At 44.8% G+C, this 144,179-nt stretch overlaps 1 protein-coding gene across 1 annotated transcript; it reads left to right on the top strand.

Moving 5' to 3' along the window:
• Positions 1-43,724: 43,724 nt before the first annotated feature.
• Positions 43,725-106,088, top strand: LOC120023283 (kinesin-like protein KIF26A). Its single transcript, XM_038967316.1, has 14 exons — positions 43,725-43,745; positions 46,716-47,186; positions 56,395-56,600; positions 87,050-87,242; positions 92,502-92,711; positions 93,106-93,199; positions 93,673-93,935; positions 94,816-94,999; positions 96,222-96,381; positions 98,386-98,548; positions 99,291-102,573; positions 103,628-103,821; positions 105,183-105,333; positions 105,523-106,088. The coding sequence occupies exons 1-14, from the start codon at positions 43,725-43,727 to the stop codon at positions 105,705-105,707; spliced, it is 5,778 nt and encodes a 1,925-aa protein (XP_038823244.1). The 3' UTR covers positions 105,708-106,088.
• Positions 106,089-144,179: the final 38,091 nt, after the last annotated feature.

The raw sequence follows: 144,179 nt of genomic DNA, 5'->3' as shown, positions 1-144,179 counted from the left end.
TCTTGGACATCTCGGAGTACAACGCGTTTGTCATCTGGATGGTGTTGAACCCAGATTGGAACAGAGGGAAGCTCCAGAGGAGACGGCTCTTTCTCGAGGAGCTGGGCATGGTATTGGTAAGACCTCAAATCCAGAGGAGGCAACATATCCCAAGGACCCCAGCTGCTGCAGCCATCGTGAGGAGGATGCTGGTGCCCCATCCGCCCGGCCCACAGAACCAACAACTCCAATACCGGAAGTAAGTGTGAGTGATGTTGTTGCATGTGTGTGTGACTCTCCTACCTTGGCCTGCTGTAACTATATATGTGAGTGAGATGTTAGTAGAATTCCTGAACTAAGTGTTTTCATCATTCTAGATTGAAGCCGGTAGCAAAAAGAAGAAGCTCTGCGATGTTTGTCGACCCAAGAAGGACAGGAAGACACAGTACACATGCATCAAGTGCAAGAAATACATTTGCAACACAGACACAGTAAAACTCTGTCCCTCATGTGGTGTGTTGACCGGCCTTCATTTGTGTTCAATGGGGCTCATTTATCATTTCCATAAAATACTGTATGTAAAATGTGTCCTTCCAATTTGTTCAGTTCAAAGCAATAAACATCTATAGTGATGAAAACCTTGTTTAATATATATTTGTTCAAGATAAACATTATTTATTCTACCCATATCTTGATTATAATTTATTTTTTAATACATTTTACTTGCATTACTTGTTTACAAAAACGAATAGCGCTTTAATTGATAAATGTGATCTAGCAGGGGTAAATGGCAAATATTAACCATGTATGCCATCTATATTTCTTGTAATTGATATAAGTCAACATCTAAGTATTAAGTATTTTTACATAAATTGTTATGGCTGTATTGTTTTAAAAACCCAATAATGTTGTGGGCCCATCAGACCCGCGAACATTGGGTGAATAACAAAAACATGAACACCACACAAGGGTTAACTAAATGTGAATAACATTATAATTTGTATGTGTCAGTCCAAGTCCATGGTTGTTGTCATGCATATATCTGTACCATTGTGTAACTAGTAGAAGAGGTATCATATAACTTTATACTGTTCTGTGATAAAAGGAATACATGTATGATGTAACTGAAGCATGCAGGTTTTTGGACAACAGGACGTTTCTATGTTCTGTTTTTCCCTACTGTCACATGTTAATAAGTTCAGGATTGTCAGCTGCCTTCACTAATTCAGAGAGAATCACTGAAAATACCACATGCTGTTGTTAAGTTTAATTAAATACATTGGTTCATTTACAAAATATATTCAAATATATATTCAATGTGTTATGATATAAATGACTGTTTATTGTTCTTTTTAGTCTTAGTCAGCAGTGGTTTCTAGTTTCTGTGACCACTGGTATACTGCTGTAAGAGAGGAGAGGTTTAGAAGTTGCCAGGAGAGATGTTGAATATAATGCAGTTCTGTTATAGCACATACACTTCAATGAAATACTATTGTAGCCAGCATTGGAATCTGTTTTGTAATTGTGAAAGAATCATGGGGGAAGTCAGGCTCTCACACAATGCATTTCCAGAGGAAGTCTCATACACAAGCCTGACACAAACATCTTTACTTGCCTTTCTGAAATATGCCAGAAGACAAGTTTTCAGGGCCGGTTGCCTGCTTCCTCGAGTTTATTTTCCTGTGGTAATGCTTTCCATATGAACTGAAGTATTTGAATTCTGTTGTTGGGGATCATTTTCATTAGCTACCTGAAATCCCTCCCTGCATTCTCCCAAGGAGATCAATGTAAATAATAAGGGGTTGGGGCTGCGCAGTACTCACGTAAATTAGAGAGCCATACCCTGCCAAGTAGACTATAAAACCATTCCCCCTGGTGGAACAGCATGGGGGAGAATACTGTATGTGTCTGCGTGTGTGACAATAATATATTCTATGAATGGATAAAGAATCATAATTCAAGACTACTCCACTGTTCCATAGTACCTCAAAGTTAAGCAACCAAGGACACCCAAAAGTATGCTGCCTAGTGTTTGGCTATAGAACCATGTTAAATGGAATCCGTGCAATATTTCTCAATCTATAACTGTATTTTTAAGTCATTAGCCTATGTAGCCTACTGTAGCCTACACTTGTGTGGTATAAATCTGATCAATATTTAGCAAGGACCATTATTCATTGTTTGGTACAGATTTGATACTTTAAATAAAAACCTTTCAGCAATGTGCAGAGAGTATTAGTGACTACACTTGGCTTCGTCATGAAGGCGGCTGTCTGTCAGGCAACACAAGTTGCTGGTGGAACCCAGCTCAGCCGGTCGGACCTGCCTGGCCTTCATTCCTCGCTGAATGAAAGGCTTGTATGAACCTACCCCAAAACACTATATATAAAGAGCCGCGGCTCACCAAAGCCACACAGACACAGCATAGGCATGGACTGCTCAGATGAAACCGCAACTCACGGTGAGATAACCTTTGAAAACGTATGCCTAGTATTTAGCTTACTATAGTAGGCCTATGAATTAACTTTGTCAGTTCAGGTGACAAGAAAAGTATTTTCAAACTGCTGTAAAATATGAAGTAGGCTACTGTTTCTGCTGGTGTGACGTAGGCATACAGTGATGGTTGCAGACACTGCTCTTTATGCCAGTTTTGGACTGCGCGTGGTCACCTGAAGAAGTGATGACTCGTAGTTTGGTCTCTCTGGTGGAGTGGTTCTTAACAGTTCAACAGTTCTTTGCCAAAATTGTGAAATGTTTAGGACCACTTGATCAGGCGGACACATACTTCCAAGGCAATACATGGAGTAGCCTGCACTGCTTTGAGGATCTTGAATCATTGAGTAGTTTAGGCTGATATGCTATATTAAAGTGATGAGATTCTTAACTCAATTGGGTGGATCAGACTAATTTCACGTCATGTCTTTAGCATAGTCTAATATAAGATGTCAGACAAGTTTTGAAATCTGAAAGCAGTTGGTTACATTCATTGTTTTATTTTTACAAGATTGACCTACATGTTTACACTAATGTTCACCCTAACCTTGTTTGATTTGTGAGCATTTCTCGCTCTCTATATCTCTCTCCCCCACCCCTGCTCTCACAGTCTCCTTCTCTCTCTCGCTCTATCTCTCTCTCGTGTGCCACCTTGTGTTATAATGTCAATATAGCCTCGTGGTGTCCGACTGTTCCTGAAGTCCAAACAGCGCATTGGGCATGGTCGCTGTCCGAGGTGCTGAAGGAAAGGGCCAATTGGATTCCAGACAGTTTTACAATTTTTTTCCGGTGGATAAATATATATTTTTTGTTGTTTTGTTTTCAATAACTGTTTTTCATTTATTGATGGACAAATATAAGAGAATAAAATCTTACACCGCTAGGAATAATGATGATGATGATAGTTCTAAGGGAATAACATTTGCTTTGTTGTATTGACGTACGAATCATTTATTAAAGAGCCATCTACAGATTATTCTCTTCAGTCTCCATCCCAGACGCCGCTTTATTTCCTCTGATCTCAGTAGTGTGCCAACAACATTACGAATATTTGCTAAACGGTTCTCATAAAGCCCTGTGCACTGTGAATGTTTGGAAGTTGGGTAAGATATTGAGCAGTATAATGAGATGCCCATAGCGATTTCCCTACGCGCAAAGGCAGCAGATGTAGGCGTAGTAGTCCCACGGGATGCGATCCGGAATTTCATCAGCGGTCGGGGTGACCCGAACCTCCTCCAGTTGGGAACTGGGTGGCGGTCGGACATGGTAAATCATCCTTACTACGGAGAATAGGCCAATTATCGGTCTCCTGAAAATCCAGTGAATCCATTAAAAAAAAGTATGAGCTGTGGTTGTGTCCGTGCGTAATAGTGTGTGTTTGAGTGAGCGTCTGTTAATTGTGGGTGGGCAAGGTGCATAACTGGGCCTTAGAAAGGGTCACATATAGAGGTTATTATGGGTATCCCCACAACACTAATAAGCCAACCATCATTTAAGCCACCTTGATATCCCTCAGGTTAATCTTGCTTCTAAAGATGTTTTTATTTAAATTGCCCAAATCTGAATAAATAAAGGTTGAATAATATAGCCTACCCAATTCCTACATTTTGATTAAACCCATGAGCACACAGCATTGTGTATCGAATTGTATTCTGCTCTCGCATAATGATGAAATTAAATATAATCTAAAATCAGACTTGAAAACATTCACACCCACCAAACTATATAAATGCTTTAAAGAGATGACATATTCAAAGGGTGCCAGGTACCAATGAGTTCATTATGGCGGTTATGACTGGCTGCTGATAAACGAAGTCCTTGGTCTGTGTACAGCAGATAATATTTTTATTAAAAGAACATCCCTGTTCAGCTTTCAAAGCACACAAAATAGATATGATCTACTTTATTAAAATTACAACTCAAACAGCTCTGTATTTGAAAATGCTTTGAAAATAAGACATTAATATGTATTTAAAAGTCCCAATTTTATCTGGAACTGGAAGGCAGCTAAGCCATCTATTAGCCTCGTAATTAATAGCCCAAACTCCACTAAGCCACACACAGACGTAAGCGCAAGAGCTGACTGCGTACAGTGCACTGACAAATGCAGGGTTTTCTCAACAAAATAGTTAAATTTTCCCAAAAAACAAGACGATCCAACTAAGTTAAATGGGTCATGGAACAAGTTCCACCAAAGATTTCAAACAGGGTCATTGGGAAGCTGTTGGATTCCGCTGTTCTCTAGTGCGTGTTTGCTTTGATAAAAACATGTTGGAGCCTCCAGCAAGTCGTCAGGAAGCGCAGCAAGGATGAATTACACAACTGGGTGAGTGAGTGAGCGAGCGAGAGAGTAGGAGGGGGGGGGGGGGGGGGGGGGGGGGGGCGACGACGACGACGACGACTGCAAAAGGTGATCCTCCTTAGGCGCATGTGATTGTGTTCCGAGACCTGCGAGCTGAAAGACCAGGCGTGAGGAGTTAAAAAACAAATACTCTACCTGTGGATATAAACGTTTGGATTACGGATGGATTGTATCGGTATATTGTCTTGCTGGACTGCTGGCCATGCACGGGAGATATATTTTTGCGCACACGCCGCAATTGTTGGGCATTGAGTGGAGCGGTCATGGAGAGACAGTAAGCTCTCTCCGAGTCATTGTTGGATGTCCGGAATACCTTTTGGATTGAAACCATGCAATGGTTTGGGGTCTATGAAAATGTCTCCTGAAATGGAAACTAATATACAAATATAGATGTCAATTCGGTAACCCACGGCGTGGAATATTACGCACATTTCCCTCATGGCTTTACCAAACCCCTCGGGCTCCTCTGGAGCTGACAAGCCCAACCCCAGTCTCATAGATCTGGGTACATTCTTCGTGGACTCCGATATCATATTTGGATTTACCAGTCATCTTCTAAGGAGAAAAGCAAAGGTGAGTGAGTGCACACTACACTAAATAGCTGAAACATAGGCTGCTCAAACATAAAATGTAGCCTAATCCACTAGCCCAACTACCTTGAAAAATATAACGTTAATAAATAAGTAAGTTGATACACAAAGTGATCAGTAAAGCCACAGACCTGAATTTCCAGTACATTTCAGGACCATGAACAGCTCCCTTGACTGTCAGCTGCGCCTTATCTATGTTGCCAACTTCGGAGCGTGATCACTGACTTGGATTTCTCCTCTTTAAAATATTTTTTTTAAAAGTTTGAACCAAGTAGAGAGTAGCAGGGTGGATGGGGCTTTGTAGTCCCGAACGTTCAATGCTTTAATAGACAATAAGGCTTCTGTAATCTCTGTGCTCATTCGCTGTTAAAGGCGCTGAGCAGTTATAACCAAAAATGAACACTCGTAATCAGTACAAGCGCACGCAAGGGTCAGTAAAGACCACAATGACAGACTTGATTTCCCTATCACTGTCCAACATTTAATTTGATGATATGATAGAATGATTCATTTCTAAATGCAATGAGAGTCACACAAAACTGAAGTGGGGAAGAAATGGAATAGCCTATCCTGATTCCTGATCTCCTAAAGACTGTGTAACTATCAATAATATTAGGCTACCTATTTTTTGAATTGTGACTCCGGCTCAATTGTCTATTGTGTCTGTGGTCTGATAACCATGGCCGTAGCTTCAGATAAAAACATAATTTTCATATCTATGATAAATTATTCAGAGAATGTTGTATCTGCCTTTTGTGGTGAATAGCTTATGTTATGCTGCATGTGTAATTACAAAAGAAACGTTTGGGAGTATTAAATTGGCCTCATTCTGTTAACCCCATAAGGACGCCTATAATTTGCAACCAGTTGCGCTGCCAAGCGTAAAGCCCCTCAACATAGTCGACGACACAGACAGACGGACAGACAGACAGACAGACAAAAGGCTGCAATTGGGTCATGTGAGGGTTGAAAGGATTCTCAAAACGAAGTACGAGGCCGCCGTCGCTTACACCATCAACATAAAATATTTAAAGTGTGTTAATTAAATATTTAACCTGTACCCCTTATTTTGCGAAAACCCTCCTGCAATCTTTCTATTTACCAGAGGATGGCGTCAAAGTAGCAAGAACGGGACGCATAGGCTTTGAAGCTAAGTAGGCTCTGTACTGTACCCATTATCTTGTCCGTGAAGCAATGTCTGCAACTGTGTATGCTCGCGTGAGTGAACAGGAATGGATAAAACCATTGATTACAATAATCTAAAATCAAAATCACTATATTTCAAATAATATTACGAAATTAAGCTATATGAATAACTCAGTCATCTGACTAGTGTAATGCATTGATAATAGCAGCCAATACAATGGGCAATTTCAGCTTTATAAATAGCTAGCCTAATAACCTATAAACCTAATACAACTCACACGTTGAATTACCCTGTCTGATCCATGCACCTACGGTTGTGATTTTAAGTGATTTACTATTGCAGTGTCCAATCATGCGCCAAAAAGTTTCGCAAAGGTTTTCCCCACCCATTTTAGAGTGTGTGCCAAAACTTCTCTCGGATTGTCCCGTCATAGCACGGATGAAGTGCAGGACACAACCATGGTTAGCCTATAATATGTTTATTCGCTGACAGATTTAGAAGTGACACTTCAATTTACAACTACGACTACTCTTCAATGTACAAATTATTTTTAATAATTGAGTGTATGTGAGAACCACGTCTACTAGGGATACCCAGACCCGGTAGAATGAACTCATTTTGGGGAAATGCAACTCATGGACTGGACCCTGACAACCGCATGTTTACTGTAAGTGTTTTATGCATAAAGTAAAAATGACCAGTTCCGATTTTCAATAGAACCTGTCGCTGTCGCAGAACACCCTTTTGTCTTGGAACCCATTTAGCCTGCCTCTTCAAATTGGTAGTGCTCATGTCTACCTATGACATTCATGCAGGTTGTCAGTCAACCAACAACTCCAGACAAGTAGACTTCCACACCTGCGCTTGTGCGTCTCGCCAGCGTATTGTCCTACCTGTGAATTTATTTTAACCGAGTTGCTTTTCTCTAATGGCAAAGGTGGAAGGTTGTCCTAGCGGAGAGTCGCCGTTCCCTGTTGATCTGAGTCCCAGGAAACTACTTCACTTGGCAAAGGACGCGCGGTGCAGCAGCCGGCCACCCCCGGAGGGCGCAGGGTCCGTGACCGTCTCAGAGTCGGAGAGAAGGGATGGAAAAGGAAGCTTTTGCCAACAATGTCAAATGAATGTGACAGAGCTGAAGAGGCAAGCGCTGGCCTTGACAGACCCAAGTTCACTAAAGGTTTGTGAAGCAATTTTTTACTTTAATATGAGTCTCAAGTGCTGATTGCCTTCTAAGTACCAATAATGCAAAATAATAATTTTCATAAACGTTACACCAAGGTTACATAGTTGATAATGTTGTTGGTTGATTTTTGGATAATATTGCAATGGCATGGTAATAACCTCCTTCCCCCACTCACTTGAAATGAGTCCAGTGAGGTGGCTCTTTCATTTATTATGAGGCAGGTAGTAATGGGAGATGAATATGTTGTTTGTTAACCTCATGCTCTGCTGGCGTAACAGGGACAGGCTGCATTGGTTCCATACAGCAGGTCATATAGGGGCACACAGATGGCATGCTAAGAATAATTATTTTTGCCATCCTCCTCCCAGTGTAGCTAGCAGTGAAGGCATACAGTGTGATTCTGACTAAGTCAGGGTCATGACCCGTTCCCCAGCTTTGCTCTGTGGCCCTCATCACTGACGGGCACCTTAAATCAAATCAAACTTTATTTGCCACATGCGCCGAATACAACAAGTGTAGACTTTACCGTAAAACGCTTACTTACAAGCCCTTAACCAACAGTGCAGTTCAAGAAGAAAATATTTACCAAGTAGACTAAAATAAAAAGTAATAATAAAAAGTAACACAATAACAATAACGAGGCTATATACAGGGGGCACCGGTACCGAGTCAGTGTGCGGGGGTACAGGCTAGTTGATAATAGGTTTGAGCCCACTGCCCACGTGCTTATGCCATAGTCTAGACTCTATTACGATGGGTACACAAAGGCAGGGTGAGACATGGCTGTGAAACTCCTTGTGAGCTCTGTATTCCCAGCATGTAGTAACTGTGGCTATAACTCCCCATACAAACACAACTTATTATAGAGCTGCGGTTGTCCTCTGGCTGGGTGCAGAGGTAATACATATCAAGTCCTTCTCCTCTGTGAATACTGGAGTCATGAGAAGCTGTAGGGTAATGACGCTGATTATAATGTCCCAGTCTTCCTGTGAAGTATTTTATTTCGCTGCTCACAGCCACACGCTGTTTATGGATGTGAAAACTCAGCGTCTGAGACTGAAAGGTCTCTGGAAGTGGCCTATTGTCTTGCTAAACAATGCTTATGTCTTTATTTTGCTGTCGGGGAGAGTAGGGGGGAGGAGGGAATAAGCAAGCTGCTAGTGGCGGAGTCTGAGGAGGAAGTCAAATCCCAGTTGACATTCTCGCAATGCATTGAAAGTGTTCCTGTATGGCTCGCCCCACAATTCCCACCGCTGTTAAATTTAGGCCCTTTTTGTTGATGTCACTGCTGCGTGAGTTTGCCCCAGGGTTTGTTCTCCTTGTTGTCGTGTTGGAGGGACTGTCTCATGCTTAGCTTGGATTACAAGCCCTCCAGCCTCCTCTGAACCCCCTCAGCACCTCGTTTCTTATGGGAAAAGGGAGATGAGATAAACGATTGGGGAAAACTTTTGGGAGGAATTGAACTTCATCACTCAAGTGTTCATCTGTATGTGTGGTCGAGTTCCTCTGTGGGGGTGGCCTAAATCATATCAGATCCGGGTAAGCCCCCCCCCCCCCAACAGATGTACACTATCCCACCTGCCAGTCCTTCTCCATGGGAACTGAACAATCCCCTCTCGGTTACCTGTGTGGTCCTCTCCAGGTGTGGAGCGGTTGAAGGGTGGGATGGGGGCTGTCCCTTCCTTCTCCCATTATGCACATGTTGATGGCTAAATTGGGCCCTAATTCTAAGGTGGTAAACAGCCAAGGCAGGGTTCTCTTATAGTGCTCCCCTCATAGTATCGATTTCTCCAGCTGCAGGAGAAAGGGCTCCATTGTCCCATTGGGCCTGTGCTGCCCACCTGGAAGGTCTAGCTGGATGTGGTCGTAGATGGATGGCTTTCACAGATTTTCTTTGGTGGAAGAGGGCCATGTGATGTGTGGTGGAAAGATGACTGTTGTGGGATGTTTGAGCTCCTGGCACCAGAGCTACAGAGTTCTGCTGTACCTGTCATGGTGGATGGGGGCCATCTGAGTTTACCCTGGGAAAATGAGAGAGGGAGCTGTTTATGTGAGGGTTTCCCTCCTCTATCCTCCTGCCGTCCCATTTTTTTGTGATGAGGAAGTCAGCCTGCCTCCCCAAACAACCCCTCCTCCAGTTCCAGTAGACTTATTGTTTGAGTACAGTATCAGTAGCAGCCAGCAGATACATTCAAGGAAGACAATTTGGGTTGAATGAGTGTACTATGCTGAAGCCTGGGTTTACTGGGAAATGCACAGACAGTGAACTGTCTCAGAGGTGGCTTTCGTGTTATCCTGTTTGTCCTTCAAAGAACCATCTCAGGTCAGTCTAATGTTGTTAGGAACTTGAAGAACTCCTGTTCTTCCTAGTGTCTCTATGCTCTGGGCCACTGGCTCAGTGTCAACCTGAAGGAGCTCAGAGTAGCAGCAGCCAGCATACACTACAGCTGGGCTGGGAGGGAGACGGTTGCTGCATTGCTGCGAGGTGTTGTTGAGGGAAACACAGGGTCAGCATTAGAACAATGAATGTGACACATGATTTTCTTTATGGTCTGTTGCAGCCTGCACAGCCAGTAGCAGCAATTAGTCTTTTTCCACGCTCTCTGTCATTAAGTGCCTGTCTCGTTCACAGAGGAGCAGTTCCTGTGTCCCCCACATCTTTTGTTTTCATATTTATAGCTGGCATGTGCTTTGTCTGACATCACCCATACCACTTCACCTCACTTAATGCTCTAAAGTAAAATACAGTGACTTGGACACACATTAACCAGACATTGTTAGACAGCAGCGCATTGAAAGAAGCCCTGGTAGAATGGGTTTTGCTTAAAGGACAGATACCGAAGAGGCAGATTAAATGGAGACACAGGTTCTGCAGACTTGATTTTGTCCCTTAATCAAAGGCATTCACCCGGTTAATGTACAGTATTTGATTTATATAACTAAAAACTAACAAACAATTTTAATAGTACATGTCAGACAGTCTGGATGGCTGCAGCAGAAATTACACATTGTATTTCAGGTGGCTGGACATGAAGGCAAGGTGAGGTATAATAGGGGGAAAGATGATCACTTGAAGGCTAACCTCAAGTTCAAAGCACTAATTACCCCTCAACCGTAATCAGAGGATCTGTCAACATTCAACATGCCTATAGAAAGACCAGACCTGTACACCTGGCTCAGATCCACCTGCATTTAATGAACGATACCCCCTCTATCCACCCCTTCTGATGGTTTCTGCCCTGAAAGAGTTAGTCAATATTTTGGCCATGCCGTGTGATGGATTGGGAGGAGGAAGTTTTTTTGTTGTCTGCACTGTCAGCTGTCTCATGAAAAGGTAAGGGGGCTGTCAGTGACAACAATGGTCTGTTGGGTTTCTACAGGCCCTACAGCCTGGCGGTATTGTGACCCACAAGGGCTTTAATTCCTCAGCCATGGCCAGGCAGCAGCTTCTAAAGCCACTGGTCCTATTCTAGACAGGCTGACAGTTACTTGATATGGTGGTTGAAATAAGTATCCTCCCTCCCTATCTCTGACTATCACCCAAACCATGAAAGAAAATAAAGGGCTCAGGGAACGAAAAGCAGCCTGGCTATTGTTTGTTAGGTACTGTATACAAGCTGGTATATCGTCACTCTGCTTTCAAAGCATGTATCCTTGAAGCTCCTTGTGAAGCAAAGTTTATAGTTCATGAAATGCACTGTACAAAGAAAACATTTCCCTTACGAACTTTCCTTCATGGTTTCCTTCAGGTGAGTTTGTATTCTCATTGCATTTGATGTAAGAGCCTTGTAAGTTAACCAATATATTCATTGGTTAGAATGTTTTTTTAGATTCCAGTCACTTACATTGTGTATGTCTATGAATTAGTCTTTGTGTGTATGTCTTTGTTCATAGTACAGTCAGGGCCAGTTCCAGGGCCAGTGTGAGTTTATGCAGAGTTGTTCTGATGGCTGGAAGAGATAAGTAGATCTTGTGTTAGTACTACACCAAGGGGTACAGGTCAGTGAAACAAGCACCGTAGCCAACACCCCCACATAGCTACTTATATACTAACACCTAGGAATATGAATACAGTGTGGACTTCATCAACTTCAATTAAGTGGACTTCATGATACACAGAATGACTAACAGAGAAAGCCTTGCAGGGGTTTATGGGCTTGCAGACTTGGATTAATCAGAGCAGTTGGAGGTAGAGGTCAGTGGAGAGCTGGCATTGTGGCGTGGTGAATGAAGGGTTTTATTGGTGTTTGCACTCTGACTGAACAGGCCTGCTATTTGCTCACAAGCTGATAATGAATAATTCTATTGATGTGTTAGAGTGGACAATGAACAGGTACTCCTAGTTAGTTGACTATGTATTTAGAGATGTCTTTGTTTTTGTTTATCCATCTGTTTACTTGTCTGTGTTTGTGTATTTATTGTGTGTGTGTGTGTGTGTGCGTGCGTGCGTGTGTCTGTCTGTCCAGGCTAGGTACACTTTCCTAAATCCCACTATGGGCTTATGTAAGTGTTCTGTAGAGGATATTTCAATAAGGTTTTTGGTTGCCATGGACAACAACCCATCTGGACCATTTCAGTATGTATGCATCACCACCTTTGTAGCCCTGGGTGACGTTTCAGAGCTTACACAATCACCATGTTCATTTCTCATCTGCCTATTCAGAGTTGAGTTGACAGGGTAAGTGCCAGGGATCACCAGGCATCCAAATCAAGAGATTTAAGTTTCTGAAGAGGTATCATTAGTGTCAAAATTTTAGGGAACATATTTCTACTGGACTTTGCATAAATTAATGTGTTTATGTATGTGTGGGTACATGTGAGGGAGAGAGAGAGAGAGCGAGAGAGAGAGTGAAAGAGAGCGAGAGAGAGAGTGAAAGAGAGCGAGAGAGAGAGTGAAAGAGAGATGGAGTCAGACTGAGTGAGCCTGTCCACCTGGCTGGCTGCTGTTTCTCAGGCTTGCCTGGGGGGTTACCTCTACCTTTGTTGATTGACCTCTGACCCGTCTGTCAGTTCTCCCAGCCTCTGCTGTGGGATAGGGTGGGATAGTGTTTCAGGTAGCCGGGCTGGGCTGGAACAGGTGTACGCTGCCAGGTCTACCGCAGGGGGGTTGTGGACAAGACTGATGAGGACAGGGGAAGGATTGTGGGAAGTCATAAAACCTAAGGTAGATACAGAGTATGACCACATTGAAGAAAAAAAGTAGGATCATACATTATTTTGTTCACTAGTATGAGCTATGGATGGTTGTAACTGGTTGGGCGGGGATGGGGGTAGAGGTGAAGGGGTGAGGTCCCACCCTGCAGAACCTGCTGAGAGAGAGCCTTGCCTGGGGAGAGGAGTGCACTGTGAGGTGGGCTGCCTCCTCCTCCATGTCCTTCTGGTGAGGCCAGCTAGGCTGTGCTGCTGTGCTTTATGGCATGTGCGCAGTATTAAACTGCAGAGCAATAATCTGATGTCAACCAGCAGAGATAACACAGGCATCAATCACAGCCAAGCCCTGCGGTATCTGCGTGGCTCAGTCAACAGTACGGAGTTGGAGCAGAGGACAATCTCATCACACTCTGCTTCTGCACTCAGTGACTCTTTTGTTCTCCTTTTGATTTGCTATTTTCATTACCTGTTCACCTCATTAATACATAATTCCTGTACTGTGCCATTTGATTGTTTCTTCTGCTGGATGATTGTCTGCACATATGACCACATTTGTGGTGTCTAAGAGACAAGTGTCTGTAAACAGGACAGCGTGTGGCTGAGAGAAAGCAATAATGTGTTGGTCTCTCCTCCCCCCCCCCCCCCCCCCCCCCCCACCTACACCCCGTGCCCCTCCGGATTCTATTCCAGTCTGGCAACAACAAGAGGAAACGGCCGTCCACTTCAGGGCGGGGCCACAGGAAACAGCCTTCGAGGGGGACTTTGGTTGGTTGGCCTCTGTGGCATACCTAGGCTTATACATACAGCATGGAGGCTGATGCTCATCACTGGTCATCAGGGCAGGGTAGAGGAATCTGTTTAGGTACTGGAATAGCTGCCATTCTTCCCCTTTTGGCAGCACTCCTCACTGTGCTGAGATAGTCTACAGCAGACAGACTCTGGACAAGATTAGACAGGCCACAAACACAGACGTGCTCCGCTCAGACCATCTGGCTCTACTGCTGCTGGCTGGCACTGGATGCAAAAGGGGCAGTCCAGATGTGCTCCCATTTACCTGGTGAAGGGGAGAGCAGCTTAGTGCTGGGGGTTTAGCTTCATAGTTCTAGTCTTTAATGTTAGTGAAAGCTTAGAATTGTTGTCATACCTACAGTGAAACAAGCTCCACCTGTGCTCTCCCATAATCAATCAACATGGTGACCTTCAATCGATTCAGAGCGCTCAAGCTTTTGAAAGTATATGGTAATATTGTACAATTCTTAGTACAAAACTGAAAACAGATCATCAAAAATGATGTTTTTTCTAAACTTTAGGCACATTTTCAATAGGCTTAAGTACAACACACAAAATCACACAGTAACTTTTTCACCAACCTAATCAGTGTTTTATCTAGAAATACTTTTCATATAAGGTAATTGCCTTTCACAATGCAATGCTCACAATACTTTTCATATGATTCTCTTTTAATTTATTTAAATACATTTTACCATCACTTAATCCAACTGAGCTTAATGGTTAATTACTTGGCGTTTGGTAAACCTATAGATTTTAAATTGGTTTGTCACCATATAGCATTTCTGTCAATTTTGATGAGTATTGTAAGTGTATTGCCTAATGTGAAAACCGTGTAATCTACTGTAATTTACAGTACTGTAGCATATTCCTTTCAGCACTTCTAAAGGGCCGTATCTTGCATTATTTGCTATTGGATTAACTGGTAGTTAAAATGACTAAATTGAAACGAGATCATTATGTTGTGTTTTGGGGATTAAACCAATGTTCTTATTACATTTAACAATAAACGTGTATTTTGAATCAATAGTTGTGTGGTGAGATGTTTACAATCCAAATGAATGCACCATAACAGGTTTTCAATGAAAAACTGACTGCGTTACAAGTGTGACCGGTTTGGAGTTTTGTACTAAGAGTTTAAAAAAAACTGTAACATGAAGGAGCCCAGCAATGACAAACATTCCCCCTGTTGTTGTCTCTTTGAGAAGAGTGAATGTTCAGTATATGAAGTAGTCCCATTACTCCTCTATAATTATCTAGAGGGTTGAGAGATGATTTTACAGAACTCATTGATTTGAGGAATCCCGCAATAAAAGGAAGGATCAGTATTGGAAGAAACATCTCACTTTTGTGTTGCTCAAGGTCAGTTTGATTGAATGGTCAACATCCTACGTAATAGTATGCCCAACTCTGTATGTAATTCAATGAGATGGCTCCTGTTGGGTTAAAGATTGTTTGGGGAAATACCCCAGACAAAAGTAAAACAATTGATGTGCAGTCCTGCTTTATTGGGCAATATGTTATATGATGGCAGTCCAGTGGTCTGTCCCAGAGCATGAAAACAATGTGAGACGTGAGAAGAAATATCAATGAGTCAACAACAGACTGAACAAAGAGGTGTGACTGAGATGCATAAATATGACCGACCGCCTCTATTCGGTCTTATGTAGAAGAATTTGAAATTGTGTTTTTTTACATTGGATAAAAGTAGCGACTCAGAGCTAGAAAATGGTGTATCATACACTACAGTTGAGGAACAATGGGAAAGTAATTCTGCTTTGAAAGTTGATAAATTTGTAACCCCACATTTGAAAAAATTACCATTGAATGTTTTAGTCAGGGGTGCAACTGGGGGGACATATATTTTCGTAAATTCTATATTTAAAAAAATACAGTCGGATAACACTCCAAACAGCCTACCCGACCGCTCGGAGGCGTCCACATGGTCCTAAAGCACACAATTGCCTCATTTTGTATCACATTCCAATGATAAACCTGGGGGGGGGGGGGGCATTTCAGAATGTGGGTGAGACATGTCCCCAGTGACACAAATACGACAGGCTGCATGACATCAGCAGCCTGGTGGTCCAAAATAGCATAACTGGTGTATTTTAAACACCAATAAACCCATCCTTTTAAAAATGTATTTAGTATACGACAATCAAGCAAACCAGGCAACTTAAAGCAACTTTCTTAACAATGTTTTAGTTTGTTTCTAGCTAGTTTAGTTAGCTGGCTAGCCAGTTCAAATAATAACCATATCATATAGCTGACAACATCTTAACTTTAAGCTATTTGTATTCATTATTACAGGAAAATAAACTCACAAGAAGATCATTATTTACAAGTTAACTTCTACTTCATCACAATCCCGGATCCGGGAGCACCCCCATCAGTAAAAAAGCTGACTAGCATAGCCTAGCATAGCGTCACAAGTAAATACTAGCATCTAAATATCATTAAATCACAAGTCCAAGACACCAGATGAAAGATACACATCTTGTGAATCCAGCCATCATGGGTTTTTTTTTTCTTCTGATTTTTAAAATGTTTTACAGGGAAGACACAATATGTATTTCTATTAGCTAACCACGATAGCAAAAGACACAACTTTTTTTTCCCACCATTTTTTTCCTGCATAGGTAGCTATCACAATTTCGACCAAATAAAGATATAAATAGTCACTAACCAAGAAACAACTTCATCAGATGACAGTCTGATAACATATTTATTGTATAGCATATGTTTTGTTAGAAAAATGTGCATATTTCAGCGTGAATTACCTAAATACTCATCATAAAACATTTATGAAAAATACACAGCGTACAGCAAATGAAAGACAAAGATCTTGTGAATCCAGCCAATATTTCAGATTTTTTAAGTGTTTTACAGCGAAAACACAATATAGCATTATATTAGCTTACTACAATAGCCAACCACACAACAGCATTGATTCAAGCCAACAATAGCGATAACGAATAAACCAGCAAAAGATATACATTTTTTCACTAACCTTCTCAAACTTCTTCAGATGACAGTCCTATAACATCATATTACACAATACATATAGAGTTTGTTCGAAAATGTGCATATTTAGCGGCACAAATCGTGGTTATACAATGAGAATAGTAGCCAAGCTGCCAACAAAATGTCGGGAGAAATCTTGGGAGAGGCACCTAATCTAATCAGTAACTAATCATAAACTTGACTAAAAAATACAGGTTGGACAGCAAATGAAAGATACATTAGTTCTTAATGCAACCACTGTGTTAGATTTTTAAAATTAACGTTACTACGACATACAGCGTGCGTTAAAGCGAGACCGCACCGAAATTAATGGCGGAATAGTAGTTTGACATTTTTCAACAGAACAACGAATTAACATCATAAATACTTCTTACTTTTTGATGAGCTCCCATCAGAATCTTGGGCAAGTTGTCCTTTGTCCAGAGGAATCGTTGCTCGGTTGTAGATTGTCGCCTTCAACTTTGGAATTAGCAGTAAACATTAGCCATGTGGCGAAGACGTGCCCAACTCACTATAACGCAGCACAAAGAAATATCCGAAAATCGCAATATACTGATATAAAATGATATAACTCGGTTTAAAATAACAACATTATGATGTCTTTAACACCTATATCGAATAAAATCAGAGCCGGATATATCTAAGGCCTATAACGGGAGCTTTCCAGAATGCCATCCTGAGGTCTGTCTTGCGTCATGGCGAATGTTGAAAAGACTGCACCCCACGTTCCAAGACCCTTTATATGGCCTCAGATCTGCCTAGCAACTCCATTCCAATTCTCACTATTTGCTGACATCTAGGGGAAGGCGTATGCAGTGCATCTCGACCAATAGAAGACATGCAAATTAATAAACTGACCCCAGAACAGCCTGCCTGATTTCAGATTTCTCACTTCCTCACAGGAAGTTTGCTCCAACTTGAGTTCTGTTTTACTCACAGATATATTTCAAACGGTTTTAGAAACTAGAGAGTGTTTTCTATCCAATAGTAATAATAATATGCATATTGTACGAGCAAGAATTGAGTACGAGGCAGTTTAATTTGGGAACGAAATTTTTACAAAGTGAAAACAGCACCCCCTATTGAGAAAAGGTTAATGGCAAGCTAATTACAGAAAACGGCTTACTGTTGTGAGTGTAACGAATTAAAAGCAAAGCATTCTACAGGGGAATTTTAGAACTTGGACACTGTCTCGTTGACCTAACTTTATATCCTAATTTTACTTTGGTTCAGGTCATGCTGTTCTTCACATTACCGTCTTTGGTAAACACACAATCTATCAAATAAAATCTAAGTTTATTTGTCACATGCACAGGATACATAATGTGTAAACGGTACAGTGAAATGGTTAGCTGCATAGTGGAGTCTTTTGTTTAGACATGTAGCTAGCTAGCTAAACAATGAACTCATAACATTACTACCTTGCATGAATCTACAGCTAGCTAAAGCTAACCAACTAGGTTCAGTATTAGCTAGCGAGCTAACATTAGGCTATGAATAGCAATGCAAATGGCTCTGAGATACGAATAATATTACTACACAGATCCTACACGTAACTTTAGCTAGCGAGCCAGCCAACCAGCTAACGTTAGCTAGCTAGCCAACAGTACGCCTTAACTTACAATGAAAATGACTTTCTGACAGAATTAGAAATGTATCATATCTGAAAATGTAACTAGCTAGACTCTTTTACCCGTATACATGAATGAATGCTTTTCCCTCTCTTTCACAGATGCCATGGTTGCCCTTAGTTTGAAGATGTAATCCAGAGACAGGTGATCTATATAACAGCCTTTGTGTATTCTCTTTTCGACGCCCTCCGCATAAACAAACGCCTGAATTTCCTCCATCTCCTTAGCGATCATACTTTGCTTCCACTGGGAATTCCACTGATTTCAAAACTTTGTCCTCCAGAAGGTGGAGAGTGGAGAGCATTAGCAACATTATCACAGTTCTTCCTGATATCTTTATAAAAAGCTGTGTTAGAAAGGATTACCTCACATACTGAGCAGTTTATGTTATAAACAGAAGCATACTACATGGCAAACCAATTCGAACTCATCTCTCGGCATGTCCAGCCCATTCATTATCTCAGCAGATCATGGCTAGCGGGAATGTCCCTGTCTTTTTCTGTGGCTAAGCCAACTTGGCTCGTAATTTAACATTTTTATTCATAATTACAGATGGCATGCAAGTTTGTTATTGAGGCACATAAAAGTTCATATGTTCCAGAATTTTTTTGATTAAAAAAAATTGTTTAAATGCCTCTTCTGTGAAGTAGTGACGCTCGACATATGCCTAGTCTCCTGAAACGAGTCACAAATCAGCATGACTAGCTTACGAGGAAGAAGTGTGTGTGTGTGTGTGTGCTCCAGACAGCCAGTGTGTTTGTGTTTGTGTGTGGACATAGATTGTCGTGTGCTGTCAGGCTGCCCTGATGCATCATAATGAACTGAGATGTACCATAGCCTGGCTGTCAGGAGCACATCTCTGGAATTGATTCAGAGTATCGGAGAAAACATAATTGTTCAGATAAATTTCCAGTGTGATTATCAGAGAAGTGGGCTGAGTTTGAGGTATTCTTCCCCTGGCTCCATAAAGCGCAATAAATTGGCAGAAGACAAATCACCAGCCTTATAGCAATGTACAGAAAGAGAACGCCAGCGCTGTGTATCCTTGCCAAGATGGATCTGCATTCGGCAAACTCTAAGTCCAGCCTCTCGGGGCGTGGCAGGTGAGCCTCCCTCCTCAGAACAAACAGATTGGATCACTATGGGCATTGTGGGTAATCTAGACTTGACATTGTCGTGTTTGTTTCCCCCCTCAGTCTCAACTGGACATCTGTTTATGGAAAGCTGCTTTTTCTCTGGCTCACCTGCCAATACTGACAGCCCTGTTTGACAATGTTTACCAATTGTGAGTGCACGTGACTGTGTGTGTCTGTGTGTGTATGTGTGTGTGCCTGTGTGTGTGTGTTTGTGTGATGGGGGTTGAGCAGCAGTGTTAGTTTGTCTCCAACTGCCTCTTTGGTATACGCTGGCATATTCTGTGTTGTTGGGAGTTTACCCTGATATACGGTGCTCCGTAAATCTCTACTCTGTGTGAAAATGCCAGTCAAAGTTCACGTTACTGCTCATTTCATGGTTGAGCGTCCCGCTCTTTGAGCAGAGATGAGTGTGGATGTGTGTGTACAAGAAATAAAAAGAGAGAGAGAGAGAGAGAGAGAGAGAGAGAGAGAGAGAGAGAGAGAGAGAGAGAGAGAAAGAGAGAGAGAGAGAGAGAGAGAGAGAGAGAGAGAGAGAGAGAGAGAGAGAGAGAGAGAGAGAGAGAGAGAGAGACATTGGATGAATTTGTGCTGAGAATATTCTTAAATCTCACTACAAGAGCAACAAGGACTATCCTAATTGTTTAGTTGTCAATACTTCTCATTGAAATACAGTCTCTAGGCCATTTGGCTGGTTGAACATAGAAAACCAACTGCTATCAGTCTATGCTTGTATCTTTATTATTATTAAACCTTTATTTAACCAGGAAGGGCTCATTGAGATTTAAAATCTCTTTTTCAAGAGCGTACTAGCCAAGATAGGCAGCACCAAGTCATTACAAAAATTACAGACAAACAACATGAAAAACTACAAGTAATCTAGTAAAAACCATTGAATTCACAAGAGTATAACAAAATCAAAAACAGAAAATTAAAAATCATTGACAGTTCAGGGAATCAGTCTCAAGATCATTCATCAGTGATTTAAAAATACCAATCGGGACAAGTTCTTCCAGTTTAAAAGTATTTTGTAAGGCGTTCCAAGACGATGGCGCAGAGTACATAAAAGCCCTTTTACCAAATTCAGTTCGGACATTTGGAACAGTTAGCAGGATAAACTCCAGCGAACGAAGAGAGTACCCACCACATTTCTGAACAATAAAAATGCCCAAATAAAAAGGTAGTAAACCCAAAATGGCTATTGTAAATAAATGTATACCAGTGACTGAGCCTACGAGTGACTAGAGAAGGCCAGCCAACCCTGGTATACAAAGTGCAGTGGTGCGTAAGGGTTTTGCAGTTTAAAATAAATCTCAAAGTGCCATGGTAAAGGGTGTCAATTGATCTCAAACACTGAGCGGAAGCATTCATATATAAAATATCCCCATAGTCTAGTAAAGGCATAAATGTAGCTGATACTAGCCTCCTTCTGGCTTCAAAAGAAAAACAGGCCTTATTCCTAAAATAAAATCTCAATTTCAGCTTCAATTTTCTTTGTAAGTTGTTGAATATGCAATTTAAAAGAGAGGCCATCATCAATTAAAATTCCAAGATATTTATTTGAGGTTACAGTCTCAATAATAGGTGAAAAGTTCAGAGGTCTATTTCTTGCTTTAGAAAACACCATTAGTTTAGTTTTGTCAGTATTGACGATAAGCTTCAATTGACACAAGGTATGTTGAACAGTATAAAAAGCATTTTGCAAGTTCTGGAAAGCTTTTGTAAGAGACGAGGCACAACAGTAAATAACAGTATCATCAGCACAAAAATGAAGTTGCGCATTTTGGACATTTTTGTCTAAATTATTTATATAAATAGTGAATAAGAGAGGACCAAGTACAGAGCCTTTGGGCACACCATTACAGACAGACAATTTAACAGACACGAGTCCATCAAATTGAGTGCACTGAGTTCTATCAGACAGATAGTTAGCAAACCATGCAACTGCATGCTCCGAAAGACTACACTCGACAATCTCTGCCTTAGTATAGCATGATCAACTGTATCAAAAGCCTTAGAGAGATCAATAAAAAGTGAGACACAGTGCTGTTTTTTGTCAAGGGCTTCAGTGATATCATTTAAAACCTTCATGGCTGCTGTAATTGTGCTATGCTTCTTCCTGAAGCCCGATTGGTACATTGATAAAATAGAGTTAGTAAATAAAAACTCTTTTAGCTGTTCACTCACAAGGGTTTCAAGTATTTTCACCAGGGGTGACAGCTTTGAGATTGGCCTATAACTATTTAAAAGAGTTGGATCTCCCCCTTTTAAAAGTGGTAGGACAAATGCTGATTTCCAGATTTTCGGGAATTTCATTACATTCCAGGGTTAGATTGAACAGATATGTAAGTGGTTCAGCTATGAAATCCGCTGCCAGATTTAAAAAGCAGGGATCCAAAAGATCAGGACCTGCAGGCTTTCTCTGATTTAAGGATTTCATGGCTTTATGTACCATCTGCACTGAGAATGGCAAAAAGCTAAAAGTTTGACCAGCTCTCACTGGTTCATCCACACGGGGTTGTACAGAGACAGAAGACACTGAATCAAACAGCCTACCAGATGATACAAAGTGCTCATTGAAACAATTCAGCATTTCAGTTTTGTCATATACAGCAACAGAGTCCTTCAAAACACATTACGGTAATTCATTGTAACGGCTTTCTTCGTCCTCCTCTGACGAGGAGTAAGAAATGTCGGACCAATGCGCAGCGTGGTATGTGTTCATGCTCTTTATTAACGAATGAACGAACACAGAAACAAAACAATAAACGATACGTGAAAAACAAACCGAAACAGTTCCGTGTGGAACAAACACTGACACGGAAAATAACCACCCACAAAACACAATAGAAAAACAGGCTCCCTAAATATGGTTCCCAATCAGAGACAACGACAAACACCTGCCTCTGATTGAGAACCATATCAGGCCAAACGAAAAACAACACATAGAAAAACAAACATAGATAACCCACCCAACTCACGCCCTGACCATACTAAAACAAAGAAAATACAAAAGAACTAAGGTCAGAACGTGACATTCATTAACATTACTGTTACCAGGCATAGACTTAATAGCCTTCCAAAACTTTCTAGGGTCATTCAGGTTATCAGTGGTAACAGACATAAAATATTCAGACTTGGCCTTCCTGAGAAGAAAATAACACTTGTTTCGTAACTGCCTAAAAATAAGCCAATCAGCATCAGAACATGATTTCCTTGTTTTAGCCCAGGCTAGATTACGGTCGTGAAAATTAGAAGACAGCTCAGAAGAAAACCATGGATTATCCCGCCCTTTAACCCTGAACCAGCGGAATGGGGCATGTTTGTTTACTATTTGGGAAAAATCATAATGAAACCATCATGGACACCATAGTCAATGGTGTCCATGATATTGTAGCATAGTGACACATTTCTTGGTAATGCCCCTATACAGTTGCTATGTCCTTGGTTACTCTGTGACTGTAAATGCAGACTTAGGGAAGGTGATAGGCCAGTTCCATACGACTCTGCCTGCTGGACCTATGTGTGTGTCCGAATGTGTGTATATGTCAAATCAAATCAAATTGTATTTTTCACATGCGCCGAATACAACAGGTGTAGACCTTACAAAGTAACACATGAGGCTATATACAGGGGGTACCAGAACCGAGAGTGTATGTGTGTATTGGTGGAAAGAGTACCCAATTGTCATACTTGAGTAAAAGTAAAGATACCTTAATAGAAAATGACTCAAGTAAAAGTGAAAGTCACCCAGTAAAATACTACTTGAGTAAAAGTCTAAAAGTATTTGGTTTTAAACATACTTAAGTATTATAAGGAAATGTAATTGCTAAAACGTACTTAAGTATCAAAGTAAAAGTACAAGTATAAATAATTAAAAATTCCTTATATTACAGTATGCAAACCAGATGGCACAATTGTGTTGTGTTTTTTATTTACGGGTAGCTAGGGGCACACTCCAACACATCATTTACAAATGAAGCATTTGTGTTTAGTGAGTCTGCCAGATAAGAGGCAGTAGTGTTGACCAGGGATGTTCTCTTGAGTGTGTGAATTGAACCATTTTCCTGTCCTGCTAAGCATTCAAAATGCAACAAATACTTTTGGGTGTCAGGGAAAGTATATGGAGTTAAAAGTACACCATTTTCTTTCGGAATGAAGTGAAGTCAAAGTAAAAGTTGTCAAAAATATAAATAGTAAAGTAAAGTACAGATACCCCATAAAACTACTTAAGTAGTACTTTAAAGTATTTTTCTTGAAGTACTTTACACCACTGTGTGTGTGTGTGTGTGTGTGTGTGTGTGTGTGTGTGTTTTACACCACTGTGTGTGTGTGTGTGTGTGTGTGTGTGTGTGTGTGTGTGTGTGTGTGTGTGTGTGTGTGTGTGTGTGTGTGTGTGTGTGTGTGTGTGTGTATGCGTGCGTGCGTGCGTGCGTGCGTGCGTGCGTGCGTGCGTGCGTGCGTGCGTGCGTGTGTGTGTGTGTGTGATGGGAATACCAACAGGCTCTATCTGCTTGGGTGTCTGGCTGCTGCCTCAGCACTTTGCCCTTGCAGTGTGACAAGGATTCTGGGAGGGTGATGGCCTTTTCTGGGCTTGCAGCTCCTCACAGCTACTCACAGGACCAGGCAACACTTACACTGACTGCAGACTGACTGCTTCTAATAGACAAGAGACAAACACTGCTGATGTGAAACTATTCATTACTCACAATAGACTAGACAGGCTGAGGGAGGTTAGAACGGTTTTCGGAATCCCGAAATGCCTCACCAGGCTCAGGACCCCGTCTCTCTGTACTTCTCTGTTCCATAACAGCAGGTCAGAGGTCAATGCTGCTCTATTAGAAATCAATTCAGCTTTGATGAGGTGTCTTATTGTGTCGTTATCTCTATGGCAACTCTGATTAAGTTGAGTCAAATAGGCTTCAAGGATATTTAGCATTTTCTGAATCTGTCCCCTTGTGTGAATATGTCTATTCAATTACTTGTAAAATGACTGAGCAATATACCAGTGGAAAGCCTTCATTGAAGTGAACGACATTGCACTCCTCCTCACAATGAAAGGAATGTCACCATTACATTGAGAAACAGAAGCTGAATTATTGGAAAGAGAGAACTGTGAGGAGGCCAACTCTGGCTGCAGCACCGTTCAATGGATTTTTATCAGATACTATCTGCACAGTTGTTACATGATTGTATTTTCCCAAGTGGCAGGCTTGACTACTGCTGCCCTGGCAACTGTAGCTATGGAGTCTCTGTAGTCTCTGGATCATTTCCAGAGCTGCCAAGACTAGACTGCCTCATCATTGTTTGACTGACTGGGATATTCAGAGAGAGTGTGTGTTTCTTTGCTTACACAAACAGTAGATTAACTGTAGCATAAAGAGCTGATAAGTCTCCCTCCCTCCTTGGCGACCATGCTGTTATGAAAGTCGTTCTTATTTACAACGTTGTTATGTCACCCCTCATTTCTTTAGATTTCTCTAAACACTTTGTCCTGAACGATAGCTTCCAATTGGCACCGAAGGTAATAAATGACACCTGATAAATCCTCCTCCTTATTGTCTCATGTAGCTCTTTATCTGTCACCTGGCATGCTTGTGCCAGGGTTGACTGAGTTTACAGAATGTTTTTGTGTGATAAGCAATCCTTAGGTGAGCCTTCTGCAGAGCACTGGGGGGGATTGGGAGGTACTGGGAGGTACTGGGAGATACTGGGAGGTACTGGGGGGTACTGGGAGGTACTGGTGGCTACTGGGAGGTACTGGGAAGTATTGGGAGGTACTGGGGGTACTGAGGGGTACTGGGGGTACTGAGGGGTACTGGGGGGTACTGAGGGGTACTGGGAGGTACTGGAGGGGTACTGGGAGGTACTAGGGGGGACTGGGGGTACTGGTGGCTACTGGGAGGTACTGGGAAGTACTGGGAGGTACTGGGGGGTGCTGGCGGGTACTGGCTGAGTGGGGTAACATTAAAGCATGGCAGAGTCTAAGAGGGAGGGGAATGGATGTACTTGAGATAATCAGAGACTGTCATTAGCTCATGGAATGGATGGCAAGACTGTCTTCCAGTGTGTGTGTGTGTGTGTGTGTGTGGGGGGGGGGGGGGGGGGGGGGGCACAGGCAGACACTCACTCACTGAAATACCAAGGTGACTAGGAAGCTGTGAACACAGCACAAACACACACACCGAAACGCATTCACACACTCATGCACACACACCCACACATTTCACGGTGACACTCTCCGTAACTAACACATAAATGAGGATGATTCTTTATTCCTCCCCTCTGTTACCGTGGCGCCAGTTTATGATGTCACTCTGTCTTCACATGGTTCGCCAGAAGAGCCCTAGTTTTATCCCCTCACTGTGCTGGGCACTTAAACTCACACCTCTGTCTCTTTACGAGTCCCAATCTGCTCCCCTCCTCAATTCTCACTATCAATTCACCACAAACAATAAAAGCCATCCAGTTACTCCTCATTCTCCTCTCCCTGTAGCCTGGGAACTTACACTCAGGACAATCCGGACCTCCAGCCAAGTCCTACTCCTCACTCCCAAGCTGTGTGTGTTTATGTGAGCCTTCCTTACCTTATTTTTAGCTCTCTATAACAGCCAAGTGTATAAGTTGCTCTCTCCTAAGTTGCTATGGCGTTGGCTGTGAGAGTATCTCTGTGAGAGTATCTCTGTGAGAGGACCTGACGCCCTGCTAGGTGTTGAGCTGATTCCTCATCACCATCACTCCTCTCCCTGGTTCTGGTTCCTCTACCTGCTTATCTCCAGTCTGTTGCTACAATACGCCCTGATTACAGCCTCTGTTTCTAATGGGATGTCATTAATTGGCCTGCAGATATTACTCTGATGTTATACTGGCGTTGGTATCAGTGGGCGTTTAGTTAGGGGTTAGAGTGCTTCTGATAGCGTGGCCAAACACTGTATTCTCACATTGAAGCTAGATCCCTGGAAAGCAAGGCTAGCTGAAATCCAACCCAGTTTTGCTGTGTCTCGTGATCACTAGACATATGGTTGCTATGGAACTTCTCAGGCCAGGGTGTTTTGTGTACTTGATATTTCGTTTAGACTCCTTTTTTACCACTCTAAATGTATGCATCCAGCAAACATAGCTGGAATGCCTTTGAACGTGAATCCTTCCCTTCTTCAGAAGCCCCCTTGACAGGGAGGGAAGCTCTTGGGGAGTACACCTATGTGTGTGACCTTGATGGATTCCTGCACAACTTTACTGCTGGGAGGGGGGATGGAGCGGTAGAGGTGGGGGTGCAGGTGGTGGATGATGGCCTGGCCATAGACCCTGACCCTGGGCAACCTCCCACCCACCTCCCCTCTCTGAGTCCTCTGTGCCTGGAGCCCTGGAGTCTGTGGTGGGAAACAGCTCCTTTACAAAACCAGGGTCATCTTGTAATGTCCACCGCAAGTCCAGACAACAAATGGGCAGTAAAACTATTATGTGGTCAAGCTTAACTGCCTTGTTTTATTTACGCACAGTGTTTTAATGGTTGCGTCAGCTTCAGTTTAGCATCCAAGTAGTGCTCTGGTTACCAAGGGAGGCCTTAGTCATACTTAGCAATGCTGTTCTTTGACTGGACCACAGAAGCCTTTCAGGCCACATTATTGTGTTGTCAATGATCATGGTCAATTTCAATTCTGTTTCAGTTGATTTGCTCTGAATGGATGTAAAGGGATACCTGTGAGTCCTCATACAGGGTTATAACTTCAATTGATTATGAAACCGTTGTATTGTTCATCACTAACTTTGTATTTTCTATTCCTTTCTGTGTTCCTGGAACTGACCTCTCCTAAACCGGTCGACATTTCCTTCACTCTGTTTGTCCTTGTTCCTATTTTAGAACACCCCAGTCCTCAGCTATTAAGCTCCTGTTCTCTTTAACAGGGACACAACATCCAGTTCCTACTCTGTCTCTGAGTAGTATATTGCACCAACATGACTTACAGGCTATGGAGCAGTCTCCAACATCAGAGATACTACACATTACGTCAGGAAATCCTGCCGTTGAGATGTTGTCCGCTTCACTGACCGTCCAGTGACCCCCCGTGTCTAACACGGGGCCGTCATGCCTTCATGTCTTTGTTCCTGCAAGGCTGGTGGGGCCCCAGCGTCATATGGTGGGGTCAGACAGGGGCACACTTGAACTCCCAATAAAAGTCTGTAGGTCACTTAAGACATGAGGGCACATTTGAACTGGATTTAAACCGCTAACGTGTGGACATGAGCCCTGTGTTTCTGTCTCTATCTTTTTGTCATGTTTTCTCTCTCACTCTATCTAAAGTATATCTAAAGGCTACATTATATTTTTACATCCACATTACAATATGCCCTAAACGTGCCTTTGCAGTGGGTTAGATAAATGTTTATTAGCCCCAGTAGGGAAGGGGTGGCCATAGTAAGCTGTAGTTAGAGGGTAGAGAACCACACAGAAAGCTGTTCTAAAGGGGGGGTTATGTTATAGAGGGGGCCGTAAAGGAACGAGTTAGCCAATTGAAAGTCACGGTTATAATGGTACTGTATGAGTAGCAAGAGGAATGGGGGTGTTATGGAAATAGAACTGAACAACGCTTAATTAGCTCATAAACAAGGGGAGTGGAGATGAGAGAGGGCAGTCAAGTGTCCCGCTCCTTCTTTGGCTCACGCTCCGTCAACAAAGGCCCCAGAATGCCCCCGACACTCTTGTTGTGTCTCACTGCGAGGGGCTTCCTGAGAACATGAAAGGCACACATTCCAAAAAAAAGTCCCAGAGTCGGACAAGAGACGGAACCCGTCCACACCTCCCTTGGCCTTCAAAGCTCTCCTCTCAGCCCCAGCGTGATATTGACATTGCCCTGTCGCTGACCCACCCAATGTTGTCCTAGGGGTCCCGTAGCGACAGACCACCATGACATTGGAGGTCTGTTTTATTACCCTCCTTTGTCTGTGCCTTGTTCCTCTAACACACCACTGAGAGGCTGGAGGGATGTGTTTTATGTGATGACTATTGGTGTTGTGCTCAGGAAACCAGGACACTAGACTGGTCATCCAGGGATGACTGTGTAGACGTGTGTGTTATTGTGTGAGTGAGCTCTCCTATGGAGTGAGATTTCCTACCCAGACACTGCCACCTGAGGACTGCTGCTGCCGTGGCGCGGAGGTAATCTCTGCTCGTTTGTGTCGATGTGCTATCATCCCCTGCTTCCTGACAAACAGGACATGACAGCGGCTGGAGGGAGGATAGGAAAGTGCTGCCTTGATGTTCTGTTGGCTTGAAGTCCAACAGGCCTCCCTGACAGTGACCATCCAAGCTGGGAAAACAAGCCTGTAAAGGGCGTGACCCACAGCGGGATACTCCACCGCGTTATTGAGCGATTCGTCCCTTCAGAGAAGCAGACACGGGCAGTGGAGATTGAGCAGGCTCCACCTAGCCAGAGTGGGTGGCCAGGCCAGCCTCATGTGATTTCAGCCTCAGTTTAGGAAAGGAAGTCACTGCCGGCATTACGTTAATCATTTTTAAAACTGGACCCTCCTTTTCTGGATGATCCCTTGACCTCAAAACACAATACGTTTTCCACAGTGTAGGGAATGGTCTTGTTATTTTATCGTATTCCATCCATCCATCACACCTATTTGTTAATAGTTAGAACAGGAAGACAACTCCTCACACCTAGTGTCCAGTGGGAGATGTGCTTTAAGTGTGTGTGCATTCCAGCGTGAGCTAAACTAGCAGTGTGGTGCAGGCAGCAGAGTCAGAGCTGACGCTATGGAGGGTCAGGGCATAGCGTCTGCACTCACATGGGTAAATGGAAAGGTATGCTGCACAAACAGCTGATTAGAAAGCTGGCTAATTATTGACTGGTGAAAAATGATAACCATCTCCTGCTCTGCCTGTTTTACATTATTGTTTAGAAGCCAGCTGGAATAGCTGCAAGGTATTCCTGTCGAATACCAGGAGTTTGTGGCAAGATTTAGTTAGGTTGTTTTATGGGCCTTTAAAAAGGCTGCTTACTCAAGAATGTCATTGTTAGATTAAACAGATTGAACCAAGGGCCCTGTCGTCCGGTCCTGCATTGTCCCAGCAGCCTGTGTACCTGCTCATTTAGGTGACAGGTTGACCGATATGCTTGGCTGTTACAGAGAGATAGAGGGGAGCAATTTCAGCAAATTTAGAGATAGATCACTGTCTCTGCGCTGCAGCCCTGAGTGAGCCTGGAGAGGAGTCGCTGGTCATGGGCTAGCCATAGAGGGCCACTGATGAGACTGGTTGAGAGATGAGATGGAATCTCTCCTCATAAGGTGTCCGTTTTTCAGCCTTAATATTTTAGAACTAACTGAGAATATGATCGCCAGAGAGGTATCCATCCCAGAGGGCCCCACAGCCCTGTGTAAACGTGCATGTAGCAGCATGACCCAGATTAAGATGTGGCCCGTGTTTGCTGACTGGGGTCGATGTCATCAGCAGAGAGGTCGTAGTTCATTTGTCTTGTTCATTTGTGGTGTTCCACAGCTCTGTCAGAAGGCCACACTGATGCTGACCTCCACGAAGCGCACAATTAGGTGCCCTTTGACCCCACAGCCCCACAATCAAACCCAGAGCACGGATAGAGCATGCTCCTGCATCTCTGAACACTGTGTGCGTGTGTGTATGTGCATATGTGTTTGTGTGTGTGTGTGTGTGTGTGTGTGTGTGTGTGTGTGTGTGTGTGTGTGTGTGTGTGTGTGTGTGTGTGTGTGTGTGTGTGTGGTACCATCAGGTAATTTCCAGGCTCATTTTGATGTTCTTAGTGCAGGAGAGATTGATGTAGTATGTGTTTCGGGCGTGACATGATGGTAATAGCACCGAATTCGCATTTCCCACTTAAAATGAGAGGAACAAAACGGGCAGCTTTGGCATGCATAAGCCCAGGCTCCCCAGACATTATGCTGAATTCAGTTGTTCTCCACACTCCTGGTATCATAAATATATGATAGATATATTGCACTGTGATGCTCTCCTCTCCTCTTGCTGTGAAGATTGTTATTTATCTGCTCTGTTACTCATGCTCTTTAGTGGAGTAAAAGCCTAACATCAGTATCGGGCCCGGGGGTCGTGTAGACAGAGGCTTAGACAAATACCACTGGACCCTTGAGCAAAAGTAAAAATCTTGCTGCTGGAAAGCATGTTTGCCATGTTCCTCCTGTGGAGGCAAGGCCATGTACACACAAAGCAGCTATGAGCCTGCAGGTCTGAGCAGAATGCATCCAGTCTGTTTCTCTCATTGCCCTCTCTGTGTCAATGCCAGCCTGACCTGCACTCCCTGACTCCCTGACTCCTACAGGCTCTGTTCTGACAGGCGATGTGTACAGATAGATCTGGAGGGAAGGGAACAGCAGAATCTAGTCAACAAAAACCTGATTAAAACTCCCACCCCTCTCCAAACCCCATTAATTCATATGCAGATGAGAAATTACTGTTGCACCTGCTTTTATCTGCTAACATTAGCTTTTGTGCCATGACAATAGCAGTTGGATTGTAACTCTTTTCTTGTGTAATTGGTTGTGCAGACTGAAGGCCAGTCTGGTGCTGTCGGTTACTGTGGCTCTAATGTGGCAGTGATTTGTCAGTGCCTTTCAGCACATGTACCGGCTCGCTCAGACAGGTGGATATTCCGTAAAGCCTCAGCAAATTGTCACTATTGTGGGTGTGTGTGTGTGTGTGTGCGCGCGCGTGCAAGTGTGTTTGCATGTGAACATGCATGTGTGGGATTTGTAATGCCCGGGGTGTCGTGGATGAAAGGAGTCACACGCAGGAGACAGAGAGTTCAGAGTAGCGTTCCAAATTTAATTCCCCACACGGGTGAAAACACGACGCTACTCTAAAACAAATGCTTCACCACAAACAAAGTGAGAAACACGAATAAACACAAACCAACGAACACGTACCCTGACACACAAGAATGTACAGACTGTACACACAACAATCCCGCACACCCAGCAGGCCGGGCTGCTGGGTAATAAAGCCCCACAAATCACCCTAACCACAAACAGGTGTCAATAATCAACAAAAAGGGAGGGGGAGGAAAAGTCAGTAGCAGCTAGTAGGCCGGTGACGACGACCGCCGAGCGCCACCCGAACAGGAAGGGGAGCCACCTTCGGTGGGAGTCGTTACAGGATTATACAGTACAAGAGGTTGATTTTAAAAGGTATATTAGATACCTAATCCTCACTGTAGAGAGGAAGGATATTCTGTCACTGAATTAATGGCCCATGAGTGAGCCTGTAAAATGTATAATGCACATTTAGCAAAAATCACCTATTTATTTCTGTCTCTCTTCAGGTCCAATTTGGTCTCCCGTCAACCCCCCAGACCCCCCCCCCCCCCCAACTAATTTGAATGTAAAGTGAAATGGTGGAAGTAGCTCCCTGGTTTTTATTGTGGGCTACACAGTATTCCATTGTTCCTAGCAGACAAAGTGGTGAAATGGCCATTGTAACCAGTCTTGATAAGCGTAGTATTCACTGGGAAAAAGAAAGATAAGTCTTTACAATCATTAAGTGGATTAGTAGTCCCGTTTCCCTCACCAGATAGAGGGGGTTCTGCCTTTCCCCTTATCTTATGGAGATTCAATTGTATATGTCTAGACATCTCAATTAGCCAGGAGAAAACAGCCAGTCCTGGTAAGCCACAGCACACTTTTCCTAGAGATGTTTTCCTATCAATACTCTCTCACCATCAACATGTCTACACCATGGCTGCAATTTTTAATTAACATGTCATTCCCTGACTGCGAAGTCTAAATTGATGCTGAATGCTCAACTTATTAGTGAAAATTGCATTATCTTATAGGCCATTATTAGCATGGTGATATAATGTTCTTTCATGGTTAAATTGGTATTTCCTTCTACACCAGGCCTCTGTGTTCCTGTATGCTAACATGTGCTGCAGTTGCCATACTGTCACTTGCCACTCTCTGTTCTATTGTTCTGCTGACACTGCATCTTTGTGGATACACAAAGGATGCCAGTCACAGAGATAACAACCCCATGGAATCCTGGGATGGAGCAGGGAGGCTCAGCACAGCACACCTGAGCTCAAGGAGATAGTGCAGTGATTCATAGTACAGTGGAGCAGAATACAGTACAGAGACCTGGCAGTTTGCCAGCATAATTACTGTACCATCCATTCCACCAGGGGAGTGGATAGAATAATTGTGTGAATGTACTCAACATTTCACCTTGTCATCAGTTGCATACAGCTTTATTCTGACAAGTACATATAAATATGCATTTGGTTGTTTTTTTCCTTCTTCTGACAGTCAAAATTATTTAAATAAAAATAATTCATGTTATTTTACAAAGACAGAGGAGGTTTAGCAATCTGCTTTTCTTTTGTCTTTTTTTTTTTTTGCTCATATGCAAAACTCGTCAGTAAATTATTATTATTTTTAATTTATTTAACCTTTATTTAACCAGGTAGGCTAGTTGAGAACACATTCTCATTTGCAACTGCAACCTGGCCAAGATAAAGCAAAGCAGTTCGACACATACAACAACACAGAGTTACACATGGAATGAACAAACATACAATCAATAATACAGTAGGAAAATCTATATACAGCATGTGCAAATGAGGTAGGATAAGAGAGGTAAGGCAATAAATAGGCCATGGTGGCAAAGTAATTACAATATAGCAATTAAACACTGGAATGGTAGGATGTGCAGAGGATGAATGTGCAAGTTGAGATACTGGGGTGCAAAGGAGCAAGATAAATAAATAAATAAAGTATGGGGATGAGGTAGATTGGATGGGCTATTTAGAAATGAGCTATGTACAGGTGCAGTGATCTGTGAGCTGCTCTGACAGCTGGTGCTTAAAGATAGTGAGGGAGGTAAGAGTCTCCAGCTGAATTCTGATCATGCTGATGTGTTGATTAATTTGAGACAAATGCTATGGAGAAATCACATTAAATTAATTCTGTTTTAATATTTTCCTCTCTGTGTTTGCATTTTTATTAAATAATTAAGGTTTTCCTCTCAGTCAGTCTGCTACTGGCTGCAGCTAAAGTTTGCCATCTCTGTGGCTTTAAGAGAGCTGTTCTGTGGATTACCAGCTGTAAAAACCTGTGCTGCTTCTTCAACCTTTACCAGTTCGTTTTATGATTGCAGGTTTGCTCATCATCATCTTGTCTTCTCAGTTAGTTTGTCTAGCAGAATCTTACATGGAGGGAATGAATGATTAACAGATTCACAAACATCCAAACTCTCAGTGACACGAATGGAATGGGACTAATGAAATGGGTCTTGAAGGGTGGGATAATTCACACAGGCGAGGAGAGGCAGCTGGCTGTTATTACTCTAAATATCAGGTAGGAAGTGAAACACTATGCTGAAGCCACTTTAGCTACAGCTGTTGTATCAGCATCCTCCTCTACAGCTGTTGTATCAGCATCCTCCTCGGCACTGAAAGTCTGGAGTGGGTTCTCCTCATGTACAGAAATAGGTCTCTTTACAAGCCCCAGTGTATGGCTTCAAATACCAATATACACTTAGTTTACAAAACATTAGGAACACCTTCCTAATATTGAGTTGCACCACCTTTTGCCCTCAGAACAGCCTGAATTTTTTGGGCATAGACTCTACAAGGTGGCGAAAGCGTTCTACAGGGATGCTGGCCATGTTGACTCCAATGCTTCCCACAGTTGTGTCAAGTTGGCTGGATATCCTTTGGATGGCGGACCATTCTTGATACACATGGGAATCTGTTGAGCGTTAAAAACCCAGCAGCGTTGCAGTTCTTGACACACTCAAACCAGTGCGCCTGGCACCTACTGCCATAACCCATTCAAAGGCACTTAAATGTTTTGTCTTGCCCATTCACCGTCTGAATGGCACACATACACAGTCCATGCCAGTTGTCTCAAGGCTTAAAAATCCTTCTTTAACATGTCTCCTCCACTTTATCTACACTGATTGAAGTGGATTTAACAAGTGACATCAATAAAGAATCATAGCTTTCACCTGGATTCACCTGGTCAGTGTATGTCATGTAAGGGCAGTGTATTCAGTGTATAAAGTGAATGCACAGCTTTTGGAGCTCACCTACTACAGCATTAAACATCTCTATCTCACTGCGTTAATCCAGATGGTTCTTCGTGAGACTAAGCCTGTACCACAGGGAACAAGGCCTACCGCCTCCCAGCTGTAGCCTAACTATCCATACCAAACTACATTTCTGTTGAGTCTCGCCTCAAAAGCTATCAGACCGATCTGACAGACATTTTATTCTGGGAGCAGACGGGATCCTCTGTCTCTGTTCGAACCCCCTGCTGCTCCCTGGGACACAGTGAGTCTAGGAGCAGCAGGATCTGAAACACTCAAAACTGGACAGGGAGAGGGAAAGCAATAGATGAGAGAGAGATGTTATTTTTCTTCCTTTTGACACTTTCAAGAGATTTACTTGAAAAAGTGACTTTTCTATTTCATTAGCAGCAAGCACCAACAAGGAGGGCAGGATGGAGATGGACTGGTTCTTTGACAAGGGTCTTCCAGTGTGTAGAACTCCAACCAGTACAGCTCTCATTAGTAGGGTGCTCCTGAGCTGAGATGGGGGCTCTAGCCTCTTCCTCCTTCCCCCTACCCCCGCCTCTTCCTTCTCCTCCATACCTGCAGAGCTTAAAACAACACCTGGCTCCTGACTCTCCAGTTGCCTGCTGAATTTTTCATGGTATATTTATTTTTGTTTGTTTCAGTAAATCTAGTAAAAAATAAGAATGATCTGGTCTGGAGAGTTTCCAGGAGTGGTATATCAGGTATTCTAATTGGAAGTGCAGAGTAGCTGGTGAGCAGCATGCATAAATACACTCACAAGTGTCTCCCTGGTGGGAGAGATGAGCGTGAGTGCTGCTGCTGCTTCTGCTTGGCCTCCTCCAGATTGGCCACAGGCAACAAAGTAAAGATCTCTGGTGTAAGAGAAAAACATATATCCTGAAAATATAAACACAACAAAGTGTTAGTCCCATGTTTCATGAGCTGAAATAAAAGATCCCAGAAACGTTCCATATGCACAACAAGGGTATTTCTCTCAAATGTTGTGCATAAATGTTTTACTTCCCCGTTAGTGAGCATATCTCCTTTGCCAAGATAATCCATCCACCTGACAGGTGAGGCAGATCAAGAAGCTGATTAAACAGCATGATCATTACACAGGTGCACCTTGTGCTGGGCAAAATAAAAGGCCACTCTAAAATGTGCAGTTTTGTCACATCACAATGCCACAGATGTCTCAAATTTTGACTGCGGGAATGCCAGAGAATTGAATGTTATTTTCCCTACCATAAGCCACCAACGCCGTTTTAGAGAATGTGGCAGTACATCCAACCGGCTTCACAACTGCAGACTACGTATAACCACGCCAGTCCAGGACCTCCACATTCGGCTTCTTCACCTGCAGGATCGTCTGAGACCAGCCACCCAGACAGCTGATAAAACTGAGGAGTATTTCTGTTTGTAATAAAGCCCTTTTCTGGGGAAAAACTCATTCTGATTGGCTGGGCCAGGCTCCCCATGCCTGCGCCCCTGCCCAGTCATGTGAAATCCATAAATTAGGGCCTATGAATATATTTAAATTGACTGATTTCCTTCTATGAACTGTATTCAGTAAAATCTTTGAAATTGTGCATGTTGCGTTTATATTCTTGGTCAGTGTATTTCATCATACTACTGTAGGTGTCATGCTACACTGGTGAAATGGAGACACACTGACACATAGATGTATCCCTGTCTGTGTTGTAGAGTGGTTGCAGTGAGACAATTTTCAGCAACGTTTCTTTTTTCTTCTCCAACGTGGTCCGATATGTTTGAATCCCCTGCTCCCCACTGAAATAGAATTTTGCTCCATGGAGTATGTACCTATTGAAAGCCTGAGTAGTAATTACAGTAGTGTCCACTACCATGATGTCATTGATGAAGATGTCAGTTGGTGAAGTCATTCACTCTCTCACAGGGGAGTCTAGCTCTCCAGCTCCCCAGCTTATCCGTAGCCTGTAGCCTAGCCCAGACGATGACAGCTTGACTGATCTGGAGTAAAAACAGTGTGCCGACGGCTGCCTTGGATCCATGCGGGAGAGAGAGAGACGTTGAAAGGAGCAAGGGAGGGATGAAGTTTGTCCAAACAGTCTGAAAGGAGCTTGTTTTCTTTGTGCATGAGTGAACAGGAAAAGGTAATTAACTGGCCAAGTGAGGAAAGGTTGGAGTGATGGATGGATGTGGTGTAAACAGACAGATGGACACACAAGGGGCACACACACACACACACACACACACACACACAAATGGGGAACAATAAGGTTCAGTCAGTCACTCTCCTTTTCACCTATTCCTCCCACCTTGATAGCAGTGATTCTTATAAGGCACTGCACATTCTTGTAATCGCTGACATGACAAAGTTATAGTATGAAAGGTAGCTAGAATCCTATTGCGTTCTCTCTTGGGTAACATGCCGTTATGTGAGGTAATTTGATTGCAGGAAGCTTGCTTGACAGAGCTCCATTAAATCATTGTCACGTTCCTGACCTGTTTTCTGTTAATTTTGTATGTGTTTAGTTGGTCAGGGCGTGAGTTGGGGTGGGCATTCTATGTTTTGTGTTTCTATGTTTAGGTCAGGTGTAATTAGCCTTATATGGTTCTCAATCAGGGACAGGTGTTTGACGTTTCCTCTGATTGAGAACCATATAAAGGTTGGCTGTTCACAATGTTTGTTTGTGGGTGATTGTCTTCCGTGTCTGTGTATGTTGCACCACACGGGACTGTTTCGGTTTGTTCGTTTGATGTAGTCTGTTCCTGTTCGTGAGTTCTTCGTGTATTTATGTAAGTTCCATGTTCAGGTCTGTCTACGTCGTTTTGTAGTTTGTTGAAGTGTTTTCGGTTTTCGTCTTTACTTTAATAAACTTCATTATGTCCAAATTCCACGCTGCGCTTTGGTCCAATCCCTACTCCTCCTCTTCATCCGAAGAGCCGTTACAATCATGCATTCTACTTGATCCATAGTGTCTATCTATGGCTGATTGTTTGATAGACAGTGGCATCTGCTTGTTGTATAAATAATAGAAAAGGAGTGGCACTGTAACCATACAGTAATAGGCCACTGCTATCATATGTAATGTGATACATAGCACATTATACACATCCTGTAGTATTATCTATAGCTAAATACTGTACATAACAATCATTTGAATACTGCACACACATATCCACTGCACAACAGGCAGGAAGTAGCTTGACATATTTGTATTTATTTGATCAACTCTCACTTATGCCCAGTGATTCCATTTGTCTTGATGTTTAGGCTCTAATGCATTAAAGATGCACTATGCAGAAATCGCTCCGCCATTTCCTGGTTGCTTAAATTCTAATAGTTCGCCTAATTTCAGTTTATGAGACAAAACAAGCAAGTATAGGGTAGAGAATCGTTGTACCATCTAAACCGCTGTTTAAATATATTTTCCAGAACCAAAAATATTGTATTTTCAGATGTTTGAAGCTGGTGTATAAAACCGAAATTAAAAGAAGCAAAAAAACGAACGGGAAGCATTTAAATAGCACACACAGAACGTATCTACCGCTTCTTAGACTTGCTTTCAATGAGAATAACGATTTATAACACACATTTCTATGTGAATTTGGTCGTTAACAAAAAGTTACATATTGCAGCTTTAAATGATGAGATGTTTAAAAAATGTCAAAACAGCCATAAATATGCTTCTTTGAGATACGAATCGATTCCAGGTAGACTTGGTCGTATAGGCCTTACCATTGAGTGGGCTCGCGTGTATCAGGTTCCCGAAACACTCCAGTCAATCATGTTGTACATTAACCCAGGCTGCTACTCCTACTCAGAAGCGCCTTGTGAAAGTTCAGCGCAAGCGTTTGCAGCAGTCTTCTCGTGTTCACGACATCAAAGCGGATAAAGGATTAATCAACTCCCCGCTCTGTCATCTGAAAAGTACAGGTAAATGTATTTTCTGATAGCGCTCATGTTAAATAATAATGCAATTTGTTGTTGCTTTTTTGTTGGAAAGTGGTTTAAGGTAGTTCTGCATACATTAGTTATACTTGAAAAAATATAGTAAAATCATTGGCAACCCCAGTATTTCCGCGAGTAGAGTTATCGCCTAATAACGTACTTACACATGAAAGCATTTGTTCAATATTGATCAATAGGGATTAATTTTGATGCGGCATAAAGAGGATTTCGCAAGGGCTATACTTGGGGAATATGCCGTAATGTACTATTTGAATGTTTTATTTTCTATTACAATGGGGTCCAGATATACAACATCATGAATCATGCTGAAAATAAGGTGGATATTCTATCTCTGGAATTATGTTCTTATTTTATCATGCAGACAAATAACTACAACCCAGTGCTGTTGCTACAGATGTAGGATCTTAATTTGATCAACCTGTTGCAGGAGAACGTTCCTGCAATTCAGGAAATGTTTAACTTATAGTGTATTTGAGGTTTAAAAAGGCTTATGAAGTTTGTAATGTCCTGCATTGAAGGCAGGCAGGAAGGCAGGCAGGCAGGCAGGCAGCATCTGTTTGATGTTTGTTTGATGACACATCCCAGTTTGTGTGCCACAGGAGACGTTCCCACAGAGGTAAACAGCATGCTAGTGTGAGATCCTGACTCATTGTCTTCTCTAGTGACACAGGACTCAACAGGAGTGGTTAAACTTAGTGGTCTGTGGCCCACTGCTACTACTGGTGGTTCAGCATTAAATGCTCCTGATGTCAAATGGGATGTATGGGTCTGCTGAGGCTGTCCAGCCCAGTGCTGCTCCCGGAGATGGCTGAGGGGGGAGAGAGTTGAGGGTATTGGTATGGAGGGGTGAGGTTGGGAGGGATTTACCACTAGATGTGGTTCTTTTATCCTGGGAATGTAATCTGTTTTAATGGCCTATGGTAATCCAGAGGCAGGCCTGCAGCTGTGCTTGTTTCTCTGGCCTGGCTGTCAGGGAGAGCCCAGGCTACCTGTGGGAAAGTAGCCCTGTTGGCAGCTCTCGTCCACACTGTGGGACCTGTCCGTAGGCCCCTGTGGTTTATTAGGGCCTAGTCCCATTAAAACACACTGGGACAGCACTACTGATGGGGCCAAAGGTGTCAGAGGCCAAGTAAACAGAGACGGCTCAGACTGTCTTAAGCTGTCTTCATGGAGAAATTAGAGAAGGGAGAGTGGAGGATTTCCAGTTTTTAAAAGGTGCCAGATGCGGCAGCTGTGTTGTTGTGTGGTCCTGTCGGTTTCATACACTGTTATAGGAAGTATGAAAAACTCTGAAGTATTGTATTGCTTGTGTTACTGTTAACAGCGATAATGCTGTTGGGTATGGGCTCTAGTGTGGAGAGACGCAGCACAGTTTTGACCTACTGAGTCATCGGGGGGAAAGTTTCACTGTAAAATAGTACAAAAGCAAACTGGAAGAAGAAATGGGAGATTTAATCTTATGAAATCTTGTGGGTGTGCTGTGGCTGTACTGCCTCTTGTTTCTTTTAAGTGAATGGCCACAGAAACACAGTGAGCTGCTCTGTGGTGAAGGTCACTGCTCCCCATCTAACAGGCACTCTTCATCTCGATGGAATAGAAAGTACTGTTTCCCAGAGTGTCTTACTTTTAATGGAGCGTGCTTAAAAGTCTTTAGTCTGGCGAGGGGACTGAAAGTCTTTAGTTTGGTGAGGATCTTCATGCATCTTCCTGATTTAAGTAAGTCACGGGTCGGCTTTCTGTATCCAGTTGGCCGATCCGTGGCTGAATTTCATCAAACGGTAAACGTAGGCTTCCCACCCTGCTTGCTCCGTCTGTGGTTTTCATGTGGGTGCAGGAAGGGAGACAGTGAGGTGGGGTAAATTGAGACGATTTCCCAATTCATACCCTGTGTGACTTTGCCTGGCTCCATTTGCATTGAGGTACCCAGAGGACCCAGGCAGAGGGGAATCATGCACATCTTTTCCTCTCTCTCTCTCCATATCGACACAGTTACAGCTAAGCTTCTTTCCATCAGCCCCTGGGCAAAGGCTTTCTGATGACACTCACCACCCAGAAAGTTTTTCTCCGACCTCTCCTGCTGCCCGTCTGCTGTTTCTCCTCATCGTTTGTGTGAACAACTGACAGAAAGACAAACTTGTGTGTCTGTAGTCTATGTAGACTTACAGTCCATTCCACAGGCACTTCTTTTCCATTGCATGCCGGCCTTCTTTCCATAATAAGGCCACAGCATCTGACTTTAGTCGTCCCCAGAGTTTAATAAAGATCCTTGTTGACAGGCAATAACCCAACACAACGACCCACAAGCCCACAGGCAAGGGGCACAACCCCAACCTGCCTCCCCCTTCTTATTCTCTCTCTCTCTCCATGTCCCTAACTCGCATTCCCTCTCTCTCTAGAGTGCTTGTGCTCTGAAGCCTAGTGGTCTTCCACTTGTACCTAACAATGGTTGAAGAAGCCTAGGCCGTCATGTCACTCAATGGCCTGGCGTGTCTGGAATACTTGTATTGGGTTGATGCAGCTCATTACAAATGTTACTCAAACTGGGCTTTTCTTTACACTCACAACAAACAACCCTGCAAACAATAATGAGTCATTAGGACTCATCCCCCGAGGACTTTTTAGGATGTTCTTGGGACGTTGTGTCACGATCCCCTGGAGGTTCTGTCCCTGGGACGTCACCTGATGGTTCTGTCCCGGGGATATCACCTGATGGTCGCAAAGAAAAGTTTTACCCAGGCAACACGCACCCTCCTTTCATTGCACATCACCCCTTGTTACAGTTGCCAAGCCAATCAAGGCCCTGATTGGTGAACCACTGATCCAGTCACAGCTCTTTGTCAAATGCTAGGGACACCTACACACAAATGGTGCTTTAACATAGTGTTTTAAACTAATATATTTGACATGCATGATTACATTGTGTATGTTTATTCATACAGTAATTATTATTCAACATGTCCGCACCTGGGATTTGAACTCACCACCACTTGGTTCACGGCATTCCGATCTTCCTGCTACACCACCATTTTCTGTATCAATGACTGATTTCACCTGTAGGCCTACACTTTGCACTTCAAAGTAAATCTCAGCTCTGTTAAAAATACACTGAAAACTACTATATTTATCATAATGATTCAGGAGTACCATTAAAACAGAGTAATATGCCACACCAACATTAGACTACAACACTGAAAACCCATTGAAATCAATGAGGGAATAGTCAGATTGACTGATGATTAAAGTGCAGATTAGAGGTCGACCGATTATGATTTTTCGACAGCGATACCAATTAACAATTTTTATATATATATATTTGTAATAATGACAATTACAACAATACTGAATGAACAATGAACACTTTTTTAATTCAACTTAATATAATACATAAATAAAATCTATTTAGTCTCAAATAAATAATGAAACATGTTCAATTTGGTTTAAATAATGGAAAAATACAGTGTTGGAGAAGAAAGTGCAATATGTGCCATGTAAAAAAGCTAACGTTTAAGTTCCTTGCTCAGAACATGAGAACATATGAAAGCTGGTGGTTCAATATTCCCAGTTCTTCAATGTTACGAAGTTACGAAATGTTAAGAAGTTTTAGGTTATAGTTATAATAGGAATTATGACGCATCGACTGTTTCTCTCTATACCATTTGTATTTCATATACCTTTGACTATTGGATGTTCTTATAGACACTTACTATTGCCAGCCTAATTTCGGGAGTTTATAGGCTTGAAATCATAAACTGCACTGTGTTTCAAGCATTGCTAAAAGCTGCTTGTAAACGCAGTAAAGTGCTGTTTGAATGAATGCTTACGAGCCTGCTGCTGCCTACCACCGCTCAGTCAGACTGCTCTATCAAATATCAAATCATAGACTTAATTATAATATAATAAACACAGAAATACGAGCCTTAGGTCATTAATATGGTCAAATTCGGAAACGATCATTTCGAAAACAAAACGTTTATTCTTTCAGTGAAATACGGAACCGTTCCGTATTTTATCGAACGGGTGGCAACCTTAAGTTTAAATATTGCTGTTAAATTGCACAACCTTCAATGTTATGTCATAATTATGTAAAATTCTGGCAAATTAGTTCACAGTTCGCAATGAGCCAGGCGGCCCAAACTGTTGCATATACCCTGACTCTGCTAACACTGAATGCAAGAGAAGTGACACAATTTCCCTAGTTAATATTGCCTGCTAACATTAATTTCTTTTAACTAAATATGCAGGTTAAAAAAATATATACTTCTGTGTATTGATTTTAAGAAAGGCATTGGTGTTTATGGTTAGGGACATTTGTGTCAAGATTGTGCTTTTTTCGGCAATGCGCTTTTAAATCCTCACCCGTTTGGCGAAGTTGAAGTAGGCTGTGATTCAATGATAAATGATCAGGCTCTGCATTGATTATATGCAATGCAGAACAAGCTAGTTAACCTAGTAATATCATCAATAATGTGTAGTTAACTAGTGATTATGTGAAGATTTTTGGCATCCAAAAAGGCCGGTTATCGATTTTGTTATGAAAACTTGAAATCGGCCCTAATTAATCGGCCGACCTCTAGTGCAGATGGCACTTTTTTGCCAAGTGCTGAGATGTATTAAAGGTAATGAATGTGTCGGGGACTTCTGAAAGTCAGCAGAAAGATCAGCATATCCCAAATCCAGAGGTTTTGAGTTCAAATCCCAGGTGGGGTCATATTGAAAAGTCGTTACTAGTGATCATGTTAAATGTAATCATATTGTTATTTTATCTGAATAGCGTACCACTTACCTTACAACCCACATACCATTTCATTACTTTACTTATAACGGTTTGGGACACCTGGGACCATCACGTGACAAAAACCCCCAGGGGACCATGACACAACGTTCCAAGAACGTTCAGGGGACCATGACACAACGTCCCAAGAATGTCCTTAAAACGTTCTCAGGGACATCCCCTGGACAAAACAGGAACTAGACAAAACCTCCAGGAACCATGACACAACATCCCAAGAACGTCCTAAAAACATCCCCTGAACAAACCGGGAACTATTAAAAAGGTCCCCCAGAGAACGTTCCCTTGGGACCATCACACGTCGTCCTAAAGACTAGTAAAATGAAAGTCTCAGAACGTCGGTGGGATAACGTCACGCTTGAAACCCTTAAGGGACCTAACGGGAACGTCGCCGAATGTCCTCAGGACGTTCCCTGCTTGCTGCGAATATGGCGTCAGCCTCAATGCATGTATAGTATGTCACATGTCTCATGTATTCCACATTAGGCATGACACAACCTCTTCAGGCCATCGGTTTGTGTTTAAAATATCTCAGAACTTGCCTGTAAAATCCGATTTTGTTATCTGTACATTGGAAACAAATATTGGAAACAGCTTCCCTACCAAAATACATGATTTTTTGAGGTGTGTGTTTGTGAGAATTGTGACAGGCTGCACTTCGGGCTGAAATCGTGTGAGAAGTCCTTAAAACAAGATAGGCAGAGAGCCAAGGTCTGACTTAAAGTCATGCCCTATCCCATTATTTTAGATTGAAGGCTCGCTGATGTCATACTTGATGTGGAGACAATCACATATTATCTGCCCTTCAGACTCTCCACCTCAAAGCTGGGCTAGCATCATCCTCTCCACTATCATAACCATCATCATCATTATCATCAACATGATCCACTTCCTACCCCTGACCTCCGGCTCACTCTTCCCCAGAGCATAAAGCTCAGAGACCACTTTACAAGGGAAGCCCACTCTCTAACCTACAGAACCCTACAGAATAGCAGATTGGCGGAGCTTTGTGGCTGTTTTTATTGGCTCTCCTAAATCAACAACTAACAAATGCATGGAGGAAGGTATGGGAAGAGAGGGAGAGAGGAATTGATTTCTTCCAAATAGTCATGGCCTGAGGTGAGGTATGGTTGGCTTGGTGGGAGGCTGAAGGGTGAGGAATGGGTGGAGGGGAGCCCAGGAGACCAGGGTAGGTTACTCTGATTATGACTGCTTTAATGTCCCCTCTCACAACCAAATACGTTTTCCAGACTGGAGCATATCTGTGGTGATATGTTCTCCCCCCTCCTCTCTCGCTCTCGCTGTCTCTCTCCGATTTCTCTTCTTATTAGACCTGGTGAATTCAGAACCTGCCCTTTTGTTAAACAGGTTGAAATAGAATGCCAATTCAGGTTAGGTCCCTCACATGTATCAGTGTCTCCCAGCCTCAGATCGTTCTCCAAAGCTTTATGGTGTTGACATTTTCAGCCTCTTTACATAAATGCATGTTCATTGGAATGTTGTCATGAGTGCTCTTAAGAAGATAATTGTAGCAAACGTATCCTCCATTAGCCAACATAACCCCACCCAACACTATGATAAGACCTGGGACATCATCTACAGTAAATGCTCAGACTTATTCTATTCCAGCCTAACATCAATTCTGACTATGCATTACCAATAGTGTCAGTATCGTGTGATGAATAATTTATCAAAGTATATCACTAAGTAAACCATATTAAACCCATATTGCTCCTACGAATTCTCCCTTGAAAAACCATTCACTTTTACATATTTACATTTTAGTAATTTAGCAGACGCTCTTATCCAGGGCGACTTACAAGGGGACCAGCACAGCCGTGTCCTGCCAAGGGCCAAGCCCAGCAGCATCCTCTCTCTCCAGGGGCAGGCCTGTGGGCACTGTATGTCCCTCTCTGGATCTTCGTGCCTGGCGATCAATCTCTCTTATCATGAGGACTGGATCCGTGCTGTGGATAGAGCATTGATATATAGGGGCTGCTTACACTGCTTAGACTCAGGGACCAAATGAAGATGATGATTCCATGTCCTCTGAACCTGCCCTTTTACTAACAGCTTGGCTGTTAGTAAGCAAGAGCAATAGAGGGAGTGGAGTGCAATATACTCATAATAATGATAACCATTTATACTGTGGGTATAAGCATAGGGCTCTAACATAGAGGTCACCTAAAAGTCTCTGTATTGAGCTGCATTCAGAGGGAAGAGATTTAAAGTCCCTGGGTTGTGACTCTGTGGAGACTGCTGTATTAAGTGGTACTGCGTTAAGGCAGTGTCGTTGTTTGGCCAGGCCGTCTCACTCCTCCTGATCACCACAGAGGCTCTAAGGAACAGAGGCCTCATAAACATTATGTATCTGTGGGCTCCTGTCTTAGAGCTCTGCTCCAGTGGCCGGGAGGTTACTGCCCCTTTATGCCTCTTATGAGACGTGTGTGTGTGTGTGTGTGTGTGTGTGTGTGTGTGTGTGTGTGTGTGTGTGTGTGTGTGTGTGTGTGTGTGTGTGTGTGTGTGTGTGTGTGTGTGTGTGTGTGTGTGTGTGTGTGTGTGTGTGTGTGTGTGAGAGTAAAAGTGGTCTTAGAACCTCACTTGCATGATAAGAAAAGCGGAGACAACTTGACTTGTAATCGCTAGTGAAAGGTTGTGAGTTGTCATCAGGAGGAGATGGGTATTTTCACGCTGGGCGTTTTATCATATGTTTTCATGCTGGGACTGTTCTCATATGTACATTTTCCACACTGAGCTCCTAGGATTGGCCCAGCTGTTTTATTTTGTAGTTCCCTCTCTAACCCCCCACAACTCCCTTCCTCTCCAGCTGAGGACACCTCATGGAGTCTTTTAACAGACAGAGGGAAAGGACACACCTCTACTGGTCTCCTTCTATAAGGCCTTGCCGCGCAAAACCCTTCATGAGGTTCATTTGTTCTGTAGCCTTAAACAGCCTTGCAGAAAGTTGGAGAAGGGTCTGACTGAGTTGGCATTCCAGAGGAATGTGTCTTTCACTAATGCCTCAAACTTCCTTTTATCTCTTTTCATTTGCCCCTGTTGTTTGACCTGGGTCCAAGGCCCAGGCAGGCAGCTATGAGCACATCTACCAGCAACATGATCTGCTGTCTCTGGTTTCAAGCAGAGCAGCTCAGTCTAAACAAACTGAATTCCTGAGGGGGAGGATGTGGATGTGGTTAGGGCAGACAGGGAGGGAGGTAGAGCTAAGATCAGAGGGCAGCCTCCGGGAGGGACCACACCGATAGCCACTGTCTGGCACGCCTGGAAAATATGAACAACACCCAGGAAACGCCCCAATCACGCTGATATGGAGATATGACGTAGTATACCATGTTTTTTTTCTGAATGGGACCATGTTAAGTTGAACCCCCCTCCTCTCTATCTGTGTGTTTCCTCTGCAGGACCCTGGCTACGCAGCCTTTGTCTTCGACCAGCTCCAAGTGCCTGGGAGCCATGATGGATGCTGCCAGGTGTGTTCTACTCCCCTCCACCAGCTGAGGCAGGAGGCCCTGCAGACAGTAGGCGCCCCGGCCCTGATCCTGAGCCACAACATGCCCGCTTTGCCGTCCACCACCCTCACTGGGCAGCCCCATAGACTGACACTCTCTTCCTCCAGTGCCCATGTGAGGCAGCCCTCCAAAGCCCACCCCCATGCCCACAATGTCCTGCCCCTAGGGGAGAGGGGGCCCTGGGAGCTGGGCTGTCCGCAGGGCTCCTCTGTCTCTGCTGGGCCCAAGACCAGTGTCCAGGTGACGGTTGGGGGAGGGCAGCTGACCGGGACCCTGGGATCGGTCACCATCCAGGCCCAGCAGTACCTGGAAGGCATGTGGAGCATCTCCAGAGTCAACAACTTCCTCCCTCAGTCCAGCCCGGTACATGCTCTGCCCTTCAATGCTCATCATTATTACTATTTATACAGATACACTGTTTACCCTGTCTGCGGGTAGCATGCATCAAAGCACATCTAGTAAATGTTTTGTATAGGCAGCTTGTTACTCTTATCAATGTTGTCTTCAACGTTTTTCAATAACCTTGGTCAGAACAACGTCTGACAATGGACAATCTTAAACCTTTAGAGAAATGAGAAGAACCTCACGCAGACCTTGGACCTGTCATTCCTCAGGAGTTATGGCTCCTGGGTGGTACTGTCTACCTGGGGAGACCAAGACACAATGACCACCTTACAATCTTCCCGTAACGCTCCTCTCAGGCATACTATATGGCTCCATACAGACACATTCCCCATGTAATATACTTTACTCCAGGCTTATCATTATGGGATGTTGTCCTTTTATATTGAAGAGTTTTCGTCCTGCAGTGAGAGGGACATTTGGTCCAAGCCTCTAACCTGTCTTACACACTGCTGTGACATTCTACACTAGGGAGTCTGAGTGCACTGAGCAAACTCACCACCAGCTAATCTTTTCTACTTTTACGTTGTCAATCAGAAGCTGTTAATGGCTCTTCAGTTTGATTTTAGTTTTTGCTGCCTCTACTTAATATGGCATTGAAAATCGCTGACTCGAAAATTTGACTCAATTACGGCGTCTGCCAGTGTTATTTCTTATTCTGGAACAGGTTTTTCTCCTCTTTGACTGTCAACAAGTGCCTTTAGTGCCAGTTTATGTGAGGCCGCCAGAAGCTTTTAACAGCATCTGTGCAATCTAGGGCAAATCAAAAGGCCCTGCATATAGGGAGAGAGACCGACTTGTGCTCTCCTCCTACATGTCTAAAAGCAATTAGAGCCGATGGGAGCTGGGATGAAGCGTTGCACAATGCCACATGGCTGAGCCTGGGCCTCAGAGACACAAGTGGCCCTTCAGGATACTGACTTACAAACACAGCAGAAATGTTCCTGGCATTCTTTTTTAAAGCCCATTTCTTTCATTAAAACAAGATCCCTCAGAATGACAGAAAACCCACATGGGCCATGGAGGATTTGGAGCTGCGCTGTGCCCGAAAGGCTTGCGCTTTAATTCACAATTACCCACTTGATTTCTTTGGGGGGACAGTGTAAAACTCTGCAGAGCGGTGGGCAGACGAAGGAAGGGAGAGGGCCCCTGTTGACAGCAATCCTACAGAGTGTCTTATTCTTTGGCCTCAGGCTCTAGTCTATCAGCACACAGCCCATTATAGGGCACCTTGAAACTTTCACAATATATATAGTAAAAAGGCTCTGGCTTGGAATTACATTTGGGGTCCACTTTACACTACAATAGAATCTAAACAATCCATCACAGTTAACAGCTGGGATAATGGGCTCACTGAGAGAATGGGTCATTGTGTTAAATGGAGAAGACAGCACATCCTACCTCTGTGAGGTTGGCTAGAGAACTCCAGTCTCCCAAAACCTGACAAAGTAAAATCACAGCATCTGTTGTTGAATTCCCCACTCCATTGTTCATTTAAACCTCTAACTTCTAACCCCTGATGTTGGATGTGGCTAGATGAACAGTTCAGTCATTCTAAGTAACATTAGAGTGTGAGTAGTGAATGCTGAACTGAACAGTGCACACTACAAAACGACTAATTGATTGACCCAAGTCTGTGATTTGCCCTCTGCTCTGCAAAATCCACAATCACATGCGCAATAATCTGCTAAAATCGCTGCTCTTGACCCTGGGGGTTTAGTGTGTGTTGTTGGCCCGGTGTGACCTCTCCACTCTTCTGCTACCCACTGGAAACCCAGTGGAACATCTGGGCTGCCGCCTGCGACGGTACAGCTGGGCCTGCATGGCAACCTGCCACACAGAGGGAGAGGGAGACTGTTCAGTCAATTTGAGGAAAATTCAAAAATTTTTGTTGTCCACTATTCACATGAAATTGTTGTCCATTTTTCTGTCTATCTATACACCCCTATACACTCCTCCACCAATAACAGCGGCTGAGGAAGCCATTGGATCAGGATGGGCCCAGATTAGCAGGGTCTATTTCACCTCAGAAGTAATGGCCTGTCGAACAGTGGAATCAGAGGTTACTGGGGATCGCTGCTAGGCTCCGGCTCTGAGAGGATGAGGCTCTTTAGACTGCTGATGGGGAGGGAGTCACTGAGCCCAGTTGGCTTGAGACTGCCTGTATTGGAAGCTTACTGTCTCTCCTTCTCCACATCATCCTCCTCTCCCTGGGAAGCAGTCGCTATCGGTCGGGCCATGGGGTTGGGTTTTTTTAGGGTGGTAGGTCCCCTCATTACTGACACTCAGTGTCAATGGTCCTGGACACATGACACCCCTGAGAGTGCCTAATTACCTGACCAGGGCATACAGCAGCATGCTTATCCCTTAACCAGGTACTCAACCAGGGACATCAGTGGTCATAACGGCCTACTGCATTGGAGAGCAGGTTGCCTGAGCCTCTCTCCTGGGGTAATGCTCTCTGACATGTATGTGTTAGGGTGAGCTGTTTATTCTGGTTACACCCCCAACGAGAGCCCCTCCGCTCCTCGAACCTGCTGCCACTTGATTCTAAAACCTGACACCACCATTGGCTTAATCTATGACAGGGTTGTGGATGAGCTGTCCAGATAGGCTTACTGCCTAAGTGTGTGAAGTAGTTTAGTCTTTCTGGATGATGTGACACAGGTACATCTCTCTTGTATGTGTTGAGTTCCTGTCCTGTCACAGACGCCTGCATGCTGTCGTTAGTCTTTCCGCTCCGTCAGGTGCGTGACAAGAATCTGCGCTCGGGGCGCAAACTGAAATGAGCCGTCTCTCCATCACGCACTTCAGAAATCATAACCCTGACATGTACACGTACAAGAGGCCCTTGCTGTACCATCATGATGGAATTTCTTTTTTCTGGTAATTTTTACCCCCTTTTTTTCTCCTCAATTTTGTGATATCCAATTGGTAGTTACAGTCTTGTCCCATTGCTGCAACTCCCGTACTGATTCGGGAGAAGCGAAGGTCGAGAGCCATGCGTCCACTGAAACACGACCCTGCCAATCCGCACTGCTTCTTGACACAATGCTCGCTTAACCCGGAAGCCAGTCGCACCAATGTGTCAGAGGAAACACTGTCCAGCTGGCGACCGAAGTCAGCGTGCCTGTGCCCGGCCCGCCACCAGGAGTTGCTAGAACGAGATGGGACAAGGACATCCCGGGCGGTCAAACCCTCCCCTAACCCAGACGACCCTGGGCCAATTGTGCGTCGCCTCATGGGTCTCCCGGTCGCAGCCGGGTGCGACACAGCCTGGGATCAAACCCGGACCATGATGGATTTTCAACACAACGGAAATGCCTTCCTAGATAAGCATGTTCAATGCTTAGTCTTATATATCCATGGATATCAGGAACAACACAACACGGATGTCGGGCATCTAATAAGATTGATGTGGTTATTAATAATAACAGGCAAGCAAAAATGGCTCTCTGAGATATAGTCAATGAGTTATTCCCTTGGGATTAAAACAACCATGTTTGTGGTGATGATGACAAGCTTATAGTGTCAGTGCTTGTGTGAGGTATAGCCCTACTGCCGGAGGTGCCTGTGTTCATATGAATGTTCGAATGAATGCCGCTGCATGTTGATGTATTGCACTCGCATGTCAGCTATGTATATACAGCACATTTGGAAAGTATTCAGACCCGTTGACTTTTTCCCCAAAAAATTACATTACAGCATTTTTCTAAAATGGATTAAAAAAAATGTAAATCATCAATCTACACACAATACCCCATAATGACAAAGTGAAAACAGGTTTTTAGAATTTTTACAAATGTATTAAAAATAAAAAACAGATACCTTATTTACATAAGTATTCAGACCCTTTGCTATGACACTCAAAATTGAGCTCAGGTGCATCCTGTTTCCATTGATCATGCTTGAGATGTTTCTATAACTTGATCTGAGTCCACCCGTGGTAAATTCAATTGATTGAAAATAATTTGAAAAGACACACAACTGTCTATATAGGGTCCCACAGTTGACAGTGCATGTCAGAGCAAAAACCAAGCCATGACGTCAAAGGAAAGCATGAGGTCAAAGGAATTGTCCTTAGAGTTCAGAGACAGGATTGTGTCGAGGCACAGATCTGGGGAAGAGTCCCGAAAAATGTCTGCAGCATTGAAGGTCTGCAAGAACACGGTGGCCTCCATCATTCTTAAATGGAAGAAGTTTGGAACCACCAAGACTCTTCCTAGAGATGTCCGCCAAATTGAGCAATCGGGGGAGAAGGGCTTTGGTCCGGGAGTTTACCAAGAACCCGATGGTAACTCTGACAGAGCTCCAGAGTTTCTCTGTGGAGATGGGAGAACCTTCCAGAAGGACAACCATTTCTGCAGCACTCCACCAATCAGGCCAGAAATAAGCCAATCCTCAGTAAATGGCACATGACAGCCCGCTTGGAGTTTGCCAAAAGGCACTTAAAGGACTCAGACCATGAGAAACAAGATTCTCTGGTCTGAGATTGAACTCTTTGGCCTGAATGCCAAGTGTCACATCTGTATCACATCAGCATCATGCTGTCGGGATGTTTTACAAAGGCAGGTCGAGGGAAAGATGAACAGAGCAAATTACAGAGAGATCCTTGGTGAAAACCTGCTCCAGAGCACTCAGGACCTCAGACTGGGCCGAACGGTCACCTTCCAACAGGACAACGACCCTAAGCACACAGCCAAGACAATGCAGGAGTGGCTTCTCTGAAGGTTCTTGAGAGCCCAGCCAGAGGCCGGACTTGAACCCAATCAAGCATCTCTGGAGAGACCTGAAAATATCTGTGCAGCGATGCTCTCCATCCAACCTGACAGAACTTGAGAGTATCTGCAGAGAAGAATGGGAGAAACTCCCCAAATACAGGTGTGCCAAGCTTGTAGCGTCATACCCAAGAAGACTCAAGGCTTTAAACGGTGCCAAAGGTGCTTCAACAAAGTACTGAGTAAAGGGTCTGAATAATTATGTAAATGTTATGTTTCTGTTTTCTTTAATACATTTGCAAAAAAATTCTAAAATCCTGTTTTTGTTTTGTCATTATGAGGTTTTGTGTGTAAATTGATGAAGGAAAAAAATTGTTTAATACATTTTAGAATAAGGCTGTAACGTAACAAAATGTGGAAAAAGTCAAGGGGTCTGAATACTTTTTGAATGCACTGTAAATAGTTCAGCTGTCTGCCTCTGTTGACAGATGGCCTACACTTTATAAGAAGACTGTAATGATGTTGTTTTAGTTACCAAACATGAATTGAGGGCAAACACTGAGCAAGTAAATATGCAGAGGGACTGGTTGGTGTTGATAAAATATATCCTGTCAAGCGACATACCGTGTTTGACTTCAGGTTGCTGGTTAACCAGTGTGGATGCGTCACCAGGATGAATGTGAAGGAAAACTAGAGGCTTAACTCTACCATTTGTTCAAACTGGTTCTTGTACACTTTCACTGATCAGTGTACAGTTTGATATACTAGTGATTTAGGGTGAGGATTAACCCTGTGTTGTCATGGAGACCCTGGTAGGAACAGTGCTTTTTATTATGGGCTGCCTGGGTGATCAGTGGACTTTGTCAGCACTCCCTCTGCTGGACCAAAGAGAGAGAGAGATCACTGTTCTACTTCCAGCTGAACCCCACTACCCCCTATCCCCCTCCTACCTGGCTCTCTCTCCCCAGACCAGCACTCCAGGAGCAGCCTGGGACCTGCCTCATCACCCATAGCCTGGCCCCAGGAGTGGTAATGACTGAGGCAGCTTCCTTCTGCTTCTGACTCATACCCCAGGTGGCAGGCAGCGCTGCAGACAGGCTCTGCTTTGTTGCCCCTCTACATCTCAACCTGTAACATACCTTCACACAGCAAGATTCATGGGCCTATCAGAGAAAAGTGTCCACTGTAGTATTTCACTGCTTATGTGTGTGTGTGTAGATGTGTAGGTTTATTTTGTTGTTGGGGGTTAAATATTTATTTTCCTGTTTAAGTCAAGCTATGTGTTAAAAAGTTGTTCACACATGGCAAATTAGCTGCTGATGTACAGTAACACTCATTCCAGGGTTTTTCTTTATTTTTACTATGTTCTACATTGTAGAAAAGTAGTGAAGACATCAAAACTATGAAATGACACATGGAATCTTGTAATAACCCAAAAAGTGTTAAACAAATTAAAATATATTTGAGATTCTTCAAAGTAGCCGCCCTTTGCCTTGGTTATAGCTTTGCACACTCTTGGCATTCTCTCAACCAGCTTCATGAGGTAGTCACCCGGAATGCATTTCAATTAACAGGTGTGCCTTCATTCCTTCTTAATGTGTTTGAGCCAATCAGTTGTGTTGTGACAAGGTAGGGGTGGTATACAGAAGATAGCCCTATTTGGTAAAGTACCAAGTCTATATTATGGCAAGAACAGCTCAAATAAGCAAAGAGAAATGACAGTTCATCATTACTTTAATACATGAAGGTCAGTAAATCCAGAAAATGTCTTGAAAGTTTCTTCAAGTGCAGTCGCAAAAACCATCAAGCGTTAGGATGAAACTGGCTCTCATGAGGACCGCCACAGGTAAGGAAGACCCAGAGTTACCTCTGCTGCAGAGGATTAGTTCATTACAGTTACCAGCCTCAGAAGTGCAGCCCATATAAATGCTTCACAGAATTCAAGTAACAGACACATCTCAACATCAACTGTTCAGAGGAGACTGCATGAGTCAGGTCTTCATGTTCAAATTGCTGCAAAGAAACCACAACTAAAGGACACCAATAATAAGAAGAGACTTGCTTGGGCCAAGAAACACGAGCAATGGAGATTAGATCGGTGGAAATATGTCCTTTGGTCTGATGTGTCCAAATTTGAGATTTTTGGTTCCAACCGCCGTGTCTTTGTGAGATGCAGAGTAGGTGAACGGATGATCTCCGCATGTGTGGTTCCCACCGTGAAGCATGGAGGAGGAGGTGTGATGGTGTGAGGGTGCTTTGCTGGTGACACTGTCTGTGATTTATTTAGAATTCAAGGCACACTTAACCAGCATGGCTTTCACAGCATTCTGCAGCGATACGCCATCCCATCTGGTTTGCTCTTAGTCCCACTATCATTTGTTTTTCAACAGGACAATGACCCAACACACCTCCAGGCTGTGTTAGGGCTATTTGACCAAGAAGGAGAGTGATGGAGTGCTGCATCAGATGACCTGGCCTCCACAATCACCTGACCTCAACCCAATTGAGATGGTTTGGGATGAGTTGGACCGCAGAGAAGGAAAAGCAGCCAACAATTGCTCAGCATATGTGGGAACTCCTTCAAGACTGTTGGAAAAGCATTCCAGGTGAAGCTGGTAGAGAGAATGCCAAGAGTTTGCAAAGCTGTCATCAAGGCAAAGGGTGGCTACTTTAAAGAATCTAAAATATATTTTCATGTGTTTAACAGTTTTGTGGTTACTACATTGCATATATGTTATTTAATAGTTTTGATGTCTTCACTGTTATTCTACAATTTAGAAAATAATAAAAAATAAAGAAAAACCCTTGAATGAGTAGGTGTGTCCAAACTTTTGACTGGGACTATGTATATGGCCAATGATTTAATGGCTAAACTGTAATTAGATATAGGCTGTCACTTAATTACCATTCACACCGTGCAGCCTCATGAGTGTTGCCAGACTCGATGAGTAAAGTAAAGTACACTATAGTAAAGTACACTACACTACAGTACACTACACTACAGTCCAGTCCTGTACACTACAGTCCTGTACACTACAGTCCAGTCCTGTACACTACAGTCAGGTCCAGTACACTACAGTCCAGTCCAGTACACTACAGTCCTGTCCAGTACACTACAGTCCAGTCCAGTACACTACAGTCAGGTCCAGTACACTACAGTCCAGTACACTACAGTCCTGTCCTGTACACTACAGTCAGGTCCAGTACATTACAGTCTTGTACACTACAGTCCTGTCCAGTACACTACAGTCCTGTCCAGTACACTACAGTCCAGTCCAGTACACTACAGTCCAGTCCTGTACACTACAGTCCAGTCCTGTACACTACAGTCCTGTCCAGTACACTACAGTCCAGTCCAGTACACTACAGTCCAGTCCTGTACACTACAGTCCTGTCCAGTACACTACAGTCCTGTCCAGTACACTACAGTCCAGTCCTGTACACTACAGTCCTGTCCAGTACACTACAGTCCAGTACACTACAGTCCAGTCCTGTACACTACAGTCCTGTCCAGTACACTACAGTCCAGTCCACTACAGTACACTACAGTCCTGTCCAGTACACTACAGTCCAGTCCTGTGCACTACAGTCCAGTCCTGTACACTACAGTCCAGTCCACTACAGTACACTACAGTCCAGTACACTACAGTCCAGTCCTGTGCACTACAGTCCAGTCCTGTACACTACAGTCCAGTCCACTACAGTACACTACAGTCCAGTACACTACAGTCCAGTACACTACAGTCCAGTACACTACAGTCCAGTCCTGTACACTATAGTCCAGTCCTGTACACTACAGTCAGGTCCAGTACACTACAGTCCAGTACACTACAGTCCAGTCCTGTACACTACAGTCCAGTCCTGTACACTACAGTCCAGTCCACTACAGTACACTACAGTCCAGTACACTACAGTCCAGTACACTACAGTCCAGTCCTGTACACTATAGTCCAGTCCTGTACACTACAGTCAGGTCCAGTACACTACAGTCCAGTACACTACAGTCCAGTCCTGTACACTACAGTCCAGTCCTGTACACTACAGTCAGGTCCAGTACACTACAGTCCAGTACACTACAGTCCTGTCCTGTACACTACAGTCCAGTCCTGTGCACTACAGTCCAGTCCTGTACACTACAGTCAGGTCCAGTACACTACAGTCCAGTACACTACAGTCCTGTCCTGTACACTACAGTACAGTACAGTGCCCTTGCCATCTTGTGGGTAGTTAGTTGGTGCTGAGGTGAATAGTCCTGATGTCCGTTTACTGGGATGGCCAGAGCAGCTGCCTGACCGTCTGTGGCGGAGGAGAGGAGAGAGGGAGTAAATGGACTGGAAGAGAGGTGTGGAGGACCAGTAGTGGTGGTTAACCCTTGAGGCCCACTCATTGCTAATGCTCTGTCTCTCTCTCTGTCTCGCTTTGTCTCTGTCTGTGTCTCTGTCCCTCTGTAGGCACAGGGTCTGATGGAGGAGGCAGAGAGGGATGTCCCTTGCCCTACCATGGCCCCTGTCCCCAGCTCCCACTGTAACCTGACACCCAGCCTACAGAATAGCCCCGTCCAGCTGGGACAGTGTGCCGTCGGCCCCCCTGCCCCTGGCCCCACCTCTACATCCACCTCCACTCAGAGCGCATCTACGGCAGCCTCCTTCTTCATCAGGTAAGCAGCGTCCACAGTACACACAACCCTCCTTTCACTGAAATCAGACCTGAAGAGGGAGTCTGACAAAGGGCTGAGAGTGATGATGATTAGGGTCTGCTGTGCTGTATTGTGGTGGCTTTAGGGTGTGGCTGGCTGGCTGCCTGTGTATGGCATGCTGTTGTGGAAGGGATCTGTGTGGAGACTTGTCTTTACACAATAAGGTCATGGTTCATTGCTGCACTAGAACCGTAAAGGGTTCTTCAACTGTGCCCATAGGAGAACACTTTGAGTTCCATGTAGAACCCTTTCCATAGAGTTCTACCTGTAACCAAAAAGTGTTCTCCTATGGGGACAGCCGAAGAACCCTTTTTGGAACCCTTTTTTCGAGGAATGTAGAGTCTAGCGTGATGTGGACCTAATCCATGAAGCTGTTGTCCTTGCCATTGTTGAATTATGGCATACTTTAGGCTGTGCTGGAACGGTGTGTGGAGAATAGATTGTGAGCATACTTTTAGCTAGGCGCCAGTGCCCGTGAATGGATAATGGTATTATATAATGTTATACATGTAGAGACAGTGTCTCACAAAAGGGCTTAGGTTCAAGCACATAGTTTGTACTATTGTGCTTATCTTTAACAGTATGTACACCTGTGTTTTTTGTTGTTTGGCTCTATTAAAAGTTTCTAGTGCAGTTTGTTGTAGTAACATATTAATGTAGCTTGTATTCAGTGTTGTTCTTGTGTACATTCACAATGAGTTGCTCCATTTAGCTATGGCAACGCTAATGCTCTGGAGGATATGTGTGCCTCCACTGGTGGTACAGACAGCTCTCCATAGGCTGCTGTAATGCGGTAGGATGTCATTGCTAGAGTCTCAGGCAGATTGGTCGGTGTGTACATTCCCTGTACAGCCTCGACTCCCCAAGGAGCTGTGTGACATAATTAATTTTATCCTGAGGGAAACTGAGGGAAGCTGGGTAAGGATGATCTATTGGGTTGTTAGAGCATTGCACCCTGGGAGGCAGAACCCTGGGAGGCAGAGAAGACAGGAGAGGGGGACATTGTGAAGTGTGACGGTGACATCCAGAGGGAACAGGGAAGGAGCTTGGCTTTCTCCAAACTCTCCAAATGAGCTCCCCTCGCCAACCTTAGTGGGGTCAAAGTATAAGACTGGGACCATGGGGCCTCTGCCTTGGCAAGGAGGATATTCCAAATGCTCTTCTAAATGTGTCACTTCCTGTACGTGTCACTTCCTGTGAGATACTTGGCGAGTCAAGCGTGAACAACAGTGAGTTGTGACCTAGACGTGGACAGGGTTCATTTCAGAGGCTGATTTATTATTTCTACTGTTTTCTTTGGACAAGTGCTCAAAAAGAGAGGGCTGGACAGCCGTGCTGTGTGTGTCCCTCAGTAAGGGAGGGGGACTTGTTTTTTCCCTTCATTTGCGTCCTGGTGGGACAGGAGGGGAGGTGGTGGAAGCAGTGAAGGGTTCCACCTTTCATTTCATCCCAGAGATACTTCCCTGCCAAGAATGTGTGTTGTTTCACTTGGCAAGGAGAAGTATGGTGATGACGGGGCCCGGGCTGCTTTAAACAGCATCACATTCCACAGATTCAGATACAGGGCGGTGGACGGCTGGGCGGTAGGCGGGTGAGATGCACTGGGCTAGACTGGAAGCACACCAACTTCCTCAGCTACTGCAGCTGTTGCCTCCACAAGCACCTGCACTGCTTTAAGCACTAGAATGTAATCCTCATCATTCATCATCATTGTCATCACTGTCATCTTCATCTTTACTCTAGCACCAGGGTCAGTGTGCAGGCTAGGGTTGTGTTCCACCACTGCTGATTGCAGTAACAGTGTTTTAGTTCTCAGAGGTCAGCAAGCACAACTGTGTTTAACAAATCTCCTTCTTCTCACTCTCTCCCACTGGCATTTGAATTACCAAATTAGCCCTTCATGTTTTGGGGCTGATTGAAAACATATTTGTGATTAATACTCCTTTTTGTCCTCTAAAGATACAATTAGTGAAATCCATGTGAAAGTGCTGAGAGGCCAGGATATTTGAGCAGAATAACCAAACTCCTGTCTGGAGTGTAACATGCTCCACAGACACTTGTCTGACATTCAGTTAAGCTGTTCAACTCACAGATGACATTTGAATTAGAATGCAATTAGGTAGATGCTGAGAGAACAGAGGAGACTGAGAAAGAGGGAAAGAGAGAGAGAATACCACTTCCTCTCAGTGATTGCCTCTGGTGCAGATCATTTATTTTTTAACTCAACCATTCAACATTATTTTAAACTTGTCTGGTCCATTAAAAAAGCATTTGATTATAAATGTTAATTTGACAACCCAGAAACTCCAACTACCATTACTCTCAGTGTTGTCGTCTGCTGGGAGACTCAGTTAAGCTGAGTGTTCTCTCACGTGGCTCCCCTACTCCCTGCCCAGGGGAAAATGGTTTAGGTTGGGTCTCCTCTCCATAATGTCTCTGATCATTATGTAGGCAGGAAATGGGCCTCAGTAGGAATTCAACAATTGAAGCTGAACTATTAATCCCCTTTTACTACGCTGTCAATACTAGTTGCTGAATGCTCATCAAAACTCTTCTAAGCTTTAATTATTCCATTTCTTTTTTCATTCATAAATCTGTTATTTTCTCAAACTCACCATCATTCATGAAGAATGGTGTCTTATGGCTTCAGTAAGGAGACATTTTTCACAATGTAAAGGTAATGTTCAATGACATGAAATGCTTTGGTCAAAGCAAATAAGCATACAACATGGAGTTTAGTATTGACATTTTACAATCCCCATTCAACTCTTGCTGTCACCCATTATTTTTCCTCTATCAACCAGAGTGTGCTGAAACAAAGATTGGCCCGGGTCAATAATGAGCAATTGGCTATTAGATGGACCATAAAATAGCCTCTAGACAGGAGGGGTTAAAGGTCAGGGTCTGTCCAAGCAGAGTGGTCAGTGTGTGTGTTTCAGTATACAGAGGGAGGATGAAGGGAAGGAGGAAGGGGGTAGGGAAGGGCTGGGAGGCGGGAGGAGAGGAGAGGAGGGGAGGAGGGAAGGGAGGAGAGGAGGATGGGGGTAGGGAAGGGCTGGGAGGCGGGAGGAGAGGAAAGGAGGGGAGGAGGGAAGGGAGGAGAGGAGGATGGGGTGCTCATTCAGCTTACTAGCGTGTTGAATACTGATTGCTTTGTGACGGAGCATGTGATTAGTGTATTGACACAGCGTTTAGTAATGAGAGCAGGCAGTGTTCACAGCAGGGGCTCTGGCTGCTCGACTAAATGACGTGTCTTTGCCACTGCCGACACACCGTCCACCCTGCTCATCCCTCTGTTCTATTAACACCTGCTGATTGGGAATGAGGTGTGTTTCTATCCCTTGGGACCCATGAGGGGAAGGGAATGCTAACCGCAGAGCAGTTCTCCTCAATGCTCAGGACAACCTTTGCTGTTCTGAGTAAGAGAGGAGAGCAAACCTTAAAGCTAAGAGGAGTGTTTGCAGTGTCCAGGGACAGGCAGGTTCAGGGTAGGGGCGTGGCGCAGGGATAACAGCTGTTAGCAGGAATGTGGCCCTGGAGCAGTGTCAGCACAGGAGGAAATGTCTTTACGGCCCTGTGCTGCCCTGGAGCTACTGCTGCCCAGGTGAGTGTGTGTGTACTGCAGTAATCACTGTGATTGTGGGTTGGGAAGGCATTCTCCTGTAATTGCAGGAGAACAGTCCAGCTTCTCCCCAGACAAGGCCTGCCTAGTCTTTGTGTCTGAAATATGTGCTGCTTCAACACTGAGACTGTGCAAAGTAACCATAGAAACAACTCCTCATGACTAACATGAAAGCTGGCCAATTAATGTGAATAAATATGCCTGAGGCACGCTAATCAATATTTTTGGAGCTCTCCATACAAATATCTTTATCAAAGTTTTGCTGCAACAACATCCCCTTGAAAGCTGTAGACCCGGCTACAATTCATGAATGTATAACCAGGTGATTGTCACTGTAGAGATGTTTATCTCGCTCTCTCTTTCTCTCTCGCTCTCTCTTTCTCTCCCTCTCTCTCTCTCTTTCTCTCCCTCTCTCTCTTTGTGTGTGTTTGTGTGCCAGTGGCCTTTTTCCTGTGTGAGATTGTTATTGGAGTTGGGGTTGCGTCGGTGTAGTGGTGGGGGTGGGAGTGGTGTGGAGGTGGGTTGGTATAGTGGTGGGGGTTGTGTGGAGGTGGGTTGGTATAGTGGTGGGGGTGGGTTGGTATAGTGGTGGGGGTTGTGTGGGGGTGGGTTGGTGTAGTGGTGGATATAGGGGTGGGGGTGGTATAGTGGTGGGGGTGGGTTGGTATAGTGGTGGGGGTTGTGTGGGGGTGGGTTGGTATAGTGGTGGGGGTTGTGTGGGGGTGGGTTGGTGTAGTGGTGGATATAGGGGTGGGGGTGGTATAGTGGTGGGGGTGGGTTGGTATAGTGGTGGGGGTTGTGTGGGGGTGGGTTGGTGTAGTGGTGGATATAGAGGTGGGGGTGGTATAGTGGTGGGGGTGGGTTGGTATAGTGGTGGGGGTTGTGTGGGGGTGGGTTGGTATAGTGGTGGGGGTTGTGTGGGGGTGGGTTGGTGTAGTGGTGGATATAGGGGAGGGGGTGGTATAGTGGTGGGGGTGGGTTGGTATAGTGGTGGGGGTTGTGTGGGGGTGGGTTGGTATAGTGGTGGGGGTTGTGTGGGGGTGGGTTGGTGTAGTGGTGGATATAGGGGTGGTATAGTGGTGGGGGTGGGTTGGTATAGTGGTGGGGGTTGTGTGGGGGTGGGTTGGTATAGGGGTGGGGGTGGGTTGGTATAGTGGTGGGGGTTGTGTGGGGGTGGGTTGGTGTAGTGGTGAATATAGGGGTGGGGGTGGTATAGTGGTGGGGGTGGGTTGGTATAGTGGTGGGGGTGGTATAGTGGTGGGGGTGGGTTGGTATAGTGGTGGGGGTTGTGTGGGGGTGGGTTGGTATAGTGGTGGGGGTTGTGTGGGGGTGGGTTGGTATAGTGGTGGGGGTTGTGTGGGGGTGGGTGTGGTATAGCGGTGGGGGTGGGTTGGTATAGTGGGGGTGGTGGGGGGGGATAGTGGTGGGTTGGTATAGAGGTGGGGGTGGGTTGGGATAGTGGTGGGTTGGTGTAGAGTTGGGGTTGGGGGCAGGAACGTGGGGGTGAAGTGCACCATGGGCCACTCACACACACACTCCACTTCGACTAGAGGAGATAGGAGAGACGGGGAGACTGTGAGGCCAGATATAGAAGGGAAATGCAGTGTTTGTTTGTCTGGCTGTGTTGTGAGTGATGGGAGATCTGTGTCAGGGATATATTGTCTGATAGATGAATGCTGAGTGGAGGGAGCTGTGGAGTGGAGGGAGCTGCTCTGGGCTGGGCCTGCTGGCCAGGGGATAAAGGGGCTGAGTGGATGCAGGCAGGGAGAGTGGAGTGCTGCCGAGAGCCTCACACACTCACACACACAGTCAGCATGCTCGGGGTGATGCTCCAGACCACCGGTTTCAGGAGGAGGAGGTCAGAACCTGTGGAGGGGAACGCTGGACACACCACCACCATGGGACTCAAGTAAGTCACACACACCCCAACCCAGGGCTGGAGGAGATACACACCTTAGTTTGATGGGCGATGCAGTGTTTGGGTGTGTTTATACTCCTGCTGCTGATTGTGCTGCAGTCAGTGTGTAGTGTTGATTTTGTGGTGGAGTTGTTCTGTGTGATCCCTGAAGGTGAAAGGGTAATGGTTTTGTCGAGCTTCACAAAGATGGGTGTTTCTAGCGATGGGAGAATGTGAGCAGAATGCTTAGTCAGGAGAGAACACTATTGAAATGCAAGTTAAGCCTCAGCTTTATTTTGAGGAGGGTAAGCGGAGTGGAGTTGCAAAGTTTAAACTAGCTTCTGTGTTCAGCATAGCCTGACTGTCAGGAATTCATTTATCCATACCTTTAGTTGTTTTTGTTTTTTGGGAGACATAGAATCTAAAAAAGATCCTGAATAGATCAACAGAAGTGCTGGTGGGTTGATGGGTGATGAGTGGGTGGTTGCTGAGTGGGTTGGTGGGTGGTGAGTGGGTTGGTGGGTGGTGAGTGGGTTGGTGGGTGGTGAGTGAGTGAGTGAGTGAGTGGGTGGTTGGTGGGTGGTGAGTGGGTTGGTTGGTGGGTGAGTGGGTGGATGGGTTGGTGGGTGGTGAGTGGGTTGGTGGGTGGTGAGTGGGTTGGGTGGTGGGTGTGTGGTGGTTAGGCTGTGCCATGCTATTGGTCTCTTTGCTGTTATTCCATTGAGACTTACCCCCTTACCAGTGTTTTAGGTTCATGTAAGCTCTTACTGTGTTTCCATCAGGACTAAAGACTTGTGAGACGCATAATTAACAACCTCTGCATCATTCAAGACTGTTGTTTTGTGAGAAGGTGTTAAAGTTCACAGTTAGACATTGTTATGTACTGTAAATGCCAGCTGAAAGTACCCAGGGCCTTGCCTTGGCTCCAAGTCTACACCTGTTGTATTCGGCACATGTGACCAATAAAATTAGATTAGATTTTGATTAGACCAGGTCTACCGGAGCCATGGCCCAGTGAGACACAAGGGCCAGCCCAGGCGTAAATCCTCAGTGGAAATAAAGCATTTGTTTACTCTCGGATAAAACACCAGCTGTAATTTTCCTGTCATAATCAGGCTATCAGCTTGCTGGGGCTAATGTCTGTCAGTGGAGAGCAGAGTAGCGGTAGCAGCAGCTGCTGAGCCAGGGGATGGGGAAGGGCTCTGGCAGTGTAACCTCCAGATAAGGCCAGGTGTGAAAAGCTATCAGGGGCCTGTCTAACATCATCAGTGGGGAGGTGTTGATGGAGATTCAGCCTAGACCCACCGCCTCAGGGATCTGCAGCAGGCCACCAGGCAGGCCCCTTCCTTTTCTTGGGGGGCCTACTATCAGCCTAGCAATAACCAGGTGGATCACCCCACATCCCTTCTACCCCAATATCACAGCCTCCACCCCCTGCCTATAGCCCACACCCCCACCCATCTCTCAGCTCCACCCTCAGACCCCCTTCTTCTGTTATACCCAACATGGTACTGTATATGGAATGGGTCAGATGATAGATCCCCTCATTTGCCCATTTAACTTTTTTTGTCAGTTAGGTTGAACTCAACAGAAAATGCCATTTAAGTAATATATCCAGTTTTGCTAAGTTTGTTTAATTTATTTACTATTGGCAGCTGTAGACACTGTAGTTTGGGTTCTTGGTTTCTTGGAGGAAATTAGAGGGATTGTAAGTCATCTTAGAACAGCCTGAGTGTATCCACATTGCAGACCCTTCCTCTCAAGCCAATCACTTATACTTCATCTGGCTGTCCTGGGCAGTGTAGTGCAGTCTGCTGCACAGTAGAGATAGTGCCACCTCATCAGACCACCACTGCTGTGGTATAGACTGGCACTGCCCTCCCCTGGACATGCCCATCTCTAAGGATAAGATGCCAAGGCATGATGCTGCTGTGACCCCTGGGTATCTGTGGGAAGGCCTGTGTTGTGACAGTCATGGTGGAGGCGGTTGTGGCCTGCATGATAAACATACACAGAGAGAGGACTGGCGGGGAGGGACAGGGATGGGAGAGGGCTCTGGATCCACTGTGAGCTGGCTGTTTGATGGGAGAGATACCTCCGAGGAGAGTGCTGACTAGAACCGTGTCCATTCCCCCTAAACACCTGAGTCAGGAAGTCTGGCTGGCCTGGCCCACTTACATAGCAGGGGGGATGTTTGCTGGAGCTGACAGACAAAAGGCTGAAACGCTGACTCAAGTCTAAGCGCTGGCTAACACTGGGCCATAGAGTCAGCCCTGTAGGGCAGTGGTTGGGCTGTGACCGATTCCTTTCACGCAGGGGGAAACGAGGGGATGTTAGAGGGAGACCCACTATGTCCTGTGTGCCTGTCACCTGACATGACAGTGCCTTTGTCTCAGCGTGTGCTGGTGGTGGTGATCTAAAAGGCCTGGATGTGTTAAATGTCATGTGGGCAGGAGAGAGACTGTGGCCTCAGCATTTAAGGCAGCACATAACCAGGCCTGTTAGACTGTTCCTCTGCCCATGGCCAACCAGGACTTACCATTCACACAGATGATGAGGCTACTAATGGAGGTGCCATAGGAACCCTGCTGGGCTGCAGTGATCTGGGAATTAGTGTTAAGTGATAGGAGCCTCTGAGCTGATATTCTCCCACCCAGCTGGATTCTATGCATTACAGCAGTGGGGGTTGAGGCCAGCTAACCCTACAACATGTACTGTAAATCTCTATGGCATCCCTCAGTGAGAGGTGCCATGCAAATTCAGACTATTATCATTGTCATTACAATTGCAGGCCTATCTGCATTGTGCTGGAGACAAGAGAGAGAGGCTGGAATAAGAATACAAGTTAATTGCAGTAGCTGCCTGCATGGAATATGCATTGAAGAATGTTATGACCTATTGTCTCCCTGAACCACAACACAGCGTGTGGTCCCTTCTCCCATGAGCTCACCCTGGCTTTACTTCCTCAGTCTGCAGAAACAAGATGGCTCCCACTGGGCCGCTGTGTTTCTGTGTCCTCCAGCCCCTCCGCTCCACAGTGTCAGCCTGCCTGCCTCTCCCAGGTCCCGGCCTTGCACTAAATATGAATAACTAATAGTGTCTTAGGCCTATTCAGTGTGAGTTGATTTCCCCAACCGGTAGTTCTCTCTATATCAGACCACAGTCATTCTAATTCACACAAACACAGTGCCCCTGGACTCCCTGTGTGTGTTGCTGATCCATCTAACCCCCATTGTTTTTCAATGTGGATGTTCCTGGTTTTACCGATGGAGCTCGCATTACCAGAGGACAGAGGGCCATTGTCAGGACAGGCAGTTAAGCTCTTACCTGATCCTCAATAACAGGGTGAATAGATGTACTACTCTACCACCTCCCCACTGTTCTCCTGCTTCTCTTCCCTGGCTTCGGGGCTTTGGGCCTGGATGACTGTCCAACAGTTGAATGGGAACCACTGTTCTCTGCACATGGATCCAGGTGGACAGTGTTGACAGTGATTGTCTACCTCCACTATGGGAAGTCTCTCATGAACGTCTCCTGCTGTTCTTCTTGCTTGCCTTGGCTGGGGGGGGGCTGCTGTTGATCTGCTACAGGGTCCTCTTTATGATGGGTAATACTGGCCATGGTTGGAGTTTTGAATCAGAGATGGGACAGTGTCTATTCTTCTTGGTTAAAAGGCAGGATCAATAAAACCCTAGTGTGGACAGGGTTTATCTTGTGTTTGTGTTTGCAGCCTGCCTGTCTGCCACTGGCTCCATGCAAACTGTCTGGAATGGATTGGATTATAGTTCGTAGTCAGTTCATGACCCAGCACGTGAGAGCCTGCTGCAGTGCTAGAAATCCCATTATCCCTAGCTGACTATGTGACTTTGAGTGTGTGTGTGGATGTGTATGAGTGTGGGAATGTGTGTGTCAAAAGGTGACATTATGAGCATGATTGTGTGTGTGTGTGTGTGTGTGTGTGTGTGTGTGTGTGTGTGTGTGTGTGTGTGTGTGTGTGTGTGTGTGTGTGTGTGTGTGTGTGTGTGTGTGTGTGTGTGTGTGTGTGTGTGTGTGTGTGTGTGTGTGTGTGTGTGTGTGTGTGTGTGTGTGAGAGAGAGAGAGAGAGAAAATAAGTGTGGAAGCCTCTTATTGACCTGAATAATACTGTAGTAGTCACTGAGCTCTGGCTCTGTTTACTATGCACGGTCACACCTCTACATTTATAAACCTTAAAGCTCACCAGTGTTGTACAGCACTGTAGACCCTCTCTATCTCTCCCCACCCTAGACTCTTAGAATAGCTTTGTTAAGAACCTAGGAATTCCTCTAGCCTTTTTGGATTCCCAAATCCCAACCATGCTTCCATGCGCTCTCCTCCCCTCTAACCCATTTTTACTAGACTTGGATCCCTCATGTTTTCCCCGGGTTGCGTATTGACTGGTATATAGATGGCAGATTAAGGAACACATGTTTGAATCTCCTCATCCTCCCACCACCCACTCCCCCTCACTGATTAATCACTCCCAAATGTTCCCAGCAGCCTGTGGGGCTCGGCCTGGCCTGGTTGTTGTGATAGCCTCGGCGTGGAGGAAAGCAAATAAATAATCGCTAGGTGTCTTACCCTGCCAGGCTCTGATTAATGACAGAGAGGAGTGGCGCAAGAAAACTCCCTCCCCATCTCTCTCTTGTCTTTCTCTCCCTCCCCATCTCTCTCTTGTCTTTCTCTCCCTCCCCATCTCTCTCTTGTCTTTCTCTCCCTCCCCATCTCTCTCTTGTCTTTCTCTCCCTCCCCATCTCTCTCTTGTCTTTCTCTCCCTCCCCATCTCTCTCTTGTCTTTCTCTCCCTCCCCATCTCTCTCTTGTCTTTCTCTCCCTCCCCGACTCTCTCTTGTCTTTCTCTCCCTCCCCATCTCTCTCTTGTCTTTCTCTCCCTCCCCATCTCTCTCTTGTCTTTCTCTCCCTCCCCGACTCTCTCTTGTCTTTCTCTCCCTCCCCGACTCTCTCTTGTCTTTCTCTCCCTCCCCATCTCTCTCTTGTCTTTCTCTCCCTCCCCATCTCTCTCTTGTCTTTCTCTCCCTCCCCGACTCTCTCTTGTCTTTCTCTCCCTCCCCGACTCTCTCTTGTCTTTCTCTCCCTCCCCATATCTCTCTTGTCTTTCTCTCCCTCCCCATCTCTCTCTTGTCTTTCTCTCCCTCCCCATCTCTCTCTTGTCTTTCTCTCCCTCCCCATCTCTCTCTTGTCTTTCTCTCCCTCCCCGACTCTCTCTTGTCTTTCTCTCCCTCCCCGACTCTCTCTTGTCTTTCTCTCCCTCCCCATATCTCTCTTGTCTTTCTCTCCCTCCCCGACTCTCTCTTGTCTTTCTCTCCCTCCCCGACTCTCTCTTGTCTTTCTCTCCCTCCCCGACTCTCTCTTGTCTTTCTCTCCCTCCCCGACTCTCTCTTGTCTTTCTCTCCCTCCCCGACTCTCTCTTGTCTTTCTCTCCCTCACCGACTCTCTCTTGTCTTTCTCTCCCTCCCCATCTCTCTCTTGTCTTTCTCTCCCTCCCCGACTCTCTCTTGTCTTTCTCTCCCTCCCCGTCTCTCTCTTGTCTTTCTCTCCCTCCCCGTCTCTCTCTTGTCTTTCTCTCCCTCCCCGACTCTCTCTTGTCTTTCTCTCCCTCCCCGACTCTCTCTTGTCTTTCTCTCCCTCCCCGACTCTCTCTTGTCTTTCTCTCCCTCCCCGACTCTCTCTTGTCTTTCTCTCCCTCCCCGACTCTCTCTTGTCTTTCTCTCCCTCCCCGACTCTCTCTTGTCTTTCTCTCCCTCCCCGACTCTCTCTTGTCTTTCTCTCCCTCCCCGACTCTCTCTTGTCTTTCTCTCCCTCCCCGACTCTCTCTTGTCTTTCTCTCCCTCCCCGACTCTCTCTTGTCTTTCTCTCCCTCCCCGACTCTCTCTTGTCTTTCTCTCCCTCCCCGACTCTCTCTTGTCTTTCTCTCCCTCCCCGACTCTCTCTTGTCTTTCTCTCCCTCCCCGACTCTCTCTTGTCTTTCTCTCCCTCCCCGACTCTCTCTTGTCTTTCTCTCCCTCCCCGACTCTCTCTTGTCTTTCTCTCCCTCCCCGACTCTCTCTTCTGTCAGCTAATGACAGCTTGATGTTGTGGTCTTCGTGGTATTGAATGAATACTCCACATTCACTGCACATTCTGCTTTACAGTACTGTGTTGCTCTGAGCACAAATGTGCTCTTGAGGCTTTCATGGAAGACGTGGGCGAGTGAGTTTCAGCTCAAGACATGTTGGAAGCGTCATTTTAGTCCACATCCTCTGCGACCTGTGAAGACAACATAACAGTGTGGTGGAGTACCTGGAAACAGCATCAGTGGAGCAGTAGAAAATATTCTGCAGGAGATGAAAGTAGCTGTTAATCTTTGTAAGCAGTAGGGGGTGGGGATGCTACAGCCCAGAAAGAAGGGAAGATCATATCTTCATTATAATCTGTCACACACTGCATCAAATCAGGGGAAAAATATAATTTTCTCCAAATAGTTCAAATCAGCAGCTTACACCAAATCAGCAGCTTACACCAAATCAGCAGTTTACATCAAATCAGCAGTTTACACCAAATCAGCAGTTTACACCAAATAGGGCATGGTGTATTTTCTCATTTTCCTCCAACGCTTCTCTCCTCTCCTGGTGTGTAAGACTCTAGTAAGTCAATTATGGTCAATCGGCAGAAGATATATTTTCCTACTGTATGAAGACATTTTGACAACGATTTGTAGATCTCTCCTCCAGGGACCCTAAATTGGTCCCTCTATCTCAGAATGACAAGTGGAGGCTACCGAGCTAAAGTCCTCTACATGGGCTTCCCCACCAGGGCTTAAGCAGACGCTTAGAGAGGCCACATTAGCACAACGTGTTTGTGGATACCATTAAGGAGGCAAATGGAATTATTGACTTTTACCCCCTTCGATCCCTCCTGTGGCCGCCCTAAACCCTCCTTAACTCATGGTTTGGCTGAAGGGGTGCTTGGCCTCTCAATTGGATGGGGGCGAAGTGGGAGGGAAGCTGGGGTAAGGAGGGGCCTGTAGGGTGTAGGAGTTTTGGGCTTGACTTCTGGGGACACAATTCTTTATGGGCAGTGGGGGAAACACAAAGGCACAGGAAGCTGTGGCAGGGAGGTGTTTCAGCTCACACATCCCTTATAGGTCCCTGGCTGCAGCTCCAACAACACTCCCTCCCTCATCGCTAAGGAGTCAACCTTGGCATTGTAGATTCTGTTTCATGCTACATTCATTGGGATTGATTCTATTGGCATTGTTGGCATAAACCTTGACTCCTTGAGCTAGTATCCAACAAAATGGCTCCAGAACCTAAAAAGACAAACTTCCCCTCAGTGGTTACAAGCAACTGCCAAAGTCTACCTCCGCCCAGTGCAACACAGGCCTCCCGAGTGGCGCAGCGGTTTAAGGCTAGAGGCGTCACTTCAGAACCGGGTGCGATCCCGGGTGGTATCACAACTGGCCGTGATCTGGAGTCCCATAGGGTGATGCACAATTGGCCCAGCGTCGTCCGGGTAATGGGGGGGTTTGGCCGAGGGGGTTTACAAGTAGGCCGTCATTGTAAATAAGAATTTGTTCTTAACTGGCTAGACTAGTTAAATAAAAAACACAGAACCAGGAGTTTTGCAATTTTAATTAGAATATTTTCCATTTAGACTCCAACTGTTCCATGTATTTTAGGTCGACAGGGGATTCCCGTCTTGGTGCACTTTGGGAATAAAGCAATTCCAAGCTGACTGTGGCGGAGCCCCAATGATAATTTTTCTGTGTTACTTTCTCAGGCAGAAAATGATTTACCTCCTCTCAGACAGCCCCTCACTGGCAGCAGGCCAACTCAGTGATCCTAGAGAGGACCAGGCTGTACAGACCACCGCACACACACACACTCACTATCCCCCTCCCGCCGAAACACACCCTTGTCTCCCTCCCTCCCTTTCTCTCATTCGTTCTCCCCCTCAAACATTCTTTCTATCTCTCTCCTGTCCTCCCTGTCTATTTTCTAGTCTCTCTCACCTATTCCATCTCTCTTCTCTCCATTTCATTTCCCTTCCTCCCCACCTTTACCTTCCTCTGTTTTTTCTCCCTGTCCCTCTCTCCCACTGTCTCTCCCTTACTCCCCCTTTTTCTGTGGGTCGTCTGTTCTCTTTCTCTCTCTATCTCGATCGCCTTAATTACTCCTTTCCCACCTCATTCCACATGGAGTTTCACATGAATGCTAAGGAGATCATGAGAGATTGTGGTGTTTGTACACAGAGTGGTGCCTTTTTGCTTTACTCAAGCGAAAGGGAGAGAAATATTGTTTATATGCCATATAGATCAACCATATTTTCACAGTTTCTGTGCTTTGCGTTGCATTTTAGCAGAGAATAACCAAGAGCTGTGATGTGACAGCAGTCCAGTCTTTATAGTGCAGCTATACCCTTTACTGTAGGACAGTCTGTGGACTGTGTAGGACTGAATATACCCTGTACTGTAGGACTGTCTGTGGACTGTGTAGGACTGAATATACCCTGTACTGTAGGACTGTCTGTGGACTGTGTAGGACTGAATGTACCCTGTACTGTAGTACTGTCTGTGGACTGTGTATGACTGAATGTACCCTGTACTGTAGGACTGACTGTGTAGGACTGAATGTACCCTGTACTGTAGGACTGTCTGTGGACTGTGTAGGACTGAATGTACCCTGTACTGTAGGACTGTCTGTGGACTGTGTAGGACTCAATGTACCCTGTACTGTAGGTCTTTGTATGTGTGTGGATTCTGCTTGGCTAATTGACCAGAGATCAGTGCAGCAAAGATACCCGCAGCCTTGGGCAGTCAGCATACAAATGATGCCCCATTTGGTATTCTGTGTCCAAGGCCATCCAGCGTGTCGACACAAAGAGCATGTTGGACATCCTGTTGGAACAAAAGGCTTTTCTCCAAAGCTTCAGTCCAGTGCGTTTGTAACGATGTAAGCAGGTTATTGGTCAGGTTACAGGACATCACATTCATAGCTGCCTGGTTGGCCTGCCAGGGATTCATCTATCTATTTCTGGTTAGGCTTTATAGAAACTCAATAAATCCTAGCCTAGAGGTATTTGTCCACTTCCTCCTGGATACTGTGTAAACGAGCCTAGCAGAAAGGACCATCCCTTTAGAGCACCATTAAGACTGCAGGACGGAACCAGGCAGTCAGTTAAGAGGTAGATGCTTAACCTGTTTGGGATAGGGGGCAGCATTTTCACGTTCGGATGAAAAGCGTGCCCAGAGTAAACTGCCTGCTACTCAGGCCCAGAAGCTAATATATGCATATTATTAGTAGATTTGGATAGAAAACACTCTGAAGTTTCTAAAACTGTTTGAATGATGTCTGTGAGTATAACAGAACTCATATGGCAGGCAAAAACCTGAGAAAAATCCAACCAGGAAGTGGGAAATCTGAGGGTTGTAGTTTTTCAAGTCATTGTCTTTCGATTATACAGTGTAAATGGGGTCATATTGCACTTCCTATAGCTTCCAATAGATGTCAACAGTCTTTAGAACCTTGTTTCAGGCTTCTACTATGAAGGGGGAGTGAATAAGAGCTGTTTGAACCAGGTGTCTGGCAGAATGCCATGAGTTAAGTCTCGTGCGCACCCGTGAGAGCGAGCTGCGTTCCTTTTCATTTCTAAAGACAAAGGAATTGTCCGGTTGAAACATGATTGAAGATTTATGATAAAAACATCCTAAAGATTGATTCTATACATCGTTTGACATGTTTCTACGAACTGTAATATAACTTTTTGACTTTTCGTCTGGACTTTCATCTGGACTTGCCTTGTGAATTTCGATTTGTGAACTAATCGCGCTAACAAAAAAAGAGGAATTTGGACATAAAGATGAACTTTATCAAACAAAACAAATATTTATTGTGGAACTGGGATTCCTGGGAGTGCATTCCGATGAAGATCATCAAAGGTAAGTGACAACATGGCGGGTATCTGTATGGCTTGTTTTTGTGGCTTAGCGCTGTACTCAGATTATTGCATGGTATGCTTTTTCCATAAAGCTTTTTTGAAATCTGACACAGCAGTTGCATTAAGGAGAAGTATATCTTTAATTCTATGCATAACACTTGTATCTTTTATCAAAGTTTATGATGAGTATTTCTGTAAATTGATGTGGCTTTCTGCAAATTCGCCGGATGTTTTCGAGGCACAACATTACTGAACATAACGCGCCAATGTAAACTGAGATTTTTGGATATAAATATGAACTTTATCGAACAAAACATACATGTATTGTGTAACATGAAGTCCTATGAGTGCAATCTGATGAAGATCATCAAAGGTTCGTGATTCATTTTATCTCTATTTCTGCTTTTTGTGACTCCTCTTTGGCTGGAAAATGGCTGTATGTTTTTCTGTGACTAGGAGCTGACCTAACATAATCGAATTGTGTGCTTTCGCTGTAAAACCTCTTTGAAATCGGACACCATGGCTAGATTAACAAGAAGTTAAGCTTTAATTTGGTGTATTGCACTTGTGAAAGTTAAATATTTCTAAAAAATATTTTTGAATTTCGCGCTCTGCTATTTCAGCGGATGTTGTCGAGGGGTTCCTCTTAGCCTTAATTAAGATTGATAAGATTTTGACGGACAGTGAGATAAGCCTGTTAGTTTTCTCCTCCATTTCAATGTTCTGCAGAAAGACGACTGGAGAGACACACTCTTCTATAGTGACCAATGAACTAGATAATAGATAGATAGTAGATAATGAACTAGAGTTGCCATCCGTTTGAGTTGGTTTGTTGAAGGGAACCTGAATATGGATGCAAGACAGGAACGAATAAGGACAGGGTGAAAAACAGAGATGAGAAACTAGAAGTTATTGCCAATGCTATAAAACAAGCAAAATTGCAAAAATATTCAGGTCCCCATTGTCTGTGGTCTAAATGATCTTTGAACAAATTCTTTGAATTTTCTGTGATGAGTTGCTGTTTTAGAAATTAGTTGCATTTAGTGAGATGGGGTTATGTAGAGAATAGAGAAAGGTCGAGAGACACTAGAGGTACGTTTATCCTGGTGGATTTCACTGAGGTTAACATCCCAGCTAAAGAGGAGGCAGAGCTCACAGCCAGACTAAACCATGGGCGACACACTGATATCACACGTCAGCCTTGTCATTCCACAGCTCCAGTTTGAGAAGTGGACATGCAGAGTCCACTCTCCTCCCCTCCTCCCCCATGGGGCCCAGGTAACACTAGACCCCTCCACACTGTATAAGCAGCCATTTTCCCACATCGCCACAGGTTATTTAAAGAGCCCACTCTGAATGACCCCCTGAGTCCACTCTATACACTCCACATGTCGTCAGTGTTGGGGCTAATGCATGTATATATACATCACCAAACATACATCAGGAGAAACTGTCACTCAGTGGAACCGAGGATTCATGGGAACTTAGATGGGGTCTCTGGTCCACTGAGATATAGCTAGCTACCTCAATTCCCTGTGGTGAAAAGCTTTGTGTGTGTGAGTTTTTTCCCTGTTCTTAATGATCTACCCAGTGACCCTGATAGTAAATTTTGATCTGGTGCGGCGTGCCTTCCTGCTGCCAGGCCAGGGCTACACACTATGACATCATACATTCATTCATCTCCTTCCGTCTTGACTACTGCAACTCACTACTCTCCAGTATCAACTCAAGCTCCCTCCATAAGCTCCAAATGGTTCAAACTCTGCAGCCCGACTCCTCACCCACACTAAGTCCTATCAGCACATCACCCCTGTCCTCCGTGAACTCCACTGGCTCCCTCTCTCCCAACGCATTGATTACAGGATCCTCCTTCTGACCTACAAAGCCCTTCACCACCTTGCCCCTCCTTACCTCTCAGACTTTCGTCTCCCCCACCAACCCACACACGCACATCGTTCCACCACAGCAGGCCACCTTGTCATTCCCAGGTCGAAGCTCAGGAGCTTCAGCGACAGGGCCTTCCCCAGGGTTGCTCCTAGGCTCTGGACCTCCCTCCCTCTAGCCATCCTTGACTCTGAGACCATCACTATCTTTCAGTCCCTCCTAAAGCCACACCTAAAGAACCCCCCCCCCCCAAAGACACTCCTCTCTTCACCATACTGAGCAGCACCTAAACCAAACCCTTACCCAGGTTCGTATCCAAATCCCAACCCTGTCCTCCCATAGACTAATGCATCACACTCTTTCCCTTCTTTGAGCTCACCTCTCTCTTTATTCATGTTTTGTTTAGTCTGATGTTTTGTTTTGACTCGATCACGTTTCAGGGAAGACCCAGATGCAGACAGTCTCTCGGGGTAACAAACGTTTATTACTAGAACAGGGGGCAGACAAAATGACAGATCAAGGGCAGGCAGAGGTCAGTAATCCAGATCAGAGTCCAAAAGGTACAGAACGGCAGGCTGTCTCGGGGATGAGGGCAGGCAGAGGTCAATAATCCAGTGTGGTGTGACAAGGTACAGAAACGGCAGTCAGGGTCAGGGCAGGCAGAATGGTCAAAACCGGGAAAACTAGAAAACAGGAACTAGAAACAGACAGGAGCAAGGGGAAAAACGCTGGTAGGCTTGACGAACAAAACTAACTGACAACAGACAATTTTTTTATTTTTTTTATTTTACCTTTAGGCAAGTCAGTTAAGAACAAATTCTTATTTTCAATGACTGCCTAGGAACAGTGGGTTAACTGCCTTGTTCAAACAGAACACGGGTATAAATACACTGGGGATAACAGGGAAGATGGGCGACACCTGGAGGGGGTGGAGACGAGCACAAAGACAGGTGAAACAGATCAGGGTGTGACAGACTGTTTTGTTGTTTTTCTTTTTCATTTCTATAATTGTAAAGCAACTTTGTGTCCTTGAAAAGCGCTATACATTGTAAGTCCCATGTATTATTTGTATTATTATTTATCATCTCTATGTCCAGTCCCCTGCCGAAAGCCTGTCCTGATGTCATCTCAGCTTAATCAGAGAGGCTTAGCAATGGTCTGTCTGTCGGTCAGTCTGGACGTGACCTGGTTCTCCGGCCAATCCAGGCCACTGCAGAGATGCAGATGTTGTTTACTCCAACATAATTTTTGGCGAGGTGCTGTTGATGTCCTCAACACTGTCAGTGTTCTGTAGAGGTGGACGATTGGCCTTGTTTTGGTGCCCACATGTGGTGATATAAAACAGCAGTCCAACAAACCCTCTGTTTCTCCCCTACAGTTGAGTCACCGTACACAGGACTTCAAACAACATGCATATATAGTATGTTTCTCTCACACTTATGGCACTCTGGGACATGTCAATGTCAAGGTCAGCCCATCAATAGGATGATGTATACACCAGATCTGAGCTCTAGGGAGAAATCCTATTGATGGTTCCTTTAATCAAAACACACCTTTGCTGATTGACATGCATGCAATCAACTCCAATGTATTTATAAAGCCCTTTTTACATCACCAAATGTAAAAAAGTACTTATACAGAACAGCAAGCAATGCAGATTTAGAAGCACAGTGGCTAGGAATAACTCCATAGAAAGGCAGGAACCTAGGAAGAAACCTAGAGATAAATCAATATTGAACACATATGCTGATGTGGCACTTCTTTGTTTGCTACACTTAAGACACTGTTTTTGCCATTCCTTTAATCCATTACAAACCTATAACTATTCCCCTCTAGTCTTACCTGTTGAGAGCAGGAGAGACAGACTCCAGCAGGTCTGCTACTACATTGAGGTGGGTTCATTGTGATGTGGTTGTTATCAGTGTGTTTTACATGTACGGTCTGGCTTGAGCCCAGAGCTTCTATCTCCATTCAGACAGACATGAGCTTGGTTGCTGCTAATCACCAGAGAAGGCAGACCCATGCTGGAGGGGTTAATGCAGTCTGATATCAGCCCCAGTGATCTGATCCCTGCATGAATGGCCAGAGCACCGTTATCTTGTCTGGTGAGAAAAGAGGGGAAACCGGAGAAAGAAAATGTCAGGGATAGTAAATGGAGCCAACATGGTAATTAGGCTGGAAAAGGTCCTGCTACCTAAAGAGCTTTGGAGCTGGGCTGAGGAACAGAGACAAATTTGCACAAACAAGCTAATGGGTGCGCTGACTAATGACTCTCCAGGCCAGTGGAATTTCTCTTGCTAATTTGACAAAGCCTGAAAAGGGGTTCAGAGAGATTATTGACAACAGGCCAAACTGTGAAGCTTTGAAAGCAGCAGACACCCCTGCCCCCCACCCCCCCCTGCTGCAGACCAGCCCCAAATGTAGATGTCCATTCTATCATTAACAAAATCCTAGCAGAGCTTTTATTTGTGCTGCCAGTGCTGTTCTTGCATTTATCTTACCTTGGCTCATTTCTATATATTATAGTCGTTATCTGTCCAACGGTTCTGTACAGAGGGTGACGTTGAGAGGCTGTATGGAGAGTTTGGCCCAATGGTGACTCCCTATAGTTACCCTGTTTTGATGTACACATGAAACCACACCGAGCCTGATCCCAATGGGTTTAAAGGCGTCCGTATGGATATATTATGACAACGTTTTGTGACGTTTTTGTTCGTTTTGGTCTTCGGCAAGGGCTTTTCGGCTGTTCGTGCGCACAGCAATTTTTCTCGAGGCAAGCCGAAGTCGGTAGACGAAGTCGGTAGACGAAGTCTACACCCTTTCGTTGGTGATTGATCAACAGTAGGGATTCCCCAATTCTTCAAGTGGTTGACATTTCACATATTCCAGTGAAACAAACACCTGTTCTATGTCCACGCCTCTCCCCTCACCAAAGTTGTCACGATGCCCAATGCCCACATTAGTTTTGTCGTACAGACATTGATCGCTGTCAGTCTTGTTCTGAAGGAGGTGGCCAGGGGTCGGTGGGGTTTTCCATATCACTGCCCTTCAAAAACATCCAAGGTATCATATGTGAACTAAGTCACTCTATACTGATTTTTGTTTGCATTATGGGGGACAGTGTAGCTTGTTTTGTGCCTCAGAATCCAGAAACCAGAATCCATTGTAGCTCAGATATGGGGCAATGTGTCAGTGGGAAAGCTCTGTAGTGACTGTATTTGTCTGCTGAATTGCAGAGCCACTCTGCTCACCCTAATGGTGTAGAAATCAGACTGACTTTTAAACAAAACTGGAGGAGAGCTTTTACCTTCTGGTAAATTGGCAGTCATGGGAATACAGGCCACTGTCATACTAGCTTCGCCCACTCATACACATTGCTTTCCCCTTTTTCCCCTTGACCAGAGTGAGTGCCCTCTCTGTCTCTGTCTGCCCAGAATAAATCTGCCTCTCTGCCTGTCATCTGTTCATTGTCTGTCCTCCTCCCCTCCCTCTTTCCATTGAGTCGAAGCATCACTCAGCCAGCATCTGATTCAATGGTCTATCCGTCTTCACACACTTAAGTATCTTGCTTCTTATCTATGTGTCACTCCTTATAATTAATTACATTATCTCATTCATCTAACTAATTACATTCTCAGCTGAAGACAAAGAACCACAAACACACACACACACACACACACACGCACACACACACACACAGTTTTGTATTGCTATCCTTGTGGGGACCAAATAATTGATTTCCATCCAAAATCCTATTTTCCCTAACCCTAAATCTAACCTTAACCCTTAACCTAACCCTAAGCCTAACCTTAACCCCAAAACCTTAACCCTAAAACTATACCTAACCCTAACATCTAAACCTAACCGTAACCCCTAACCCCAACTTTAATTGTAAGCCTAACCGTAATTGTAACCCTAACCCTAAACCTAACCCCTAAGTCTAAAATAGCATTTTTCCTTGTGTCTAAATTGTCCTTGTTTTACTATCCTTGTGAGGACTTCTGGTACCCACAAGGATAGTAAAACAAAAACACACAGACAGACAGACAGGCACACACATGCATGTGCTGTAGGCATACTAACCAAATCTGTTTGAAGTCTTGGATAGGCAAAAGTAGAGAGCGTTTCTTTATGCATGAAGTATTCATGTAACGTGTGGCATAGTGTGTGCGTGTGTGTATGTGTGTGTGTGTGTGTGTGTGTGTGTGTGTGTGTGTGTGTGTGTGTGTGTGTGTGTGTGTGTTTGTGTGTGTGTGTGTACGCACATGCTCGTGTCAGTGTGTGGAGACAGAGAAAGAGAGCGAGAGCACTTGCCGATCACACCGCGAGCAGCAAGCAGTAGAGTGCTGACACCTCGTATGGCTGTCAGAGGGAAAAGGGGCTGGGCTGAGAAGAGAGAGCGAGAGGGCGCAGGAGAGAGAGAGAGAGAGGAAAGGAGAGAGAGACACGGCAGGACAGCTGCCAGCATTTCTCCGGCAGCAGGAGCAGGATTGAGAGCCGGAACGGGAGCAGGAATTCTCCCCATTCCCCTGAAGCCCCCCTAGCCCAGGCTCCACACTGGTTCTCTCTCCCCCTCCTGGATGTCTCTGACTGCTGCCGCCTCCTCATCCCCACAACCAGAGGCACGGGGCACAGGGAAGGACACAGCCACCAGGACTCCCTGCTACAGCCACACGGCAGAGATGTAACAGCATGGATCAACTGGGAGAGAGTAACAGAGGGAAGAAATAAACACAAACCAATTGGATGTTGGATGAAGAGAGAGGAGAGAAGTTAAAGGGAAGAAAAAGGAGAAGGTAAAAAAGGAGAGGCTGAAAGAGAAGAGGACAGAAAAAGAGAGGCTGAAAAAGAAGAGGACAGAAAAGGTGAGGCCAGAAGAGAAGAGGACAGAAAAGGAGAGAGTGAATTAGAGAGAGATAGGAGTAAGAGCATCTTGCCAAAGTGCTGGAGAATCTGCTTCTATTGGAGGTATTGGTTCTCTGAACTGAGACTGAACTTGAGAGGCGTGGACACAGAACAGGTGTTTGTTTCACTGGAATATGTACAGAGTACAGAGAGGTGCTTTTCTCCCCTCTGATCTCTTCTTCTCTGACTTCTCCTCTCGCTCCAACCTGAACACCTGTCTGGACCCCCTCACTGGGACCTCTTTACTATCCACCCCCTCCTCTCCTAGTCAGCTAGGATGACGTTGGTGCCCACCCCGTCCCCTTTGCTCCTTACAAACCGTTGTGAAATCAAGTGGAACCCTCGATAATTGTGATCAGAGTAAAAAGGACCCCCCTTGCCCCAGCAAGGGATCGGCCCCGCCTCTTTCTGCTTCTCTATGTGTGTCTCTAATGCTAAAGTAATGGAGAACCTTGGAAATGGAGACATGAACTCTAAAGTTGAGCTTGAACACTTTTGCGCTCTTTGACTATGACAACTAACTAGATAATGGATTGGAAAGAGCTGTAAGTACTAACAATCTCTCTGTCTTTTCCACTGTCTTTTTATTAGATTGTCCAATAGTGCCCAAATACAATGTAGTATTTTAAGTTAACCTTCATAATTTGACATGCACGTTGTAGAAAATATTTGAGAGAGACTGAAGCTGGTTGTTTGTTTCCTACATACAGTGCTGTGTTGCTTGATAATCCTCTAACTTGCAGAATCTCTCTCCCCTCTTCTGTGTTGCGCTGAAATGCAGTTAATGTGTTTGAGCATGCATTCAGACCCAAGGTGTGTGTACTGAAATGCCTTCATTAGTATGGAGATGTGTGTTGAACAGGTGGGCAAGCTGTAGTGGGTGGGGGAATCTGAGCCTCTCCTCCCTGCACATGTTCCATTGAAGGTGAGAGGGAATAGAAAGAGAGGGAAAGCCATGTGACAAGCAATTAATTTCCCCATTAGGGTGTGTGTGCTTTGTTACAGAGGCGAGCGCTCACTGTTATTGCTTATCGCCCATTGAGTGGCTCTGACGGAACAGCAGAATACAAACCTGACTCTCTCGCCATTCAAGCAGACACACGTGCCTTTTCTTCTCATTGTGTGACTGGCTTTAACCCTCAAGGTTACAGGCATACCCTGCAATGCCGTATGGGCTCCCAGAGGGACAGGGGGAAAAAGCGAAAAAGGGAACCTATGAATCCTATCCGAATGTTAATTGTATTTTACTGTTTATTGCTGTGTGTCTTTGTCATGTTGGCAGATTCCTTGCAACTCTACAATAGCATCTCAATGTGACTAATATGAGAGAGAGAGAGACTTTCTGTTGAACAATGAATGTGTAATGCAGCCTCCCTTTCATACATGTGCAGACTGAAATGTGCAGACTGACATGTACACAAGCACACACGCACACCAAATGACACACACACACACCACTGTATGTGCCGAGTTTATCTTTATTTTTTACCATCTCACATTCATCTATTCCATCTCATTTTCTCCCTCACACTCTCTTCCTCATGCTATCATACACAGGCTGGTCCCTGGGGAGAGCCTCCTCCTGTAGCCCTCTTGGATGCAATAATTATTCCATCAGCCAGCGGTGTGTTCCCTGATTGTGCTCTTGGGCTGTCGCTGCATGGGGCGTGCTGTACTGGGGAGGGGGCAAGGTGGGGAGGGGTGTGGCTGTCACTCCAGGGAGTAGAGGGGTATATTTTGGCAGCAGCCCACCCTGTCCGGAGGAGCCCAGAACAGGACTAATGAGCTCAGGATGTTGGGCTCTCAGGCAACAGCCTCTCACCGAGAGAGACACACATGAACTGTCTCTCTCTCGCTAGCTGTAACCCTCCCTCTTCACATTTCTCTTCTTTTCATCACTCATACCATCTCTATTTCTCTCTGTCACTCTCTCCCTCTTATTGACAACGGCTTCTTTGTCTCTTGCATCTCTCTGATTCTTAACTGTGTAACTGAAAAGCGTTCAATGCATTGAATTTCCTGTGCGTATTCCTTTACTCTGACCTTGACTTTAAAGATGAAGTTTGGGGGTAACTGATACACAGTGGTGCCATATCACTGGCTGTTATAAGTGTGGCTGACTGTTACAGAGCTGGTAGAGTTGCAGTCAGATATTGGCACTGTCTTGCGAGCAGCAAGAGTTAAGACTGAAAGGAATGCATGCGTCTCACTCAGCTGGCCAATCTATTCTTCTCCAGTGCTCACTCTCCGCCTCCGAGAGAGCGAGAAGGATGACAGTGGATTTGAATTAGTCTTATCACAGAGCTGGATCTTACCCTGAGAGCCCTGCTAAACGCCAGAACAGCGGAACTGCTTAAAGACAACCACTTAATGAGACGCAGGGTCTAACTAGTCCACAGTACCAGGAGAGATCTATTTCTCTCACTCTCCTCACCAAATCTGTCCATCACGGGACTCAGTGAATGGGAGATTCTGGAATCAGTCATTGGTTCCATGGGACATGATCAGGAGCCCCCAACAATCTTTATACCAGAGTAACGTATGAAATAGCACAACGTTTCTTGTCACAATCACTTTTCCATTGCCTGTAAGTAGGGCTGTGAAATTTGAAATTTTGTCAGACGTTTATTGTCATGCAAATATCTGCCGGTCTCACAGTAAATGAGCGTTTATTAACATAAACATGTTTAGCATCTCCAGGCCTCACGCATACAAGCTGCTGATGCATGCCTTTGGAACATTTACATTTTAAAAAGTCAAATACATTTAATATACACCATCACAATAAATCCATAATTTATTTTAGGCAGATCTAAAGAAACATGATATGAAGAAAATGTATTTCAGAAGAACAGAATATGAATCAGTCTATTGTATGTTATCTGGCTATGCGCCATGCTGTAGGCTAGTTCATTTAGCAGACAAGATATGTTTATAAGTCACGTGCCATTATTTTATATTATATGATTCTATACTAAAAATAATATAATTGAACTGAATAAAATAGAAATGATATTTTTCCCATTCCTAAGCGAGTGTGCATATGAAGTGGCTATGTTGAGCGTAAAAGTAATAATACACTAGATTAAGTTATTTGGCAAATTTTGTTGTGAATAATACAAACCGTAGAATGTCTTAGAAATCAAAACATACATGGGCTGCATGGTGTGACTGTAGGCTATTGACTAATCAAAAAAGCTTTAGCTCTATTACATGCCTCAGGCTGCACACGCTGTTCTCTCATCAAGGGATCATATTTTACCCAACAGACTATTCTCAATTTAATCTTGTCTTTAATAATATGTAAAATGTGTTGGTCCCATGTTTCATGAGCTGTAATAAAATATCCCACAAAAAGCTTATTTCTCTCATTTTGTTCACACATTTGTTTACAACCCTGTAAGTGAGCGTTTCTCCTTTGAAAGATAATCCATCCACCTGACAGGTGTGGCATATCAAGAAGCTGATTAAACAGCATGATCATTACACAGGTGCACCTTGTGCTGGGAACATATCTAAAATGTGCAGTTTTGTCTCACAGCACAATGCCACAGATGTCTCAAGATTTGAGGGAGTGTACAGTTGGCATGCTGACTGCAGGAATGTCCTGTTGCCAGAGAATTGAATGTTCATTTATCTAACATAAGCTGCATCCAACGTCATTTTAGAGAATTTGGCAGTACATCCAACCGGCCTCACAACGACAGACCACGTTTAACCATGCCAACCCAGGACCTCCACATCTGGCTTCTCACCTGCGGGATCGTCTGAGACCAGACACTCGGACAGTTGATGAAACTAGGTTTGCACAACCGAAGAATTTCTTCACAAACTGTCAGAAACCGTCTCAGGGACGCTCATATGCGTGCTCGTCATCCTCACCAAATCAAACTTTATTTCTCACATGCGCTAAATACAACAAGTGTAGACTTTACCGTGAAATGCTTACTTACAAGCCCTTAACCAACAGTGCAGTTCAGGAAGAAGAAAATATTTACCAAGTAGACTAAAATAAAAAGTATGAATAAAAGTAACACAATAAGAACAACAATAACGAGGCTATATACAGGGGGCACCGGTACCGAGTCAGTGTGCAGGGGTACAGGTTAGATCACAATTGGTTGGGAGAATGTAAAACGTCAGCCATGTTCTTCAGCGCCATCTCATTCTGTACCAGGGTCTTGACCTGACTGCAGTTCAGCGTCGTAACCGAATGCCCACCTTTGAATGCAACTGGCACGCTGGAGAAGTTTGCTCTTCACGGATGAATCCCAGTTTCAACTTTACCGGGCAGATGGTAGACAGCGTGTATGGCATTGTGTGGGTGAGCGGTTTGCTGATGTCAACGTTGTGAACAGTGTGGCCAATGGTGGCGGTGGGTTTATGGTATGGGCAGGCATAAGCTACAGACAACGAACAAAATTGCATTTTATCGATGGCAATTTGAATGCACAGAGATACCGTGACGAGATCCCGAGGCCCAGTGTCGTGCCATTCATCCGCCGCCATCACCTCATGTTTCAGCATGATAATGCACAGCCACATGACCAAGGATCTGTACACAATTCCTGGAAGCTGAAAAGTTCTTCCATGACCTGCATACTCACCAGACATGGCACCCATTGAGCAAGTTTGGGATGCTCTGGAACAACATGTACGACAGCGTGCTCCAGTTTTCTCTGCTATCGCACGGCAAACGGTATTGGAGCGCCAAGTCTAGGACCAAAAGGCTCCTTAACAGTTTCTACCCCCAAGCCATAAGACTCCTGAACAATTAATCAAATGGCCACCGGACTATTACATTGACCCCCCCCCCATTTGTTTTGTACACTGCTACCTATACAAATTACCTCTAACCTGTACCCTGGCACACTGACTCAGTACAGATACCCCCTGTATATAGCCTCGTTATGATTATGTTATTGTGTTACTTTTTATTATTTTTTACTTTAGTTTATTTGGTAAATCTTTTCTTAATTCTTCTTGAACTGCGCTGTTGGTTAAGGGCTTGTAAGTAAGCATTTCACGGTAAGGTCTACACTTGTTGTATTCGGCGCATGTGACAAATAAAGTTTGATTTGATTTTTGATTTGATATCCAGCAACTTTGCACGGCCATTGAATAGGAGTGGGACAACATTCCACAGACCACAATCAACAGCCTGATCAACTCTATGCAAAGGAGATATGTCGCGCTGCGTGAGACAAATGGTGGTAACACCAGATACCTACTTTAAAAAAATTATGTTTTTGACCAACAGATGCATATCTGTATTCCCAGTCATGTGAAATCCATAGATTAGGGTCTAATTCATTTATTTCAATTGACTGATTTCCTTATATGAACTGTAACCAAGTAAAATCTTTAAAATTGTTGCATGTTGCGTTTATATATTGCGTTTATATATTTGTTCAGTGTAGAATGGCCCATTATCAAACAGGCAGCAACAGGGGCAGGGAAAAAAGGACATGTCATCCGTATATATGCACTCAAATAGCGAATGGAGGCTGCTTTCCTTCAGTTCGTTCTTAAATCATGCCGGGTAGGCTAATCCGGTTTTATAGCGGAGCTGCTGAGAAATAAATATAGTAGCAGCTGGGATCGTCGTCTTTTTAGTGGCAACCACACAGGATATAGACATGTCTGGGTTTATAAGAACACTTATTGCACTTCACACATCAACCATTGTTTGAGGAGAATGCAGCCTCGCTGCGCGACAGGTGATATTCCGCCCAAACTCTGTGTGCCAAGGAAACGCACGGTGGTGAGATATTCTGTAGTTAAACTTCTCTAGGATAGGGGGCAGCATTTTCACGTTTGGATGAAAAGCATACCCAAATTCAACTGCCAGCTACTCATCCCCAGAAGATAAGATATGCATATTATTAGTAGATTTGGATAGAAAACACTCTGAAGTTTCTAAAACTGTTTGAATCATGTCTGTGAGTATAACAGAACTTATTTAGCAGGCGAAACCCCGAGGACAAACCATTAAGAATTTTTTTTTTGAGGTCACTCTCTTTTCAATGGATTTTCATTGGGAATCCAGATTTCTAAGGGACCTTCCTGCAGTTCCTACCACTTCCACTGGATGTCAACAGTCTTTAGAAATTGGTTGAGGTTTTTTCCTTTGTGTAATGAAGAAGTTCGGCCATCCAGAACGAGGGTAACTTGAAGTGTACTGTTAGATAGAGGTGCGTGACCAGAAAGCTAGCTACAGTTTGTTTTCCTCCTGTATTAAACACAGATCATCCCGTCTTCAATTTTATCGATTATTTACGTTAAAAAATACCTAAAGTTGTATTACAAAAGTAGTTTGAAATGTTTTGGCAAAGTTTACAGGTAACTTTTGAGATATTTTGTAGTCACGTCGTACAAGTTGGATCCGGTGTTTTTCTGGATCAAACGCGCCAAATAAATTGACATTTTGGATATATATCGACGGAATTAATCGAACAAAAGGACCCTTTGTGATGTTTTGGGACATATCGGAGTGCCAACAACAGAAGCTCGTCAAAGGTAAGGCATGAATTATATTTTTATTTCTGCGTTTTGTGTCACGCCTGCAGGGTTGAAATATGCTTCTCTCTCTACTATGGTGCTATCCTCAGATAATAGCATCGTTTGCTTTCGCCGAAAAGCCTATTTGAAATCTGACATGTTGGCTGGATTCACAACAAGTGTAGCTTTAATTTGGTGTATTGCATGTGTGAATCCATGAAAGTTAGATTTTTTATAGTAATTTATTTGAATTTGGCGCTCTGCATTTTTACTGGCTTTTGGCCAAGTGGGACGTTAGCGTCCCACATATCCCAGAGAGGTTTTAAAGGTAATATCAGCCAATTAATTATGAAAATTTAAGAAATGTCCTATTACTAGGCTATTCAAAATCAAATATAAAATTTGCTGTAACTGAAGGCTAACTCTGTAAGCCACCCTGCACATCAATGAACCAACAGCATCGCCTAGGCCAATACCTTCTCTCCCAGACTCATGGATAGAAATGTAGGAGTGTAGAATAAGGTAACCAGTCCATCCAATATGCATAATAATACAGTCCACACTCAAAGGTGATTACTAGAATTAGTTTAAATTTGCAGTATAGGCTAGACCAATTATGTTCCAAAGACACCTTAGATATTTTTATATATGTTTTTCTGCCGTGCATAATATGCTGTAGGCTATTACACAATCATTATTTTAATTCAGGTGGGGGGGGTTTTCGGACTCATATAAGCATATGCATAAGCTCTAATATGCTTATGGGTGTTCTACATGCAACATCTTAAATGCTTTGAGTTAATAATCACCTTAGAAAGCACAGTCCATTTTGTTGTGTTTGGCTTTGAAGCAACCTGTTGTTGAACTTCTTTCTTCAAACTGATCATCACAGTGAGGTGACAAAATGTTGCCTAATGGTGACTTTTAAAAGCATAGTACTGTTTTGATGATAAGTGTTTGATGTGATTTTAGATAGCATTTGCATTGATGTCAGAGTGGTTAGAGGGACAATAGAGTACTGAATACCAGACCATTACCGGCAGGTTGTTAGCAAGTTGGGTACTACAAACGCATGTCCATAGTGCATAAAAGGAGATTACCATGACTCAACAGAATCACTGCAACAGCCTTACCTGTACAGCACAACGGCGACACAGCCATCCTTACCTGTCATGTTCCTGACAGGTGTGTCGTGTTTGACGAAGATACATTTATTAATTTAGTGTACATTAGCACCATGACAAGCATCTGCTGGCCCACTGACAACACAGGTGTCATGGCTGCTTTTCTTATGTAGACACCTGCAAACCCCTGCTGCAGAATTGGGCTTCATTGTGTCTTTAGCAGTGCATGAGCAATTAGACTGCTGAAATTAAAGCGTTTGAGAGTTCTATGTTGCTGTTTTGAAGTGAAGAACTGAAGCGTTTTACAAAGCCTTGGCCCCAGGTAGGAAGTGGGGAGTTGAAAGGGGGGTAGCATTGGGAGTGGAGGAGTGTCGGGAGCGCGCTTTTCCTGTCGACTATGGAAGAAAGAGATGTCTGGTGGCTCCTATGAAGTTTATCTTCCTTCCTGCCCAGCATATTACAGATGGCTGGCTAAATTGTATGTTTTTGAAGTTAGGCTAAACTCTTGTGTTTGCTCCTCCCAGGGCAGCTCAGAAGCTGAACCTCTCGTCCAAGCGGAAGAAGCACCAGTCTCCCTCTCTGCTGCATTCCGGAGCCCAGCAGCCCTCCATCTACCCCACCAACTTCAGTGGCACCCTGCAGCTCTCACCGCCCCCCGCCCCACCATGCCTGCTTCACGCCGTCTCAAAGGTCAAGGAGAACCCCGGGATGGGAAAGGTAAGGAGCGACAGGCACACACACAGACACACACACACAGACACATTGGTACATACACACACACACCCACATACACGCATATACAGTATGTATGGGTGACTGACATTTTAAATGGGAGAATGCACAGTGGCGACACATTAGTCTATAGGCAGCCAGTCGTCTGGTCCAGTACATACAGATGTGGGCAGATAAGCCTGCTGGAATGTCATGAATTCACTCAGTTTGTTTGTGTAACGGCCGTCATATTTTTCCTCCTCCTCGGATGAGGGGAGGCGAGAAGGATTGGACCAAAATGCAGCGGGTGATGAATACATAATGAATATTTATTAACAGAACGACGAAACATGAAAACTCTTTAACAAACTACAAAACAAATAAACGACGTAGACTGACCTAAAACATGAGAACTTACAAATACACGAAGAACGCATGAACAGGTACAGACTACAAACAAATGCTACAGTCCCGTGTGGTACGAACATACATACAGACACGGAAGACAATCACCCACAAACAAACAGTGAGAACAGCCTACCTTAATATGGTTCTCAATTAGAGGAAACGTCAAACACCTGCCTCTAATTGAGAACCATATCAGGCAACACATTAAACCCAACATAGAAACACAATACATAGAATGCCCACCCCAACTCACGCCCTGACCAACTAAACACATACAAAAACAAGAGAAAACAGGTCAGGAACGTGACATAACCCCCCCTGAAGGTGCGAACTCCGGGCGCACCACCAAAAGTCTAGGGGAGGGTCTGGGTGGGCATCTGTCCACGGTGGCGGCTCAGGCTCTGGGCGTGGTCCCCATCCCACCATAGTCACTCCCCGCTTTTGTAGCCTCCTCCCAATGACCACCCTCCAAATTAACCCCACTGGACTAAGGGGCAGCACCGGACTAAGGGGCAGCACCGGAATGAGGGGAAGCTCCGGACTGAGGGACGGCAGCTCCGGACTGAGGGACGGCAGCTCCGGACTGAGGGACGGCAGCTCCGGACTGAGGGACGGCAGCTCCGGACTGAGGGACGGCAGCTCCGGACTGGCTGACGGCTCTGGCTGGTCATGGCTGGCTGACGGCTCTGGCTGGTCATGGCTGGCTGACGGCTCTGGCTGGTCATGGCTGGCTGACGGCTCTGGCTGGTCATGGCTGGCTGACGGCTCTGGCTGGTCATGGCTGGCTGACGGCTCTGGCTGGTCATGGCTGGCTGACGGCTCTGGCTGGTCATGGCTGGCTGACGGCTCTGGCGGTTCCTGTCTGGCGGACGGCTCTGAAGGCTCAGTGCAGACGGGCGGCTTTTAAGGCTCAGTGCAGACGGGCGGCTTTGAAGGCTCAGGGCAGACGGGCGGCTTTGAAGGCTCAGGGCAGACGGGCGGCTTTGAAGGCTCAGGACAGACGGGCAGTTCAGGCGGCGCTTGGCAGACGGACAGCTCAGACGGCGTTGGGCAGACGGGCAGTTCAGGCGCCGCTGGGCAGACGGCAGACTCTGGCCGGCTGAGGCGCACTGTAGGCCTGGTGCGTGGCGCCGGAAATATCGGACCGTGCAGGCGTACTGGCTCCCTTGAGCACTGAGCCTGCCCAACCTTACCTGGTTGTATGCTCCCCGTAGCCCGACCAGTGCGGGGAGGTGGAATAACCCGCACTGGGCTGTGTAGGCGAACCGGGGACACCATGCGTAAGGCTGGTGCCATGTATGCCGGGCCGAGGAGACTCACTGGAGACCAGACGCGTTGAGCCGGCTTCATGGCACCTGGCTCAATGCCCAATCTAGCCCTGCCAGTGCGGGGAGGTGGAATAACCCGCACCGGGCTATGCACACGTACAGGAGACACCATGCGCTCTACTGCGTAACACGGTGTCTGCCCGTACTCTCGCTCTCCACGATAAGCTCGGGGAGTTGGCGCAGGTCTCCTACCTGACTTCGCCACACTCCCTTGTAGCCCCCCCCAAGAAATTTTTGGGCTTGACTCACAGGCTTCCGTGCTAGTCGCGTACCCTCATAACGCCGGTTCCTCTCTCCGGTTGCCTCTGCTCTCCTAATCGCCTCCAGCTGTTCCCATGGGAGGCGTTCCTTTCCAGCCAGGATCTCCTCCCATGTGTAGCAACCCTTGCCGTCCAAAACATCCTCCCATGTCCATTCCTCCTTCGTGCGCTGTTGCTTTCTCCCGTTACACCGCTGCTTGATCCTTTGTTGGTGGGTGATTCTGTAACGGCCGTCATATTTTTCCTCCTCCTCGGATGAGGGGAGGCGAGAAGGATTGGACCAAAATGCAGCGGGTGATGAATACATAATGAATATTTATTAACAGAACGACGAAACATGAAAACTCTTTAACAAACTACAAAACAAATAAACGACGTAGACTGACCTAAAACATGAGAACTTACAAATACACGAAGAACACATGAACAGGTACAGACTACAAACAAACGCTACAGTCCCGTGTGGTACGAACATACATACAGACACGGAAGACAATCACCCACAAACAAACAGTGAGAACAGCCTACCTTAATATGGTTCTCAATCAGAGGAAACGTCAAACACCTGCCTCTAATTGAGAACCATATCAGGCAACACATTAAACCCAACATAGAAACACAATACATAGAATGCCCACCCCAACTCACGCCCTGACCAACTAAACACATACAAAAACAAGAGAAAACAGGTCAGGAACGTGACAGTTTGGGACACATTCCTCCCTCTGAATGGACTACAGTTTGTGAGGGAAAGAAAATACAAAAATCCAATCAAATTCCCTTTAAAGGCTAAAAGTTTGCAAACATTATTACAGTGGATTTCTGCTAGCTGCGTTCCATAAACCTGATGATGAAATCGAGCAGGATGTCGGTGATTGGTCTGTCATTAGCGTTAGTGCTATATAAACACACCTTTCCTCCAGGGTTTATTGGGTATTGTTTGCTGGGCTGAGATTCTGTATTTATAGAGTAGAAGAAGTCCCCTAACAAGATTAGATCCCACCTGATCGCTGCTTACTCTGCCAAATTTCCACACCATTGAGATTTTGTCCCATATTGTAAATCTCACTTCATAAAAGACAGGCGTTATTAAGAAGCTTCCTCTCCCTACACCTGATTTACTGAGCTAGACATCTGGGACAACCACAGGGTTGTTTTGAAAAGGGAAATCAGCTTGTTTACAGCATTGTTCTGAGTCTATAACCCCAGGTTTCCTCTTCATTAAGCACACTGTTATGGGAAACTCAACCTGTCATTGTGTCTCAGACATTTTTGAAGTTTGCAGTCACCTGGTTCAGACTACCAAGAGTTCACTGCTGTGAAACAATGCTTGTTTGAGGAACCGCAGCCAACACGATTTGAGTTGCCAACATTCTTTTGTCTGCGGTAGACAATTCATCCCAGCTCCTTTACACCTAATCTACAGTATGCGTTTCTGAATAAATGACTGAAGCAATGAGGGGAATGGGTGCTGTGATGTTTTCTTATGCATTTATTCAAGACACGCATATCCATCCATGAAGAGTTGATGTCAATGCTGACCCATACTACAGCCATTCAATGTGTTTTGTGGAGGGTTTGGACATGTAGAGGGGTGGCTGGGGGAAAATCCCAGCTAATGGATTTCTTGGTGGGCTCAAGAGATATGGGAACAGGGCCATTAGCAGAGAGGCCCGAGGTGTTAAAATGCAGCGGCTCCAGCCGATCCTCGCCGGCCCTGGTATCACATCTCTGCCAATGTAAATATAGCAGCTCTAGACGTTAGCTATCGCTCCCTCACCCGGTTGGGTCAGCAGTCATATATGGAAGCCCGGTTTAAATGTCACAGCAAATGTAATTTGCTCAACATATGTACACGTCAGTCACGATAACAGCCACCCACTGAGCACAAAGAGAGTTTGCACTTGGCTGCCGGAACACTGGAGAGGAATTCCCTCTGTGGCAGAATGGGATCGCCACCACACATTGTTTCTTAGTGCCGGAGCCAGGATCTGTGGCAATATTTATAAACAAGCCATGGGAACAATAGACCTTTTGTGTGGGCGTGCTGCGAATGACATAGGAGAGACACACAGAGGATGAAAGGACCAGTCTGAGGTGTAGGTTTTGCTGCCTTTGCAGAACGGGGAGGTGGGGGAACAGTTAGAGTTATAATCAGCTGCTCCATACCACAGAGCCTCTCACAGGCATCATAGTCATTTTGTTTTTTTGCGATGGAGGTTTTAGTTATTTTTATTGTCCCAGATTGAACTCCTTATCAATGTATGGTTGTTAAATCTCAAGCTGTTTGTAACCATGAAGGGGTGGGGGAGCGTGCCGATACACTGGTTCAGTGGATTGACTACCATTATGCTAAACCCTAAACACATTGAGCTTTCAGGGATTTTTCAGAGCGAGGAGAAGCACCATTATCCATTCCTCTGCCTGACAACAGAGATGTTTATGTCTCCTGTCTGTCATACTACAAGATAGTCAAGGTTGAGTTTTCACAATAAAATGTTGACAGAGTGAGTGAGGATGTTTCTCTTATCAAAGGAATCATCCGGTCCTACATGTTCTTTATAAATGGTATTGTAGTTGTCACAGAATAAAAAGTGTGAATTTGTTTGAGGGGGTTAGTCAGGGAGACTGACATAGATTAAAACACGAGCATACACCACACACACACAGCTTCACCTATAATGTGGTGTGCATGCAGATGAAACCTGCTCTCTCCAGTTCAGGAAGTGCCAACAGACACAGCTGGCAGAATAGCTCCACTTGTCATGGCCATAACATAGTTCCAATATTAGACTAGATGAGAGATGTCACAGTAGAGGTGCGCTAAATCAACACCTTAAACACGACCAGTGACACACCATCCTGTTAGGGTTATGGTGTATCGTGACAACTGAAGCGACACAGAATCTATGGACTCTAAGTTTAGACGTAATACAAACAGATCAGAGAGAGAGAGAGGCCATATGTTCCAATGCTACAGAGTTGCTCTTGGTCCAGAGAGCAGCCTGCTAGTTGGATAATCCCTCAGCATGGTGGTCGGCTCAGAGTCACAGTCATTACTGTTATGATTTACAATCTCAACCGTACACTGACACCATTAGGCTTTGTGTTGACTCCGTTCTCTCTCCATTACAAATTCCTCCCATGTCTCCTGTTGCTGTGTGTACTGTATGTACCATGTTATCTGCCTCTTATATCTGTTTTTTTGTGTGTGCTAACACATTTGCCATATGCTCTCTCTCTTTCCCTCTCCTCTCCTTGTGTTGCAGGTGAAAGTGATGATGCGTATCTGCCCCTCCCTGGAGGCTCCTGATTCGTCCGAGTCCATGTCCTTCCTGAAGGTGGACCCCAGGAAGAAGCAGTTGACCCTTTACGACCCCTCAGTCAACGACCACGCCAATTCAGGGCACAGGAGAGCAACCGTGGCCATCCCAAAGATCTTCGCTTTCGACGCAGTGTTTACCCAGGATGCCTCTCAAGTAAGGACCAAGCAGTTGCAGACTGTGTATGCTGGCTGGGGGCAGTCCAGGGACTTAGTGAAAAAATGCCTTTCTTGGGTCGGGAGCATTCTTCCCAGTATGGGCCTCAACAGCTGGGGCTTTTAAGTCTGGGGAATGAATTGAATTCAGTCCACTTATATCTAAGCTCTCCTTTCATAGTCCAGTTATATCTAACCTCTCCTCTCCCAGTCCAGACCTTACAGTCTAGTAGAACCATGGCCAAATTAAGATCAAAGTGGAAGGGCCAGACACTGAGGACATGTTTACTTGACGGTGATTGAGTAACAGCCAGGCAACTATGTTCTGCCCTCTAATCCCCCATATCGCTCTCTCTCTCACACACTCTATGTTTCTCCCTCTCTGTCTCCGTCAGGCGGAGGTGTGCTCAGGGACGGTGTCTGAGGTCATCCAGTCCGTGGTGAATGGTGCGGACGGCTGCATCTTCTGCTTCGGCCACGTCAAGCTCGGTAAGTAAGCTCCTCTACTCCCCTCATCTGGCAAAGAAAAACACTGTTTTTCACAGCCTGGTTCGATGTTCACATTCACAAATTGTTTAGTGGTGCATGGGAGTGAGCTGAGGAGAAGACAATATAGAGTTTGGATGAGCAAGGGCTAGTGAGAAATGGTGGTGAGGGGTGTCTTTAATTTTACCCACTGTCATTGACCTGGATTCTTCACCCAGTCTGAGGGGCTGTCATTTCTCAGAACAAGCTTCATTTTCCCTTTCGTTCTCCACTGTGCTCATTCTACAGTGATTGTTCCTTGAATCACCCCCTTCACAAGTTCTTATAGACACAGTAGATTCCCAATCAACTGTACCCAATCCAGACAGCATATTACAAGTCTTCTCAGTTTTAGGAGAGACATGAGCAGCAGGCTGTATTACTTGTATATTAATGTCTCCATCCGCCTTTCCTCTTACCCTCTCCTCCGTCTCCAGGCAAGACGTTCACCATGATTGGCAAAGACGGCTCCACCCAGAGCCTTGGCATTGTGCCCTGCGCCATCTCCTGGCTCTTCAAGCTCATCAACGAGCGCAAGGAGAAGACGGGCACGCGCTTCTCTGTCCGCGTGTCTGCCGTGGAGATCTGTGGGAAGGACGAGGCTCTGAAGGACCTCCTGTCTGAGGTGTCCATAGGAAGCATGCAGGATGGACAGTCCCCAGGGGTCTACCTGCGTGAGGACCCCATCTGTGGCACTCAAGTGAGGAAAAAAGGCGTCTAGACATGTGCCTGTTTTCTTGCCTTTCTTTGTTCTCCCTCTCCATTTCTCTCACTCTCCGTCTCTCTCTCTCTGTCTGGTATATATTAGTGTCTGTGTATTGATCTGATTCTCACTGCCATCTACCTCTGTCTGCCCCAAAGATTTAGGCCTTTGTATTGTCAGTTCTTTTATCTCCCAGGTCTTTCCTCTGTGTACTCTGAGCCCATATTGCCCTGCCTTACCCATCTCAATAATCCCTGCTCTATATTTTCACCAAAGCCATCCACAATATCGACGTCTTTTCCATACCTTTTTATTGACTCCCCTGTCAGCATCCATCAGCATCTATTACCTCTGTTTTAGCTCTGGTCCTCTGCAGCGCAATGGGACTAGTTGGGGGGATGGGGGATTGAAGGCACTGACAGGTGTTGTCGTCTGATGTTGTTTTTTGGGGTTCTGTGTGGACTGTGACTTCAAAGGCTGCCTGGAGTCCTGTGAAGCTCCTCACGGCTCCTCCTCCTCTTAGTAACCACGTGATGTGGCCTCCCTACTAGATGTCCCCCTCTCCCCTCTCTCCACACCTATCCACCACCACATCCGTGTGGAGGAAAGTGCCCCTGCCCCCTGCTCCTCCATTACTTCCCCTAATCCTCCTCCCTCTGTGTGCATATCTGTTTCCCTATAATTGCCCCGGAGACCCAATCTAATGGGCAAGAAATGTGTGCTTGGGTCCAATTAACTGTCTCCCCTCTCTCGCTCTCTCCTTTTTCTGTTCCCTTCTCACTCTTTTCCCTCACTCTCCAACTCCATGCTCTTTCCTTCTCTCTACCCCTTATCTTTTTTACCCTCCTCTTACCCTCTCTCCCTCCTCCCCACTCAGCTTCAGAACCAGAGCGAGCTCCGCGCCCCCACGGCGGAGAAGGCAGCCTTCTTCCTGGATGCAGCCATCGCAGCACGCAGCACCAGCAGGCCAGACGCAGATGAAGAGGAGAGACGCAACTCTCACATGCTGTTCACACTGCACATCTACCAGTACCGCATGGAGAAGAGCGGCAAGGGAGGCAGTGAGTACAACTACAACTACTACTACTACAACACTATTACTACTACACTTCTAACACTATTACTACTATACTACATCTATCAGTACTACATGAAGTGAGGCTATCTCTGAACTCTAGTGTCACTCTGTGTGTCCTAGTGTCTTTGACTGTGATAGTTTCAGATTTCCATTCATCATTCTGCTATTCTATGAAGAATTTCACTCGATTCAACAAGTGCTCTGACCTTTTCGATTCTTCCGCAAGAGATAAATGCACTGAACCATATTGCTGCACATGAACAGAAAAAATATTTCACTAGCTGATTATGGACTTTATCGAGTAAAAATAATGACCTACAGTAGTTTAATGATGATGACTTTATTATGCCTTAATGATAGTGTTAAGTAGCAGATGTAATTTCCCTCATCAGTTCTGGTGCTGATGATAGTACTTCAAGTGTCTGTGTTCCCAGAGGTAACCATCATAGCCATAGGAGACTGCACCACACTGGGCTAGATGGTGGATAAAGTCTGAATAAATCTGAATGGATAAAAAACCTCAAGCTTCTCATTTGTAATGTTTATGGATGGGTGCGCACTAGCCTCTATAAAAAAAGTGACTTGCTTGCATCCATGTGTTGTGCTAAGCGGAGGGAGAGAGTGCGCGCGGATCTTGAAAATGTAATTTTACCTTTATTTCAAGCACTCCATTTCTACGTATGGTTGACGAGAGTTTAATGGTTCGCCGCCTAGTTCTCCCAATCACGTGAAATAACATATCAGTGACTTACATTACATTACAATGTGCTGCCTCGCTGCTGAATAACATTTGGAGAAATTCTGCTCATTTTCCATCTACACTGAATTACTGTAATTTTTTATTTTATAGCACAGCCCCCCAAACTAGTCATCATCTAAAATGACAATTTATGTACCAAATACAGTGACTGTCCCCCTTGGTTTTGTATGCATGTGACAACAAGATCCTTTTATTTCTGGAACGTTATTACCTGTCTGTTAAACTGAGACAATCTCAGCCCAGATTTGAATCACTTCAGACCGAAAGGCTTACTTGTGAATAAATCAGACTGCCATGTCTGGTCCGGTTTGGGCTGTGCCACTCCTGCCTAAATGGCGCAGCAACAGCAGCACGTGGGAACCCTGTCTTCCTTCAGAGGGAGTGTCTGAATGTGTCTGTGCTGGGATATAACCTCACCTGGCTCTTCCTCCTGTGTCATCTACAGTGTCGGGCGGGCGGAGCAGGCTGCACCTTATAGACCTGGGGAGCTGTGAGAAGGTGCTAAGTAAGAGCAGAGACGGAGGGGGAGGCCTGTGTCTGTCTCTCACCGCGCTGGGCAATGTTATCATGGCTTTAGCCAATGGAGCCAAGCATGTACCTTACAGGTAGGGGAACTAGTACTGTACTTTTTATAACTTGATTATGTAAAACCAGTGTCAAGTATGAAGTCGAGTATGTAATCAAAATGTTTGAGACAAGTTTATTCATGTACATTTACCTTCACTATCAAGGCTGTAGCAAGCTTGCTATAGATTTAAAGATATGTATCATTCTCAGCCATGTAGTTAATTTTATTTAACCTTTATTTAACTAGGCAAGTCAGTTAAGAACAAATTCTTATTTACAATGACTGCCTACACCGGCCAAATTCGAACGACGCTGGGCCAATTATGCTCGGCTTATGGGACTCCCAATCATGGCCGGTTGTGATACAGCCTGGATTTTGCTACACTATGGAATCAGAAATGAGGTCAATAGACAGATAACATTTAATTTGGGTAATGCAATGCATACTGAGAGCTCTATTTTACCAAACCTAATACAATGGTAAATCTAAGTGCTGGTGGTGGCACTATAGGTTCGTGGGTGTGTCAGAAATATTTTAGCTATTTTCACCACCACAATTATAGGCACATTTGCTGGCGGTGGGTTTTGCTGAAAACCAGTTAAGGGTGTGTCAAGGTTTGGCCCCTCACTGGCCAATCAGAACATGCTTCATGGCTAAATATGTGGTGGCTTCAAGTTGTGTATTTACGGTCTTATGTATTGCATTGTCATCAACTCCAATTGGAATGTTAGTCCGTTATAGCCTAGTTTGTTAATTAAGTAGCCTGCCCCACATTTGCTAAATATGTTGAACATGTTTGCAGTTCTCCTTGTTCTAGTTGCATTGCTTCAATATGGAAATACATTGTTAAACATATGCTATAGTATTCACACTGATATAGGGGCTAGGCCTACTGTAAATTGCAGTCTGGACATGGACATGCCAAACGTAGTAAATAAGCAAGATTAAATTCCCAAGGCTGTTGATGAGGACTAAAATAGTGTATAGCCTAATTGTTATCAAATTCTAATCAAAACTAAACAATATCTTGTTTTAAATAGGCTGTCTAAATACAGTTACAGCACCATAGTTGCTCCCTGTGGGCATATAACAACGTAACTTAGACCATGGAGGGTTTTACGCACATTCAAACTTTTCACAGAAGCTGGATAAAGATCCAATGTAAAGAGAAAGGGGGAATATCAATTCATCATTGTACTGCTCGTAAATGTAATGTTTTATAAAAATCTGACAGATCATATTTGCACTTCTCCAGAAATAGCAGACGGAATTGCATTGCATTCCAGCCATGTAGCCTACGTTATCACCATAAACCCATGGACGGGTAATATTTGTAAAAAGTTTGTTTTTCGTTTAATTTGATTAATAACCAATCAATCTGATTTTTAAACCAACAGCAATATTTCTAAATAGTATTGGGCAGAAACCAATAGTTTTTTGGGGGAAACCAATAGTTTGTTTCTAAATAGGAGATTCACAAAATTTCACATCTCTCTTCTATGGGTACTACTGGATAGGCTGCGCTTCTGCTCTCAAAATCCATGCCATTATCAGATGTGTTACCGTTAAGAGTCTTACAACTTCCCATTTAGCACTGCATGAAATTGTCCCTTTTGCAAGTGTTTTTAAGGACATGCCTCAAATATTGCCAGCCATCCCACCACAGTGGAAGTGAGCTGATGTTAGACAGGTAAATTACCAAACCTGGCGTTAGGGCTGGAAAATGCCAGTGCACCAGTTTTTACATGACAAAATTGCAAACTAACGTGCATTTGACATTGTGCCTCCTTACCGCCAGCCGAAAATAGAGCCTGTAGTGTAAAGGAAGTATACTAATAGGTTAGAACCGAAAATAACAGTCGAAGAATATGAAATGAGTCTCTGGCACCCCAGACTAATATTACATGTTGGTTGAATGTAAACCAACACTAACGTTTGTTTGCTAGTCATTAGCACAGACAGGGATATAAGGCACTGAAAAATCCTGCAGTTTCATGAGCAGTAATGATAACGATGGTGTGTGTGAACGTACCATCTCTAGGGACAGCAAACTGACGATGCTGCTGAGAGAGTCGCTGGGGAACATTAACTGCAGAACCACCATGATCGCCCACATCTCTGACTCCTCTGCTAACTACGCTGACTCCCTCACCACCATCCAGCTGGCCTCACGCATCCACCGCATGAGGAAGAAGAAGTCCAAGGTCTGTGTCTCGACTCGAAGAGCTTTCAGTATCATAGGCCGTAAACATTGGTATAGCCACATGGGTATTCTCTATTTGAACATATTTCGATGAACACAGCACTTACTGTTTTGATGAGGGAAAGGCATAGATTCTCACAGTTATATACATTTTTAGTGATCTCAAGAGTGTATTACAGTGGTGTTATTAACAGAAGTTGCATTGTTCACCATTTCAGGACCATGGTATGAAATGAATCAGGGCCTCTGTTAATGCAAGGTTATTAGTGCCATAATTCAGAGCTAGTTTTTCTTGGCTTCTCAACACATAATCATGTAATCAATAGGGCTGCCTAAGGATTAGGGAAATAATTACTCCAGATAATTAGGTGGAATGACAGCATGTATTTATTTTGCATTGGTCTCTGGCGTGATTATAATGCATGCCACGCACACCAATTCATATTATTGACATAAATTTCAGTGTGCCTATTGATGTGCACTTTTAATCTTTAAATGTATTGACTGGCCATTTTAAAAGGGATTTATTATTACACGATTGAATTAAATATAAATTGAAAGAGAGACATGCGGAAAAATGACATAAAGACTATTTAAATAAGTCTAAAGAAATAATGTTATATCTTGAATATAAGAAGTGTGCAGACAGTCTAATTATGTAGCAGTCTTGTACTAAGCATTTTACACATATCCCATATACACTGTTTTGTAAGTTTCTGTATGTGTTTCTGGCTGTCTTGCAGTATGCATCCAGCTCCTCTGGAGGGGAGAGTTCCTGCGAGGAGGGGAGGATCCGTCGGCCGGCCCACCTCAGACCCTTCCACCCCCGGACGGTAGCCCTGGACCCGGACCTGCCCTCCCTGCTCAGCGACCCAGACTACTCCTCCAGCAGCGAGCAATCCTGCGACACCGTTATCTACGTGGGTCCAGGCGGCGCCACCATCTCTGATAGGGAGCTGAGTGACAACGAGGGCCCCCCTGCCTTCGTTCCCATCATCCCCTCTCTGAACAGGAAGCGTTCTGGGAAAGAGGGCCCCCTGGACAGAGACCACTTCTTCATGTGCAACACGTTTGCTGAGCTGCAGGAACGCCTGGAATGTATTGACGGCAGCGAGGAGCCTACAGCGTTCGTTGGAGAGGGTAGGGGAAGTCAGGCTAGCCCACAGATAGACAGCAAGGCAAAGGAAGGCCCTGGCTCAGCTTCCCTAAAGACTGTAACTAAAGCCTCCTTCTCCCAGGAGAATATCTCACCCAAACTTCCTCCTAAATCTGTAGCCACTCCGCCATCCAGCAGCCCCCAGGTAAGCCCCTCAAAGTCTAAACTGGAACATTCCAGAGGGGTTTCAGAGAGCGTGTGCAGAACGAGTGCTGATGGTGAGAAGGTGATGATGTCAGAGAGCCGGGCTAGCTCAATCGAACAGGATGTGGCCTTGGTGCCAGCCTCTGAGCCAGTGGTGCGGGAGAAGGTCTACTTCAACAAGAAGCCCTTACCCAAGCCTGCTCCCCCTCCCCCACAGCAGAGAGACTCACGCAGAGGCAACGGAGAGGTAGAGGAGAGGTCCACCACTAGAATGCCGCCCATGGGAATGAGCCATCAGACTGGGAAACGGGGGGAGTCTCTACCTTTTCTTGGTAGAGCCCAGGCCAGGGAACCAGTAGAGGTGTGCCAGCTGCGCTCCACCCTGAGAGAGAAGTGCCTGGACAGGGACATCCTCCGGGCTACGGTGACCCTGCAGCAGCCTGTAGAGCTGAACGGAGAGGATGAGCTGGTGTTCACTGTGGTGGAGGAGCTGTCCATCGGCAGCATCATAGACAACGGTCGGCCCTCCAGCATCATTAGCTTCAACAGCGACTGCTCCCTGCAGGCCCTGGCCTCCGGCTCCCGGCCCGTCAGCATCATCAGCAGCATCAATGATGAGTTTGACGCCTACACGTCAGCTGTGGGGGGTGCAGTCAACATTGAGGTGCGCACCCCCTTACAGGATGACGCATTTGTGTGTGTGGGCAGCAGGGGCTCGTCCATCAGCTCCTGGCTCAGTGAGGTCAGCGTCTGTACTCTGGAGAGTGAAGGGGCCCACTCGGCAGACGTCTTCCTCCCACAGACTAAGCACATCGGCCCAGAAGGCACCTTGTATCTGGATTCCCTGGGTATGTTTCACTGTGAATCATCCCCAAGGGACACCAAGAACTCCCTGAATGACAGCGGCTTTAGCTTTTCTGAACTGGACAGTGACAGCGCAGTGTCTAGCAAACTGTCCCTGACAAAGTGCCCTCCGTCTCCCGAGTCAACCAAAGGATCCCTCAGATTCCCACCCAAAACAGCGAAAGTGAACTTTCTCAGTTCCTCTTCACAACCCTCCCAGGGCCCTTACATAGTCCACTCCAGTCTGCCCAGGAAAATGAAACCTACCTCATCCATCACCCATAGTAACAGCAACAGCAGCAGTCGTGAACCACAGAGACAGGAAGTCAAGCAGGAGGACCCCTGGCAGCGCATTGACAACCACTCTGAACCTCAGCTCCCAGTCTCCAGCGCCACTGCCACCAGCAAGCTCCCCAGAACCCCAGTGAGTGGCATTCCCTGCCGAAAAGCTGGTGTTTTCAACAGCAACAGCGTACCTCGCCAGCCCAAGGTGCAGGGCTCTACCTCAGCCCAGAGGGTCGTGGACGGCTGTGAGAAGTCGCCCAGCAAGAAAGCAGGGTCCCCCAGCAAGATGCCTCAGCTCAGACGAGGGGCCACCACCCTAGGCATCGTGCCTGTCATCCATGCCTCCCCAGAGACCAAGGTCACCACCCAGGACATCACAGCTACAACCAACAGTCTCAAGTTCTCCTCTCTGGGGAAAAATGGGAAGACCAATGGGCAGAAAGCCAGCATGCTCCCCAAACCTGGTGGTAACTCACCTCCTCCCCCCCCAGTGCGCAAATCCAGTCTGGATCAGAAGAACAAGACCCTGCTGCACCAAAGTGCCTTAAAGTCTGCGTATGGAGAAGCAGGGAGGCCCTTACTCACCAGGGGGACAGTGTCAGAGGATGAGCTAGAGGTCCGCTGCAGAGGAGACTCCAACAGCCTCAAAACATCCAGCCTCAGGGGTGACTACACCTCGGCCAAAGCCACGTCCAGCCTGAAGGCCAGAGGGGATGCTGGACAGAAGCATTACGGCAGTCAAATGTCTCTGGAGAGATGTGACAGCATGTCCATGGTGGGCTCCAAACCCACCCTCAGCCGAGAGAACAGTGGGGCCAGCCTGGGCAGCAGCATATCCAGCAGGCCAATTCCCAGACTTGGTTTACCCATCTCAAGCAGCTCTGCCATTGCTACCTCCCCACCTTCCCCATGTGGCGCCACAGGTGCTCTAGGTAAACCTGGGCAGGTCAAAGGTAGTGTTAACCCCAGAGTAGTAGGAGCGGTCAATGGAAGTAAGGCCCGTTTCTTGTCAGCGAGCAACTCTAAAGGCCTGAGCTCCTCCACCAAGTCCCTGGCAGCTCCAGCCACCAGGAACCCAAATGCCAACCTCCCCCCAACTGGTAAGACCTCCGCCCCTCGGGCCACCGCAGCCGTCAACAGCAAGCCTGGCCGGGGCACTATCATGGGCACCAGGCAGGCCATGCGGGCAGCCAACAGCCGGGTCAGTGAGCTGGCATTAGGCAGCATATCAGGCAAACACATGAGGGGCTCAGGGGACTCTGATAGTGGTAATGACAGTGGGGTGAACCTGAGTGATGACAAGTCCCCTGTGGCCATGCTGCCCTCCCCCTACAGTAAGATCACAGCCCCCAGGAGGCCGCAGCGCTACAGCAGTGGACACGGCAGTGACAACAGCAGTGTTCTGAGTGGAGAGTTGCCCCCAGCCATGGGCCGAACAGCCCTCTTCTACCACAGCGGGGGCAGCAGTGGTTATGAGAGCATGATCCGTGACAGCGAGGCCACAGGCAGTGCATCCTCTGCACACGAATCCATGAGCGAGAGTGGGATGTCTTCCTCAGGCCGCCCCAGGACCTCCAAGTCCCCGAAGAAACGCAATGGTAAGAGCTCTGAATCTGTATACATCATTATGCATTATCTCTGATAATATCCTGTACAACCGCATACTGTTAGGGAATCAAAAACATGTGAAAGTTCCATAAAATCCCAAGCATTACTTAGGTCCTTTTACAAGCCTTCTTGTTTAAGTCCAGTCTTTGATGTTTTTTACAAGCCTCTGTGTGATGTCAAACAGTCCACTTATTAAATAATGGAGAAGGTCATTAATGGAGGACATATGTCCAACTGTCTCTGTAAAAGCCTCTTGTCTAGAAGTCACAAAGCACGTCTATAAATTCCCCCTAATTGCTTTGGAAAAACAGTTTTCTTGCACAGAGCAGCTTAGAAAATCCCTAGTTAAGGGTTGTTAAGGGTGAAGGTTCACTGCTTTTGACTTTAACTAGATGTGTCATGCTGAAAAGCAGACTGAGTGGTGTTCCCATCTGAATTAAGAACTACAGTTCTGCAGTTCTCCAGATCGAAGCAGCATGACAGAGTATAGCACAGAATCCCCAAACAACATCGAGTACAACCTGTCGCTTTCTCCAACTTCCCCGGGCAATCTTGTAAAGATAGCTTTTTAAAATGTGATTCTTATAGTTTATTGGTTTTCTCACCTTTTGGATTCAGCAGAATACATTACTCTTATATGGGAAATGTAATTAAGGTATGTAATGAGATGACTTTGAACTAAGTTGAACAGCACTGGAAAGTCGTGACCATGTTCCAGCTCTCGTAGATTTATATAGTCAACCTTTTCAATTCATATAATGTGGTAGGAATATGACCATGTTCCAGCTCTCGTAGATTTATATAGTCAACCTTTTCAATTCATATAATGTGGTAGGAATATGATATAGACAGTAGTGAAAGCCTTATACATATGCAATCAACAGCACACTCAGGAGGTCTGTGTAAAGCCTGCTATCGCTTTACATCTCCATCTCAGCCTCATACATATTTACTGATAAAGCCGTACAGCTCGACCCTGGCAGATATTACCATTTGTATATTTCCAGCAGTAATTGATGTGCCTGTCTGTTTGTGTCTCGCCAGGGCTCCAGCGACGGCGGCTCATCCCGGCCCCCCTGCCAGACACCTCATCCCTGGGGAAGAAGACTGGCACAGCTGGCCAGTGGGTGGATCTGCCGCCCATGTCAGGACCACTAAAGGAGCCCTTTGAGATTAAGGTGTATGAGATCGATGATGTGGAACGGCTCCAGAGGAGGCGTCAGGAGGACTCAGCCGAGGTGAGCGAAGGGTCACGCTTACTGTCTGTAATACAAGCTCTCCATACTGTAACTGAACTTATTTTAGAGTCCTGTCATTAGGTTCATGTTCATCACTACATACATGCTGCTTAGCAATGTCAGGCTCAGCAATATTCTGAATGTGATACATTGATCTCAGCAATATTCTGAATGTGCTACATTGAAGCCAGGCATGGCATCGTGGGAAGGTCTTGGCTCACTCCTTCCCAGTTTCTTATTAAAGAACAAGATGAAAATATGCATCTTAGACGTTTGACTTTCAGTCTGCCCAATGGTGATTCCCGGCGTCTTTAAGTGTCTGTGTGACCACAGTCAGAGCCCAGTGTTACGCTAGCCGGACTTTTGAAGGAATGTGAAGAGATCAGGACGCAATTACTGTCTGGAGTTCATTGGTTTAGATATGACTGAGGCTGGTGCTGGTCGACGGAGGGGGAAGGGGTGGTGGTGGAAAGAGCAGTCCAGGAATTTGTGATGAATGTGCGTTCCCCCCTCCACAGCCCATCAGCCATCACCATGGCCCATCCCTGGCTGCCTGATGGCTCTTTATGGCTGGCGCTACTTGCCATGGGTCATTAACTGCTCCCACAAGTTTGAGGTAGCCAGACAGGGATTTGTTAAGAGAAGATTTTAAATCAGCTGGTGGTGGTTTGATTTAGTTTCAATTAGGAAAAGATTATCTTCCATTTGTCTTTCCCAGCCATCACTGGTTGAAGACCATCATTCCCAGACCAGTTTTGGAATACCATGTAATGTGTGCACCAAGGCTTGTTTCAATGTGTGTATATTCACATGTCTATTTGTGTTCACATGGATTTTTCTGTGTGTATATATACAGGGTTCAGTACTCTGTATATTCATGTCTGTTTGTGTGTTCATGTTTGTTTGAACTCTGTTAGATCATAGCTCTGTCTAGAGTAAGATAATATTTTTGACCTTTTGTATTTACTCTTCTTCCCTTTTCTCCTCTTTAACAGCCATTCCAAGATGTTGAGAAGGTACGTTGATTCTGCTGGATGGCTGAGGCTTCATTATTCTGTAATGGGATTTGGTGAATAGTTTGGAGTGAGGGAAGAACAGGCATTAATTGCATGCACAGATCTCAAATTAGGTTTCAGCCCATTGTGACAGGAAACCAGTATTCTTATATTACAATACCTGGAAAATGTCCAGAAATGTTAATATACACACCTGTGTCTGTATATCCTGCAATTCTTTAGCAGCAACAAAAATGCTAGTCCAATGACGGCCATGAATCTTCATCTTCAAGCTTACTCTGAATTTCAAACAGTTCCTGTCACTCACCACCCTATCGCTTCTCTCTCTCTTTCTCGCTCTCTCAGGGGCTGCTGTACTTCAACAGTAAGCTTAAGGTTCTGGAGCGGCGGTATCAGCAGATCAGGGAGCTGAAGGTCAAACACGAGACCCTGAAGGAAGAGCTAGAGGACACCAAGACCCGGCTGATGATGGACCCTTGCAAGTGGATAGGAGAGTGTGAGTATCTGCTAGACTATTCCAGGATAGGGGAATATGGGAATTTCTACCTTTTTATTCTTCATATTCCCCACCAAAATAGAAAGTTATCTTCCTATTGATAGTTAACTTGATTCTGTGGACAGTCTTTCAGTTGACTGTGGGTGACCATGACTTTAATCCTCTGCTCTCCTGTCTCTTCTCTTCCAGTTGAGGTGGACCAGGATTTGGACAAGGAGTCCCAGGAGTACCTGGAGGCCCTGAGTCAGGTCACAGAGGAGCTGGATTTCTGTGTCAACATATGCAAGTCACGTGTCATGATGGTGACGTGCTTCGACATCAGTGTGGCATCACCGCCTGACACTCAAGAGGGACTTCGAGAAGTGGAAGTCTGAGAAGGTGCGAAATGAGAGATGGGTAATCCAGAAAGTGAGAAAGGAATGATGATGAAATGTAGCAGCCAGTTCATATTGCTGGAATGAAGTGACAAGAAAAACTAAAAGACAAACAGGACGAGGGTCTTTGCATGAAGACAGAGGAGATCTGAACCGACTTATCTACAGTGCCTCGTTGTTCTGGACATGTTCTTGTTGGAATGGGAGAGAAACGTGTGCACAGACAACAACGGTGTCTGTGTTTCCTGCATGATGAGAGAGAGGCCATCATTTACCCAAGAGTCATTCAACGACAACCAGAAGTGCCTTTTTCACTCAACTTATTTTGAGTCATAATTTTTTGTATGGTGCTAGTATCATAACCAGCATACCTAAGCAAACCCTGAACATATTCCTTTTAAGAAATAATAATTTTATATTGCATTGTATAGTGTATTTATATGATTATGATGTGTGTAAAAATATCATTTGTAGGTAAAAAAAAAAATGTAAGAGAAAGGAAGAGCAATAAGCTAATGTTATTGCGTTCCCAAACTTTGCCTTTTCTCATGTTTCAAACCAACCTCAGTCAGCATTTTGCCCATTTATCCAGCCTCTTTGCGCCTTATGTTATCTTTCTTGTTTCGTAGATTTTCTACCTTTTAAACCAGGTCTGTGTTATCTTGTCAAGGACTTGGTTTGCTGTTATCACTCAACCACTGCCAGCGGAGCTGTGAAAGCTAGCAGGGTTGAGTAAATGTTTCCTCCCTCCAGTTGCCTTGATCCCAAAGGGCCCCAGTGGAGGTGCTGAGATGGGTGATGGTGGAGGTGTATAAAAGGGGAGAAGAAAGTATGTGGAGCTGAGCTTTGTTTGCCCCTTGTTTATTTAATAGAAAATTTGGCAATGGCAGAACACACCATACAGGGCCTGCTCCCAACAGGCTGTGTGTACGCCATGATTCATGGGTGTGACAGTAGGCTCTCTCTGGTGCTCTATGTTAGGGGTGTCCAGAGTCCAGTGCGCACTGACAAGGCATAGTGGTGCTTGTCAGTGCGTACATTTTTATCCCTAGATGAGCCTCGACTGGGTTCTACTGACACGAACAAAAGGGCATAGATGAGATGCCACAAGCAAAGGTAATTCTACGGCTCTTGTGTTGTACTCTTTTTACTGGTGCCAAGCCTTGGTTCTATGCATTCCAACATTCTCACTCCCACTATAAGAACCTCATACACTATATATACAAAAGTATATGGACACTCCTTCAAATTAGTGGATTCGGCTATTTCAGCTACACCTGTGGTGTATAAAATCGAGCACACAGTCATGCAATGTCCATAGACAAACATTGGCAGTAGAATGGCCTTACTGAAGAGCTCAGTGACTTTCAACGTGGCACCGTCATAGGATGCTACCTTTTAAACAAGTCAGTTAGTCAAATTTCTGCCCTGGTAGAGCTGTCCCGGTTAACTGTAAGTGCTGTTATTGTGAAGTGGAAATGTCTAGAAGCAACAACAGCCCAGCCGCGAAGTGGTAGGCCACACAAGCTCACAGAACGGGACTGCCGAGTGCTGAAGCGCGTAAAAATCGTCTGTCCTCGGTTGCAACACTTACTACCGAGTTCCAAACTACCTCTGGAAGCAATGTCAGCACAAGAACTGTTCGTCGGGAGCTTCATGAAGCGGGTTTCCATGGCCAAGCAGCCGCACACAAGCCAAAGATCACCATTGGCAATGCCAAGCGTCAGCTGGAGTGGTGTAAAACTCGCTGCCATTGGACTCTGGAGCAGTGGAAACACTTCTCTGGCGTGATGAATCACGCATCACAATCTGGCAGTCCGACTGATGGATTTGGGTTTGGCGGATGCCAGGAGAACGCCACCTTCTCCAATGCATAGTGCCAACTGTAAAGTTTGGTAGAGGAGGAATAATGGTCTAGGGCTGTTTTTCATAGTTCGGCCTATGCGCCTTAGTTACAGTGAAGGGAAATCTTAACGCTACAGTACACAATGACATTCTAAACAATTCTGTGCTTCCAAATTTGTGGCAACAGTTTGGGGAAGACCCTTTCCTGTTTCAGCATGACAATGAGGCCGTGAACAAAGTGAGGTCCATACAACAATGGTTTGTTGAGATTGGTGTGGAAGAACTTGACTGGCCTGAACAGAGCCCTGTGCTCAAACCCATCGAACACTTTTGGAATGAATTGGAACGTTGACTGTGAGCCAGGCCGAATCGCCCAACATCAGTGCCCGACCTCACTAATGCTCTTGTGGCTGAATGGAAGCAGCAATTTTCCAACATCTAATGGAAAACCTTCCCAGAAGAGTGGAGGCTGTTATAGCAGCAAAGGGGGACCAACTCCATTTTAATGGTCATGATTTTATAATAAGATATTCGACAAGCAGCTGCCCACATACTTTTGGTCATGTAGTGTAGATCAACAGCACTGACAGTTTGCAATGACTCAGAACCCTCCCTTAGATCTGCTTCAAAGCTACATATATATAACACTTCTCTCTAACAATCTATTTTTTTTGCTAATTTAACCTGATGTCTCAATCAAAGACTAGGATAGGCTCCAAGAGTAGTCCTAACTAAAGGCCATGAGAAACCACAGTTTATACATGCAGTGAAGCAACTTCAGATGTTGATGTTGTATGGCAAATATAATCAATCAACCAATTGTATGTAGTGGCCAGAATGTGTGTGTCTGAATTACTTCTCTTAAAACGGTGAGGACAAAGATGATTGACTGGTTTTAGTTATCTACTAAGAAACTAGCTTTTGTTGTATTTTGATGTGTTTGATTTATAACTAAAATATTAATTTGTTTTCTTTCAAATATACTCTCAGGCCCTTTCTGAAGATGCTGCATGAGATTTATATTGATTTCTAAGAATGATTTCTATTCCATTTTTACCATTTTGATTTTTACAATATAGCCTCTGCTCTCCCTAATGTGGGATTTGTTGAATGAATTAAATTACTATTACCAAACCGAAACATTTCAAGAAAGTTTACGTATGTCATATAAAAACCCATATTTTCTAATGTCCTTGGTTTTGTATAGGATTTTCTGACCTTGTGTATAAATGTATGATATGGCAGCTCGTGTTGAGTTTTATCTGTGAATAAATTAGGTTTCTTCTTATTGCTGACATTGTGAATACATTTTTCCTCATTGGTTGTCTTGAAACAAACCATTCTGTTAGGCCCAATGGTTTGGCCTACATAATTCAAAGCCACAATAATTGGTCGTCAAACTAGATTGAAAGTCATGTTAGGTTGAGAAGGTAATGAAGGCTTAACAGTTATTTAAGTTTTTTCAACCTCAATTGGAACGCAAATGTATCGAAATTGTTAAGTACTAGCGAAATAAAAAATGGTAGGGAATATCTGGTTGGCTTTTGTCAAACATATTTTAGACTTTCAATGTTTTCTGCCAGCGCGAAGCGGGAATTGGGCTTGCGCACGAGGAACTGACCATTTGCAAATGCAACACCAGGTGAGCAGAATTGCCAACAATAATGAATACATTAGTTCGTATATGTTACTACAAAGACGATGGTCTCTTTGACCAAGTAATTCGCGTTTAATTTGCGGTTAACCTCTAATTCCTCCCAAACCCGGATCCGGGAGCACCCCCATCAGTAAAAAAGCTGACTAGCGTCACAAGTAAATACTAGCATCTAAATATCATTAAATCACAAGTCCAAGACACCAGATGAAAGATACACATCTTGTGAATCCAGCCATCATTTCTGATTTTTAAAATGTTTTACAGGGAAGACACAATATGTAAATCTATTAGCTAACCACGTTAGCAAAAGACACCACTTTTTTTACTCCACCATTTTTTTACTGCATCAGTAGCTATCACAAATTCGACCAAATAAAGATATAAATAGCCACTAACCAAGAAACAACTTCATCAGATGACAGTCTGATAACATATTTATTGTATAGCATATGTTTTGTTAGAAAAATGTGCATATTTCAGGTATAAATCATAGTTTACCATTGCAGTCACCATCACAACTCTCACCAAAGCGACTAGAATAACTACAGAGAGCAACGTGAATTACCTAAATACTCATCATAAAACATTTCTGAAAAATACACAGCGTACAGCAAATGAAAGACAAACATCTTGTGAATCCAGCCAATATTTCAGATTTTTTAAGTGTTTTACAGCGAAAACACAATATAGCATTATATTAGCTTACCACAATAGCCAGAAACACAACACCATTTACCAGCAGCAAAGGTTAGCGATCGTAACAAGCAAGCAAAAGATATATAATTTGACTAACCTTCATAAACTTCTTCAGATGACAGTCCTGTAACATCATATTACACAATGCATATAGGGTTTGTTCGTAAATGTGCATATGTAGCGGCACAAATCGTGGTTATACAATGTGAGTAGTGGCCAAAACTTCAAGCAATCTGTCCGGCGCCATCTTGGAGAGGCACCTAATCTAATCGAAAACTATTCATAAACTTGACAAAAAAATACAGGTTGGACAGCAAATGAAAGATACATTAGTTCTTAATGCAACCGCTGTGTTAGATTTTTAAAATTAACGTTACTGCGCAATACAGCGTGCGCTAAAGCGAGACCGCACCGAAATTCATGGCGGAATTATTGTTTAACATTTGTCAACATAAATACGAATTAACAGCATAAAGACTTCTTACTATTTGACGAGCTTCCATCAGAATCTTGGGCAAGGTGTCCTTTCTCCAGAACAATCGTCTTTTGGTTGAAAGATGTCCTCTTCTCCTGTAGAAATAGCAGCTAACGCTAGCTATGTGCAGGAGAGGTGTCCAACTCGTGAAAGCGCGTGACAAAGAATTCCAGAAAATCGCAATAAACTGATATAAACTGCTATAAGTCGGTTTAAATTAACTACCTTATGATGTCTTTAACACCTATAACGAATAAAAACATGACCGGATATATCTAAAGGCCTATAACCGGAGCGTTCTAGAGCCACAGCCAGATGTCCTCCCTGCGTCAGAGCGAAGTGAAAAAAGGCCGGACACTTTGTTCCGAGGTCTTTTATAAGCTCTCAGTTCTGCCTAGCAACCCCATTTCAACTCTCACTATTCGCTGACACCCAGGGGAAGACGTATGCAGTGCATCTCAACCAATAGAAGACAGGCAGATTTATAAACAGATCTCAGAACAGCAAGAAGATTTCTGCATTCTCACATCCTCATAGGAAAAATGCTCTAACTCGAGTTCTGTTTCACTCACAGATATAATTCAAACGGTTTTAGAAACTAGAGAGTGTTTTCTATCCAATAGTAATAATAATATGCATATTGTACGAGCAAGAATTGAGTACGAGGCAGTTTAATTTGGGAACGAAATTATTACAAAGTGCAAATAGCACCCCCTATTGAGAAGAAGTTGTTTAATAGCCAAGCCTACATTTACCACGATAGGCCTATGAGCCAACTCTCTGCTCGTGTAGGGATTTATCAGACAGATTGGTGGCCAGACGAAAAAGGGAGGGGTGAGTAGGCTCGTGGTACTGAAGAATGTAAACCAATTTATATCTCTATTCACCCTTTAAGTCGTCCACCACCACACACAGACAGTTGGGTGACCTGTTGGCCTCACCTGCTCAACAGTTCACACTCAGATGCTTGATTTGATTGGGAGCCTACCTCAATTCCACACAGTCACTGTTTGGTAAGTGGACAGTACCCTCAAGTTCTCTCCTCAGTAACCAACCGTGTTGTTTGTAAGTCTGGACTCGAGACCGGTTCGTAATTTCTTACGGAGACCAGCGGAGTGGAAAAGGTCATTATTATCAGCTTCCATTCAGTCAGGCCATAAAACCACTTTGCCAGGTCAAATATCAACTCTTTTCATGACGCATTAATATTTGACGACTATTGAAGCCTAGGCATCCTACTTTACTCGTAGCATTACTGTCCTTTACTTTCGTTGAAAAACATCTTCAAACTTTGTCGCGCTCGTCAGAATTTCCTTGATTCGCTGGTAGGGAATAGTGGGGGATATTTGAACATTTTCACGCTCACTATTAGTTAACGGAGAGTGGGGGAATTTGTACGCTCACTATTAGTAAGCGGAGAGTGGGGGAATTTGTAACATATTGTAATGAAACAGCAGGGAGCAGGTCTCGAACCCTCGACCTTCTAGCCCGAGGTCCGGCGCGCTATCGACTGCAAAAGCATGCTCGTGCGGCAGAGTCGATTTCCGCGCTTATAAACCCAGGGTCGTTACACTACTCCCTCCTTTCAAAGAGCGCGTCCTCGCGACTCTACGTCTTACAGGAACGCGCTCACCGCCCAAGCACACGCACTGTCGTGGATGCAAGGTCCGATCACTTCTGACACCAATGTAATGACCTGACTAGATCATAAACATAAAGGAACAATTGTCCAGACAGAGGATTGAGTTTACGAATTGACGGTTTATGTTTATTAAACCAACTTTACACAGGCTACTGTTTGGCCGTAGCCCACGCCAAATAAATGAAAGATAACCCACAAGCTAATCGCGACCTTCTCTTGTGAACATTCCAGGCATTCCCGTGATTGGCAGATAGCAGATTGATTGACATGTCGGACCCCGCGAACACTGGGTACTGGTAAGTACAACACAACCACCTACTAGCCTAACACATAACACACAGCTGTCTGTGCGGGTCGCTACAATATTTTGTTTTATCTATTATAATAGGCCTGTTTGGGTTGGTGATCATATGTACAGTGGCTTTCCATTTGCCCTCAACATGTATTTTTTTCACCAGTCAATGTCTAAAGAATCCATATGTTGTTCTGAAAAATGAACACAGAAATACTGGACATTTTGAAGTCATATTATGCTGGTGATTTGACACCACTACAATCCAGGTCTTGACTTGGTCTCCAACCCCTCGACCCTCCCTCCTGGTCTTGACTTGGACTCGCTGTCACGACTTCCGCCGAAGTCGGCCCTTCTCCTTGTTCGGGTGGTGTTCGGCGGTCGACGTCACCGGCTTTCTAGTCACCATCGATCCATTTTTCAGTTTCGTTTTGTTTTGTCTGTATTATACACACCTGGTTTCAATTCCCCCATCATGTTCCCTATTTAACCCTCTGGCTTTCATTTCTGTTTTGTCCGTGATTGTTTGTGCGTTAGGTGTTGTAGTTGATACGTGTTATGTATCTGTTTATTTTCCATTTGTGGAATTGTGCATTTATTTTGAGTAAAACACTGTGGTTTCGCTCAACACCTGTGTCCTGCGTTTGACTCCAAAATTCTCCGCACACAACCCTGACAGAATCACGGACCTAACTTCAAATGGAGTCAGCAGGCGCAGCCAGCCCTTCTCTCCCAGTAGAGGAGCAGGTTCAACAGCACGACTATGTTGCATAGTTTAGGGACAGCCATGGATCGCGTGCTGCAAACTATGGAAAGATGGGAGAGAGGAGGTCTCCCGGTAAATCATAACCCAGCACCCACACCCGCACCTCAACCTACACCACCATCCATCCCTCCACCGGTCGGAACCAGTGGAATTCGGCTCTCGCTCCCGGGAGCGTATGACGGAACAGCAGCCGGGTGTCAGGGTTTCCTCCTACAGCTGGAGCTATACCTGGCATCTGTTCATCCGTTCCCTTCGGGACACGAGAAGGTGGGCGCTCTCATCTCCTGTCTGACTGGTAAAGCCCTGGAGTGGGCCAACGCCATCTGGGGAAGAGAGGGATCTACCCTGGATAATTATGATGACTTCTCTCGCCGCTTCCGGGCAGTCTTTGACCATCCACCTGAAGGGAGAGCGGCGGGAGAGCGATTGTTCCATCTCAGGCAGGGGATGAGGAGCGCTCAAGATTTCGCTTTGGACTTCCGTACTCTGGCCGCTGGTGCGGGATGGAATGAGCGGGCCCTGATCGACCACTACAGGTGTAGTCTACGAGAGGACGTTCGTAGGGAGCTAGCCTGCAGGGACACCACTCTCAACCTGGACCAGCTGGTGGATTTATCTATCCGGCTGGATAACCTGTTGGCCTCCCGCGGGCGTCTAGATCGGGGTCCGCCCATTCCATTACCCAGCTCCTTGGATCCAACCCCTATGGAGTTGGGAGGGGCTGCTAGGAGGGAGACCGGAGGGGGAACCACTCCATGTACCAACTGTGGACGCAGAGGGCACACTGCTGTCCGGTGCTGGGGTGTTTCTCCTGGGAGTCGAGGTAGCAGGCGGAGCACTGGTGGGTCGTCTCAGGTGAGTAGGCACATAACTCACCCAGAGCCTTCTGTTGCACTCATGTGGTTATCTATAGAATTTCCTGGGTTTTCCCCACATTCCCAGCATAAGGCGCTAGTAGATTCAGGCGCAGCTGGGAACTTTATTGACCGCTCTTTGGCTCATAGCTTAGGGATCCCTATTATTCCGGTTGATGTTCCCTTCCCTGTACATGCCTTAGATAGTCGTCCTTTGGGGTCGGGGCTGGTTGGGGAGGTCACAGTGCCCATCGCTATGAGAACGCGGGAGGATCACGAGGAGAGAATTAGTCTCTTCCTGATCGACTCTCCTGCGTTTCCTGTTGTGTTGGGTCTTCCCTGGTTGGCCTCTCATGATCCGATTATTTCGTGGCAACAGAGGGCTCTCAAGGGATGGTCCTGTCAGTGTTCAGGGAGGTGTGTAGGTGTTTCCTTAGGTGCCACTACGGTGGAAAGTCCAAACCAGGTTTCCACCATGCACATTCCTCCCGAATATGCCGATTTGGCACTCGCCTTCTGTAAGAAGAAGGCGACTCAATTACCACCCCATCGACCGGGGGATTGTGTGATAGATCTCTTGGTAGACGCTACACTTCCCAGGAGTCACGTGTATCCCCTGTCACAGGAGGAGACGGTGGCTATGGAGACATATGTCACCGAATCTCTGGGACAGGGATACATTCGGCCTTCCATCTCACCTGTCTCCTCGAGTTTCTTTTTTGTGAAGAAGAAGGATGGAGGTTTGCGCCCGTGTATTGATTATCGCGGATTAAATAAGATCACGGTAAAATACAGTTACCCGCTACCACTTATAGCGAGTATGACCGAGTCATTACACGGGGCGCGCTTCTTCACAAAATTGGACCTCAGGAGCGCTTACAACCTGGTGCGTATCAAGGGGGGAGATGAGTGGAAGACAGAATTTAGCACCACTTCTGGGCATTATGAGTACCTCGTCATGCCGTACGGGTTAATGAATGCTCCATCAGTCTTCCAATCCTTTGTGGATGAGATCTTTAGGGACCTGCACGGTCAGGGTGTGGTGGTGTATATAGATGACATTCTAATATATTCCGCTACACGCGCCGAGCATGTGTCCCTAGTGCGCAGGGTGCTTGGTCGACTGTTGGAGCATGACCTGTACGTCAAGGCTGAGAAATGTCTGTTCTTCCAACAGTCCATCTCCTTCCTAGGGTACCGCTTTTCAGCGTCAGGGGTAGAGATGGAGAATGACCGCATTTCAGCCGTGCGTAATTGGCCGACTCCAACCACGGTAAAGGAAGTGCAGCGGTTTTTAGGGTTTGCCAACTACTACCGGAGATTTATCCGGGGTTTTGGTCAGGTAGCGGCTCCCATTACCTCACTGCTGAAGGGAGGACCGGTGCGACTGCAGTGGACAGCTGGAGCGGACAGGGCGTTTGGTCACCTGAAGGCTCTGTTTACCTCAGCTCCCGTGCTGGCTCATCCTGATCCTTCCTTAGCATTCATAGTTGAGGTGGACGCGTCCGAGGCGGGGATAGGGGCTGTGCTGTCTCAGCGCTCGGGTACGCCACTAAAACTCCGCCCCTGTGCATTCTTTTCGAAGAAGCTCAGCCCGGCGGAGCGAAACTATGATGTGGGGGACCGGGAGTTGCTGGCTGTTGTCATGGCTCTGAAAGCGTGGAGACATTGGCTTGAGGGGGCAAGACACCCTTTTCTCATTTGGACTGACCACCGCAATCTGGAGTACATCCGGGCGGCGAGGAGAATGAACCCTCGCCAGGCAAGGTGGGCCATGTTTTTCACCCGTTTTGATTTCACCCTTTCCTACAAACCAGGTTCCCAGAACGTTAAGGCAGACGCACTGTCCCGGCTGTATGATACAGAGGAGAGGTCCTCAGATCCCACTCCCATCATTCCAGCCTCTCGCCTGGTGGCACCGGTGGTATGGGAGGTGGACGCGGACATCGAACGGGCGTCACGTTCAGAGCCCATTCCACCTGACTGTCCAGCTGGGCGTATGTACATTCCGTTTGATGTCCGCGATCGTTTGATCTGTTGGGCTCATACGTCACCCTCCTCTGGTCATCCTGGTATCGGTCGGACGGTGCGCTGCCTTGCTGGGAAGTACTGGTGGCCCACTTTAGCTAAGGACGTGCGGGTTTATGTGTCCTCCTGTTCGGTATGTGCACAGTGCAAGGCACCTAGACATCTGCCCAGAGGGAAATTACAACCCCTTCCCGTTCCACAGCGACCGTGGTCACACCTATCGGTCGATTTTGTGACGGATCTTCTGCCGTCGCAGGGTAACACCACGATCCTGGTCGTTGTGGATAGGTTTTCTAAGTCCTGCCGTCTCCTTCCTTTGCCCGGTCTCCCTACGGCTCTACAAACTGCGGAGGCTCTGTTCACCCACGTATTCCGGCACTACGGGGTGCCTGAGGATATAGTTTCTGATCGGGGTCCCCAATTTACGTCTAGAGTCTGGAGGGCATTTATGGAACGCCTGGGGATCTCGGTCAGCCTTACCTCAGGTTTCCACCCCGAGAGTAACGGGCAGGTGGAAAGAGTCAACCAGGATGTGGGTTGGTTTCTGAGGTCCTATTGCCAGGACCGGCCGGGGGAGTGGGCAGCTTACATTCCCTGGGCGGAGATGGCCCAAAACTCCCTCCGCCACTCATCTACCAACCTATCACCGTTTCAGTGTGTGCTAGGTTACCAGCCGGTCCTGGCACCATGGCATCAGAGCCAGATTGAGGCTCCTGCGGTGGATGAATGGTTTCGGCACTCAGAGGAGACTTGGAACGCTGCCCATGTGCGGTTACAACGGGCCATCAGGAGACAAAAGGCGAGTGCCGACCGCCACCGCAGTGAGGCCCCGGTGTATGCACCGGGGGATCGGGTCTGGCTCTCGACCCGAAACCTACCCCTTCACCTGCCCTGCCGGAAGCTGGGTCCGCGGTTTGTGGGGCCATTTAAAGTCCTGAGGAGACTGAACGAGGTTTGTTATAGGTTACAACTCCCCCCTGATTACCGTATTAATCCCTCGTTCCATGTGTCTCTCCTCAGGCCGGTGGTGGCTGGTCCGCTCCAGCAGTCTGAGGTGCGGGAGGTCCCTCCGCCCCCTCTTGACATCGAGGGGGTCCCGGCGTATATCGTAAGGGCCATCATGGATTCTAGACGTCGGGCGAGGGGCCTTCAGTACCTCGTGGAGTGGGAGGGGTACGGTCCGGAGGAGAGATGCTGGGTACCGGTGGAGGACATTCTAGATCCATCCATGTTACAAGAGTTTCACCGTCTCCACCCGGATCGCCCTGCACCTCGCCCTCCGGGTCGTCCCCGAGGCCGGTGTCGTCGCGCTGCTGGAGCCGCGCGTCACGGGAGGGGTACTGTCACGACTTCCGCCGAAGTCGGCCCTTCTCCTTGTTCGGGTGGTGTTCGGCGGTCGACGTCACCGGCTTTCTAGTCACCATCGATCCATTTTTCAGTTTCGTTTTGTTTTGTCTATATTATACACACCTGGTTTCAATTCCCCCATCATGTTCCCTATTTAACCCTCTGGCTTTCATTTCTGTTTTGTCCGTGATTGTTTGTGCGTTAGGTGTTGTAGTTGATACGTGTTATGTATCTGTTTATTTTCCATTTGTGGAATTGTGCATTTATTTTGAGTAAAACACTGTGGTTTCGCTCAACACCTGTGTCCTGCGTTTGACTCCAAATATTCTCCGCACACAACCCTGACACTCGCATTCTTCTGGTCTTGACTTGGACTCGCATTCTTCTGGTCTTGACTTGGACTCGCATTCTTCTGGTCTTGACTTGGACTCGCATTCTTCTGGTCTTGACTTGGTCTCCAACCCCTCGACCCTCCCTCCTGGTCTTGACTTGGACTCGCATTCTTCTGGTCTTGACTTGGACTCGCATTCTTCTGGTCTTGACTTGGTCTCCAACCCCTCGACCCGCCCTCCTGGTCTTGAATCGGTCTAGCTTTAGTGGTCTTGAGCACAAAACTGGTAACTAACCAATATTCACATCACCCCCTTTTCTAAAAACAAACTGTTTCCACAGATGTATTAATTTAATTTGATTATTGCTGCCAAATAACTGCTTGTGATGATTAATCTCCCAGGTGCATACATAAGCATTTTTGTGCAATGACAAAAAAAAGTTAAATATGCAGCCATCAAAGAGATATTAGAAGTGCAGCAAGATTAATGGCACCGCTATCAAATATGGTTCTCAACTCTGTGTTATTCCAGGTGTGTAATATAGATGAGTGGAGATGTAGAGGTAGACCTTCCGCCATGCTGAGCGATACTGTCTTGCCTCCTCCCTGTTCTTTTAATTTGATTAAAAGCATAGGAGGGAGACGTGGCAGGCTGGCAGGAGCAGCTGGTTGCCGTGTTTCAAATCCAATCCACGGGTGGGCTGGGTTTAGCCTTTAGCCGCACTTGGTCTGGGTGCTCTTTGACTCAGGAAAGGGCCAACTCAGAGCTCTTAGTGGTGAAGAGAATATTGCTATCTCTTGCACATTAGATTCCTGGTGATAAGCACCATAGTGCTAGATACACTACAAGTATATAGACACCTCTTCAAATTAGTGGATTTTGCTATTTCAGCCACACCTGTTGCTGACAGGTGTATATAATCGAGCACACAGCCATGCAATCTCCATAGACAAACATTGGCAGTAGAACGGCTCGTACTGAAAAGCTAAGTGACTTTCAACATGGCACCGTCATAGGATGCCACCTTTACAACAAGTCAGTTTGTCAAATTTCTGCCTTGCTAGAACTGCCCCGGTCAACTGTAAGTGCTGTTATTGTGAAGTGGGAAGGGCTCAGCCGCGAAGTGATAGGCCACACAAGCTCACAGAACAGGACTGCCGAGTCCTGAAAAATCATCTGTCCTGGTTTGCAACACTCTCTACCGAGTTCCAAACTGCCTATGGAAGCAACTGTAAAGTTTGGTGGAGGAATAATGGTCTGGAGCTGTTTTCCATAGTTCGGGCTAGGCCTCTTAGATCCAGTGAAGGGAAATCTTAATGCTACAGCATACAATGACATCTAGTGGAAAGCCTTCCCAGAAGAGTGAATGCTGTTATAGCAGCAAAGTGGGAACCAACTCCATATTAATGCCCATGATTTTGGAATGAGATGTTCGACGAGCACATACTTTTGGCCATGTAGTGTACTTCCAAATGAGAGAAATCATCCACATTCTCTTACATTTCTACCATAAACTATTGTTTTGACTATTATTTTACACAGCACACTTTCATTTACATTGGGTAAGAACTGGGTATGAGTTTTTTTTCTTACCAGATTTAAGCCAGTAGTTGTTTGGCGAACAGTGAGTTTCTTATGATAAGTCATTAATTCCCCTGACAGCTCGGATGGTTTCCCACTGCTCTGAGCGAGGTGCTTTGTGTCTACATGCAGACAGTTGGTCAGGCCTGCTGCTGAGTACTAATAGCTGCTGAGTCTGTGTGCTCCTGGCCCACTAGACCCAGTCTTCCCCTGCTCTGTTTGCCCTTTAGGGATCTCCTTATACGAGCAGGGAGTCAGATTTGTTATCAGAATAAAAATTAGTTAATGGAGAAATCAAGGAGTCCCTCGCTTCAAACAAGTTTCATCATAGTTTAGATTTTCTCTTTTCTGTGTTAGCACGCACTGTCATCTGAAAATAAATGTAATTTTTTCCCCCTCACACTGAACCAAAGTTGTATCCTAATACTGTCCCACTATTTTGCTCCTTCTCCCCCTCCCTACCCATATGAGTGCAGCTTTGATTCATGAGTGAAACAGACTGATGTGATGTCTGTATTTCCTAGTTAATTGAGAAGAACATTACCCAGCTGATGGCTCATATTCCCAGGAGTGACTGAATGTAACCATTTCATAAATGAGATGGTAATACCCCAATGAGTTGTTTACAACAACAGCACAGACTGTCAATCTGATATAGTGGTAAATTGACCAGTTTGCCCTACCCATTGTCCATGTAGATGGAAAACAATAGAATGTAGTCCCCATGCGCTGTTGGGGTACCTGGAGGCTGGAGCTACCCTGGGCATTGTTAGTGTTAGTGACAGCTCATGTTTGGATTTACAGCTGCAACTGCAATCACACAGATTGCACCGTCTAAACCCAAGCCTGCTCTCTCAAGAAGAGCCATAAACCTGACCAAACGCTGCCACTTTCCCAGTAATTAAAGCAAGCTGGTTTGGGGAAATGTCCTTAAATGATCAGAGGCTTGATCATGTAAGGCTAACACATCTCCGTCCCTGCTTTAGGGGGCTCGTAACTATTGACTAATTCTCCCCAAAACAGATGACATTAGTGAGTCCACCTCCGCTCTTAAATAGGGCATTAAGATCTAGGGTCCCATTGGATTTACCATTTAAGGGCTCTAAGTTCTGGGTGTATAGACATAAAGGTCTAACACTCTGATATTGAGTTCAGATAAAATCAAATCAAAGCCAGACCAATTCATTATGTGAAAGGGAATGAATTGCCTTTTTGGAGACAGCTGGAGTGATCTGTAACTAAAGACTTAATCTTGTTTATGGAATCTTGCTAGAAGCAGAGCATGGTGAGATGAGGGTAAGGGCATGAGCTAAGCCTCTGTGACAATGGGAATATGATTGCCATCTTGGCACTAGCCTCAAAGTGAAACATCTTCAGGCCTCATGAAGACCGCCCTTCTCCAACAGCTTGTGTTTTGCCAGGCACAGGGCTGAGGGGTTGGTCTGGACATAGGTCAGTGGATGGGTTGGCCTGGTGTGTTTTGATCTGGGAGCATTGGCAAGCTACTGTGTCTGTCCACCTCCAGGAGCCCAGAGCTGAGGTAATGGAGATACACACAGCCCAGTTCTGATCATTTCTGACAGGAGGCTGGCAGTGGCAACAGACAACTCGGTTTACAATATACAAAACTCATTAGTATGCTTGCAGACTACATTTATAATCTGTCCTGTTGACAAGTATTTGAAGTAGGGAAATAACTTCTACTAGCTACAGAGTGTAGTTTGGGTTCTTCTTTGATCAATAAAGGTTCAAATGCCAAATGGGCTGATCCATCTTTAACCCAGTGGGACTGTCTAACTTGGGTATTTTATGCAAAATTCTCATTATCTGGCAAAAAATGGGGTCATCAAGGAAGAAAATGGGCCGGTGTGGGGGCCTCAAGGGGAAAAAATGGGCTGGTGTGTTAGAAATGCTAGGGCCCTGGCCTCCTGAGTGGTGCAGCGGTCTATAGACCCGGGTCACTACAGGCGCACAATTGGCCCAGCGTCGTCCGGGTTTGGGGAGGGTTTGGCCGGCCGGGATTTTTTTTCTCCTGGGATTTCTTTGTCCCATCGCGCTCTATCGACTCCTTGTGGCGGGCCGGGCGCCTGCAAGCTAACTTCGGTCGCCAGCTGGACAGTGTTTCCTCTGACACATTAGTGCGGCTGGCTTCCAGGTTAAGCGAGCAGTGCGGCTTGGCAGGGTCGCGTTTCGGAGGACGCATGGCTCTCGACCTTCACCTCTCCCGAGTCCGTAGGGGATTTACAGCGATGGGACAGGACTGTAACTTCCAATTGGGGAGAAAAATCCTGTTTATCACCATCTGCTGTCGCTTGCCTTTCCAACTGTTAAGTACGATGACGTTGTGGGGAGTCGACTTCCATTTCTGTGTCGAGTCGATTCCACTAGGAATAAGATTCAGTATTTTGGTACGGAGGAGACTGATTAGTTGCCATACTTCCGAGAACACAAACACTTGCATCTTTCATAGCAAACTATTGAGGAACGGAGAGAGAGGGGAGGGGCACAGTATAGGCAGTTCGGCCATCAGGCAAGTAGTCAGAACTGTGCACTAGGCCCATCTATCGGTAATCAAAAGCTGTATCTTGCAATGGAATGCTGTAACTCGCAATTTCTTGGCTTGCATTTTTTTTAACCTATCATCAATGAATAGGCTAGGATATTGAGATGAGCGAGAAGCAACACTTAGCTCTCACACACAATATTTACGCATGTGCACAGGTTCGTTTCACGCTGTTCACAGCATGGTAGCTAGCGCACCAAAACAGCGAAGAAGTTGACATGCTGAGTAGACCTTGGCACGCGCATGTTTCATTGACATGGTAATGGACTAATAGTATTTGAGAAAATATGAAAAACGAACCCCTCTGACGCGGTACGTTACATCGTGATGTGTCACTACGTAACGTACGGCACGCATTTGCAACTCATTTTGTGCTGTACAGCCTCTTTCCACCAGTTTTAAAACAAGAAAGGGACAGGGTAAGGGGGGATACCAAGTCAATTGTACAACTGAATGCATTCATTTTTTGCGTCAACACTGCAAGCCACCATGACTCTCAAAAGCCGTGACAGCTTTAGCGCCGCCCTAAAAACCTGACTCAAATTCGACACAAACCTTCAAATAGGTAAATTATATAAACTCTTTATAGTGTTTTATTTACATTTTAGATGTGATAAGTTGGACATATCGGGTGAAAAAAAAAAAAAAAAAACTGTTTCCCTACACGGCTTACACTTTAACGCAGTAGGTTTCACTTCCCCATCCGACATTTTTTAAAAAGACCCGATGGAGTTTGTTGCCTTTTTCAATCATGCAGAGACGGGCAGCATGACGGTCTCGTCAATGATTTTGTTGGAGAGGGGAGAAATTGTGCTTTACAATGGTATTCATATTCAGTGGCGTGCCTGGGGCCTGGGCCTTCAGTGAGGTACTACACAGTCCCACCCGAATTAATCCACCTCATTATGATGCCATGGCTCTAGAAACTATACATTTAGACAGAAACGCAATATAACCAGGCGTTGCGTCACCTTGAAATTGACAAATTGACATTTTTGGGTAAACAGTGTTTACCCAAAAACATGACACAATCAATTAGTCTTTTCAATATTTCCCTTCACCTTTTCATTGTGCAGCTCCGTTGCCCTGCGCGTTTGTTCTTTGAGCTGTCGATCCACTCCGGTGTCCCCAAAAGTTTTCAAAAGCACCATTGCTTGTTAGTGCCCAGCTGTACTTTGGTGTCTCGTTGCTGCCTTGGTTAGACAACTCAAGTTTGCAAAGCCAGTGTGGCTCCAAACACCAAATCGATCACTTGCAAATAATAGGCATTCCCAGCAGTACAGTTTGCAGTGCTTCTCGGAGCCAAGGAGCCTGTGAGCCATTGACAGCGCTCGTAGTTGAAACTTTGAAAGTGGCGAGCGAACGAAGCACTTTCCCGCCTGTGACAGGCTTTGTGGCGTCGGGCGACCTCTCCTTACAATGTCTAACTTTTCTTGAAAAGTTCGTCTTGAGAATGGCGTTATAATTATATCCTCGACCAAATCGATATCTTCTCCTCCTTCCACCATTGTGGGTTGAAAAAACAGCTTAGTAGTACGCGAATTAATTCGTTTATCAAATTCAGTTTCCTAGATCTCCATAGGACCTGCCTCTCAATATTGGTAATCCAATCAAAAGACGTGCACGCACTACGCCTGCTAGCTGGCTCCTGTGTAACACTGGAGCCAGCCAGAAGGCGTACAATAGCCAACTCTAAAGCTGATTGGTTGACACTAAATTTTCATTTCCATTCACTATAAGCTACAAGCGCCCGCACTGTTGATTCTGAAGGCCTGAGGGCAGATTTTAGACCCCTGGCAACACATGATGGCTGAATATGATTGGATAAAAGATCTAACATAAAGACCAGCCCTCAAAATCTCAACCTGGGGCTGGAAGCAGTGCAACCAAGAGGAAAGCTATGAAATGAAGAGTATAACTCTTACTCTGGGGAATAATTTAATACATATTTGTGGGAAAATATATTTAAAAAATTATATTCTGATGATGTTTAGGCCAGCAGAGAAGGCCTTGCAGGCCCTGACGGCCCACCACTGTTCATATTACAGTTGACCTGGAAATATTACGTTTTTTTAGCCACTAAAATAAGGTCAATTGTACGAAACAGCGCAATGTACAAAAGTGAGTTAGTTTCTAGTAATCTCTCCACCTTCACTCTTCTTCTTTGGACTTTATATGGCTATTGGCAACCAACTTTAAGGTGCATTACCACCACCGACTGGAGTGTGGACCACTGTTCAGATTTCAATCACCCACGTGGGCCTATGCTCCTAAAAACCAATGAGGAGATAGGAGAAGCGGGACTTGCATGCTTAAAAAAAGCGCCTGGCTATGCAGACGGTCATTGACGCACGCAGGTAGTTTGGATGAAATGATTGAATAACGTATGTGTCAATTTATTTTACAACTCGAGCGGTGTGGTTAGCATGTGAGCCTTGCACTTTAACGCTAGTTGTTGTGGAAATTGACCCACTATGCTGTTTACGTTCTGCATCTACTTCATATCGCTGAGTCTACATTTAAATTACACAACTTTCCTCAGGCTTTTATAGCCCATCGTCTAGTTAGGCTTTAACATGGAAAATCATTTTTTGCACTGGGATTTTAATTTTGTGTATGTGGGACACACACATTGTTTTTCGGTTAGAGATTTATCTTAATGTTAAGGATCCCAATTTCGTTTAAACGTTCACACCCCTAAAATGATCATTGTTCTGTGGATTTCCGCTGACCTGTACTAGACCTTGTGGATATGGCATCTAGCAGTGCAGTGCATGAATAGATGAGTAAGATACTAAAGCAAATGAGTGTGGTCACCTGCTGGCCACATGCTAGCCCCTCCGTGTCATATCTAATCCTCCTCAGAGGATTTTAATCCGTCTCTATCTTTGTATTTTACAGCAGGTGGGAGAGACTGGGCCCGATGGGGATCTAACGCTCAAATTATGCACTGACAAACATTTTTAGAAATTGACCAGACTACCACAGAATTCTTGACCTTATGAAAATGTTGATGAGGGCGGGGAACCTGTCTCTATCACAGTGCCCTTTTTGTTTGGTGGTCTTTGTATCCCTGGGTAGATTAATTAATGTAGATAAACTGAAGATTTCCATGAAGATACTTTGTATAAAGAGTAATGTGACATACGTTTAGAATACTGATGTCAATGTCATCTTTTATTTGTAGTGCATACGCAAGGGCTTTTGTGATTAACCTATTCTAATTGGCTGTATTAAGTTGCATTACATCCAACAGATAGGTTGCTCTCTACATCAGATGAAATCAGGCTAATGACTGTGTCCTCCTGCCAGAGCTTTGGTGTGTAGAAGTTGCCAGCCCAGTTAAAGATCTGTAGATGGCCCTCCTAAGACCCGGTGGCCATAAATAAATCTCATTAGTCCCATATACATACCTAAATAATGTTATTGGACAAGAGGTGCAGCGTTGGGGCGGCTTCAGGACGTTCTGTTGTGGATCTGACTAGTCAGTGAGTAATTCCATCATGTCCTTCCCTTAACAGATGGGCTGCAGTAATGAAGAGACCCTTTTTAATTAGTCTGTCTGAAGACATTTATTCATATAGGACGGCCCCCTCCCCAATAAAGTTTCATTGACCACCACCAGGCAGGCCCTTAGCTGGCTCCCAGCAGCCACCATCTGGTGGACAGCAGAACCAGGGCTACAGGGTGGCTCCCTTGTTCTTCCCACTCCAGTGAGCCGGAAAGGGGCCCAAGGACACAGGCGAGTGGCTGGCTTCAAGGGAGGCCTACTTTGTTGTTCTCTATTGGTGACTTTCTTGTCAGCAGGCCACAAGCCACCTTCTGAACTAACTCTGGTTATTGAGGTGGAGCATAGGGCCACAGATAGAACACGGATGTAATGTTCTGAACTGATCTCAAAGTCAGATGGATTTGTTCAGATTATGCATTTTGAGTGTCCCTACATTAGTTACAGATAAGCCTGTTACACATCTCCTTATCTGGCTCTGTCCTCATGTTTATCTATAGATCAGATCTGGTAAACAGTGTGGGGAAAATACTGTGGATTAGCTCTCTGTGCTATAACTCCTGGAGATCATATTGACAGCTGTGCATCCTGCCTATTTTTGGCAGTAATGGAACTTCAAATAGTAACCTGACAATATTTTCCCTTATTGCCTCCATTCTATAATTTGAGCTCATGCTCCACAGTCACATTCTGTTATTTTGAGAACCATTTTGGTTATGTCATGTGTGTTCATCTCAACACTAAAAATGGTAGAGACATGAATTGAAGAAGTAGGCATATTATTTGTCAAATCTAGAAGTTGAAGAATCTGATTTGGCTTTTACTTGTAACATATTGTTCAATGCACAAAAGAGGAACAATGGGAACATATTGAAGATTGGCATTCTCATCCCAGAATCTTTTCAGATGTCAATTTTCAAAGAATAAAGCTAAAAACATTAACAGCTTCATATGTTAAGAACACTAGCAATATGGATGAAAATAAAATGGATTTTACAAGAATCAATATCACTCTCTAAAAACACACCCCTATGAAACAATCTTTGGAAAGCATTGCAGAATTCACAGATAAATGGGCCCCTTATGGAAACTAAATGTATAGAAACAGTACATTACCTGGTAATAGGGAATACAACTTTTAAGTTGCTTGTTTTTGTTTATCACAAAAGGTAGATCTGCACTCTCTTTTGGACATCAAAACAATGTTGAGGGAATCCTATTTGAGTCAGAAAATGATACTAACATGATAAGTAGGCTCTCTGTAAGGTTTTATATTTCCTGTCTGGCTGACAATTTCTTAGAAAAAAATATGAACTATTGGAACCATGACATGAAAGGAACTGATATTGGTACAAGATGGAGTGTTGGAACCAGACGTGGGTTCAAATACATGTGTATTAAAAATACCTCATCAGCATATTTGAGTATTATCAAATACACAATATTTTAATTTGAATGGTTATCTGTAAAAAAACAGATTGTTAACCAAATTTGTGTTTAAAAGGACTTTTAAATACTTATTTCAAATACCTGGGTTAAACACATGGGAGCGTATTTGAGTCTGTGTATTTACATTTCTAATTCTTTCTAAATGTATTTGCAAATACATAAAAATGTTCTGTGCAAGAATGTCATTAAATGTATGTATGTCGGGGCCTCCCGGGTGGCGCAGTGGTCTAGGGCACTGCATCGCAGTGCTAGCTGCGCCACCAGAGTCTCTGGGTTCGCACCCAGGCTCTGTCGCAGCCGGCCGCGACCGGGAGGTCCGTGGGGCGACGCACAATTGGCATAGCGTCGTCCGGGTTAGGGAGGGTTTGGCCGGTAGGGATATCCTTGTCTCATCGCGCTCCAGCGACTCCTGTGGCGGGCCGGGCGCAGTGCGCGCTAACCAAGGGGGCCAGGTACACGGTGTTTCCTCTGACACATTGGTGCGGCTGGCTTCCGGGTTGGAGGCGCGCTGTGTTAAGAAGCAGTGCGGCTTGGTTGGGTTGTGCTTCGGAGGACGCATGGCTTTCGACCTTCGTCTCTCCTGAGCCCGTACGGGAGTTGTAGCGATGAGACAAGATAGTAATTACTAGCGATTGGATACCACGAAAATTGGGGAGAAAATGGGATATAAAAAAAAAAAAAAAAAAAATGTATGTATGTCTAAGTTGGTGTCTTTGTCCTTTTATTCTTAATTTTTCTTTATGTTGACAGTTGTGCAATAAGTCCTTGCCAACGTCATGTCTAGTTTTGTGGATCGATGTCTGTGAACCTTTTTAGTTTGTCTATTGTCTAATAAAAAATAGTACAAAAAAATTATCTTATTGAATTACTTTTTGGTGGCCTGCGCCTTTTCATTTTTTCATCATAAATGAGGCTTGCCCCTTCCATATACATAATTTGTCCCATTTCATTGGGTTAACTGTGGTTGCAGATATCCATTATAGAAGTAGATCATATTTATTGTATTTCCTGTTTTTGCTCATAGCAGAGCAGAATGGAGTGTGTTTGGCTTCACTCTGTCTTTTCACCAGGATGAACTCTTTGTAGCCAGCATGTTGTCGGAGGGAGACATTTGATTTCACAGAGCTTTGATTTCTTTCTCAGCAGCCCTTATGCAGTAGGCAGGTCACTCTGCTGTCTGTCCGTCTCCCTCCATGATGAATCGCCTGTTCTGTCCGAACAAAAACAACTTTCACAAAACACAAGTTTCTCACCCAGCCTCTCAAATAAAGTTCCTCTTGTGCCTTAATGTTTAATTTGCTCTGTGGTGCCATCTCTGCCTTGAAGTCCAAACAGGAGTGCTATATTGGGAATTATAAACTGGGTGATTTGAGCCCTGAATGTTGATTGGCTTACAGCCGTGGTATATCAGACCGTATAACACGGGGATGACAACTTATTTTTACTGCTCTAATGCCGCTGGTAAACAATTTATAATAGCAATAAGGCACCCCGGGGGTTTGTGATATATGGCCAATATATCATGGCTAAAAGCTGTGTCCAGGCACTCTGCGTTGCGTCGTGCTTAAGAACCGTTCTTAGCTGTGGTATATTGGCCCTATACCACACTCCCCCAGCCCTTATTGCTTAATTATCGTTATTACTGTATTATGTGTCATAGTACATTATAGTCCACATAAATAAAAAAGAGAATATAGACACCCACTTTGAGGAGAGTTGGTATCTAGGCTATATGACATAAGATATCTGCAAGAGTTTTCATGAGAAGGCAAGTGGAAGTGTATTCATCAACAAAGGATAGAGGCAACCCACTGGGCACATGCTGGTTGAATCAACATTTTTTCCACATTTCAATGAAATGATGTTGAACCAACATGGAATAGACATTGACTTGGCCCAGTGGGAAGCTAATCAAGCCTCACACCTAGTCTATATTTCTAAAAGGAATGGGACGTATAACTGTGCACAGAGTAGGCCTACATGTAGTATCTGGATTAAGTAGACTGGCACAGGCTGGACCACTCGATTACGTGTTGTTCCATGTCATTTCAATAAACCATGACATCCACCATCTCGGATTGTTCTGAAATAGTTTGTTATAAAACGATAAGATTAGCATTGCTGCAAAAAATGTTTTGTTGAAATATAATTTGATGTCTGAGAAAAAGATGATTGATTTGACCCTAATTGGCCATTTTTTATGTATTTATAGAATTTATATAATATTCAATAAATAAATAAAACCTTACATCCGATTTTGGCCAAACTTTTTTTAGACATGCGGAATCCAAATAAATGTACATGTGGGCTGCCACTCAAAAGGAAAACAAAAATAAGAAATACATAGTTTAAGTAATAATACATTCAGTATAAACAGGAAAAGAAAACAAAAAGTGGGCCTCCACCCCTAACCAGGCTGTATCACAACCGGCCGTGATTGTGCGCCGCCCTATGGAACTCCCAATTGGCCCAACGTTGTCTGGATTAGGGGTAGGCCGTCATTGTAAATAAGAATTTGTTTTTAACTGACTTGCATAATTAAATAAAGGTTAAATAAAATGCACTTTAAAAAAAAAACTCCCATTCACCCAGCCAACAAGTCTCTATTTGTATGTGTTTAGAGTCAAGTATATTTGTCCATTTGTCTATTCCACCATTCATTCTCACTGTCAGTAATTCTGTTAACTTCTAATAGTAATTGTATCCACTGGTGAATTGATTGGGAGAGAGTGAAGTGATTGCCATCAAAGATGAGTATTGTTTCTTCATCCTATGTAGGTTTGCACATTTTGGGGAATATTCATAGGTGGAAACTTTCCGTGGGAATATATGCAGATTAATATTAATACCATTTAAATGTAGATGCTTTTTGCATTGGCTATATTTACCATATCACATGGAGACAGAAACATAAACCTTTTACCTTAACCTTATCATAAGTAGACATAATTGCAAATGATTAAATCCTTCCAATAGAAAAAAAACAATTTAGTTACTACTAATTAAATGAGTTGACAATTCACATAGGATGATTTCACTGAACAACAAAAGGGAATATTGAATGATCCCCAATGATCCATCGCATCTCCCAAAAACATTTAAGACATGCATCTGTGAATTGATAGTCTAGAAACTAAAGCTTTGGTTGTCTTCCTCTCAGGCTTCCATGTCTTCTCCCTGGACCTCCTCAATGTCCACCTCTTGAACATCAGGCTCTGAGGCCTCGTCTTCACTGTCACTTTCCAACCTTGTTGAGGATGGCTCGCTGTCAGGCTCAAAAAGCCTCAAATATGTCCTGATGGCTACCAATTTTTCAACCCTTGTATTGGTCAGCCTGTTGCGTGCTTTGGTGTGTGTGTTCCCAAACAAAGACCGTTTTGCGGCCTTAGGCGGCTGATGTTGGTGGAATTTGGAGGATGGAGGCAACAGGGGAAAGAGCCTCAGATCCACAAAGTCTCTTCCACCAGGTGGCTGATGAGATATGTTGGCACGCCTGCCATATTGCATCTCCATCCCAAAGCCCTTGCTTGGAAGTGTACTTCGCCAGACTGCCAAGAACCTTGCCCTCATCCAGGCCAAGGTGGCAAGACACGATAGTGATGACACCATAGGCCTTGTTGATCTCTGCACCAGACAGTATGCTCTTGCCAGCATACTTGGGATCCAACATGTATGCTGCGGCATGTATGGGCTTCAGGCAGAACTCCTCACGCTTTTTGATGTATTTCAGAACTGCAGTTTCCTCTGCTTGGAGCAACAGTGAAGTGCGCAGGGCAGTACAGATTTCTTCTCTTACATCTGCAGTCAGAGTCTGAACATCAGACAGGATGGCATTGTCTTCCTCAATCCGTGCAATGGCTACTGCTATAGGTTTCAGGCTGCTTTACCACTCTCTCCCAAAATACATCATCCAGGAGGATCCTCTTGATGGGGCTGTCCATATCGGCAGACTGTGATGTGGCCTTTTCTTGGAGAGACTCCTTCCCCTCCAGGAGACTGTCAAACATGATGACAACACCACCCCAACGGGTGTTGCTGGGCAGATTCAATGTGGTGCTCTTATTATTCTCACTTTGCATGGTGAGGTAGATGGCTGCTATAACTTGATGACCCTTCACATACCTAACTATTGCCTTGGCTCTCTTGTAGAATGTATCCATTGTTTTCAGTGCCATGATGTCCTTGAGGAGCAGATTCAATGCATGAGCAGCACAGCCAATGGGTGTGATGTGAGGGTAGGACTCCTCACCTTTAGACCAAGCAGCCTTCATGTTTGCAGCATTGTCTGTCACCAGTGCAAATACATTCTGTGGTCCAAGGTCATTGACTGCCTTCAGCTCATCTGCAATTTAGAGAACAGTGTGTCTGTGCTCTTGTAGAATACTGGTTGAGGGGTGGAGATGATGTAGTTAATTATTCCTTGCCCACGAACATTGGACCACCATCAGAGATTTGCTTGACCTTCACTTGAACTCTGTTGAACTCTGCATCCAGCAAATGAGTAGATAAAGCATGTCTGGTTGGAGGGGTATATGCAGGACGAAGAACATTCAGAAATCTCTTCCAATACACATTGCCTGTGAGCATCAGAGGTGAACCAGTTGCATACACAGCTCGCGCAAGACATTCATCAGCATTTCTCTGACTACGTTCCTCCATTGAGTCAAAACCACTTCTGATTCCAGGAGGACCATGAGCTGTTATCGATAAGGTGTCTGATTCATCATTTTAACCTCGAATAGAGGTAGAGGGACTTTTGTCAGAGGTTGCTTGTTGTGAGTGCTGAGGGAACTTTATGCACTTGGCCAGATGATTCTGCATCTCTGTTGCATTCTTCACATATGATTTGGCACAGTATTTGCAAATGTACACAGCTTTTCCTTCTACATTAGCTGCAGGGAAATGTCTCCACACATCAGATAGTGCCCGTGGCATTTTCCTGTAAAGATGAGAAAATAATGAGTAAAAAAAATAAAAAAATAATTCCATGTACAGATAAATAGTTAAGCAGTTAGATTAAACAAATCCTTTGTAAGATAAATGTTTTAAAATGAAACCTGTATGGAAACAGGTGAATTAACACTCCTCAGTTTGCAGGCTCAAGCAAGCTAAAACCCATGGTTGCAAAAACTAACTAGCAGAAATTGTTTACAAGTTAGAAATGATTTAAACACACTTTGATGTAGGCTACTATTTACTAGTTAACAAAAAATCATGTATGTCATATAAAATATATTCACCCCACCCAGTATTGTAATCAAAACTTACCAGAAAGCGTGTAGTCCTTGGCTCAGACAGTAGTGTGGGCTCAATAGCATCTCATTAGTGTGCAAGATCTTGAGAATCAGCTGCACATGTGATTGAAGAGTGCACTGATAGAAGAATGTACTGTGCATGCTGAGGGTTGCAATTCCATTGTATTGGGGATTGTTTAACCAAAATATGCCACAAGTCCTAGAATTGCTTGGTGTATCCCACAAAAAAATTTCACTGTTATAAGCTAACTTAAAAAAAATGATTTTTAGCAAAATTCCCAAAATTCCCGGGCTTAACTTCCCATGGAAAATTTCCCGGAAAGTTTCCGACCCTTTGCAACCCCAATCCTTATTAATGTATTCTCAGTTAATTTGGTGATGTTTTTTTTTACCCCGTTCAGATAAACGTAAAAACTTTCATTAATAATTCATGTCCCATCCTACATCCTGTTATTTACCAGGTTCTGACCACTAGATGGTACTGTTCCTGCTGTTAGGTGTTTTTCTTGAAATAATCCCCCCTCAATGTTGAAGGCATAGTTTTTCTCAAATTATAATATGACTTATTGGTTTCCTTACCAGAGCACCCTAAGCATTTGTGGCACAAACCCAAGTCAATGGTATCTATCATTTCCGCGCTTCAAATAAAAATCTATATCCTAATTAATAAAAAAAAAATATATATACTTTAGGGTGATTTTGAACATGAAGCGTGAAAATGCTAATATAGATACCATTGACTTGCATTGTATTTGTGCCACAAATGCTAAAAAGTTAGCATTTTAAACAGTGGCCTACAAAACCAAAGCATGGGTTGCTGTCATACCTTGTCAATAGACTAGGCTAAACCTAGGGTATATCAAAGTGACAAAGGGGGTGGGGATTGAGTGGTGGAACTATCCCTTTATCATTAGGGGGAAGGGAAAAATCTTCAAACCTTTTTCACCTAATCACAGGAACAGCACATATAGTGGTCAGAACCTGGTAATATCAGGATATAGGATGGGACATAAACCTGTCTCTGAAGAGAGAAACTATTACCAAATTCACTGGGAATACATTACATAGGATGAAAAACAATACTCAGAGCTGCAGCTCTATACTACTTGTCAGACACAGAGAACTGATACTATGTACTCGTTGTTGGGGTGGGATTGGCGTGGGGTGTTGCGCGTCCATGGCTGGCTTTGGACCATTCCTTTGGATTCCTCATGTCAAACTCATTGTTAGAAACAAGTTTAGTCTAAATTGGATATTAGGTGCTATAATTATTGAATATTATATAAATCCTACAAATTCAAAATTGCAATTTAAATCAATCAATTAGCTTAATTTCTGAGATCAAAATAATGTTGCAATCTTATCTGTTACTATCAACAAAAACGATTTCAGAACATTATAAGATGGTGGGAATTGAAATCCTCTTTCTTGTGGTTTTTGAGGTGAAACATCCCTTAGCCCATCCTCTCTTTTGCTTTTCTGTCTGACTCTCCCTCTTTTTTTTTGTTGTCTTTTTAATATTTAGTTTTGTATTTAATAAAAATAATGTTTTTAAGCAGTTAACCCACTGTTCTCTGGTAGAATTTGTTCTTAACTGGCCTGTTCAGGGTCAGAACGACAGATTTTGGTTACTGGCCCAACGCTCTAGGCTACCTGCCGCCCCAATATGCACTCGTATGATGAGGATGCTTACTGAGGATAATTTGTTTAAATTGCCCCAAATTTGCATCTCCGCAGTGAGAATGCCTTTCATTGTCAAAACGAAGTCGTTGATATACGTCAGCAGTGTGTCTCCTCATTTTGTCAGTGACACCACGACGGTGACAGGCCCAACACAGTCTTTGTGTTTTCTCTCTCTGTCAGGGAGATTAGGGACTGATTGCTGCAGGCTGCTGACAGGAAGCTGTCAATCGTTTTGATTTCTGAAGTGGAATGCAGCGAAGTGAAGAGGTTAATTACATAACATTTAAGACCCCCGCCATCCCTTCCTCCCTTACTCCCTCCTCTCATCCTTATATCACATCCCAGCCTCCGCTCCGCATGCTGATCAAACCAAGACTGGCAGCTCTGTACCGTGACAACAGTTGCCGTGACGGTGGCCTGTCTGGCAGGAAGCATCATGTCCTGCTGTTTGCCAATTTGAATTGGCTTGCAGACTGGTACAATCCCCTCGCTTTCTCATCACTATTCATCCACAGCCAAAGAAGGTGGAGAATCAATGCATCCTTTGATGCCATGATGGGTTGGATCATTCTTCCTTGTGTCTCTGCTTCACTAGTCAGGTCGGAGGTACTAGTAGGTACTCCCCTGCTCAGCATTTGTTTACAGCAAAGGGGCTTACTTTGAATGACTGTTTCAGCTTGCGTGACTAACAATCTATTGTTACTCACTCTCTGGAAGTCATTTAAATGAGTACTTAAGACTCAAAACTGGTGAATGCTTTGTTTGTACACTCAGTGAAATCATACATAACTTACCAACTATGTTGTGGACATGCTCTGTTTTTATTTGCCATCTGTTTCAGTGTTTTCCACTAGTGTCAGCTATACAGCAGATTACAGACTAATTGTCAGTACTTTTCCCGCTTAAATGAACTAGGCTACTTTTCAATTTGCTAGTCAGAAAAAAAGTCTGCCGAGCCCCCTCCTGCTAGAATTAAGATAACGTATCAGGCGTAAGAGAAACGCTAGAATGAACAATATGCATCATCTAGCAATCTATTGATAGGGCAGGCGCCTGTCAGTCACAAAGTGAGCGATGTCAAACCAGCAGTTTCCCTGTCAGTCTGCTGTCTGTCCCGCCTCTTGGTACCTGGGTGTGTATGTTGCGTGCACTGTGGTTGCAGTCCAAAAATGTACATCAAGGATGAATTTGCACGTCCCATATAATGTGAGTGAATTTGCACGTCCCATATGTGGTAACGTTGAGTCGAAATTCACGTAGCCTATTCTTTTCTTTAGGCTTAGACAGTATCCAGATTGTCATACCTTCATACCGACCTTGTGCCATACCAGGATATTTGGTACTACCGGCACTTAACTCAAGGGGCGCTATTTTCAAACCCCACTGAGCTTATGTAATCTGAAAGTTAGCAATGCCAACAATTACATGTAAAATCCCATAGAGAATGCTAACTAAATTATAACGAGCGCATTGCCAAAATGTTATGCAGTTTCTGACCTAAATATTTGCAGGATAGACATGATCTCAGCTCATAAAGTTATACAAGTAACTCAAAAATGCTACTCACAGTTTGCTGCACGCAAAAAAACTAATATTAGACAGCAAGGCTCTTGAACCAGGATTCTCTACTGTAACTAAGCAAAGTGTGATTTTGGAAGAAGCTGACCACTTAACTAGATAGCTAACTAGCTACAAAATTAGCAAACCAAATGCATTTAGCACATTTTAGATGGTTAACTTAATAGTTATGATAAAAAGTAAGTGGACACCTGCTCGTCAAACATCTCATTCCAAAATCATGGGCATTAATATGGAGTTGGTCCCCCCTTTGCTGCTATAACAGCATCCACTCTTCTGGGAAGGCTTTCCACTAGATGTTGGAACATTGCTGCAGAGACTTGCTTCCCTTCAGCCACATAAGCATTAGTGAGGTTGGGCACTGATGTTGGGCGATTAGGCCTGGCTCGCAGTCACATGCTGACCACACCGCTCGTGTCACATGCACTGTTAAGTTGGTTGCCAACCGCCATATAAAGTCAGAAGAATAAGCCTGAAGGAGGTGAGATTACTAGAAACGAACTCGGTTTACCCTGTTATCTGTGGATTAATTGTCAGAGTAGAGGACCTTGTGAATGTCAGGTAAAATAACAACCTAGTGGTTATATCCCAGGACAAATTAGCTAGCTACATCAAGCTAGCTAGCTAAATTGCCATACATGTTTAATGGTTTTTGACCTGGCCCCAAATTAATATAGTTGGTTCAGAGTTCATTTTGATATTTCAACCAGCGTGTCCTGATCTCGTCTGGTGTGGGTGGACAAAATCAACATGCGCGTGATGGTGCACGGTCTGTGATGGTGCACGGTCTGGTCAGCATGTCAGCGTTCCAATTCATCCCAAAGGTGATCGATGGGGTTGAGGGCAAGGCTCTGTGCAGGCCAGTCAAGTTCTTCCACACCAATCTTGACAAACCATTTCTGAATGGACCTCGGTTTGTGCACGGGGGATACCTAGTCAGTTGTACAACTGAATGCCTTCAACTGAAATGCGTCTTCCACATTTAACCCAACCCCTCTGAATCAGAGAGGTGCGGGGGGCTGCCATAATCGACATCCACATCTTCAGAGTCAGGGGAACAGTGGGTTAACTGCCTTGCTCAGGAGCAGAACAATATATTTTTACCTTGTCAGCTCTGGGATTCGATCCAGCAACCTTTTGGTTACTGGCACACTCTAACCACTAGGCTTCCTGCCTTCCCAAACTGTTGCCACAAAGTTGGAAGCACAGAGTCATATAGAATGTATTCCTCCTCCACCAAACTTTACAGTTGGCACTATGCATTCGGACAGGTAGCGTTCTCCTGGCATCCGCTAAACCCAAATTCCTCCGTCGGACTGCCAGATGGTGAAGCGTGATTCCTCACTCCAGAGAACACGTTTCAACTGCTCCAGAGTCAAATGGCGGTGACCTTTACACCACTTCAGCCGACGCTTGGCATTGTGCATGCGGATCTTAGGCTTGTGTGCGGCTGCTCGGCCATGTAAACCCATTTCATGAAGCTCCAGACGAACAGTTCTTCTGCTGATGTTGCTTCCAGAGGCAGTTGGGAACTCGGTAGAGAGTGTTGCAACCGAGGACAGACTATTATTACTTGCTTCATCACTCGGCGGGCACGTTTTGTGCGCATGTGTGGCCTACCACTACGCGGCTGAGCCATTGTAGCTCCTAGACCTTTCCACTTCACAATAACAGCACTTGCTATTGACCGGGGCAGCTCTAGCAGGGCAGAAATTTGACATATTGAATTGTTGGAAAGGTGGCATCCTATGACGGTGCCACGTTGAAAGTCACTGAGGTCTTCAGTATAGCCATTCTACTGCTAATGTTTGTCTATGGAGATTGCATGGCTGTGTGCTCAATTTTATACACCTGTCAGCAACAGGTGTGGCTGAAATAGCCGAATCCACTCATTTTAAGGGTGTCCACATACTTTTGTGTATATGTACTGTGTATGCAAAAAAAGGATTTGAGTCACTTCAAACTGCCAATGTGAACTTTACAGGATTCTTTAAATGCACAGTGCAGTCAAAAAAATGTTTTGTGTGTTTTATGCCATATTGTAAAACAGCTGATGAAACTAACACTTGAGTGTTCTTTCCTGATAGATTGTATTTTTAACCACTAACTATCATTAGAATGTACCGGAGGCCAACAAAATAGAACTTGTTCGGCAAACATTTCTTAAGGACACCCAGGCCTGGGGAGCATGACTGGCTACACTGCTGTTTCATGGCTTTCTTTAAATGGCTGACAGGCAGTGTGATTACCTGCCAATGGAAAGCAGCCTGTTTACTGTTGTGAGTAGGTGTAATGGTGTGAAGTGCAAACAGATGTTAAACAACAGGAACCCATTCCAGTGTCAGGGAAGAACTTTGAAGTGGTTCTGGGCTGTGGAGAGACATGGATTTCTCACACGCCCTCTCATGTGCTGACACCTAAACACGATGACCCACATCCACGGCTTAAACCATGTGGCTCTCACCCCCTGGCCCCGTGTCAACAGCCCCATCACTCTCCTGTCCACCCCAGCCCAGGAGTACTCTTTTCATCCAGCCACAGCTCTCATTAGAGCCTGGCCTCCCTGACCTGAGACCCACACATCCACGCCTCTCACATTCAGGGTATCTGTGGGGCCCTGGGTATCTCTCCAACATCAGTTCAACTCTCCCCTAGTGATTTTAATAATTTACATGTGATCTTACTGCCGTAGTGAGTTTGCCTCTCTGGTCCATTGGCATTCCGAGAGATCAGGCCTTCTCTCAGATCTATGTCAGATGTATGTGCTGTAATCATGTTTTACCAAGGCTGTGATGGCAATTTCCCCATGGGATTTCCTCAATCTATGCTCTGGAGGTAAAGTATATAGGGCCTTTCTCTCCAGTGGCCCACAGTACCTGCTTGTTCTACAAAGACGTTTGGATATCAAAAGATGCATAGATGGCTTTGATAGGAGTTTGCAAATTTTTTTCCTTTACTGATGTCCCTCTGTGGAAAAGTATATAGAAAAATCGGAGGCTTTTCAAATCCGAGGGAACAGTTAAGTGGACGGCCTTTGCTTTTATGAGCAGTGCTACAGTATGTGCTATAATTATGTTGGCATGGGGACTGACTGAACTTTTTATAGTCAAAGCTAATTATTTCAGTCACTCCAACATACCAGTAATTTGTTTGGTCATTCTGGAAACATATTGAACGATATTTGCTTGTTTGATAAGTGCAATCCATGTTATACTGTGGACCATTATGTGAGACTGCTGAAGTTAATGGGATTATACATGCCGGGTGACGAAAAGGACATTTTTGAGGTACTCTGAGTAATACACAGGTGTGCGTTCTGTACTGTATTGTATCAAAGGAATGTATGTTGACTGTGGTGGATGAGTCAACTCTCCAGTCCATTGTGTGACCACAGTAATGAAAGTACAGATGTAAGGCTTTGGAGACTCAAAGAAAGGGGACAAAAGTGATGTTCTTGACTACACTACACACTGCTCCTTTTACACCAGGCATCTTTTTAAAAGCAAAATGTCTTTATCAAAAGAACAAGAACAAGATGCCCTTCCATCTCCCGTAGGGAATGTTCTTTGTGTTTTAGTATATGTTGTTCCGTAGCAACCCAGATGAAATGGTTTTATTGATTGGTTCAGCAGCAAATTAGGTTTCAGCCAGGAGTCTCAGTACAATCATTTTTGCTCTCTCTGCTGCCTCCCTCTAACAGGGATCTTGAAAATATATTTATCCCTGCTTTTAATTACCGATGCCTACCTGACTGGCCGGCAGTACAGACAGAGACCTGCCCTAGTAATTAGCTGTCAGATGTTTTGGGGCCACAGCTCATTGATTAGGCCATGATGGCTAATAGGACGTGAAATCCTGCTGCTCCTTAATTGAAATGGATAGTATAGAGGGAAGGGTCGAATTAACATCATCCTTAAACAGGATTGGTTGCTTTGAATGTGGCCCTTGATGCTTACTTTGAAACTGTAACAGTATTTGCACAGCTCTACAGTTAATTGGTGGAATTCAAAATCTACCAGCACTTCAAAATGCAAACCTTCCCTTTTGTAATTGCAAATTAAATGCATTCCTCTGCTGATGGCAGCTGTATGCCAAATCACATCCTGGGATTGAACCGGTGACCCTTTGGGTCTGTGGACAAGTTAAGGATGTGCTGCTCGGCCATGAAGATTTATCAGTTGAACATTGTAATCCCCGTTTCTAAATCTAGTTGCCAAATAGCACAGTTGGGCGACATCTTACAGTCTGCTAGGATAAAGCTTTTGGGCTTATTGCCTTCATTCATTGACTTATTGTCCAAAAGCAGTTAACTGCCAGCTGCATTGCTATATCCATCCAGTATCGCTTTTAAACATGGTGGATTTGGCTACTGAGATGGAATTTGGGGAGTTGAAGGTTTCACTAGCTGACTCCCTTTCCTGCTACGAGTCCACAGGCAGTCTGGTTGGTAACTCTTTAGATCCAGGAGTGCACTTACCACTCTGCTCTCTTCCCAGCCTTTTACAGTATGTGATTCAAAATGTCAGGAGGAATGATAAATGCATCAGATATCCAAAAGTCAGCATGTATTTCCTTTGTTCCCATTCACCCATTAATCGTCTGCCTGGTCCTACTGTACTGTACAGGTGGGCCCTACAGGCAGGTGAACTCTTGCCTTTGGCAGTTCTGCTCTCAAGACTCCATGCCTGGGAGAGTTTTGGCACACCTAGTGGTGCTCCTCCCCCTCCCACTGCTCCCCTAACACAGTTCATGAATATGGATGGCAGGCATGGCTCGCTGGCATCATTAACGTGCCACAAGTCCATATACAGTAAATCACATCATAAAACCTCCAAATGCTTTGATAAATAAGGTTACATGACAACAACCGAGGGAGCTCTAGAACATAAATAGTCTTGAGCACATACACACTCACCGATATTGTTACTGCAGATACTGCAGTATGGCTATGGTTGATCACAAACAAAGCAAATCTCATGAGGCAGAGATGCGCGCACACACAGACACTTTCATGGATGTGATGTGTATCGTTGGCTGGTGCACAATCGCTGTGAGTTGTGAGCCCTTAGAAAGCTTTACTACATGTGGTAGAGGGGTCTGACATGTCAGATAGAAGGAAAATGTGTGCATACTGTACAGCACTCACTCTCTATCTCTCACTCTTAACCTCCATCCCCCTCTTCCTCAGGTATTGCATGTGTGAATACCATGTCTGTGCCCTGGATTGAGAGTTTGGATATGTTACTGTTGTTCAACCCATTTGGCAGTATAATGTTCTTATTCAAATGAAGTCTATTTTTGCTCGCTCGCTCTCAAATCAAATCAAATGTTATGTCACATGTATCGAATACAACAGGTGTAGTAGACCTTTACAGTGAAATGCTTACTTACAAGCCCTTAACCAACAGTGCAGTTTTTTTAAGTCAAAGTATTTACTAAAATAAACTGAAGTAAAAAATAAGAAAAATGAAGGAGCAACATTAAAGTAACAGTGGCGAGGCTATATACAGGGGGTACCGGTTAGTCGAGGTAATTGAGGTAATATTTCCATTACCGTTCAAAAGTTTGTGGTCACTTAGAAATGTTTTTGAAAGTTTTTATTTGTATTTTTTTTGTCCATTTAAAATAACATCAAATTGATCAGAAATACAGTGTAGACATTGTTAATGTTGTAAATGACTATTGTAGCTGGAAACGGCTTTTTTATTTATTTATGGAATATCTACGTAGGCATACAGAGGCACATTATCAGCAACCATCACTCCTGTGTTCCAATGGCACGTTGTGTTAGCCTTTTAAAATGATACACTTGGATTAGCTAATTGATCATTAGAAAACCCTTTTGAAATTATGTTAGCACAGCTGAAAACTGTTGTTCTGATTAAAGAAGAAATAAAACTGGCCTTCTTTAGACTAGTTTAGTATCTGGCGCATCAGCATTTGTGGGTTCAATTATAGGCTCAAAATGGCCAGAAACAAAGAACTTTCTTCTGAACTCATCAGTCTATTCTTGTTCTGAGAAATGAAGGCTATTCCATGCAAGACATTGCCAAGAAACTGAAGGTCTGTTACAACGCTGTGTACTACTCCCTTCACAGAACAGCGCAAACTGATTCTAACCAGGATAGAAAGGGGAGTGGGAGGCACAGGTGCACAACTGAGCAAGAGGACAAGTACATTAGAGTGTCTGAGAAACAGACACCTCACAAGTCCTCACCTGGCAGCTTCATTAAATAGTACCTGCAAAACACCTGTCTCAACGTCAACAGTGAAGAGGCGACTCCGGGATGCTGGCCGTCTAGGCAGAGCTCCTCTGTCCAGTGTCTGTGTTCTTTTGCCCATCTTAATCATAATTTTTTTTTTGTTGCCAGTCTGAGATACGGCTTTTTTTTCTTTTTTCAACTCTGCCTAGAGGCCAGCATCCCGGAGTCACCTCTTCACTGTTGACGTTGAGACTGGTGTTTTGCCGGTACTATTTATCTGAAATATCACATTTACATAAGTATTCAGACTCTTTACTCAGTACTTTGTTGAACCACCTTTGGCAGCGATTACGGCCTCAAGTCTTGTTGGGTATGACACTACAAGCTTGGCACACCTGTATTTGTGGAGTTTCTCCCATCCTTCTCTGCAGATCCTCTCAAGCTCTGTAATGCTGGATGGGGAGCGTCGCTGCACAGCTATTTTCAGGTCCCTCCAGAGATGTTCGATCACGTTCAAGTCCGGGCTCTGGCTGGGCCACTCAAGGACATTCATAGACTTGTCCTGAAGCCACTCCTGCGTTGTCTTGGCTGTGTGCTTAGGGTCTAAGGTGGCCCTGAGTGCTCTGGAGCAGGTTTTCATCAAGGATCTCTCTGCACTATGCTCCGTTCATCTTTCCCTCGATCCTGACTAATCTCTCAGTCCCTGCCGCTGGAAAAACATCCTCACAGCATGATGCTGCCACCACCATGCTTCACCGTAGGGATGGTGCCAAGTTTCCTCCAGATGTGACGCTTGACATTCAGGCCAAAGAGTTCTATCTTGGTTTCATCAGACCAGAGAATCTTGTTTCTCATGGTCTGAGAGTCCTTTAGGTGCCTTTTGTCAAACTCCAAGCAGGCTGTCATGTGTCTTTTACTGAGGAGTGGCTTCCGTCTGGCCACTCTACCATAAAGACCTGATTGGTGGAGTGCTGCAGAGATGGTTGTCTTTCTGGATGGTTCTCCCATCTCCACAGAGGAACTCTGTCAGAGTGATGATCGGGTCCTTGGTCATCTCCCCCAATTGCTCAGTTTGTCACAAAACACAATGCCACAGATGTTTAAAGTTTTGAGGGAGCATGCAACTGACATGCTGACTGCAGGAATGTCCACCAGAGCTGTTGCCAGAGAATGGAATGTTAATTTCTCTACCATAAGCCACCTTCAATGTCATTTTAGAGAATTTGGCAGTACATCCAACTGGCCTCACAACCGCAGACCATGTGTAATCACGCCAGCCCAGTACCTCCACATCCATTTTCTTCACCTGCGGGATTGTCTGAGGAGTTTGTTGTCTTTCAAAGAATGGAAAGGCATGTGAAATTCATAAGTGTGCATCCTACAAAGAGAGAGGCATGGAGTAAACATTATGGTTTTGTATGGAAATTGGGCCAGTGTTGCACAGTAGTCTTCCATCCTCTGTGTGTGAGCATGATGCTGGGATCCACCCCCCAGAGGATTTCATTTGTGAGGATTTCTCTACTTTGACAGATGACCTACCAAAAGCCTACTGACCTCTCTTCCCAAATCAATCTAGTCTTCATTGAGTATTATTCAATACTGTCGAATATTTGTGCACATAAAGAGACCGAGATATTAAGAGATTTGTCATGAGCTCCACCGTTCATCAGAGTGGAATAGTTAAATTGATCTCAACTGTCTTCTAGTGAGTATAAGCTGATGGGTGATTATCCATATCTCAGCAAAAAGACCATGAACATACAGAAACAACTGAATTCTTTATGCAATTTTGAAGGCCTGTTAAAAAAATATAATTCTACAGAGGACCACAGATTGATAGGAACAGTTCAGTTGCGCAATTCTTCGCCAATCATGAGATGCCAGCCTGGTTTGGAGCCAGTGTAAGTATTAGGATGAGTTGTTATTGGTGAGGTGTGCCTTCTGTTGTTCCTTGACTCCTCGCCTCTCAGGAACCACTGATGCTCTGGATATGTGATTTGGATTAAATACTGAGAAGAGTCTGTGCGATTTGGCCGATGCCAAGGCTATCAGAGTGGGATAATGGCCATGCATTAGTCAGTGTGAGACAGTGTGCATTTTAAGCAGCGGCAGTTTGTGTGTGGGTTGGTGAATGTCTACGTCGTACAAGAGCTGTAAAAGTGTGATTGTCTTATTTTGAATCAGTGATTCGTCTGTCACTTGTGCTTCATGTTTGCCGGGGTATTGATTTGATTAACTTGGGGAAAATGTGAGCCAGTGAATCACCCATTTAGTAGCTCTGAAAAATATAGTCCATAACGCAATCAACAGGATTTAACAGCTATGCTTACCCACTCCTCCCATAATTAAATTAACAGAAGCCCAATGCTGATATTAACCTAGTGATGTAATTACAACTTCAGGTTGAGTGCTAAACCAATTATCAAGACGAGGAAATATTCCCTAACCAGATTAGGACGGCGACCTCCACCCTTCCTGGATTGAATTTGGCCTAATGTGTTGTAAAGGAACACAGCCGTGCCCCTCTTTGCCTTTTAAAGAGAGGGAGAGGAGTGTCCATTTGACCCAATCACTCACCGCGGTCATGTCTTGTCGGAGTGACCTGCTTTTATTGATTTGACTAACAAATAGAAACAAGCTGGATAATTCTGCATTAATGTTATGTATTCAATAATATTTCAGAAATATATATATTTCAGAAAAATATAGCTAGCTGAT

The sequence above is a fragment of the Salvelinus namaycush genome, chromosome 28, assembly GCF_016432855.1.
Source record: "Salvelinus namaycush isolate Seneca chromosome 28, SaNama_1.0, whole genome shotgun sequence".
In the NCBI taxonomy this organism is placed as follows: domain Eukaryota; kingdom Metazoa; phylum Chordata; class Actinopteri; order Salmoniformes; family Salmonidae; genus Salvelinus; species Salvelinus namaycush.
This window is presented reverse-complemented; position numbering and strand designations above follow the sequence as displayed.

Coding starts and splice junctions, on each gene's coding strand:
- LOC120023283 (XM_038967316.1), top strand. CDS start 43,725: ATGGCGTCAGCCTCAATGCAT. Junction 56,601..87,049: donor GCAGCCTCCTTCTTCATCAG/GTAAGCAGCGTC, acceptor TGCTCCTCCCAG/GGCAGCTCAGAAGCTGAACC. Junction 103,822..105,182: donor GTCAGGAGGACTCAGCCGAG/GTGAGCGAAGGG, acceptor TCGCTCTCTCAG/GGGCTGCTGTACTTCAACAG.